The sequence below is a fragment of the Oncorhynchus mykiss genome, chromosome 16 (assembly GCF_013265735.2).
Source record: "Oncorhynchus mykiss isolate Arlee chromosome 16, USDA_OmykA_1.1, whole genome shotgun sequence".
NCBI classification, from domain to species: Eukaryota; Metazoa; Chordata; class Actinopteri; order Salmoniformes; family Salmonidae; genus Oncorhynchus; species Oncorhynchus mykiss.
Genome location: NC_048580.1, coordinates 20,727,275 through 20,850,997, shown reverse-complemented (window position 1 = coordinate 20,850,997; position 123,723 = coordinate 20,727,275). Strand labels below are relative to the sequence as shown.

The 123,723-nt window shown below is 41.9% G+C and overlaps 14 protein-coding genes across 24 annotated transcripts in view; 7 read left to right on the top strand and 7 right to left on the bottom strand.

Annotated features, from left to right (window-relative positions):
- Window positions 1-5,306: 5,306 nt before the first annotated feature.
- Window positions 5,307-8,006, bottom strand: zgc:112496 (uncharacterized protein LOC541336 homolog). Its single transcript, XM_021565171.2, has 6 exons — window positions 7,624-8,006; window positions 7,125-7,297; window positions 6,815-6,908; window positions 6,461-6,620; window positions 5,981-6,133; window positions 5,307-5,661 (listed from the first exon to the last, which is right to left on the bottom strand). Exons 2-6 carry the CDS (start codon window positions 7,256-7,258, stop codon window positions 5,486-5,488), a joined length of 717 nt encoding a protein of 238 aa, XP_021420846.2. The 5' UTR covers window positions 7,259-7,297; window positions 7,624-8,006; the 3' UTR covers window positions 5,307-5,485.
- Window positions 7,752-16,378, top strand: wdr24 (WD repeat domain 24). Of its 3 annotated transcripts, none has more exons than XM_021565169.2 (12): window positions 7,752-7,804; window positions 8,286-8,387; window positions 8,744-8,805; window positions 8,998-9,481; window positions 10,540-10,717; window positions 12,700-13,372; window positions 13,499-13,608; window positions 13,693-13,808; window positions 13,952-14,056; window positions 14,358-14,698; window positions 15,013-15,197; window positions 15,538-16,378. In XM_021565169.2, the coding sequence occupies exons 4-12, from the start codon at window positions 9,001-9,003 to the stop codon at window positions 15,704-15,706; spliced, it is 2,358 nt and encodes a 785-aa protein (XP_021420844.1). In that variant the 5' UTR covers window positions 7,752-7,804; window positions 8,286-8,387; window positions 8,744-8,805; window positions 8,998-9,000; the 3' UTR covers window positions 15,707-16,378. The 3 variants fall into 3 exon arrangements, with proteins under 3 accessions (XP_021420844.1, XP_021420845.1, XP_036802372.1); XM_021565170.2 differs by having other exon boundaries at window positions 7,786-7,867; XM_036946477.1 differs by lacking the exon at window positions 7,752-7,804 and adding an exon at window positions 8,004-8,126.
- A 2,901-nt stretch (window positions 16,379-19,279) lies between these two features.
- On the bottom strand, window positions 19,280-24,457 carry anks3 (ankyrin repeat and sterile alpha motif domain containing 3). 2 transcript variants are annotated; one of them, XM_021565159.2, is made up of 16 exons: window positions 24,324-24,457; window positions 23,814-24,028; window positions 23,524-23,722; window positions 23,258-23,379; window positions 23,084-23,165; window positions 22,837-22,954; window positions 22,553-22,708; window positions 22,278-22,403; window positions 22,001-22,116; window positions 21,724-21,891; window positions 21,475-21,599; window positions 21,155-21,296; window positions 20,782-21,052; window positions 20,589-20,660; window positions 20,390-20,481; window positions 19,280-20,268 (listed from the first exon to the last, which is right to left on the bottom strand). In XM_021565159.2, exons 2-15 carry the CDS (start codon window positions 23,984-23,986, stop codon window positions 20,399-20,401), a joined length of 1,953 nt encoding a protein of 650 aa, XP_021420834.1. In that variant the 5' UTR covers window positions 23,987-24,028; window positions 24,324-24,457; the 3' UTR covers window positions 19,280-20,268; window positions 20,390-20,398. The 2 variants fall into 2 exon arrangements, with proteins under 2 accessions (XP_021420834.1, XP_021420835.1); XM_021565160.2 differs by having other exon boundaries at window positions 21,757-21,891.
- Window positions 24,458-24,831: 374 nt separating this feature from the next.
- c16h8orf33 (chromosome 16 C8orf33 homolog) lies at window positions 24,832-27,595 on the bottom strand. Of its 4 annotated transcripts, none has more exons than XM_021565165.2 (6): window positions 27,403-27,595; window positions 26,644-26,756; window positions 26,461-26,534; window positions 25,846-25,936; window positions 25,537-25,683; window positions 24,832-25,248 (listed from the first exon to the last, which is right to left on the bottom strand). In XM_021565165.2, exons 2-6 carry the CDS (start codon window positions 26,669-26,671, stop codon window positions 25,025-25,027), a joined length of 564 nt encoding a protein of 187 aa, XP_021420840.1. In that variant the 5' UTR covers window positions 26,672-26,756; window positions 27,403-27,595; the 3' UTR covers window positions 24,832-25,024. The 4 variants fall into 4 exon arrangements, with proteins under 4 accessions (XP_021420840.1, XP_021420838.1, XP_036802370.1 ...); XM_021565163.2 differs by having other exon boundaries at window positions 26,026-26,534; window positions 27,403-27,594; XM_036946475.1 differs by lacking the exon at window positions 27,403-27,595 and adding an exon at window positions 27,033-27,251 and having other exon boundaries at window positions 26,026-26,534.
- Window positions 27,596-27,826: 231 nt separating this feature from the next.
- h3f3d (H3 histone, family 3D) lies at window positions 27,827-30,264 on the top strand. 2 transcript variants are annotated; one of them, XM_021565167.2, is made up of 4 exons: window positions 27,827-27,949; window positions 29,045-29,186; window positions 29,285-29,438; window positions 29,812-30,264. In XM_021565167.2, the coding sequence occupies exons 2-4, from the start codon at window positions 29,059-29,061 to the stop codon at window positions 29,938-29,940; spliced, it is 411 nt and encodes a 136-aa protein (XP_021420842.1). In that variant the 5' UTR covers window positions 27,827-27,949; window positions 29,045-29,058; the 3' UTR covers window positions 29,941-30,264. The 2 variants fall into 2 exon arrangements, with proteins under 2 accessions (XP_021420842.1, XP_021420843.1); XM_021565168.2 differs by having other exon boundaries at window positions 27,876-27,982.
- A 1,682-nt stretch (window positions 30,265-31,946) lies between these two features.
- On the bottom strand, window positions 31,947-33,576 carry c16h16orf91 (chromosome 16 C16orf91 homolog). The gene is made up of 2 exons (XM_036946476.1): window positions 33,369-33,576; window positions 31,947-32,810 (listed from the first exon to the last, which is right to left on the bottom strand). Exons 1-2 carry the CDS (start codon window positions 33,455-33,457, stop codon window positions 32,483-32,485), a joined length of 417 nt encoding a protein of 138 aa, XP_036802371.1. The 5' UTR covers window positions 33,458-33,576; the 3' UTR covers window positions 31,947-32,482.
- A 305-nt stretch (window positions 33,577-33,881) lies between these two features.
- On the top strand, window positions 33,882-51,149 carry LOC110491600 (uncharacterized protein C7orf50 homolog). Its single transcript, XM_021565166.2, has 6 exons — window positions 33,882-34,039; window positions 34,380-34,530; window positions 34,657-34,791; window positions 48,825-49,054; window positions 49,335-49,416; window positions 49,792-51,149. Exons 2-6 carry the CDS (start codon window positions 34,396-34,398, stop codon window positions 49,960-49,962), a joined length of 753 nt encoding a protein of 250 aa, XP_021420841.1. The 5' UTR covers window positions 33,882-34,039; window positions 34,380-34,395; the 3' UTR covers window positions 49,963-51,149.
- Window positions 36,181-39,602, bottom strand: LOC110491597 (G-protein coupled estrogen receptor 1-like). Its single transcript, XM_021565162.2, has 2 exons — window positions 38,271-39,602; window positions 36,181-37,850 (listed from the first exon to the last, which is right to left on the bottom strand). The coding sequence occupies exon 2, from the start codon at window positions 37,590-37,592 to the stop codon at window positions 36,579-36,581; it is 1,014 nt and encodes a 337-aa protein (XP_021420837.2). The 5' UTR covers window positions 37,593-37,850; window positions 38,271-39,602; the 3' UTR covers window positions 36,181-36,578.
- On the bottom strand, window positions 41,786-47,914 carry LOC110491596. The gene is made up of 2 exons (XM_021565161.2): window positions 47,516-47,914; window positions 41,786-43,290 (listed from the first exon to the last, which is right to left on the bottom strand). The coding sequence occupies exons 1-2, from the start codon at window positions 47,516-47,518 to the stop codon at window positions 42,241-42,243; spliced, it is 1,053 nt and encodes a 350-aa protein (XP_021420836.2). The 5' UTR covers window positions 47,519-47,914; the 3' UTR covers window positions 41,786-42,240.
- A 1,711-nt stretch (window positions 51,150-52,860) lies between the features above and the next one.
- Window positions 52,861-58,975, bottom strand: gnptg (N-acetylglucosamine-1-phosphate transferase subunit gamma). The gene is given in 11 exon segments (NM_001165061.2): window positions 52,861-53,244; window positions 53,393-53,474; window positions 53,641-53,766; window positions 54,060-54,142; window positions 54,257-54,371; window positions 54,558-54,651; window positions 54,785-54,868; window positions 55,066-55,120; window positions 56,079-56,146; window positions 56,262-56,316; window positions 58,920-58,975. Coding segments are annotated over 11 exon segments (873 nt in total). The 5' UTR covers window positions 58,948-58,975; the 3' UTR covers window positions 52,861-53,161.
- A 144-nt stretch (window positions 58,976-59,119) lies between these two features.
- On the top strand, window positions 59,120-65,381 carry tsr3 (TSR3 ribosome maturation factor). The gene is made up of 6 exons (XM_021565158.2): window positions 59,120-59,511; window positions 60,096-60,306; window positions 60,544-60,737; window positions 64,033-64,200; window positions 64,432-64,486; window positions 64,586-65,381. Exons 1-6 carry the CDS (start codon window positions 59,391-59,393, stop codon window positions 64,752-64,754), a joined length of 918 nt encoding a protein of 305 aa, XP_021420833.1. The 5' UTR covers window positions 59,120-59,390; the 3' UTR covers window positions 64,755-65,381.
- Window positions 65,382-66,144: 763 nt separating this feature from the next.
- pdpk1b (3-phosphoinositide dependent protein kinase 1b) lies at window positions 66,145-78,080 on the top strand. The gene is made up of 14 exons (XM_021565152.2): window positions 66,145-66,348; window positions 72,114-72,386; window positions 72,634-72,676; window positions 72,851-72,988; window positions 73,139-73,283; window positions 73,506-73,603; window positions 73,741-73,816; window positions 73,974-74,042; window positions 74,184-74,280; window positions 74,473-74,646; window positions 74,830-75,053; window positions 75,240-75,297; window positions 75,561-75,713; window positions 75,905-78,080. The coding sequence occupies exons 1-14, from the start codon at window positions 66,325-66,327 to the stop codon at window positions 76,016-76,018; spliced, it is 1,686 nt and encodes a 561-aa protein (XP_021420827.1). The 5' UTR covers window positions 66,145-66,324; the 3' UTR covers window positions 76,019-78,080.
- A 626-nt stretch (window positions 78,081-78,706) lies between these two features.
- On the top strand, window positions 78,707-112,197 carry kctd5b (potassium channel tetramerization domain containing 5b). 4 transcript variants are annotated; one of them, XM_036946473.1, is made up of 7 exons: window positions 78,711-79,158; window positions 98,033-98,141; window positions 98,295-98,386; window positions 101,494-101,589; window positions 101,777-101,881; window positions 108,056-108,181; window positions 109,459-110,057. In XM_036946473.1, exons 1-7 carry the CDS (start codon window positions 78,937-78,939, stop codon window positions 109,501-109,503), a joined length of 795 nt encoding a protein of 264 aa, XP_036802368.1. In that variant the 5' UTR covers window positions 78,711-78,936; the 3' UTR covers window positions 109,504-110,057. The 4 variants fall into 4 exon arrangements, with proteins under 4 accessions (XP_036802369.1, XP_036802368.1, XP_021420832.1 ...); XM_021565154.2 differs by lacking the exon at window positions 109,459-110,057 and adding an exon at window positions 110,098-112,197 and having other exon boundaries at window positions 78,717-79,158; XM_036946474.1 differs by lacking the exon at window positions 101,777-101,881 and having other exon boundaries at window positions 78,707-79,158; window positions 109,459-110,061.
- Window positions 112,198-117,391: 5,194 nt separating this feature from the next.
- Window positions 117,392-123,723, top strand: part of ube2ib (ubiquitin-conjugating enzyme E2Ib) — a 9,172-nt gene continuing 2,840 nt past the window's right edge. Inside the window, 2 exon segments of the mRNA XM_021565151.2 lie at window positions 117,392-117,407; window positions 117,410-117,463. Coding sequence (XP_021420826.1) covers window positions 117,392-117,407; window positions 117,410-117,463 — 70 coding nt within the window.

Genomic DNA, 123,723 nt, shown 5'->3' with positions numbered 1-123,723 from the left:
TCACCATTTCCATAAGTATTCAGACCCTTCACTCAGTACTTTGTTGAAGCACCTTTGGCAGCGATTACAGCCTCAAGTCTTCTTGGGTATTATGCTACAAGCTTAGCACACCTGTATTTGGGGAGTTTCTCCCATTTTTTTCTGCAGATTTTCTCAAGCTCTGCCAGGTTGGATGGGGAGCGTTGCTGCACAGCTATTTTCAGGTCTCTCCAGAGATGTTTGATCGGGTTCAAGTCTGGCCTCTGGCTGGGCCACTCAAGGTCATTCAAAGACTTGTCCCAAAGCCACACCTGCATTGTCTTGGCTGTGTGCTTAGGGTCATTGTCCTGTTGGAAGGTGAACCTTCGCCCCAGTCGGAGGTCCTGAGCGCTCTGGAGCAGGTTTTTATCAAGGATCTCTGTACTTTGCGCCGTTCATTTTGCCTCGACCTTGACATGTCCTTCCAGTCCCTGCCGCTGAAAAACATCCCCATGCTTCACCGTAGGGATGGTGCCAGGTTTCCTCAAAAAGTTCAATCTTGGTTTCATCAGGCCAAAGAATCTTGTTTCTTATGGTCTGACAGCCCCCAAGTGCTGCCCCCGTGCTGCAGAAATGGTTGTCCTTCTGGAAGGTTTTCCCATCTCCACAGAGGAACTCTGGAGCTCTGTCAGAGGGATCATCGGGTTCTTGGTCACCTCCCTGATTCTCCACCGATTGCTCAGTTTGGCTGGGCGGCCAGCTCTAGGAAGTGTCTTGGTGGTTCCAAACTTCTTCCATTTAAGAATGATGGAGGCCACTGTGTTCTTGGGGACCTTCAATGCTGCAGAACATTTTTGGTACCCTTCCCTGGATCTGTGCCTCGACACAATCCTGTCTTGGAGCTCTATGGACAATTACTTTGACCTCATGGCTTGGTTTTTGCTCTGACATGCACTGTCAACTGTGGGACCTTATATAGACAGGTGTGTGCCTTTCCAAATCATGTCAAATTAATTGAATTTACCATAGGTGGACTCCAATCAAGTTGTAGAAACATCTCAAGGATGATCAATGGAAACAGGATGCACCTGAGCTCAATTTCGAGTCTCATAGCAAAGGGTCTGAATACTTATGTAAATAAGGTATATCTGTTTTTTGGTTTTAATAAGTTAGCAAACATTTAATTATGGGGAAATCGTTTTATTTAACCCATTTTAAAATATGGCTGTAACATATCAAAATGTGAAAAAATTCAAGGGGTCTGAAGGCACTGTATATTATATATATATATATATATATATATATATATGAGTGGAACCAACGTACCATATATATATATATATATATATATATATATATATATATATATATATATATATATATATATATATATATATATATATATATATATATATATAAATACAGTTTATACAGGTTTTATACCAATTTTCTGTATAAATAGCCTCTAAAATAGACCATCGAAATGTTTGTTTTCTTGGAAAGCTGTGAGTGCTATTATATGATACAATATCAGTACTTGTTGAATTTACAACATAACTGATTTCAGCCAGTGTATGGCTGTGGATTGACTGCATTGTTTGAATGGCAAACTGACAGTTCATTTTTAAATTAATGTAATCATTCCTCTAAATCTGGCTGGCTAGCTAGCTAACAAACACACAGTGCATATAAATTCTTCAAATTCCTTTTTTAATACCAAATCTTATCACAGCACTGGCAAACCATGGTTGACTGTGATGTCACGATATGGGCCAAAAACTAAAATATTTTTTTCCAAACAGTTTTTACAGTAAAAGGGCATTATGATAATCTTCACAATTTCAGTGTTATTTCGACCTCATTCAGTTTTTTTTTAATGAAATTTTTAACTGCACTGCCCCTTTAAGTTAGTTAATCTTAATGTATGATCAGTCTCAAATAAGTCTCCAACTCTGTATTCATCGACATGCTCATTCTTTCCTCTCTCTTTTCACCATGGCATATGAGGCAGCCGTCAGGGGAAATAAGAAGTGCATATATCCTAATTAAGCAGGCAGAGAAAAGTCATCAGGAGTGGTTTATTATCCATCTGTAAGCCAAATTACCTGGCCCTAGGCCGCCTCCAAAGACAGCAGCACTAACAACACATCTTCTACAAAAACCCATCCAATCCCACTCTCCTTTTGGCTATGAAGCTGTCTGCTTCATCCAGACAGCCGAGGATCTGGGGGGAGAGGCATAAACACTGTAATGAAGGAGCAAGTGTCATCTACAGGCTGATATGTGACAACTTTGCCGTGTGCCAAAGTGTGACTGTGAGCGATGCAGGGAGAGGGGGAATAGAGAAAGAGGAATGGAGGTGGCACAACTCATAAAACACCACTGGGGTCGTAAAGCAGCTGTGTGTGCCTTCATATCTTGTCGTGTGCCCATCACAACGCCTCGGGCATCGGAAGTGATGTATGGCTGTTACGCAGGGCTCAGTTCTAACAGAACCTGGGGCTCCACCAGTGTAAAATCTCTTCTTCTTTCAGTAAATGTGACAGGCCGCATGATGTTGATTTGATTGCTGTCTTTTGTTTTCATCTACATAGGTGGGCCTGGTGAAGAATAGCATGAGTAGAATAGGGGCAGCCAGCCAATCATACAGTATCATGTGATCCATTTTATTAGAACACCACCACCACCACCTTTTTAGTGAGCGGTCTGAAGACCCCCCTCATATATTTGTCAGTGTCCATGAATAGCCTAACACCTTGAAGGTAGTATTGTTGTTGAACCACATCCCAACCAAAGGACGTCACTGTTAAAAGAGAGATGCGTCAAACCCCTTAGTTGACGTCATTCTATGGAGCCGTTCTCAAACAACTTTCCCTGTTCATTCCTTCTCTGCTTGTCCGTGTCTAAATGCAACAACTTTTGTAGCAAGCATACTTGAGATTTATACTGTTATTAGATATTCCAGACCCCATGTGTTTTGTCATAGGTGAGCTTTTTTTTTTTTTTTTTGCACTTGCTGTAACGTGATAAACTGAACATGTCATTGTGCCAATATGTTATAGTGCCATTTTGCTCTTTATTTGATGCTTTCATAGGTATTACCTTCTTACCACAATCCGTTGTGCTCTTACGGATAATGCCTTGTTACATCCAATGCATCTACACCCTAAACTTGGCTGTTGCGTTTGTGTGTGATTAAAGGCATCCGGTTAGGAGGATCACTGCACTGCATCACTGATCTGATCTTTATATTTTATGGATATGTAGATCAACCAACCTTAATGATATCAATATGCAGTATCTGCTTTAAGCTGATGCTTGTGACCAAGCAGGATGCCTTCTCCTAGTATGTGTCAGCGGTGTACTACTTGAACATGGGGTACTGTAATGCAGTACTGTATGAGGCAAGCTACTGTAGCTCATTAGCCAGATAAACTTATTTTCAATAAGAATCGAAGCAAGCAAACCAGCACATTACTTTCTCAGTATCCTTCTAATACAAAGAAACTCGATAGCAGTGGAATCCACACATGGTTTGACCAACATACAACTATCAACAGTTATCCAAGTTGTTTTCATCCATCTCTAGACCATTATAATACCAGTATATGGAGGTTTTGAATGCAGAATATGGTACAATATTATGGATAATTGAGGCAGTTTGGTTTAAGGTCATGTGTGCTGCTGTGGTAGTTTTCACTGGCTGTTATCTTGGATTGATAAAATGGTGCCAAGCTTCGGCAGTTAAGTTTCCAAATCCAGACCAGAGGTTGTACCAATACAGCTTTACAAAAAAATAATTGTAAAAAATTAACAAAGAGGCTATTTTTCTCTGGGTCACCAAGAAACAAATGAAAACTAAATTTAATGTAAATATGGATAGTTTATATTAAAGTCCTCATTAATTATTTCATGATGTATTGTACTTTTTAAATGTTCTGAACTGAACCATTTTCTATTGTATATATTTTGGTTTTATTTTGTACTGTTCATTGTATTTGCTTTAATTTAGGAACAATACGAATAAAGAACAATACTGTGGAAATGTCTCATCATCCCACCGCTATATTTATTATACGAGCCACCTTGTACATACACTACAGTATCAAAAGTATGTGGACACCTGGTCGTCGAACATCTCATTCCAAAATCATGGGCATTAATATGAAGTTGGCCCCCCCTTTGCTGTAATAGCAGCCTCCACTCTTCTGGGAAGGCTTTCCACTAGATGTTGGAACATTGCTGCGGGGACTTGCTTCCATTTAGCCACGAGCATTATTGAGGTTGGGGACTGATTTTAGGTGATTAGGCCTGGCTCGCAGTCAGCTTTCCAATTCATCCCAAAGGTGGGGTTGTGGCCTGGGCCCTGTGGAGGCCGGTCAAGATCTTCCACACTTATCTCGACAAACCATTTCTATATGGACCTCACTTTGTGCAAGGGGGCATTGTCATGCTGAAACAGGAAAGGGCCTTCCCCAAACTGCTGCCACAAAGTTGGAAGCACAGAATCGTCTAGAATTTCATTGTATGCTGTAGCGTTAAAATTTCCCTTCAGTGGAACTAAGGGACCTAGCCCGATCCATGTAAAACAGCCCCAGACCAATATTCCTCCTCCACAAAACTTTACAGTTGGCACTATGCATTGGGGCAGGTAGCGTTCTCCTGGCATCCACCAAACCCAGATTTGTCCGTCGAACTACCAGATGGTGAAGCATGATTCATCACTCCAGAGAAACATTTCCACTGCTCCAGAGTCCAAAAAGCTTTACACCACTCCAGCCGATGTTTGGCATTGTCGACGTTAGGCTTGTGTGTGGCTGCTCAGCCATGGAAACCCATTTCATGAAGCTTCCAACTAACAGTTATTGTGCGGACGTTGCTTCCAGAGGCCGTTTGGAACTCAGTAGTGAGTGTTGGAACTGAGGACAAAGCGCTTCAGCGGTCCCACTGTGAGCTTGTGTGGCCTACCACTTCGTGGCTGAGCCATTGTTGCTCCTAAACGTGTCCACTTCACAATAACAGCACTTACAGTTGACCAGGGCAGCTCTAGCAGGGCAGAAATTTGACAAGCTAACTTGTTGGAAAGGTGACATCATTTGACAGTGCCACATTGAATGTCACTGAGCTCTTCAGTAAGGCCATTCTACTGCCAATGTTTGTCTACGGAGATTGCGTGGCTGTGTGCTTGATTTTATACACCTGTCAGCAACGGTTGTGTGGCTGAAATAGCCAAATCCACTAATTTGAAGGGGTGTCCACATACACTATATATACAAAAGTATCATCAAGTGGCACTACACATTGTGGGTACATGGGGTGAGTTAACCAAGCACCAGATGCTAAATAAATACTGTTTAAAGATTTAATTTGGAAGTTTATTTGCACGTTACACTGTAAAACTAGACATACCGTAAAGACAAAACACTACTGCAATAATGTTGAGGTAGCCTGACATTCTTTCATCCCAGTTATATTCTCTATTGTCAAATTAAAGGCTTTACAAGGTAGTTTTCTGAAGAAAAAAAGTTTACTTGGTCCTCTGTCTCTTAGCTGGCCTGTCATTGGTCTCCGGGTCTGACTTATTGTGAAGGCTGTTCTCTAGATTCACATCCTTCAGCAGGGGGAGCTGCAGCTGATTGGCTACCGCCCATGCCCACAAACACAGCTCCACCCTATGGGGGGTCCAGTCCCGCTCGCTGTCCACTGAGGAAGATGGAGGCGGGTCAACAAACAACGTCAGCATAGATTACGGCATGGGGTTTCCACATCCCGGGTATAGTTTCCCCCCCTTCTGTCTCTTACACACACACCAGGAGGAAGCCTAATGCACATGGAGCAAAACTACAATGTTACAGATAGATAATATTTGGACCCACTAAATATGTATCCACAAATGTGCATTACACACACACACACACACACACACACACACACACACACACACACACACACACACACACACACACACACACACACACACACACACACACACACACACACACACACACACTTGCTATCTCACCTTTGTTAAGTGTTTGTGTGTGTGTAGCCATCTTGTTCAAGTAGAGAGCATAGTGCTTGGGTGTGTACTGGATGGGCCCCAGTCCAGGGATACTTTCAACGGCCTCGTCGGCCATGAACGCAACCTGCTCGGGAGCTCCTGCTGCCAATACAGCTGGAACACAAAGGCCAGTCAAAGATAGTCCAAGTTAAACTGTGCCCCTTACCAGATCGCTGTAGTTTCCTGAATATTAAGTATGCTTTAACAGAGTGTTGGGAACCTCCGTCCTGCATTGTGAGCTTTGTTCATGAGATTGATAGGCCTAAAATCAATTTATCCCATTAAGAAGGTGACTGAACCAACATTGTCTAGGTTACTTTTTTTCTACTCTTGAAAGGAAGAAAACATGTCAGCCTTCTCGGTCTTGTCAGTCTTAAAAATTGCCTAAAAAGTGTTTTCTCATCCTGCGAACCAGACTGACGGCCCCTGGGTGCTGCTGACCTGAGGCGGTGGCTGGGCCCAGGGCTTTGAGAGAGCTGAGTTCTGTGATGGCTGCCTGGACGTCAGGGAGGAGACTGAAGGCCTTTCTCGAGCACTTCTCCACCATCTCATCACTGTTTGAGGCCACGAGCTGCTGCAGCCGCGGACGGAACTTCCCCCTCTGCAGGTGATACAGTTAAGACATTTCACAACCAGAGCAGGGAGTTTAAAGAGATTTCTTTGGTCATGGACAGTAAGGAAAGTATAGTTACTAGAATTTTTATTTTATTTTAATTTCAAATTATTACCTGGAATATCAGAAACATTCACTTACTACTTAGTCAATAAAGCTATGCATCTATCTGCACTACTTACAGTGAGCTTCCACTCCATCAGTTTCACCAGCTCTGGTTGGGTGACGTATTTATAAGCACGCCCAGCGATGGCTACAGGCAGCTCCTCTTGAAACCTGGCCAGAGACGAGGCTCAGACTAAATATCCCGTGTTTACTTACATCAATCAAAAGGCATGCATAAATGTCATTGAAGGATTCCCCGTCCTGATAAATTGAAAGCTCAAATCCATGTGAATTATGTGAATTAATGTGACAGATTGACTGTAGTTGTGATGATAGTCTGCTCTTCATTGATACCTGGTAATGGGATCATATATGTGCCACACTTACCATTTATCCAAGGGAAGCAGTTTTCCAGACTTCTTGCCCTTCCCAAGGGACTTGGCCTCCACTACCTCCCAGTATTTCCCATATAACTTTCTCCAGACAGCTGGGTCTTCGCAGGTGAATAGTGCTCCACTCATTGCTTTATAAAGGGTTAATGGGCCAAAACCACCTCAGACCTGAGTGGACATTACAGAGGGGAATGTTGTTATTCCTCAAAACTCCTGAGGGAGGAGGGCCTTTTCCCCTGACACACTGCAGATGGCAGCTGCTATCTAAACCTTTATATACATTGGAGAACAGAAACCATAGTTGACAAGCCTCATTCTCAGTTCTCAGTTCAATAGGCCTACTCTCTGTTTTGATATTCATTCTGGCCCAAAATAGCCTATTCAATAGATATAGGTGCATGAACTGAAACTGTATGGGAAGAACAAGAAACATGCATTCAGCTGCGACTTCAAAGTCATGATGTCAGAATAATAAAATGTAGAAAAACACTTACCATCCACATGTGTAGAACAGTAATAAAATGTTACAAAACAAAGTATGAACGATGAATGAATTCCTTTCAGAACATGTACTTCCGTTTTGTTATGCTTGTTTTCGTTAGATTCATGGTAATAACAGTTACAACTTCCGGTTCTCCAGTGCAGTGAACAACATTTTTTTTTTTCAAAAGCAAGGTCAGTCCTCCAAAATTAGCGCCAATTGTTGTGCACTGAAAACATTTATATTGGGAAATAACGGTACCTTTCTCGTCAACTAATATTTTGAACCTGCTAGTAAAATAATTAGCATCATGTCATAGACTGCTATGTTGCAACTAACGTTAAGTACTTTAGCAAGTTAACGTTAGCTAGCAAGCTTTATAGTCAGCTCCCAGGTGATTTCTGCTTGCAAATTAGAAGACAAATGTTCCTTATTGAAATGCATTCATTGGCTGTGTGTCTCAGTCTTGGTGTGAGGTCATATCGAGAACGTGAACGACACAATTAGTATAGCTAGGTACGTTAGCTACCCTAGCCAGATCCTAGCTAATATTTATAAATATTTCAAATGGCAGGTCGTAAACTTCCCTAAACATTGCAAAGTTCAGTGGTTACATTGTTTTAAGCAATGACTGGTCATCTTAGTTTTATGCGCCCCTCTGTTCTAATCATGCAGGAATCTGGAGAGCTGGGAGCATTAAGCAGTCCGCCATGCACTTCGGGCAAAGTGGAGTGAATATTCTCTTGAGCCATGTTATAGAAGACTATTGGGTTGTAGGTAAGTACTGTTTGTTGTAACTTGTGAATGTTTAATCTGGTTGCAGTAATTGTCTCAGCCTCAGTGACGTATCAGTGTAGCTACTCTTTAAAGATCATTTGATTTTGAAGAGTTGCAATGACAGTCAGGGTTTTTGCTCCAGCTTGGACCTCAGCACCTGAACAGGAAGGGACTTTGTCTAAGTAGATACTGGTTAGGCCTAGGTACTATCAGGTCGTGGCTGGCTGGTTGGAGCAAAAACCTACAGACCCACTACTGAATGGGTTCCCTTTCTCAGCTCTACAAGATTAACATATACGTGTGGATGATTGTTGAAGTGGAGGATAATGACACTTTTCTCTGGTGACCTCTGACAGGACTGTATGAGGAGGCCTCTGTGTTTCTCTAGAGGCAGAGAGGATCGCTGCTGCTGTTTGGAGTAAGTCCATTGAAATGAATTAGAGATTACAGGGTCTTATAAATATGTGACAGACCACTGCCAGCAGCACAGCTCAAGTACCAAACTGAGCTCTCTTCATAGTAGCAGTGCCATCTTCTGGCGAAACTATGGGCATTATTTTGGAATTTCCCAATATAATTTCCCCAACCACCCTTCTTTGTCCCCCACCAGGCCATGGAGAAGATGTCGCGGGTAACCACAGCCCTGGGCGGCAGTGCCATCAGCGGACGCACCATGTTCTGCCACCTGGACGCGCCCGCCAACGCCATCAGTGTGTGCCGCGATGCCACACAGGTGGTGGTGGCCGGCCGCAATATCTTCAAGATCTACGGCCTGGAGGAGGAGCAGTTTGTGGAGAAGCTCAACCTGCGCGTGGGCCGCAAGCCCTCGCTCAACTTCAGCTGTGCCGATGTCATGTGGCACCAGATGGAGGAGAACCTGCTGGCCACGGCTGCCACCAACGGGGCGGTAGTCACCTGGAACCTGGGGAAGCCATCGCGCAACAAGCAGGACCAGCTGTTCACCGAGCACAAGCGCACGGTCAACAAGGTGTGCTTCCACCCCACCGAAGTCTACATGCTGCTCAGTGGCTCCCAGGATGGCTACATGAAGTGCTTCGACCTGCGCAAGAAGGAGTCAGTTAGCACCTTCTCAGGTATGTGTGTCTGTGGATAGTTCTTGCACTTTTGAGGTTGAACCCAGGAGTAACACCTTGGGTGGAGTGTAGAAATACCTACCTGGGCCTTGTTTCCCGATAGCGATTCATTTTAGGCTTACAAGTGTTTTAACGATGCATCATTCTTACAACGGCCGAAGATGTAACATGCGCTTCCCAAAACACCACGCAGAAAGAACGTTCGCTGAGTGCGTTGTTGGAGCATGTATCAATACTGATAGGAAGAAAGGCAGCACTGCTCTTTGATCAGCTTTCTCCATTCAAATCTTGCCTTAACATAATAATTATTCCACAATACTGACGACAGATCAGCTCCTAGAGTTATCACCTTACGGCTGCAAAATATTGAGGTGGCTTATTCTAATGCTTACCCTATAATGCACTAAATTTCCGATTTAATTTGGCACATCATTGCGCACATGTTGTTACACATTAAATATATTGAGGCAAAATTACAGACAGTGTAGCATCGAATATAACTCAATTGACTGAACATGAAATTGATTCCCATATGATTTAAATGTATATGCCTATGTAGGATGCAGTTCTCAGTTTTCATTTAGAACATATTTTTCTCCGTCACTTGCAAAGACATTGGCAACTTTGTATTTATAGTCAACTTCTTTCCGAAGTTATCGGCGGTCACAGAGAGACAGATAAACAACTTCATTCTATGTTGAGCAGAGATCTTCTGTGTATAAAGTGACGCAGAAGGGCAAAAAAAGCATCTAACGATGCACTTAGCTGTTCTATGAGTGGTCTGTGGCAGTTGGTAAATAACAATAGTTTTTGAAGTGCGACTTTACTAACGATGGTTTGGGAAACAGCTGGGTGATTTAACGATGCTCCTACGAAGGTTCTAATCATGAACTTAACCTTGAGATGCTTTTGGGAAACCAGGCCCTGCTCATGTCCAGGAATGCCTCTGGGATACAAAACAAACAGCATCTTATTATTTACTAAATAAACACAGTCGCACGACATGGTAATGTACCTGGCCTGAGAACATTCCTGTTTATCAATGTTGTTTTTTTCAGGTCAGTCGGAGAGTGTAAGAGATGTTCAGTTCAGCATGAAGGATTACTTTACTTTTGCTGCTTCCTTTGAGAACGGTAATGTCCAGCTGTGGGACATCCGGAGGCCTGACCGGTATGAGAGGATGTTCACAGCCCACACCGGCCCTGTGTTCTGCTGTGACTGGCACCCCGATGACAGGTAGGGAGAGGCTTTAAAGAAAGACATGTTGAAAAAACATTGATGTTTGCATTGGTTGACCATTCATCTAAAGTTAATTTTCTTTAGATACAATAATCATTCTTGCTTACAGTGTGGCTGTTGAATAAACCTGAATCAACAGTAGATTGATCAGCCAATTTTTATTTTATTTATTTATAATAATGACAATTACAACAATACTGAATGAACACTTATTTTAACTTAATATAATATATCAATAAAATCAATTTAGCCTCAGATAAATAATGAAACATGTTCAATTTGGTTTAAATAATGCAAAAACAAAGTGTTGGAGAAGAAAGTAAAAGTGCAATATGTGCCATGTAAAAAAGTTAACGTTTAAGTTCCTTGCTCAGAACATGAGAACATGGTGGTTCTTTTTAACACGAGTCTTCAATATTCCCAGGTAAGAAGTTTTAGGTTGTAGTTATTATAGGACTATTTCTTTATACCATTTGTATTTCATATACCTTTGACTATTGGATGTTCTTATAGGCACTTTAGTATTGCCAGTGTAACAGTATTGCTTCCGTCCCTCTCCTCGCCCCTACCTGGGCTCGAACCAGGAACACATCGACAACAGCCACCCTTGAAGCATCGTTACCCATCACTCCACAAAAGCCGCGGCCCTTGCAGAGCAAGGGGAACAACTACTCCAAGTCTCAGAGCGAGTTACTTTTGAAACGCTATTTGCGCTTTCCCCGTTAACTAGCTAGCCATTTCACATCGGTTACACCAGCCTAATATCGGGAGTTGATAGGCTTGAAGTCATAAATAGCTCAATGCTTGAAGCACAGCGAAGAGCTGCTGGCAAACACACACAAGTGCTGTTTGAATGAGTGCTTATGAGCCTGCTGCTGCCTACCATCACTCAGTCAGACAGCTCTATCAAATATCAAATCATGGACTTAATTATAACATAATAACACACAGAAATACGAGCCTTTGGTCATTAATATGGTCGAATCCAGAAACTATCATTTCGAAAACAAAAAGTTTATTCTTTCAGTGAAATACGGAACCGTTCCGTATTTTATCTAACTGGTGGCATCCCTAAGTCTAAATAAGTCTAAATATTGCTGTTACATTGTACAACCTTCAATGTTATGTCACAATTATGTACAATTCTGGCAAATTAATTACGGTCTTTGTTAGGAATAAATGGACTTCACACAGTTCGCAACGAGCCAGGCGGCCCAACCTGCTGCATATACCCTACTCTGACTGCTTGCACGGAACGCAAAAGAAGTGACACAATTTCCCTAGTTGTAAAGAATTCATGTTAGCAGGCAATATTAACTAAATATACAGGTTTAAAAATATATACTTGTGTATTGATTTTAAAGAAAGGCGTTTATGGTTAGGTACACATTGGTGCAATGACAGTGCTCTTTTCGCGAATGCGCTTGTTAAATCATCACCCGTTTGGCGAAGTAGGCTGTGATTCTATGAGAAATTAACAGGCACCGCATTGATTATATGCAACGCAGGACACGCTAGATAAACTAGTAATATCATCAACCATGTGTAGTTAGCTAGTGATTATGTTAAGATTGATTGTATTTTATAAGATAAGTTTAATGCTAGCTAGCAACCTACCTTGGCTTCTTGCTGCCCTCGCGTAACAGGTAGTCAGCCTGCCATGCAGGCTCGTCTTGGAGTGCAATGTAAGGCAGGTTGGTTAGAGCGTTGGACTAGTAATGGAAATTTGCAAAAACGAATCCCCGAGCTGACAAGGTAAAAATCTGTCGTTCTGCCCCTGAACAAGACAGTTAACCCACCATTCCTAGGCCGTCATTGAAAATAAGAATGTGTTCTTAACTGACTTGCCTAGTTAAATAAAGGTGTAAAAAACGTCCAAAAATACCAATTGTTATGAAAACTTGAAATCGGCCATTCCGATTAATCGATTGACCTCTAATCAACAGCCACTTTGCTAATGTATTGACCTCTGTCTGCAGGGGTTGGCTGGCCACTGGTGGCCGGGATAAGATGGTGAAGGTGTGGGACATGACCACCAACCGGGCCAAAGAGATCTACTGCGTCCAAACCATTGCCTCGGTGGCACGGGTCAAGTGGCGTCCTGAGAGGAAGTGGCACCTGGCCACCTGCTCCATGATGGTGGACCACAACATCTACGTGTGGGACGTCCGACGGCCCTTCATCCCCTTTGCCACCTTCGAGGAGCACAAGGACGTGACCACGGGCATCGTGTGGCGCCACCAGCATGACCCCTACTTCCTGCTGTCAGGCTCCAAGGACAGCACACTCTACCAGCACATGTTCAAGGACGCCAGCCGGCCCGTGGACCGGGCCAACCCCGAGGGGCTGTGCTTCGGCCTGTTTGGCGACCTTGCCTTCGCCGCCAAGGAGAGCCTCATCAGTGGCGACTCCAACAGGAAACCCTACCTGGGTGGCGACCGACGCTACCCAATCTTCTTCTTCAAGAAGCCCGATCTGACGGAGCAGTTTGCCCACGTGTCTAGCGCCCTCAGCGTGTTCGAGTCATCTCTGGAGAGCAAGCGCATGGACTGGTTTGTCAAGACGGCGCTCCTCTACCTCCTCGGTGGCAAACCCTTCGCCGAGCTGTGCGACCACAATGCCAAGGTGGCCAAGGAGCTCAACAGACCTCAGGTTGGTCAGTCTTCCCCTCAGAGATGAGCTGCATTCATTTACACATATCCAATTAAACATTGTTGTGGAACTAAGTAGAGTTTTAAGGATCACTAACAAACCTATTTCATATTTCCCCATTTGAAGGTTTCTACTACATGGACGATGCTTCGGCTCATGTTCTCAGATCCAGCGAACCTCTCGACACCTGGTCCAAATAACATCAGCAAACTGGGCAACCTTCCTTTAATGAACAGGTACTGACCACAGGCTTTACATAAAACCCATAAGCTGAAAAATAGTGTGGACAAACTAGAATCCTGTTTTTGTGTCTGCCCAAGTTTCAGTATGAAGGAGATGGGGACGGAGAGTAGGCTGGACCGTAGTAAAGGAGAGAGCAGACAGGACAACATTCACCTGGAGCCTGGGAACTCGCTCATCAACAGCAACAACGACGGTGAGAGTAAACTCTAAAAACATTTAAGCTGCTCCCACTTGACTGAAGAAATGAATCAACATATAGGTTGTTTTTGTGAACCACATTTTACTATGATGGATGCAATATATGAGTAAACAATACAGAGATTTGTCCCACTGCAGAGAATGAGGAGACCGAGGGGAGTGAGGGACAGGCGGAGTACATGTTTGGTGACGCTGAGCTGGATGACGATGACCTCTACTCTATGGAGCACGAAATCCAGGCCGGTGAGTCTGACCCCAACACAGGTCGTATACATTCAACACTGATGACTTGGACTCTCTTGATTTAAAAAAAAACACATTTCCATTTCACACCTCACACTCGTACAGGTTACCCACTTGTACATGCAGTGAAACGGGATAAATATAAGCACCCCCTATTTGACCTTTGATGTAGCCAATAGCCTCCACTAACCTTATATGTCAAATGCCATTTCAATGAAGGTTACAGCCATGTTTCATAGCTAGTCTATGATCTAGGCCTAGTACTTTCTGAGCATTATTCTTCTCTCTCCGGTGTTTTCAGTGGAAGAACAGGAGTACACGCTCCCCCAGGAGGCCTTCCCGCTGCGCCACGAGATCATGGACAACCCGTCGGTCCCGGAGCACCTGCAGCAGGACAAGGCCGACTCGCCGCACGCCAGCGGCAACGAGGCAGAGGTCATGTGCCTGACGCCCATAGAGTCCCTCTCCCTGATCGCCATCTCGCAGCCGCTGTTCAGCCCCCACCTCCCTTCCCGCTTTTTCTGCCCCGTGGTCAGAGAGATGCTGAGCCACTACGCCGAGCAGGGCGACGTGCAGATGGCGGTCTCGGTGCTCATCGTCCTGGGAGACCGCATCCGCAAGGAGATCGACGACCTCACTCAGGTCAGAGCTAGGGATATAACAGTTGTCATGGTGAAGAACTGAAGCTTTCTAATAGGAATAATGTTGAGAATATGTATGGTCGGTTCCTGAACCAGAATACAAATTCAATGATTGTGTTGCATAAAATGAATTTGGATGCTCTTGAGAATTCTGAATTCTGAACGATTTAACATAGCTGATTTGGTTTACAAATAACTGCTTGATTGACTAAATAATGATGGAGGTTAGAGTCTTGGTAATCTGCATGTGTTCCAAGCGGACAAATATTTTGTTTATTTCTGCATGTTCTAATAATAGCGGTGACCCTATTTCAGGAGCACTGGTACATGTCCTACATTGACTTGCTGCAGCGTTTCGAGCTGTGGAACGTGTCCAACGAGGTCATCAAGCTGAGCACTTGCAGCGCCATCACCTGTCTGAACCAGACATCCACCACGCTGCACGTCAACTGCAGCAACTGCAAACGGCCCATGAGCAACAGGGGCTGGATCTGTGACCGGTATAACTTTGACCTACCTAACACAGTAAATGGTTAAGTGAAGCGTTACTAACCTAATGAGAAACAGTGCAACTAAATGGCAAATTACATATTTCTAGATACTCTCAAATCAAATGTATTTATAAAGCTCTTTTTTACATCCGCAGATGTCACAAAGTGCTACACAGAAACCCAACCTAAAACCCCAAACAGCAAGCAATGCAGATGTAGAAGCACAGTGGCTAGGAAACACTCACTAGAAAGGCAGGAACCTAGGAAGAAACTTAGAGAGGAGCCAGGCAAGAGGACATTTGAAAAGTTGTGCAAATATAGCCACTCAACTTATTTTCCCGTTCCGCAGGTGCCACCAGTGTGCCAGTGTTTGTGCCGTGTGCCACCATGTGGTGAAGGGGCTGTTTGTGTGGTGCCAAGGCTGCAGTCATGGCGGGCACCTGGAGCACGTGATGAACTGGTTAAAGAGCAATTCTCACTGCCCGGCTGGCTGCGGACACCTGTGTGAGTACACCTGACCCTCAGCTCCACCCGCTCCCAGCCAGCTCTCTGTGAGAGGGGGAGCACCTCACCTGGCTCACGCTGGCCTGGGTCTCACACTCCAGGCTGGCCTCTCCAAAGACTGGGGTCCACAGGGGGGTGGCCATGGTAGCAGGATGACTGTATTGGAAGATGGGTCGGTAAGACTGGAGTCCAATTCATTAAACCTGTCGGAGAGGAGAACGAGGGATCATGTACCTACCATATGGAGCACTGTTAAAAGTTTGAGATGGGCCCGCTGGCCTATTCAGTGCTCACTTTGACAATGACAGAAACTCAAAGTTAAGTGAACACAATAATGTATGTGTGTATGTGTGTGTGTGTGTATATATACAGTTGAAGTTGGAAGTTTACATACACCTTTCCTGACATTTAAACCTAGTACAAATTCCCTGTTTTAAATCAGCTAGGATTACCACTTTATTTTAAGAATGTGACATTTCAGAATAATAGTATAGAGAGATGATTTATTTCATCTGACCCAGTGGGAGAATGATTTATGTCAGCTTATATTTATTTCATAACATTCCCAGTTGGTCAGAAGTTTACACACACTCAATTAGTGTATGGTAGCATTGCTTTTAAATTTCATAACTTGGGTCAAACGTTTTGGGTAGCCTTCCACAAGCTTCCCACAATAAGTTGGGTGAATTTTGGCCCATTCCTCCTGACAGAGCTGGTGTAACTGAGTCAGGTTTGTAGGCCTCCTTGCTCGCACACGCCTTTTCAGTTCTGCGCACAAATGTTCTATGGGATTGAGGTTAGGGCTTTGTGATGGACACTCCAATACCATGACTTTTTTGTTCTTAAGCCATTTTGCCACAACTTTGGAAGTATGTTTGGGGTCATTGTCCATTTGGAATACCCATTTGCGACCAAGCTTTAATTTCGTGACTGATGTCTTGAGATGTTGCTTCAATATATCCATTTAATTGTCCTTCCTCATGAAGCCATGTATTTTGTGAAGTGCACCAGTCCCTCCTGCAGCAAAGCCCCCACAACCCCCACAACATGATGCTGCTACCCCCGTGCTTCACGGTTGGGATGGTGTTCTTCAGCTTGCAAGAATTCCCCATTTTCCTCCAAACATAATGATGGTCATTATGGCCAAAAAGTTATATTTTTGTTTCATCCGACCAGAGGACATTTCTCCAAAAAGTATGATCTTTGTCCCCATGTGCGGTTGCAAACCAGTCAGGCTTTTTTATGGCGGTTTTGGATCAGTGGCTTCTTCCTTGCTGACCGGCCTTTCAGGTTATGTCGATTATAGGACTTGTTTTACTGTGGATATAGATACTTTTGTACCTCTTTCCTCCAGCATCTTCACAAGGTCCTTTGCTGCTGTTCTTTGATGGATTTGCACTTTTCACTCCAAAGTACGTTCATCTCTAGGAGACAGAACGTGGCTCCTTCCTGAGCGGTATGACGGCTGTGTCCCATGGTGTTTATACTTGCGTACTATTGTTTGTACAGATGAACGTGGTACCTTCAGGCTTTTGGAATTTGCTCCCAGGGATGAACCAGACTTGTGGAGGTCTACACATTTTTTTTCTGAGGTCTTGGCTGCTTTCTTTTGATTTTCCCGTGATGTCAAGCAAGGAGGCACAGAGTTTGAAAGTAGGCCTTGAAATACATCCACATGTACACCTCCAATTGACTCAAATTATGTCAAGTAGCCTATCAGAAGCTTCAAAGCCATGACATAATTTTCTGGAATTTTCCAAGCTGTTTAAAGGCAGTGAACTCAGTGTATGTAAACCTCTGACCCACTGGAATTGTGATACAGTGAAATAATATGTCTGTAAACAATTGTTGGGAAAATGACTTGTCATGCACAAAGTAGATGTCCTAACCGACTTGCCAAAACAATAGTTTGTTATCAAGAAATTGGTGGAGTGGTTGAAAAACGACTGTTAATGACTCCAACCTAAGTGTATGTAAACTTTAGACTTCAACTGTGTGTGTGTATATGTGTGTGTGTACGTACATACACACTGTACTGTACCAGTCAAAAGTTTGGACACACATACTCATTCAAGGGGTTTTCTTTATTTTTTACTATTTTCTACATTGTAAAATAATAGTGAAGACAGCGAAACTATGAAATAACACATATGGAATCATGTAGTAACAAAAACAAATCAAAATATATTTTATATTCTAAAAAGTAGCCACCCTTTGCACTCTTGGCACACTCAACTAGCTTAACGAGGTAGTCACCTGGAATGCTTTTCCAACCATTTTTAAGGAGTTCCCTCATATGCTGAGCACTTGTTGGCTGCTTTTCCTTCACTCTGCGGTTCAACTCTTCCCAAACCATCTCAATTGGGTTGAGGTCGGGTGGTTGTGGAGGCCAGGTCATCTGATGCAGCACTCCATCACTCTCCTTGGTCAAATAGCCCTTACACAGCCAGGAAGTGTGTTTTGTGTCATTGTCCTGTTTGAAAAACAAATGATAGTACCACTAAGCGCAAACCAGATGGGATGGCATATCGCTGTAGAATGCTGTGGTAGCCATGCAGGTTAAGTGTGCATTGAATTCAAAATAAATCAGACAGTGTCTACAGCAAAGCACCATCACACCACCTCCATGCTTCACTGTGGGAACCACATATGCGGAGGTCATCTGTTGACCTACTCTGCGTCTCACAAAGACACGGCGGTTGGAACCCAAAATCTCACATTTTGACTCATCAGACCAAAGGACAGATTTCCACCGGTCTAATGTTCATTGCTTGTGTGTCTTGGCCCAAGCAAGTCTCTTATTATTGGTGTCCTTAGTGGTTTCTTTGCAGCAAATTGACCATGAAGGCCTGATTCACAGTCTCCTCTGAACAGTTGTTGATATGTGTATGTTACTTGAACTCTGTGAGGTGCTGAGATGCAGTTAATTTCAGACTTCTCTGGGTCTTCCTTTCCCGTGGCAGTCCTGATGAGAGCCAGTTTTACCAAAGCTCTTGGTTTTTACGACTGCACTTGAAAAAACATCCAACGTTCTTGAAATTGTCCATAAGACCATGTCTTAAAGTAATTATGGACTGTCGTTTCTCTTTGCTTATTTGAGCTGTTCTTGCCCTAATATGGACTTGGTCTGTATCTTCTGCATACCACCCCTAACTTGTCATAACCCAACTGAAGGAAAGGAAAGGAAAGAAAGAAATTCCACAAATTAACTTAAGGCACACCTGTTAATTGAAATGCATTCCAGGTGACTCCCTCATGAAGCTGGTTGAGAGAATGCCAAGAGTGTGCAAAGCTGTCATCAAGGCTAGCTACTTTGAAAAATCTAAAATATTTGTTTTAACACTTTTTGGGGTTACATGATTCCATGTGTTATTTCATAGTCTTCACTATTATTCTACAAAGTTGACAAGTAAAAATAAAGAAAAACCCTTGAATTTGTGGGCGTGCCCAAACTTTTGACTGGTACTGTATATTTGCTGAAATGTTAAATTATTTTTTATTCAGTGTATTGCTCAGCTGGGTGGAACAGTTTGCTCTTCTAAATGGATAATTTGTGTGTGTAAATAGCGATAAAGATGTCAGTCTTGATGATGTGGCCTTTATTCATCAGAAAGGAATCTCCAGCACTGTTTTCTATGGCAATAAAATATTTTGAAGCTCAGCTGTATCATAAACCAGTCAGTGAGTGACCTTTTGAATGGGACATATTGCCATAATGCTTACGGAACTAGAATTTGAAAAGGAATAGATTACACAGACTAAATTGTGCTTACACCTTAATTAAACATGTAATTAATAATGAAAGTAAGACTGGTATACTACAATGTTGAGAAATTACCATTAAGATAAAATTGCCTGGAAAGTTAACCTAATAATGCACAGGTTTTAGACTGCCACGACAACATTTATTGCGCTTTTGATTACACACTACATTCACCGAAGTCATACTTAACATATGAACATGAACAATAAAATGGAAAGTTTGAAAAAAAATCATCCCACAAAACACAGGTAAACATTATAGAAGACAGTAACACAGGCGTGGTGAAAGATTAACAAGGGAGGTTACATTCAGCAGGATGACACTAACATGCAACAAAACATATTTTTTTTAAAATCTAAAATGATCAATTCATGTACATTTATTCTCTTCATGTCAAAGATCAGGTTAGTTAGAAACATGAGTGATCTTTATTTTGTTTGGCTGCATCATTGATCACAGCATGCATGTGTCTCATACATATAGTATAGGATCTACAGCCAGACAGCTTTGCTGGTTTATCAGCTTTCCCCCGACTGCACCTCCTAATTCAACTGAGGCAGTCCACCATCACCAGCACAGGCATGTGAGGGACAGCTGCCCTTGCCCGTTTGTCATATCCCTGCAGTAGCTGCCAATGGCCTCTTCCATCTTTGGCCAGGCTAGAGGCCACAACCCCTGTCCCATTCGGGAGCGCCTGGGAACACTGGTCCTCATCCCACTGTATCCAGTCAGGCCAGCTGGTCTGGCCCACTCCCAGTCCATTGAGTGTGTTCAGGGTGGCATGTTCACCCTCCGTCAGCATTGTCAGGAAGCCTTTTGAAGACAGAATTGAGACCCAGAACTTCTTACTCATGTTGATTGGGTCCTAGCTACCTAAAGAATGGTTAGCCATTCATGTTGATGGTTTGCTTTAGCACCTAACGTCTATACCCACCAGTACTGCCTAAGGCTGTTCCCAGCTGTCTGTGACCTTCTCTGGGACACTCAGTCTTCTCAGGTTCTGCAGGACAGCCTGGAGGGTCTCCCCTGGCAGGATCAAACAACCAGACACACTCAGACAACAGTAGCTCTCATAACAATGGTTAGCATCCGAGCACTGGATAGATTTGAAAACCTGCGATAGTGTGTCCTACCTAGCTCCTCTTCATACGAATCCAGTGTTGTCATTAACTCAGAGATACTGGTGGACTTCAAGCCTTCTCCACCTGAGGGAAAGAACGAGAAGAGAAATAATAAGTTGCTTTCCAAAGGAGTGGCAGAAGGATATTTGGTTTTGTGCCCATGCAAATGACCCGTCATCCAACAATGCAGCTCACGGCCACCCACCTTTTCCACCAGTATCGCCTTTCAGTTTTCCGTCGCCGCGGTAAGGACTGCCATTGCCGTCGGCACTGAGGCGAGACAGGAGCTCGCAGCGGCAGGCGCGGGCCTTTTCTAGCACGGCATTCATGTCCTGGGCCAGCCTGTGGTTGTCTACCAGCTCTGTGTGCACCTTCCTCCAGGCCATCTTGTACTCCATCAGGCATCCCTCCATCACTGTGCGCAATTCTTTCTCCTGAGACATCTGGCCCTGCAGGCCCTCCACCTCCTCACACCGCTACACCAGAGAGGAGAAAGAGGGGTTGGGCGAGGAGAGGAGCGATGAAGTGGTTTAGAAATAAGGTTTTGGTTTGTTTTTGCTTCTTTATCGTGTAAACACCTTATGTAGCTGAATGGCCATCTCCTGCATCTCAGCCTCCAGCTGGTCAGCGTAGGCCTGCTCCAGAGCATCACTAGGTGGCCGGGCACTACTGTGCCAACGTGCAATCGCTGAGGTCATCTTGCGCTTGGGTCCAAAAAGCCTGCAGTGGAGAAAACTAAGTAAATCAGAATGGAGAGATGTGCGATATTCTATAGTGCCTAGAGTAGGTCTGAGATGGACAGAAAGTCAGTAGACGATAGAATGTGGATATGTCACAGACACTACGAGTGAGGGCTTCGGAGCCAAAGCTAGGTACGTGAGAGACCACGGCGACTTACGTGATTCCCACTTCCTTAAGGTCATTCTCTGTGAGGGTGAGGAATATCCTTAGGTCAATGTCCTGTTCCTCCAACAGGGGGAGGTACTTGGAAAAGCCAATCTGCTCCAGGAACTCAGCCAGATCCTACAAGAGGGCAGGGGTCAAAGGTCAGGTATAGATCAGACACTGCTCGAGGGAAAAACACAAACTCACTGAACAGCATGAAATATTCATGAATGTGTAGTGATCCAACAACACTGACACGTGCCTTGGGACCTGCATAGTTGGGACGACCACCTACAGGCGAGCGCATCCCACAGTTCCCTGGGCCACCGGGCTGCACCGTTTCACTGCTGCTACCATGGCGACCCTTGCCTTTACCGTGATGACCCTTGTTTGCGCGGCGGGAGCAGCTCTTTTTAGCCTGATCCGAGTCCTAAAAAGGACAAAGGTACATTGTGAATGGAGGACAAAAGGGCTCAATGGAATCACCATTGTGGTATGTGAATGCGTCAATGTGCAGTCACCGTGCCGTGTGTGGTTACCTCGTTACTCTCCAGCGAGCCCTCCCGGCTAAGTCCGATCACGCGGGGAAGTCCCTCGCTGCTGCTACTGCTGCTCCTCATGGTGGGCATGTCGTTATCAAAGAAGGGGCTCTCATCTATAGCGGAATCACAGCAGCTGGATTAGCAACATGGCGGAATGGGTAGAAGTGTAGACTGGTATTTCTGTGTAGAGGAAACGTGTAAAGTTGCTGCTGTTCTAGGACGATCTAGTGACAAATAAGTGAACGGTTAAGAGTGCTTAACTATGTAGCCATACCTCTGCTGCTGTTGCTCTGACCGTCCAGCTCGTTGATAGGTGAGGTGACGTCACGGAAACACATGCCCTCACTCTGCTCCCCGACATCACGGAATGCAATGTATCCCGGGGGCGCAACCGCTGGCTCTATAGGAATGTGAATAATAGCTATATCAAACAAGGTCCAACAGGACAGTATCTAGCAGCAGAGCAGTAATTGGATTCAGCACAACCATTTCAACTTCTTCTGTGGAATAGATACAGCTGTAATAGAGAAGTAACCTAAAGAACGCTACCTGAGTGTTTGCTGGGGCCTCCCACTCTGAATTTGGCGATGGCTTGAGGCCCATCGTGGATGCTGGGGCCCTTGGCTCGGCTGCGACTCAAGCGACTCAGTCTGGGGGGAGCACTGCTGTCAGAGTCCTCCGACGAGCTCAGGTCCTCAAAGTGTCCTGTGGGGGACAAATGTAGGTGCAATGAGAACCTAAACTGCTCCACCACAATTGTTCCAAAACTTGAGGTACAAAAAGGTATCAGATTTAAAGAGTAATCTTCTTAGTATGAAAGTCCTCCGCTGCACCTGCTTTGACTTTAGGAGAGCGCATGTCAATGAGGCTGGCGATCTTTGTGTGGCCGTACATCATAGCGAGGGCACGGGCGGTCTCTCCTTTGGCATTCCGCTCATCTACTTTGACACCCTGAGACCAGATTTATCATATACAAACTAGGTTTAGTACCCCTTCAACAGATTTGCATCAGGTATGTATTTGAGACTAACATACAAAAATGACAGTACTGTAAATACTAGTAAATGGAAACCTACTCACATGGTCAAGGAGGCATTGTACAATGATTTCATGTCCAGAAGCAGCAGCCTCCATCAGCGGAGTGAAGCCAGACCCTGGCTCTCTGCAGGTGAGAAACATGTCATTACACACCTCATGATTGAATAGTGGGACATAGATGGTTGTGGTTGTATTAATTTGACTGACGATACTCACCTCACATTGACATTGGCATTGCTATCCAACAGGAACTTGACCATCTGCTGGTGGCCAGTGCTGGTGCAGTGGTACAGGGCTGTCCAGCCTCGAGAGTCCTTCAGCTCCAATTCAGCACCTTGCTTTTGGGAGATAAAACAATTAGGAAATTGTTTCATAGTGTACAATAAAACCACCACCACCCATTACACTAAAATTAAACCTAAACTAAAGTTTATTTATGGTGAAAATTTTAACAATTGTTGATTCAGAAAAGTAAATCTGACCTGCATAAGGAAGTATGCAATGCTTTCATTCCCACAGCTCGCTGCCAGCATAAGGGGTGTCAGACCTTTGCCAGTGGTGGCATTAACGTTCACTCCAGCCTCCAGCAAAAGATTAGCAATGTTGTCATGCCCAATATATGAGGAATACATCAGAGGAGTCCAGCCACCAATGTTCTTGCTGTCCAAATTCACCTCCCCTCTAAAAAAGACATAGCAGGAAATTACTATCAATGAGTGTTGAGAAGCATCCAGTCTCTCTCTCTCACAAACACAATTGATGAGGTACTCACTTTTTAATACACTCTGATACCACATCATACTGGCCAATAGAGCAGGCGGTGTGGAGGTCGAGGGGAACATCCAATTCCTCAGGTCGTACTAAAGTGTTAATATCCCCTAGCCACAGGGAGAGACTGACACCAAACTGCTCCGATTCACTCGCCTCGTCGCTCAACTCCGACATTCTCAACCCAGACCAGGCAAGCTCCCCCTGCACGGCTGTAATCTGCACACAAGATACCCAATTTAAAAAGGATGCCATGGAGGAATGTTTTCTAGCGAGCAATCTTTGGCCTGGTCTCATACTATATGTGTTGAAGCCAACTCTTCTGTCATTGACATGTAGCTAGCTAAGCTAATTTGTAGCCCCTTTTTGGATGGTGCTAACAACAGCTAACTAGCTACGTTAACGTTAGCTAGCTTATCTAGCCATTTTAATACACGAATAAAGTAAAAAACTAACAGAGCTGTTGGACAGGAGAAACAACAGTTTAAGCAATAGTTTAAGCATTTAAACTTACCGTAAAAACTAGTTATTGAGTTTTTCTTCAGTTGCCTAGTCTTCAAGACTTCTCGTTTGCTTGTGTTACAATTACATTTGCTCGGGTGACTGCCCAAAGTTGTGCAGTCAATATTCCTGGTAGTTGTAGTCATTTTTCATTGAGAACTTAATGCCTAAAGTAAACATTTGGGTGGGTAACTTCATTTCCCATGACTCCTAGCTCCAGAAACAGTCAGGGTTTTGTGGAAACTCTCCCCAGTCAAGACTTTTTGAACCTCATCATGTACATTATATTTACCCCAGTCATACAGTATTTGATTGATAGAGATACACAAAATAAGTAGCAAGAGAAACTATGGCATGAAATAGTACACACTGAAGCTGCCCCATGGGCACATTTGTAACGTTGTTCTCCCTCCTGAACTCAAGACCATTGTTGCTGGATAATGCTAACCTTTCAGTTTCAATAAATGAAGAGATGGTCGTAGATTGATGTAACTTCAATGAATTCATGCGTGATGCAGATATTTACCCAAATAATCAATTTTATTAATCAAAAGGTTTACAATACTTAATCAAACCACAACCAATAGCATTATAATCAACCGAAACCATTATTCAGATGGAGAGCATTCAAGCAAAGAACTTTAAAAATGGCTTCATTTGTATTCCTCTATAGAGTAAGACTGATTTCTTGAGCAAATACTTCCCCAGAGCAAATCAGAGGAAGTTAAAGCAGAACTCTTCATTAGCAGGAGTGAAGACAAAAGTTGAGTTTTCCTGGTTCAGCACACTTGTGTTTGGAGTCTGTGCCTGTAAATTCGCTTGTTGACTCTTTGCATTTAATTTTAAGGGTAGAGTCTCTGTTTTACCTTCCACTTTCCTGTGGAAAATAGACTTCTTAGCAGGGTCTGCCACTACTTTGACCTGAGCCGATGTCATTGCTGTAATATAAAAAGATAAATACTTAGTTACCACATATTTCTATCTATCATCATTTGCAGTATTTCTGGTCTGACTTTAGTGTAAGCTGCATGTTTATTTTTTTCACTTCAAGCCTGTTTAAATTTGAACTTCTATTTGTCTTGCTGTATCGTTAGATATTACTGCACTGTTGGTGCTAGGAACACAAGGATTTCAATACACCTGCAATAACATCTGCGAAATATGTGTATGTGACCAATAAAATGTGATTTGTACTAATATCTGACTTTCTCTCTCGCTCCACTCACCAGCATGAATCAATTTGAACTGCTTGTGCTTCTCCTCCTCCATCTTCTTCCTGTAGTCCCCAGACATGGCCCTCATCACCTGCCTCTTCTTTGCCAGGGGGGCTTTGGAGCTGCGCAGCGTCTTAAGGGCACGAGAGGCCTCCTCCTCTACAAACAGCAAAGACTCAAGATATAATCCCACACCAAATGTTTTATGCATCTCATAACAATCTACTGCTTCACTGTTTTTATGAACATCTCACATTTGAATATACTGTTTATCGTACACTTCAGAGATCAACTGGATTATAGAGTCTAAACTACACCCACTCTGTTTTTGCGTAGCCTTCAGAGTAGCCATGCCCAACTCCAGCTGCTCAATGCACCAGTCCAGCTCTCTTTTCAGCTGCTGTTCTGTAGTCTGAAAAATACAACCAAAAGTTGAACTGATATACACCAGCCACACTGAATCAAATGTAAATATTAAATTCAAACAACACCATCACCCACCAGCATTGTGCCATCCTCCCCACGAGTCCCTTCTGTGTCTGTCAAGTTTGTCATCTGTTTTTGCTGTCCTTCGCTGGCAATTTTCTTATGACCAGATTTCTTATTTTTCTTGGCTTTAGAAGATGTGGTTGGCTCAGGTGCTTTAATTACTTGTTGAGCGTTCTGGCCCTGAGGCTTTTCCTCTTTGGGCTCTTTCAGGGCTACAGCCCCTGAGGGTACTGGTGTGCCAATTTCTTTCTCCATCTCCCCTGGTATACTAACAGGGATTTGGAAGTTGAATGCAAAACCAGAACCCTGTTCTGTAGAAGCGGTGGATGTTTTTGTCTGTAATCCTGCAAACTGGTGTTTCACATCTGAAAGGGCAGTTTCTGCCCCCTGTGCTGCTGGTGCACCATCAGGGAAGAAGTTGAAAGTGAAAGAGTTTTCACTGCGTACCCAGAGTTGTTTCTCTGTTCTGCTTTGTTGGTTCTGTTCGCCTTGGGCAGTGTCATTCACCCGGGGCTCAAAGTCTGCTCCAAAACATTGACACAAATACAAGCACATGCAGAGACATATTATTAAAACATCCTACAATGCATAAGAATGTAAAGGAATTTCTTGTAATGACTTGTGTCCTACCTATGACCAGTGTCTTATGCTCTGTCATGATTCACTCAGCACCAGCTATTTCCAGATGACAACTCTGAAGACACTCATATAACTTCTGTTTCTCTCAAATGATATGTAGATTGCTGCAGAAATATTATGCCAAAGCTGAACATGGCATCATGACATAGTTGAACATGACATAAAGTGTAACTAGCGGGTGATCAAAGTATTGTTTTTGCACCCCTAAGGCCCTTTCTCACCAAGTCTGTTGCGTTTTTTGTACGAATTGTTGTTTATTACGATATAGGCTAATGATATAACACCAAGCTTAGCCTATAGCTCTAGGTCTATCTAGGTCTACCTCGCTACGGCTGCTGAGTGTAGGCAATGCTCGCTGGGAAGCAGTTTCCTGCGCTTCCCTCAATGTGCTTGCGTTGCCATGTCTAGACACAATTGTATACCTAGAATCAGTTTGTCAAATGATGATGGGGTTTAAAAAAAATAAAACAAGCAAAACTTTACATGCTGTTTATCATATACTTCCCTGTGCTGAGACACGAACACGATCAGTCTGTCAGACAAGTTTACCTTTGTGATAAAGATCACGTGTCCCTGATAACAATCCCTATTGGTCAACATATTTTGTTGGAAAGCGAAAATACGCAAAAATCAAACCTGTTTCGAATAAATAATGGCCGGATTGCAGCAGGACGATATTTCACAATTGGTGTGAATGGCGTCGTATTGATTTTTTTAACGGACCTGGTGAGAAAAGGCCTTTATGCTCACCTTTGAAAAGATTCACAACGCTATTTCAAGCAACCAAATAAAAATGTTTGGCAGACTTTCTTCGAAACGACAGGCATGCATCACTGAGCTGTATCAAATACATGTGTGACTAATCCTAACTGTGGCTATGTATGAACCGGGCATGTATCAAGCATTGTGTACACGTCCATCGTTATTCCGAACCGGCAAAGTTTCCAAATACTTTTGGTTCCGCTTTTCATATTTTTGTTGTTGCCAGATGCCACTTTCTAGATTGAAAATTAACTAAAGTGTTACGTTTAATTTGTTTACCGGTATGTTGTTTATCGTTAAACTAGTCTCACATTTCGCTTGGATAAACTTGTTAGAAATGTGATTCAATTTGTAAAGAAGACTGCGTCATTGTGGTTTGACCAATACAAAGCGTTTTGCTGATGTTTGTGGGCAGGTCTACAAATCAGACAAAAAAAGTATAAATAGAATGTGCCGTTTCCGCTTAACGAACAGTCACGGAAGCGGTTCAAGACGGCATTTGAAAAACAGTTAAACGTCTGTTTTGGTCACAGAGGTAGCTAGTGAAGATTTTATCTAAATTAATGCGGTGTGTGGTTCATGTCAATGTTCGTTTTTATGTCAATGTTCGTTTTGATATTATGTAGGTAGCCAAAACTATCAAGCGAGGTTTTGTTGTTAGCTGGCCAACGTTGGCTAACGTTACTGTAAAACAGAGCTAGTTTGTCTCGACAGTTAACTATAGTACCTACCTAGCATACCGTGTTTAATGTTTACGATTTGCGACATACAAGCGACTCGTTTTGATTGTGCTGTGTGTTCTACGATTTTCGTTGAGTACGGTAATTTACCTCAACTAGGCCTTGAAGGCCATTGTGTGGCAATGGGAATATGATTCCTCGTTGTAGGCGCCATGTTACAAAATGGGCAGCTGCCTGGCATCTTTGAAGATAAACGAAACGTGTAGGTTACAAGCCGCGTAATGGTGGCTTGAATAGCAGATTAACAGTTGTTGGTGCGCACATTTCTGAACAAGCGGTCAGTTTGGTTAGCCCTTAACAATCTAGTAATGAGAAGTTAATTACTGATTTTGATGGTGGTTTTAGTACCACGCCGTGGGTAGTTAGCTATTCCAACTAGACATTTTACATAGCTAACGTTAGTTTCAATTGACCCGCCACTGGTTCAGATAGTTGGCGCCCTGCTTCCAGTGTGTTCAACCATGTCCTGTTCCTGGCTAGCCGACTTGCCAGTTATCAAGTGGATATCTAGTTATCGCATATTCCACACGATTACAATTCTATTTTCCACAGAACGTTATTATGAAACTACACAATGCCGATCTCAATTTGTCATTTTGGTGCTTTATTTTCTTCTATCATGGCTGTCGTTTCCTACTAGCTGCGGTAGCTAGCTTGGCGGCGTTAGTATAAGGCCCGTGTGAAGCTAATATTAGCCTATTGTCGGTATTGACTGTAGGTGCATGCCAATTGATACCTTTCTACTGCAATAATCTAGTGCACCCACACTAGCCAGGTCTCAACGGGTCAATTTGCTGGCCTTCAGTAACCTTGACTAAGGATCATACTGCGCTTACTTTAATACTATTGCCACTCTGTTCCTTACACATTTGAATTTGATGTATTTTCAGAAGTCAAGTGAGCCATGGCACGTACTAAGCAGACCGCCCGTAAATCCACTGGCGGAAAAGCGCCCAGGAAACAGCTGGCCACCAAGGCTGCAAGGAAAAGCGCACCATCTACTGGCGGTGTGAAGAAGCCTCACAGATACAGGTAACACTTCACCTGGACCTTCTCGATTTTCTGCAGTGTTGGACTTCTGGGCAAATGTTGACTGGCCTGCAGATACTTATTTTAAATGTGTTGTGTAGGCCGGGTACAGTGGCTCTGAGAGAAATCCGTAGGTACCAGAAATCCACTGAGCTTCTGATCAGGAAGCTGCCCTTCCAGCGTCTGGTCCGTGAAATTGCCCAGGACTTCAAGACTGACCTCCGCTTCCAGAGTGCAGCCATTGGCGCTCTGCAGGCAAGTAACTTTATGATTTGGATTGGGAACAGATTGAGTTTGTTAGGTTTAGTCACATGGGTGCTAATTTTAGAATTACCCATGTTTAAATGTTGGACCAACCAAAGTGTTGAGCCAGAGGACTTGCTTATGGTTTGCTGCTGCACTAAAAGGGATACTTCGGGAGTATGCTAGTAGGTACCATAGACTTCCAGTCATAGCACTAAGGCTAGTTAGCATTAGCTCACAACTTCCTTCATACTGGAAAAACAAATAGTCTACACAAATTAATCTGACTCGGGAATTAAAGAGCACATAAAACAATCTAAGTATCCCTTTAAATTAAGATGTAATTGTTACTTTTCTGAGAAATGCTTGTTTTCTCCAAATACAGGAAGCCAGTGAAGCATACCTTGTTGGCCTGTTTGAGGACACCAACCTGTGTGCCATCCATGCCAAGAGGGTCACCATCATGCCCAAAGACATTCAGCTGGCCAGGCGAATCCGAGGCGAGCGTGCATAATATGAACACTTTTTGAACTCCCTCTTTGGAGGGTAACTAGGTGGGCGGGCATGGTTGGGGCTGTGTTTTCTCTGAACTATGAATTAGTATGTACTAGTTTCAATTAATTTTCTAATGTCTCATTGGTAGGATAAAGGCTTGTGATTTATAGTACAGAAGTAGCAAGTGTCTTGCCAAACATTCCTAACCTCTCAGGTTTTGAAAGTGTATTTTAGAAATGGTTGATACTTTCAGGTCATCTTGTAATGTGCATGAGTCATGTGGAGTAGAACTGTTTTAATCTCATTTTGGCCATTTATTGTAAATAAACTTTCCACTACCTCATGTTTGGTTTATTACCCCCTCTATGGACATTCTGGGCTGATAGTGTATACTTTCTTGGTATACCTTGACTGAGGGATAGTAGTCATTGACCAGGCGTTGTAACGTTCATGTGCAACTTTGCAGAATTAACAATTTCTTTGACATGGTGTTTTTTTTGTCTATAAAATGTAGTCCATCAGCAATTTCCTGGTTGCTGAAATTCACAATTTCTGTTTTGAAAAGTGTAGAGAATCATTATTTTCTAAACCGCTGTGATATTTTCCATAACCAAAAATACTTTCATCTGGTATACCAAGCCGAAAGTAGAACATGCTAATACGGAACTTGCCTTGAAGACAATCTTGAACAGAACGGGTTAATTTGCTCTCAATTCATTCGGTCGGGCCAAAGACTTGCGACAAATGCGTTGAGCTCGTTTACGCATGAAGTTAAACCACGTTGCTGTAAACCCCATGCGATATGCTACGTAAGTTACTACGTCGAATAGCATTGAGGTTAAAGGCAAAGGACTAAGTGCTCTACACATGTGAAAATGAATGCCATGTTACATTATGCCTATAGCAAATGCATGCTTTTTGTTGGCGACATATTAAAAAAATATGCAGCTGTATAAAGGGCAGATACAAAATGGACGCCCCGTCTCTTCGGTAGAAAACAGGGATAACCCTAGAAATGTAACCAGGCTCAGATTAAACAAAGCTACATTGTTTTAACCACGTTGAGGCTATACCGGACTTGTTGTGTCCATTTGGCCTACGGAATTTATCTGCATGAATTTGAGCAATAAAAGCCTCATTCAATATGCTGGGATCCGCACTGTTCGGCTGTTGCAAGAGCGCTTTTGTCACTGGTATGAGGCAGTTCAGTGATCGAATTCAAACATGGGGTTTACCGCCAACCACAATCCGCAAATAGCTAAAGCAGAGTGCAGTCGTGTGCTAAGTAGATCAAGTGATATCGGTATCGCCTTAGGCTACACTTGTCATCCTTACCGCCAAGCGTTTATTCAAATTGGATAATCTTTGGATGCCCGCAGCAGTCGCACCATCGGAAGATATACCTTGGGCTGTGTGTTAACATTTAGACTACGTTACCCAGCAGGCTATGCGGGATGCAGATGGTTAAGGATGGCTAAACATGGAGTGTTCTAGCTGAAGTATATGTCAAACGTAAAACCCACGCCCCGGTTTGTCATAAGGAACAAACAGCCTACAAATGCATATTCCTGCTCTTTTCCCGCGAACCAAACATTTAGTGTCAGACTCGCTCAGGTGCAACAAATTAAAATGTGCTTCTTTTTCGATGCTGATTTAAATTTAATTGAGAAGTATTTTTTTGCAAACATCCTTTGAATTGAAAAGTAGTTCTCGAATCTAGTTTTTCAAAAGTAATCTGAATACAATATTTTTGCTGGTAATGTAACGGATTAGTTGCGGGTTTTTGTAATCCCAACCCTGTCCATAGCCAACACTTTCCATTATTGTTGAAAATTGGAAAATGTGATGGAACCCCTAAACTTTTTGGTATGTGGAAGCTTGAACGCCAAAATGCTTTGTGCGCCACACCACACAGCATTTTACTCAAATCATTTTGGAAACCCCTCTGGTGGGGAAAATGGAGATTATAGAATAATTGCACAAAACTGTAGCCAATTGGATGGAAATGTATACCTAAACTGGTAATTAGGACTAAATTGAGGCCATTTTAATTCAAGCAAAATTACTTATACAAAGCAAACATGCTCAGTTAAAGAACATTTAAAAACCAGAGGTTAAAACAAGTGGCTCTACTAAAGGCATTGCTTCAAATACATGAACTACAATTACATTTCTGCAAAACATAATTCAATATAACTGGGTCATTTCACTCAGATTTGCTTAGTGTACATGTCATTCTGCAGAGGCTTGGTAATGGCGCCTGCCATTGTATGTCAAGTATTAACTGCTTCAATGTTACCTTCACACCATACTGACAACTAAATGTTCATCATAGATAGTCTAATCTTGATGAACAATGTAATGACAATTGGATTTTGGACCATAACTATTGAGCCTCTGCACTTATGGACACAGGTGGACAATAGCCAGAACATTACAATACATCTTATGAACATTGCTCATCGGCCTGAAAGCATACACCAATTGTGCATGCCATAGACATGGCCTAATCTAGCTCAAATTAATAGCCTTAAATTATACATTTTTTTCATTGCACAATATTATCTAGATTTGCTTTGTTCTTCATCTGAGAGTAAGCCAGGTAACTGTTCATAGAGATTCTTCTCAAGCTGTTCATCAATAACCGTCTCGCCCCTCAGTGCGCACCACAGCAAGAAGCTCACCCCTAAGAGACTGATGGGGAGGACTTTCCACCACGGCCGCTGATACTTGCTTCCCAGGGACTGGTCTACATTCCAAGTCTTGTGACTGGCTTTACTGCTCGAGAACTTGATGGGTTGACTAAACTCCTCGTCATCCTCATCTGCTGGTTTCTTTGACTTAGCCAGGCAATGGGAGGTCAAGCAGAGGGTCCGTATATGGTTCAATCTCAAAAGAAAAAGGAAAGCAACCTTTTTAGAATCTACAAAAACACTTAAAAAGCCAAAGTGACAACTGTTACAAAATATCAAGAAATTGAATTCAATACAATAGTGCCACCTGTTGATGTACTTTGGAAGCTGGCCTGGGCTGTGAATTCTATCATCTTTTGGCTACAACACACAAGCTATTTAGCAATCATGTAATCTTTTCCCTTTTCATTTTTTAAAAAGCTTCAGATATGCAGCTACTCATGATCACAGATCTGACGCAGAAAATGTAGCTAACTAGCAATCCCTGTTAACTAATGCGTAAATCACTCCTAACTGATCAAATATGAGGTGCCGGAAGCTCCAATAGAACTCCCAAGTCAAATCGGAAGGTCAAATAACCAATGACAGTACATTGGGAACACTCATGCGAGTGATGATTTTAAAACCTGAACCAAATGTGTACTACTTTGCTAGCTTGCCTCTGTCAGGTTTGACTCATTGTCATTGAACCACTCACTGTCCATTAAAGTGAACATAAATAGCTATCTGGCTATATTTCTCATATTGTACATACCTCAGCTTTGTCTTGGTACCATCAATCACAATCCTACGACACAGGGAATATTGTGACGAACTAGATAAAACACGTCCTATTCTCGACATTTTGTAGAATGGTCATGTCATGGCAAAATCCTCAATTCGAAGCAGGTCATGTAACATTTCGTTCCACATATAACAATGAGCCAGATATTTCACCGGATGTATAAATGTGAAGCATCCGGCTGACGTTTCCACACACGACCAAATATGGTGATGACAGGAAATCCCAGTAACCGGCAGTGGGCGAAGATGGAGCGAGAGTGAACTGCGTTTTGTAGACTTTACCCTTTGCAAAATAAAAAATAAAATAAAAGCCGTTGTCTAGGAGAGAAAGAGCAAAGAGGCCTTGAATTTTATACTATAATCCTAAATGCTAAAGATCACAAATGCAATATACTGTGCTTGCATAAAATGTTGGACAATATTGTCATCTACCGTCATCTATTGAAATTGCAAGAACATTCACCTTGAGACTACAAGTCCCAGCACACTTAGGAACATAACTAATCTCAAATCACCAATCACCGAACTGAAATTACTATTTGACCAATCACAACAAGCTAAGCGACAAAACTTCCTGATTCACAAAACGCATGTTGGTGTTCATGCTGCTGAGGTCAACGCGAGTACAATTATTCTGTTACAGTAAGTTTATTCTTATTAGTAAGTTATTAACATCTTTTGAATGTAACCTGCTGTCATTTTTTCTAACATGAAGCAATAAAGCATGTCAAATATGCTGAAACTAAATGGCAAGCTTATAACGTTAGTGTGGTGTAATTAGCACTGTTGATAGCTAACGTTACAATAGCTAGCTAACTAGTCAGTGCAAGTGTCATAGTTAGTAATAATGAGCTAGTTTTCAAAGTAAAATTGTAGCTAAACGTCATATGAGAGTCATGACTTTTACCTTGACAGATATGTCAGTATGCCCATTGTCTGACACTGTACTGTGACGCTAGCTAACTGTGCAATTATGTTTCAGGAACAAGTTGGCTATCATGGCAAAGAGTAAATCATGTGAATCAGATCCCAAAAGAAGTGGGTGCAAAAGGATGAAGTTGAATTCAAATGAGAGAGATGTCTGCATTGACGAAAGCAAAGTGAAAAAGAAAAGGAAAAATACTGACATTGAGGCAAGTATGGTAACAGTAATATGGGGATTTTACAATTTAAAAAAGATTGCATAGAGGCATATGTCATTTCTTGTAAGCTGAGCTCATCATGATGAGATATTAAAATAAGGTCTTGCACATTCCAAGGAGGCTCCTATACCAGTCCCCACATTGTCAAAGAACACTTCAGAGGACGTGGTGACAAATTCAAGGAAACACAAACAACAAGCAGATGATGCACAGAAGGAAAAGAAGCGGAAGAAGAAAAACAAAACTACTGGGGTAAACTGCTATATATTCCTGCTTTATTCATTTAATTTACAGAAAAATTTTTGTATGGTGACACCACTAGATGGGGCCACACACACACACAGACAAAGCTTTCTACACATTTTTTCCCATGTAAGTGATCAGAATTATATATTTTTATAATTATGAGATATCTGAACACTCTGTTTCTCATTTTGCTTATGTTGTAGGTTAGACCCTATTTTACATCATCTGAGGTATTTTTGTTGTGCTCGCCATCAGTTGAGACACAGCATGCCCTTCAATACAGGGTGGTGGGTGTCATGTTTTTGCTGATAAATGTTCTAAAATGGGAATACAAGTTAAACATTTTTACTTTCAAATGGTAGCACAAAGATGGTTGGAGGTCTACACATCAGAGAATGTTTATTTGAATGGGAATATCAGTTTTAAATTACACCTTCAATCTTCTCTAGGAAACCTGTTGGAATCATAGAAATAAAGATAATAGAATATACATTTCCATTTAAGTAGACATTTGACGATGGGTGGACAGGCACCCATTTTTGTGGTAGTAATTGGAAGTTCTAAATGTCAATTTATATTTAATTTCAATGATGTACTAGCTCAATTGTAGTGGTCTGAAGGGATATATATATCCATTCTATTTCTATGATTGAAATGACACCCACCCTTATATTCAAGAGTATGCTGTCTCAACCGATGGTGGAGATGATCTAAAATGGGTCTAAACTATAAAATATGCGACAATGAGGAAAATCAGAGTTTAAGCTTTTTTTAGACGTTAAAGTTTAAAATGACAATAAATATATATTTTTTTAAGAAAATAGTTTGACAACCCTGTTTGTAAGCTTCCATTCAGCCATGAGCAGTAGTGAGTTCGGGCACTGAACTCAGGCCTGGTAAGCAGTTGGCATTCCAATTCATTCCAAAGGTGTTCGATTGGCTTGAGGTCAGGGCTCTGTGCAGGCCAGTCAAGTTCTTCCACACCGATCTCAACAAACCATTTCCGTATGGACCTTACTTTGACAATGCAGGGCGGCATTGTCATGCTGAAACAGGAAAGGTCCTTCCAGAAACAGTTGCCACAATGTTGGAAGCACAGAATCGTGCTGCTGCTCGGCCATGGAAACACACTTCATGCAGCTTCCGACGAACATTCCTTGTGCTGACTTTGTTTCCAGAGGCAGTTTGGAACTCGGTCGTGAGTGTTGCAACCGAGGACAGACGATTTTTACACGCTACGCACTGGTCCCATTCTGTGAGCTGTGAGCGGCTGAGCCGTTGTTGCTCCTAGACGTTTCCACTTCACAATAACAGCACGTACAGTTGACCGGGGCAGCTCTAGCAGGACAAACATTTGACCAACTGACTTGTTGGAAAGGTGGCATCCTATGACTGTGCCACATTGAAAGTCACTGAGCTCTTCAGTAAAGCTATTCTACTGCCAATGTTTGTCTGTGGAGATTGCGTGGCGGTGTGCCTGACTTTATAGACCTGTCAGCAACAGTGTGGCTGAAATAGCCGAATCCACTCATTTGAAGGGGTGTCCACATACATTATATATACACAAAACTATCTATGGAAAGATTTAAGTCAAAAGGAGTGAGGTCAAAAAGTGATTGAAATCAGACACACCACTTAGCTGTCCAGGGCACACGTATGTTGGTGAGTTTTGATTTGAAGGATGGATGGCTGGTTTGTAGAGGCAGCAGGAGCGTTGGAGAGGTTGTGTGGTGGGACTTGTACTTTTAAGTATGGGATGGGGGCAGGAGCTTGCAGTGGGTAGGCTAGAGGGGCTAGCTACTCCAGCAGCAGCTGTCTAACTTGGCCCAGCTGATGTTTTCCTTGATGAAGCTCCTTAGCTTGTCCTGGAAGGTCTCCCCCAGGAAGCTGTAGACCAGGGGGTTGAGACAGCTGTTGGAGAAGGCAGCCAGGTTGACCATGTGGGCCGTCAGAGGGTAGTCATGCCACAGCGTTCCATCCACATCGCCTCTAAGCAGGTGCACGCTGACAAACATGTTCTGCGGTAACCAGCAGGCAAAGAACACCAGCACGGCCGCAGAAATCATCCTCAAAGCCTTCCGCTTCTGTGGCCGCCGCTGCAGCCCACTGTGCTCCCTTTGAGCGCTCACCAGAACCAGGGCAATCCTCCAGTAGCAGAGGCCCAGCACGCAGAAGGGCAGCAGGAAGCCCAGCGTAACCTCCAACCACTGGATCTGGGATACGTTCGCGAAGCAGAAGTGGAGCTCCCCAGCGTGCTGCACCTGGGCCACGGTGAAGGGCAGCAGGGTGAGCAGGGCGGAGGTCACCCAGATCAGGCAGCAGGTCAGACGGGCCCGGGGCATGCTTCTGCCCAGACTCATTGAGCCCGCCAGCACCACAAACCGGTCAAAGCTCATCCAGGTCAGGAAGAAGACGCTGCTGTACATGTTGACCTGCAGGAACAGGGCCATGAAGGTGCACAGGGCAGCTATGTCATAGTAGTGCTCGCTAAGGTTGAACACCTCGATCAGGGAGTCAGCCACCAGGACCAGGTCGGCAGCCGCCAGGTTGACAAAGTAAAGGTCGGGGGCGGTCATGCGGCCCCTGTGGCTCAGGTTGACGGCCAGGATGAGGACGTTCCCGATGAAGCCCACGGGGAAAAGGAAGATTGTGTAGAGGCAGGAGAGGAAGACGCTGATGGTGTAATGCTGGTAGTGGTCAGGTTCCTCTCCTGCCAGCCCAGAGGAAGTGGCTGAGGAGCCATTCAACTGCTCTGTGACGTTGCTATTAATCGCAACGGGATAGTCCATGTACGCGCGCACCTCCATGTCATTGTCTGTCTGTGTCAAAAGTTACAAGCTGTCATTTTGAGCCTGCAGTTGAACTCTAGCCCCAAGTTGTCATTTACGATGGGGTATCAAGGAGTTGTTGCCAGGTAAAAATCGCACATCAATAATGACCACTGCTAAGAGACTCTTTGTTTCTCACTCGAAGGTGTGTTGGCGTTTGGACACATAGTCAAAAAGTGCTTTTTAGAAACGCACTCTCTTGGTTCAGGTTGAAGGGTTGATGGCTCACTCACGGTGCTAGGAAGGGGATAAATAATGAAATGTGTCAACTCAAATAAATCCAATTTTATTGGTCACATACACATATATTTATCAGATGTTATTGCGGGTGTAGCGAAATGCTTGTGCTCCTAGCTCCAAAAGTGCAGTAGTATCAGTGCCCTTCAGTTGGTTGAAGTAACAACAACAACAAATAATTACTTATTATTTATCTGAGAAGATTTGTCCTTCGTTCTTGCGGATGTGTGAACAACCATAAATGAACGCATGAAAATGATGCAGTAGTAAACATTTTGGAACAAAGGTAACTGGAACCGCACACTACCTGTACAGTGGCTGATGAGGACATTTCTATGGCAATATCTTTACCATATAAGAGAGAGCCAGTCTGAAGCACTTGCCCTTTAGAGGGCGAGGTAAGAGGAAAAGCAAACTTACATTGTTGACTTCCTGTGTTGTTTTCATTACCAGAATGCTCATGTCGAGATCTTTCTCACTCAGTGTAGAGGTTTAACAACAATCACCAATCAATTCTCATTAGCTTCCAACGACTGAGGCTGTGTAGACTTTCTTTACTTGCTCATCCCCCAAGTCATTTGACGTCACCCGCTCCTCAGCGTAAGATAGAGATGTATGCAAACAGTCCTCTCTCTCTCTCTCTCTCGTGTTGTCCTCAGCTATAGCCGGTCTTCTTTACTGTTTTCTGTTACTTGAGACTGATTTTTCACGGTTTTACTGTTTTCTGTTACTTGAGACTGATTCTTCATGATTTTTCACACAGTTTTACTGTTTTTTGCTCTATGGAAGGAATTTTTATTCAAGTATAATCATCCATGCACGAAGGGTGGATCATTATGTAGAATGTTCAAATATATAAATAAGGGAGTCACTGGGTATGGGTAACTTATGGGGAAACTCTGGAAACTGCCTCATATTTACACAAAACAAGATGGATGGCAGAACTGGTATGCTGTGGTGGAAAGTAGGGAATGTTGAGCCATTTTTTACATTCAACGTCAAGGGAAACAGTTATTTCTAACATATCTACATATATTTCAGGATGTTGTGTATCCCTGGAAATAATAAGATTTAATGTAAACATAACAGTTTTGATAACAGCTTGTCCAATAAGGGGTCTCTGTGTATGGGGTAAGGGCATAGGGACAGGGTAAGTTGAGCCACCTCGGGGTAAGTGGATGGCGGTTGTCTGTGATGGTAGTGGTAGGTCAAAGTTTAATTCATGGAATGGGGGTGTGGTATATTTTAGATCTATACCTGAATGTAGGCATACATTTATGTTCAATATCACTTACCCTTCCATTTCTTCACCAGTTGTCTGGGACATGGATTTTATTTCGATGTGCCAATTCATGGCCACGTTCTCTGCATTTGACACAAATAAACCCATAAAACTGATCAGTGAGATCAGATAAGACCCTGCTACTCTATCATATCCTCTTTCACGCAGGTGCATGTTCATTTTATTTTGTCAATGTTCCTCTTCAGTGTCATTCAGTTAGAAGTTGTATCCCTTTGCTGCTACTCGAATGTACTTTCTCCCCTTCTCTCACTTCCTGTCGCTGCTCTCTCAAGAACCACAAGGGGGGCTAGACTTTTGCTTGTTTTACGTTTTTATACCTAGTGCATGATGACGTCTGCTCTGTAACAATAAAAATGCACAATTTTTTTGTTGTTCATATCCATGACACATTGCAATAATAGTGTGCATAAAACGGACAAAATTGTATCATTAGTACGGTGACCAACTTACCCCAAGACAAACATTTTTACCATATTAGTCCACACAGCTACAAGGATGCACTTTCATGCTAGACTTAACCTCCATTTTTAAACATTTAACTAGGCAAGTCAGTTAAGAATTTCTTATTTACAATGACGGCCTAGGAACAGTGGGTTAACTGCCTTGTTCAGGGGCAGAACCAAAGATTTTTACCTTGTCAGTTCGAGGATTTGATCTAGCAACCTTTCAATTACTGGCCCAATGCTCTAACCACTAGGCTACCTTGTAGCTTATAGAGACCCCAACTGATGTTATAAAACAATACAAGCATCATGAAACTCATAACACCAATTAATTTGACTTTCTGAAAATCATTTTGGACTAAACTTGCTTACCTCTCCATGTGGTTTCTTCCTTCAGACTCCATTTTGTTTATGGCTTCCTAGAAACAAGGCATGGCTCAATTAACTCTTTGGCTCAACTTAACCCACTCTCCCCTATATAAAGTTATGCCATCACCTACTCAACACAACAACTTAAGGACATGTTTTCACTGTTGGAAATGTTCTTGTGAGCTCTGTATTTAAATGTATCTGAGTTTGTCAATCCATTTTCAGGTGAGTCTCTGCCATCTATGAATAGGAAGCCCCTGGCTGCTAAGATTTGACATTTTCTTCATCACACTACTGATTACTACCTAAGGATGCATGAACTATATCCAGTCCAAAAGAAACTTACACCAATGTTTTGGCAAGCTTCTCTTTAATATATTCCTTTAGTAAATACACTGCATTTGGAAAGTATTCAGACCCCTTGAGTTTTTCCACATTTTGTTATGTTACAGCCTTATTCTAAAATGTATTAAATTGTTTTTTCCCCTCATCAATCTACACACATTGCTCCATAATGACGAAGCAAAAACAGATTTGTATAATATTTTGCACATTTTATAAAAATTGAGAAATCACATTTACATAAGGTTTTCATCAAGGACCGCTCTGTACTTTGCTCTGTTCATCTTTCCCTTGATCCTGACTAGTCTCCCAGTCCCTGCCGCTGAAGAACATCCCCAAAGCATGATGCTGCCATCACCATACTTCACCGTAGGGATAGTGCCAGGTTTCCTCCAGATGTGACGCTTGGCATTCAGGCCAAAGAGTTCAATCTTGGTTTCATCAGACCAGAGAATCTAGTTTCTAATGGCCTGAGTCTTTTTTTGGTGCCTTTTGAGAAACTCCAAGCAGGCTGTCATGTACCTTTTACTGAGGAGTGGGCTCCGTCTGGCCACTCTACCATAAGGGCCTGATTTGTGGAGTTCTGCAGAGATGGTTGTCCTTCTGGAAGGTTCTCCCATATCCACAGAGGAACTCTGGAGCTCTGTCAGAGTGATCATCGGGTTCTTGGTCACTTCCCTGACCAAAGCCCTTCTCCCCCGATTGCTCAGTTTGGCCGGGTGGCCAGCTCTAGGAAGAGTCGTGGTTTAAGAATGATGGAGGCCACTGTGTTCTTGGGGACCTTCAATGTTGCAGAAATGTTTTGGTACCCTTCCCCAGATCTGTGCCTCGACACAATCCTGTCTCGGAGCTCTATGGACAATTCCTTTGACCTCATGGCTTGGTTTTCGCTTTGACATGCACTGTCAACTGTGGGACCTTCTATAGACAGGTGTGTGCCTTTGCAAATCATCATTTAATCTAATCGATTTAATTTACCACAGGTGGACTCCAAGTTGTAGAAACATCTCAAGGATGATCAATGGAAACAGGATGATGCACCTGAGCTCATTTTCGAGGCTTATACCAAAGGCTCAGAATACTTATGTAAATCAGCTATTTCAGTTTTTTTTTATTTGTAATACATTTTCAAAATTGTCTAAAACCGTTTTTTGCTTTGTCATTATGGGGTTTTGTGTGTAGATTGATGTCAAAAAATATATAATTGAATCAATTTTAGAATAAGTCTGTAACGTAACAAAATGTGGTAAAAGGAAAGGTCTGAATACTTTCCAAATGCACTGTATTTCCTATGTAAGGTGTTTTCCCACTTCAGTCATCATATTGTGACATTGAGTTTGAATGGGTTTTTGTGTAAAACATGTTTATGCAAACACCGCCACTGTCTGTTTCTTGGAAGTGTTGTGTGTCAAATAGCAAGTCTTAAGTGCAGAAACAGTAGCACATGTCAGTTGAATTAGTAGAAATAGTCTTTCCAATTATTGTTCATGGTTTATTTGTCATTGCACAACTTTGTTTTACTCTTCTTCGTTTGCAATTTCACTATCATCATATTGCAAAAGTCACCAATGAATTGTACAGACATCGTTCGATTTGCCGGGAAAAAAAGTTTTCATAAACAAAAGTCAGTTGGTTGGTGAAGTAACAGTACGCTGATCATACATGAAATAAGATTAGAATCATTACATTGAAAAGGTTACAAAAAGTACATTGGAAAACAAAACTGTCTGAGTAACACTATTTACAGTCTTCAAATTCAAGCCAAAATTAAATGTAAACGATCAGCAACTAACCTTTCAGATTGTATCCTTGCTTTTAAGTTCTCTGCTGTCAGCTTCTAATATATATGAATCAACGTTTATAAGGATAGATTTGACGGTCTTAAAAAAGGCATAATATTCCTGAATCCAGAATGTCTGAGATGGTTATTGACCTAAGGGTTATAGTCCTGAGTGTCAGCGATCTCAATATGGGGGGCCATGATGTGTCTGTGGGTCTGTCGGCCCCCCAGGCCCCGGCAGCAGTCGCGGAGTTGCCTGGTCACCTCCAGAAGGCTTTCCCTGCACGGCCTATGCAGCAGGAGCACTAACACTAGACACACACAACTCCCAGAGAACATCACAAACTCGGACACGTGCATGAATGCTCTCTCGCGATAGCTGAAATCACCAGCCTGCTGCATCCCTGCCCCCCTTACCAGCACAATGCCATGGAATAGCTGACATACAAATATCACCACAGCCACTGCCAGGAACACCGGACCTTCCTCTGATCCGGAGAGGAACCGGCTGCTGGATTTCCATTGGCGGACGCAGCCGCCTGTCAGGAGCCCCAGAAGGAGGAGGTAGGGAATTAGGCACCCCAGACAAAGCTTCGCCATGGCATAAGACCTTCCTGCCTCAGTTGGGTCTATAATACATATGCCCTCCAAATGCAGTTCCTTGGAGGGGCCTCTGAGTCTGGCCAGCACCAAGGAGCACAGGATAGAAACCAGAAGCACCAGAGCCACACAGACCCCAGGCCTCTTCAGCAGGGTGTGAGTTGGGGTGTCGAAGGTCAGTGCGTATCCCATGAACACGAGGAGCAACAGCCCGCAGAGGGATGCCATGTTGACGGTGAAGGCGAGCGCAGCACAGCCGATGTGTGTGGTCACCAGGTAGCTGGGCCGGTGTGCTACGGAAGAGAGGGAGAGGAGCAAGAGAAGGAGCTGGGAGCTGGAAAAGGCCCAGAGCAGGGAGTCCAGCCAGGCCAGGTACCTCTGGGCTCTGTAGGACCGAATTAAGGCGTAGAGTAGAATGCACGCCGAGGCCAAGCCCAGCACAGCACAGAGCGCATAGACGTAGTTGGCCCTGGATGTCAGGTCGTTGGCTGCGATTTTGGCAATGAAGTCTGAGGTGTTGAAGGGGCTGGATGTTGAGGTGGTGTTGAAGGGTTGCATGTCGGTGCTCATCTCAGTCTGGGGCAGAAAGTCTGTTTGATTTGCCTTGTGTCCAATGAGGGGGGAAAAAAGAACACATGGCAATTTAGAACAATAAGTGAGTACGCAATCCAATTTTCATTGATGAGATTACACAACACTGTTCCAGTTATAACATCACCATCTAATGTTCAGTCACTGAGCAAGTTACTTTGTTTCTGCAGTTACACACCAAAGACGACATTATAAACAATGCCAATACAGGCACACCAAATGAAGAGTTGCTGAAATTTATAGATATGAAGAAATATCAAAACCGGTGTCAGAAGCCATGTGTGCTTTCACAGGGTGTTACTGAATGCGTTTGGACTGGTATCCAGAGGAGTTATGAACTCAGCAAAAAAATAAATGTCCTCTCACTGTCAACTGTGTTTATTTTCAGCAAACTTAACGTGTAAATGATGAACATTGTATGAACATAAGATTCAGAAACTGAGAGACAAACTGAACAAGTTCCACAGACGTGACTAACAGAAATGGAATAATGTGTGCCTGAACAAAGGGGGGGGGGGTCAAAATCAAAAGTAACAGTAACAGTCAGTGTCTGGTGTGGCCACCAGCTGCATTAAGTACCGCAGTGCATCTCCTCCTCCTGGACTGCACCAGATTTGCCAGTTTTTGCTGTGAGATGTTACCCCACTCTTCCACCAAGGCACCTGCAAGTTTCCGGGGGGAATGGCCGTAGCCCTCACCTTCCGATCCAACAGGTCCCAGACGTGCTCAATGGGATTGAGATCCAGGCTCTTCGCTGGCCATGACAGAACACTGACGTTCCTGTCTTGCAGGAAATCACGCACAGAGTGAGCAGTATGGCTGGTGGCATTGTCATGCTGGAGGGTCATGTCAGGATGAGCCTGCAGGAAGGGTACCACATGAGGGAGGAGGATGTCTTCCCTGTAACACACAGCGTTGAGATTGCCTGCAATGACAACAAGCTCAGTCCGATGATGCTGTGACACCGCCCCAGACCATGACGGACCCTCCACCTCCAAATCCTTCTCGCTTCAGAGTACAGGCCTCAGTGTAACGCTCATTCCTTCGGCGATAAACGCGAATCCGACCATCATCCCTGGTGAGACAAAACCGTGACTCGCCAGTGAAGAGCACATTTTTGCCAGTCTTGTCTGGTCCAGCGACGGTGGGTTTGTGCCCATAGGCGACGTTGTTGCCAGGACCTGCCTTACAACAGGCCTACCATCCCTCAGTCCAGCCTCTCTCAGCCTATTGCGGACAGTCTGAGCACTGATGGAGGGATTGTGCGTTCCTGGTGTAACTCGGCCTGTTGTTGCCATCCTGTACCTGTCCCGCAGGTGTGATGTTCGGATGTACCGATCCTGTGTGGGTGTTGTTACACGTGGTCTGCCACTGCAAGGACGATCAGCTGTCCTCCCTGTTTCCCGGTAGCGCTGTCTTAAGCGTCTCACAGAACGGACGTTGCAATTTATTGCCCTGGCCACATCTGCAGTCCTCATGCCTCCTTGCAGCATGCAGATGAGCAGGGACCCTGGGCATCTTTCTTTTGGTGTTTTTCAGAGTCAGTAGAAAGGCGTCTTTAGTGTCCTAAGTTTTTATAACTGTGACCTTAATTGCCTACCGTCTGTAAGCTGTTAGTGTCTTAACGGGTGTATTTTTGGGTGTATTTTCATTAATTGTTTCTGGTTCGTTGAAAAAGCATGGGAAACAGTGTTTAAACCCTTTACAATGAAGATCTGTGAAGTTATTAGGATTTTTTTTAACGAATTATCTTTGAAAGACAGTTTATTAAGTCGGTTCAATGCTTTAACCAGCTACAGTGCCTTCAGAAATTATTCATACCCCTGGACTTATTAAACATTTTGTTGTTACAGCCTGAATTCAACATTTTATGAAATACATATTTTGTTTCACACCCACACATGTTAATGACATAAAGACAGTGAAAACATGTTTTTAGAATTTGTTCTTAATTTTTAAAAATTGAAATACAGAAATCTCATTTACATGAGTATTTACACCCCTGAGTCAATACATGTTAGAATCAGCAGTGAGTATTTCTGGGTAAGTCTCCTAAGAGCTTTACACACCTGGATTGTACAATATTTGCACATTCTTTTAAATTATTCAAGCTCTGTCAAGTTGGTAGTTGATCATTGCTACACAGCCGTTTTCAAGTCTTGCCATAGATTTTCAAGCCGATTTGAAGTGCCTTGTTATAGACTAATTTCACTCAATTCTATATAATTTTAGATTACTTAAGATTTGAGCAGCTTTTTTTTTTTTTTTTTAATACCTCACAAATGATTGGAATGATCGAACAGCCTACTTTGACACTGACAAACTGAGAATCCGAGCTCAAGAAAAACAACCTTGTCTTGAATACATCAATAGCCTAGACCTAGGTGTGTAAAAACGATTTCCAGTTTCACCGACTCACCCAACGATGCGCATCTCACTCACCGTCGATGGCTGAAGCCTCTCTCGTTTTACTTTGTAAAACAATGCCGTTGAAATATTGCAAAAGGCCTGTTTTGTTTGAATGCTGCTCACTGACCGATTTGCCGCACGTTCCCAACTGTAGGCATGCCTTTTGATTGGGCTACGCACAATCCACAGCTAGGCAATAGATGATTATTATATATGATTATATAAATGATAGACTTACTCCTGGTGTAGTCTTCTGAAATATTTCATTTATTTCTGAACAAACCGCAGTAATTCTATATAACTTTGGCTAATGTATTTCAATTTATATGGGGTGTTATGTCACCTCTAGCATCGTTGCTATGGTTCTATAAGGAAATTATGAAATGCAACGCTGGAGAGAGCAGAGTTGCAGCCTCATGTCTTATCAGAGAGTGGGAGAGAGATCATATAAAGTTAATGTCGTTCTATTTCTGAGAGATACAGAGGCGCTTCTCTCTCACCACAGCAATGGCCACGCGTTGGTCTATAGGCTGCGATGTTGCATAAACCGAGGCCGGTCCAAGTTCATTCTGAAAATATCAGGCACGATTTCACATTTACGTTATTTAGGTAGTAGGAGATCTACAGAGGTAACTTGAATTACCTCTGATTGCTTTAATTATAACTTTGACATTGCAAACTGTGAAAATGAATTTTTCATGGGAAGAAAGGTGCCGGATCCTTGCAAATGGGTTCCCGGAACAAAACAGTCCAAAACTGAGTGGTGCAGGATCGTCTCAAATTTAAACGCAGGTTGTGTTGAATTTTCCCCAAACATAACGCTTTGTATTCAGGACATGAAGTTAATTTCTTTGCCAGATTTTTGGCAGTTTTACTTTAGTGCCTTATTGTAAACAGGATGCATGTTTTGAAATATTTGTATTCTGTACAGGCTTCCTTGTTTTCACACAGTCATTTAGGTTAGTATTGTGGAGTAACTACAATGTTGTTGATCCACCATCAGCTTTCTCCTATCGCAGTCATTAAACTCTGTAACTGTTTTAAAGTCACCATTGGCCTTATGGTGAAATCCCTAAGTGGTTTCCTTCCTCTCCGGAAACTGAGTTAGGAAGGACACTTATATCTTTGTAGTGACTTGTTGTATTGATATACCAATAGGTGCCCTTCTTTGCAAGGCATTAGAAAACCTCCCTGGTCTTTGCTGTTAATTCTGTGTTTGGAATTCACTGCTCGACTGAGGGACCTTACAGATAATTGTATTTGTGGGGTACAAAGATGAGGTAGTCATTCAAAAATCATGTTAAACACAATTTTTGCACAGAGTCCATGTAACTTACATGACTTGTTGTGCACATTTTTACTCCTGAACTTATTTAATCTTGACATAACAAAGGGGTTGAATATTTATTAACTCAAGACATTTCAGCTTTTTATTTGTAATTCATTTATAAAAAGGACTAAAAACATAATTCCACTTTTACATTTATGGGCTATTGTGTGTTACTGGCCTACACACATCTCAATTTAATCCATTTTACTGCACTTGCAATTTTGTCCCCGAAAGAGCATCACACTAAGATGTTGCCATTTTCATTCAGTTTTGCAGAAATTGCTATTTTTGCCAACATATAAAAACGACACACTGCCAGCTCTGTGTTGGCTCTCTCGGCAGTGTAGAGAACCTCCCAGTCCCTTATTTCTCATAGACAGTATCTAAGAAGACATTGGTTTGTGGACTATCACCACATAGACCTCCCCATACCCTGCTTTGAGTACTTCAAGTTGGGAGGAACTCACTGCACACAAAGCAACAAATGTTTCCGCTTACCATTTTCACTTTCGGCTGGCGTCTTCTGTTTATTTTCAGTAACTCAGTCTGCCAAGGCGATCTAAAGTCTCATTCTCTGAGATTGATGCATGTTGCGTGGATATAGGCGAACAGAGCAAGTCATTTAGGTTTCAGTGGAGAGGTTGTTGTATTTTTATTGGCTACACCCAGCCAGCATATTCTGAGAATGACGTGGTGGCCACGTGATCTAAAATCTTTTCCTCCCACACTTGTTTCTTGTGGGTTTCTATAGTCATAAAAAAGTATGGCCCTTGTTTGAGTTTGTCTGAGAAGGTGTCTGTGTGTTTCATATGAAAATACTCTTTTTGTTGTTGGAAGTAATAGGGTTTACTTTTCCAAGAAACTAAATCCAAAATGCTACATCTTTTCAATTCATCAATCTTCTCTTGTACAAAGATACATGTACCCTTGTGTCGAGAGGCAAAGTTCCTCTTTTTCCTAAAGTGTTTCAGTGAAACGCAATGGTTTTGTTTTTAAATGAAGTCTGTGGAGAAGGTCAATTTACTTATTTTCACAGTGGAAAATGCTCTGAGCATCAATGGAACAATTTTCACTGGACTTATTTCAAACTGTGTACGTCAGATTCACCCCTGAAAATACACAGAAATGGAAAATGCCTGAAGGGTGTCTGTGGTCTCACTGTAGCTTGAATCGACACCCTGCTCTCTTACCTTCTCTTCTGCTCTCTCCCTATTTGCTCCTTTTAGTTCTAACAGCTTGAAATGTTCTTACTCCTTAGTCTTTTAAAGTGGCTGAATATACTTTCACACGGACTATGATCTTCATTTCAGTAATGAGACAGCTGAAGTTGCACGGACTCTTTAATTGAAAAGTAATGTGTTGGCAAACGATTGGTAAACGATTGGCATGTGATGGAAGGCTGTTTATTTTCACTTTGCTAGAGACAGGATGCGAGAAGGAGCTCTTCCGATTTAACCTGAGGTGCGGTTGACCATATTGAACTACAGAATGTGTCTCTCGCTGGCCTCACTTTGCTGTAGATACAGGAAATGGCCCTTGAACAGCCAAGGGACAGGAAGTAGCCTCAGCCCAGCTGGAGGCGAGGTTGAGAGGCAAGACACCACTCACTTATGTTTTACCTCCATCCCTTAGCAGAATGAGATATGTAATTAATCTGATATGTAGTTAAGTCCAATAAAAGTATAAAAAAAATAATCTTATCCAGTACATTGTGGAGATAATAAATATGACCGTGTGGTTTAAAAAAAATCCCATTATGAAATAATTTTTATGAATAAAAAAAGACATCTCTGGTTTTGTTGAGCAGAGTCCCAAGCCAATCATAGTCCCAGCTGCAGCAGAAGATGAGGAGGAAGATAAAGTGATGGAGGGAGAGGAGGACTTGAGTCCAGAGGAGAGACGAGTCCTCGAGAGGAAAATGAAGAAGATTCTGAAAAAGGAGCAAAAGGATCAACTTAAAGCTGAAGGGAAGACAGAAGACAAAAATGAGGCCTCCAAACCCATTGCTCCCCAACAGGCGCTAGACTACCTTACCTGGTAAGTGAGGAGAGTGCACCATATGAATCACACCCACACACTGCAACTTCAAGTAAAACGGATATCTTCTGTTTATTGCACTCTTCACTGCTGATGTTGCTGTATGTTGGACATAAATGTCCCCAAACACATTCCAAATCGAGTACTACTGTGCAATCAAATTTGCTACAGTACTGGATGATCACAGTAAAATGTAGCTTATTTGCAACCTTAAATACAGCATGGTCTTTCTTGAAGGTGAGCTCTGGCTTATCTATTTTGTCTTTCTCCATCTTTGCAGTTGGGCTGAGAACCGTAAGGAGTGGAAGTTCCAGAAGACCAGGCAGACGTGGTTACTACAGCACATGTTTGACTCAGAGAAGGTAAACTGTCCTAAGACCTGAGTGGAAACCCTTTTCATCCATCTAATGAGATATTGATTGTGCTTTTTACAAACACTTTTCTTGCGTGTAATCAAACCTAAACCCCCAAAGAGCAATCTTAGGGCTCCCCCTGTTGGGAGAGGTTGCTTATCTGTGTTGAGTGTCTCCTTTCAACTGCCAATTAACAGACATGGCTTTCTGTGCAAATACCCTCCCTCCCTGTTATGACACCCTTACCTGTATTTCACCTGAAAAAGAACATATGGCCTTTTATAATATACTAATTAGGTAGTTATTTATTTTAAAATCCTAAGAAGTCAATGAGGCCGTAACTTTTCTTACATAAGGACAAAATCACATTCTCTGTCTCCACAGATCCCAGATGAGAACTTCTCTGTGCTTCTGTCTTACCTGGACGGGCTGCGTGGGGGGGCCAGGGACACCACCGTGCAGAAGGCTGAGACATTGGTGCGGGAGGGGGAACAGGACACAGATGCCCAGCAGAGGATACAAAGAGCCAGGGAAATCATCCAGCTGCTTTCCTGACCAACCACTACCATTATTCTAGATGATCAATCAAATACCACCACAGCACCACCACCACACTCAAAGGGAATAGTCAGTTCACTAGATTCTTATCGGCTGGTTCCTCAATTAATGCAGTGTGGTATATTCACTGTGTATACAAAATTAAATGGCAACCAGCCATGGTTGCTGGAATGTTGATACCAATGAATTCCATATTATGTTCACACTTCTGTTAAGTATTGTGATGCTGTATGTTTTGTTATGACATGATGTAATATAAATATATCCATAGTTTCATGTAATCAAACTTGTCATTTGCCAGTAGATGAGCCATTTAAAGCTGCAATATGTAACTTTTTGGGCAACGCTACCAAATTTACATAGAAATGTGAGTTATAGATCTGTCATTCGTCTAAGAAGCAGTAGATCTGTTATGTGCTTGTGCTTAAGTTTTGGTTTTTGGTTTTGTACAACAGCTGAAAATACAATATTTTTGGTTATTTCACAGCGGTTTAGATTGTACAATGATTCTCTACACTATACTTGCTTGTTTGGTCACATAAACTGAAATTAGGCTAATTTCAGTAACCAGGAACTTATGCATAGTGACTCTAACCATTCACAGTACTCCAGTCTAAAGCCGATTGTTAATCTTGCTGGGGATGATGAGCCTGTTTGTGCTGCATCTGTATCCTCTATGTTTGTTTGACCTGTCAGTGATGGAGCTGATGTTGCCTTTTTAACAGTTTGCCTGGCTATATACAGAATATATGTTGTCTTGCACACTAGACTGCTATCAAGCCACTGTTTAACTGTTGCAGTACAACCAATACAACTTTTGGGACTACTTCAAGACTACTTCTTGAGTATGCAGTTTGCCCCTGCCTGTGTTTTGGCCAATGGCTAATAAATTCAGTTGTGACTGCGATCAATGCCGAGAGGAGACAAGGGCCCGGTCCAGCATCAATTGTACCAGTATAATAAGAAGCATAACAGTTCCACCTTTCCCTTTTAGAAGGTGGGTAGCATAAACGTTACCATAGATTTGCATCCATTTTGCATACCCCACCCTACCATAGGACATCCATGTCTACATCACTGGAAAATATAAATGGTTGAGTTTGATATCACTTAAAAGCTTACAAACAGGGTTGTCAAACTATTTCCTAAAAAGTTGTTTAATGATATAAAAGCGTAAACTCAAATTTGTTTCATTGTCGCATATGTTGTAGCTTAGATCCTTCTGTGTATAAAGTTCACGTGGGAAGGCAAAAATTATCTAACGATGCACTTAGTTATTTAGAAAACTGCCTGAGACCAGCTATCATTTTCAAATGCAACTTTACTAACGAGTGCTCTGAGGCAGGCATTAGATTACAATGTTTGACCATCACTCCATGCCATCAGGTGAGTATGAATTAATTATCAGCAATTGTCTATATGGTGTAGATGGCTATAGCTGATCCTTCCCTCCACCAAATAATGGCAGAGATAGGAATTAGCCCTTGGCAGTCCCCATAATTGGAAACATTCCCTTTAATTGATTTTTTTTTATACCATTCCTCTTCCTTGCCGAAAGGGTTGTCCTGTGTCTGAACTAGTTTCATTTGGCTTGTTGTATAATAACATATTTCCATCTTCATTCTCCACTCCATAGAGACGCTGGATGCATAGTTACAGTCCCTTACAATCCCTCACATGTTCAGTAGAGAAACACATCAGCCCATGGCCCAGTTCCCCAAAAGCATTTTAAGGCTAAGTTAATCGTCAGAACCTTCGTAGGAGCATCGTTAAAACTCAAATCAAAATTCGAATACAATTTTATTGGTCGCATACACGTGTTTAGCAGATGTTATTGAGGGTGTAGCGAAATGCTTGTGTTCCTAGCTCCAACAGTGCAGTAATATCTAAAAAAAAAATACACAAATCTAAAAGTAAATCATGGAATTAAGAAATACAGAAATATTAGGATGCACAATGTCGGGGTCCAAAGTGTGTATATAGATGGTACCAGTCAAAAGTTGGCACACCAACTCATTCAAGAGTTTCTCTTTATTTTTACTATTTTCTACAATGTAGAATAATAGTGAAACAACGGGCAGCGCACAATTGGCCCAGCTTCATCCAGTTTAGGGGAGGGTTTGGTTGGGGAAGGCAGTCATTGTAAATAACACATGGAATGATGTAGTAACCAACATCTTTAAACAAATCAAAATATATTTAATATTTTAGATTCTTCAAAGTAGCCACCCTTTGCCTTGTTGACAGCTTTGCACATTCTTGGCATTCACCTGGAATGCTTTTCCAACAGTCTTGAAGGAGTTCCCACATATGCTGAGCACTTGTTGGCTGCTTTTCCTTCACTCTGCGGTCCAACTCATCCCAAACCATCTAAATTGGGTTGAGGTCAGGTGATTGTGGAGGCCAGGTCATCTGATGCAGCACTCCATCACTGTCCTTGGTCAAATAGCCCTTACACAGCCTGGAGGTGTGTTGGGTCATTGTCCTGTTGAAAAACAAATTATTGTCCCACTAAGCGCAAACCAGATGGGATGGCGTATCGCCAGTTAAACAATAAGAAAATATGTAAACTGCCTACAAGAAGAAGCCTGTTTAAGCACCTTTTTAATGTCATATGACAAAATAATTGGCATTTGGGGTCCCGAGTGGCACAGTAGTCTAAGGCACTGCATCTCAGTGCAAGAGGCATCACTACAGACCCTGGTTCGATCCCGGGCTGTATCACAACTGGCTGTGATCGGGACAATTGGCCCAGCGTCATCCGGGTTAGGGGAGGGTTTGGCCGGGGAAGGCAGTCATTGTAAATAACAATTTGTTCTTACCTGACTTGCCTAGTTAAATAAAGGGTAAAGAAACAAAAAAAAATTGCTCAAGGCTGTAACTTTTCATTTTCTTAAAATGTATTTTCTGGATCAAACAATTTACATCTTCAGTGTACTTCCTTTGATAGCAGAGGTATGATTTCTGTCCAGACAGACAATGGAGTTGAAAAATAAATATTCTAAGAATCTAGCTATGCCATTGGGGAGTACAGGTACGCCTCACAGTCAAGAAAACATGGTTGTTTATCTAAAATTGTATTTAGAATTTTTACTTGAATTCTCTAATGTGGAACTGCCATGTTTATTGTGTGACATCTGCCTTCTCTGCTGTTCAGTTAGTGGTCTGCAATATTTTGTGTAAATGTCTGGAATCCTCAGAGTAGGTCTGCGATGAGGCCGTTGTCCCCTCTCAGGTGCCGATTTTGCACAGTCACACTCACTGGAATCTTCGCCTTAGCTGTCCGTAGAGGGAGGGAAGGGTGCAAACATGTTAACATTGTATGGGCCAATGCAATCATAACATGTTACTTACAAAGCGATTCATTTCCTACATCTATTCATGGAGAAGTATGGACTTGTACATGAATAATAATGCTCCGACTCACCTGCCTTTGACTCATGGGGAATGTTGTGTTGAGTGAGGAGAGCTTGCAATCTCTCAATCTCTTCCCTCTGTTTACGGACATCCTGTATAAAACAAGCATCCGTAGAAATGTAAACTAATACAACTTCTCAATGACATTTCATGTCTATGGATAGCTAAACTAGAGCATTAGCTGAACGCTCTAAATGTCAGGGCTTCCATTACTACTCATGGTCGCAAATGGTTTTGGATTCTCTCCAGTGAACTTACCTCATTGCATTTCTGCAAGGAATCATGTGTCTTTGAGGTAGTTGTGATATCCGGCTTCTCCTTTACCTTTTGGCTCTTTAGGAAACCAGCATCCTCAAAAATATCCCTCAGTAGATTATTGTAGCCCTGTAATACACACATACACGTTAGAGGACTTCTTAAGCGCTTTCAAGACAAGAAGTGAAACTCCAGAGTGGATATCGCCCAAATAGACCTGATTCCTATTTTCTCCACTAAATTGGCTTTCAAGCATCCGCCGACCCCTCCGTCTGGATTGAATTCCGCCTCATTGAAACTGATTAGGCCATCCCGCCTGCCGCTTTGTCTGCGAACACCTTTAAACTCCTGTGTAGTCCTACACTCATATAAGTGCTATGAAAGGGCAAGGTCAATGCCTATGTTACTAAGTAAAGTCGTACCTGCTCAGTAATGAGGTTCTCATAGCGGGCCTGTTCGATTTCATCCCATTCCATCTGCAGCTTGTCACTCAGAGTTGGGTACACTTGATGAGAGGACACATGTTTGACTTAGAACGTAAACAAGCACCATCTTAAAACGTTAATATTAAAATATATATATATTTTTTTTAAAGAGTCCCTGCTTTTGCTCGTCTTACCTAAGAGAGAATGTGGGTGGCATACAAGTGGGGTCTCAAAGCTTAGAGAATAAACACAGGTAGTGGGCTCTGACACTTGAGCCAACTTGCTACTTCCACCGCAGGTCAGAATGACCTAGTGAAACGAGAGAAAAAACTTTTTTTTCACAAAGAACAGTAACCGCAACATTCAACTCTGCGATGTCTTTAAAGGCCTTTCACAATGCTCGCTGACCGGGTTTGCACGTTTTACTCACAAACGCTCGCCAATCCTGCTTTGTCAATTGGCCTCTGGGAGGAATGAGCACAAGCAATTTATTACCTTTGTTTGCCTATTTTTATTCCCACAGGCATCTCCCTCTCTCATCCACATGGCCAAAAAGGTGTTGTTCACAATCTCCCACTCCTGCCAGATTCTGTTGGAAAGACAAAGGGGGTGTAAACTGATGAATGGAAATAATGTATTCACAGGATAACATGCTTCAATGAATCTTATTCACTTGATAGGATGAGTGCAGTTTGAAATTGTGTTGTGGAGAATCCACTCACCCCAGTATGCCACTGTAAGCGTTCCACCTGAATGACTGCTCATGCTGGGTGATGTTGTGGAATGGACAGAATTCATATTTATACCTAAACAAAATAACAACACAATGATTTATTTTCTACACATGTCATCTTGCAGCCTTGACTAGCGGTGAATCAAACAATTGGAAAACTGGTACAGAAATCAAAGATGGGTCCTAAACAGTTTGATCGAAACTTTGCCATAATGTTCACTGCAGCAATTAGGTGTTGATTTTGTAGGCGCTCATTTTCCCAGTACTTACGTGGACTCTATGTAACTGAAGCACTTTCCTGCTAGTCGGCGGAGATGTGCTGGTCCTATAAAGAAAGGATTAGAAATGTTATGAAAAGAGCACAAGTAAAAAACAGGGCTGTATGTATACTGTATACAGTGCTAAGTATTGTCATACTGAATGCATGCTAGGAATGGTCAGTTTAGACAGACAAGTAACTGCCAAAATAAAAGGAAACATTTGAGTAAATGAGGGATCTGAAGTATATTGAAAGAAGATGCTGCCACACAGATGTGGTTCCGGAGTTCATTGTTTAATTCACATCCCATCATGCTTAGGGTCATGTATAAATATGCACAGTTGCCCATTATTTTGGCTCCCATGGCTAGAAGAATAGATCTCAGTGACTTTGAAAGAGGGGTCACAAAGGAGCATAGGGGGTTTAAAGTGTGTGTGTGTGTGTGTGTGTGTGTGTGTGTGTGTGAGAGTCATCAGATCTCAACCCAATTGAACACGTATGGGAGATTCTGGAATGGCGACAGACAGCGTTTTCCACCACCATCAACAAAACACCAAATGATGGAATTCCTTGTGGAATAACGGTGCGCATCCCCTCCAATAGAGTTCCAGACACTTGTAGAATCTATGCCAAGGTGCATTGAAACTGTTTTGGTGGCTCAACGCCCTATTAAGACACTATGTTGGCGTTTCTTTTATTTTGTCAGTTACCTGTATATTCTTGATTAATCACATGATCTACCAGTGTTGACAGAATTAGATCATTACTTTGCAAGCACCGTCTCCTTTGCTTTCACAAATGTAAACGAGTTGGTGACGTATTGTGATTTAATTTGACCTCTGTATTAGGCGATTCTTTTTCCACTTGTCCTTTGATTACTGAGGAACAATGAAAAGGGACCAGACTACTGCGGTACCACTGCTGGTGAAAGTATCAATCTGTACTGCAATACCTATATAATATCTTATTGCAGTCTGCAGACCATAAAGTACTTCACCCAGTAAGTAATACGTATTCTTATTACCTGACACTGGGCCTGGAGTCACCTTGGGCTGGAGTCTACTTCCTTGGGCCAAAAAGGGATTGTTGAGCCTAGAGAAATAGGAGAGAACCACATTACACTGACTAAATTAGTATGTTTTATACCTTCATACATTTAACTTTTGAAACATATCTAAATGCAATTATAGAATAACATATGACTTACCCAAATGTATTTGGTTCCTCAACAATCTTCATTTTACCAGCAAATGAATAGGGGCCTAAAATAGGAATTTTAACAAGAATAAACCATCTGCATCCACACTAAAATTAGAAACATTTGAATAAGACCGAAGAGAACTTAGAAGCTATTGTGCAATCCTTTAAAGCACACTTTTTGGGATGGTCCTCCCTCTTTAACATTCAGAGCAAGAATTGAAATAATAAAAAATGAGTTGCTCCTACAATCAATTACAAACTGAGCATGTTGCCTCAATCTACCGCAAGGATTTTAAAAAAGATCAATGAACTGATCACTAAATGTATATGGAATTCAAAGCAACCTAGCATTGCCCTTGAGAAACTAATGATGTCAAAATATAAAGGAGGCATGGCACTTCCAAATATTAAAAGATATTACATGTAACAAGATAAACCGTATACTGGCTCTACCCACCAAAAGAACCCCCTGTTGGTTAGCAATTGAAGAAATATCCCACCCCATGCCACTTGGATATTTGGGAAGCATTCCCTATGCAAAAAAGGCCATCCAAAAATATCTGCTTCTTGGAATGTTCTTAAAATTGTTGGAAATAAATACGCAGTTTCCATATGTACCTCTCTCCAAGCAACCATCTGGAGCAATCCACACATATTAATCACATATCAGTATTGTGGAGAGGTTAGCTACAGATGGGAGTTTGGATAGTGACAGATTTGTATAAAGATGGTAAAACTATGGATCTGAATGAACGGAAGGAAAAGGCCGGCTCTATCAACCATTTTAGAATCATTCAGATTGTTCAGGCAGTCAAGTCGGAATAAATAACCATTTAAATATAAACATGAGTTTAAAGTATTGGAAAGTTTCATAAAGGATGTCCATTCCAAAAACCACCTGGCATCAAGTGTATAAATTCTTAAACGAAAAACAAGGGCACTACACACTTCCCTTAAGAGAGAAATGGGGTAAAAATGTGAATATTCATATACAAGTAATTGAATGGGAAAGGGTATGGAAAAACTGTTTTAAACCGTGCAGAATCTAAAACACAAATGGTTCAGTATAATATAATTAATAGAACCTACTGGACTCAAACATACACATGGCAAAAATGACAACCGACAGCAAATGTTGAAGATGTATATCAGATGATGCTGGGCTTGCGCATATGTTGGTCAAGTGTCCTAAACTGGAAACATATTGGAAAATAATATTCTCTATTTCTAGGAGCAATAAAAAACAGACTACACACAAATGCAGCCCTTATCTTGCTGGGAAAATACCTTAAATGCTTCCATGCTTAGGCCACTAACTCTCAAAGTTAAAAGGGTCATTTTAAGGCATTGGAAAAAAGACGAGCCGCCCTCATTTGCAGAATGGCTCCAGCTGTCAATGAATAGCCAACTGTAACATTTTTGAAAACTATTGCAAATGGACATGGAAAGTCATATGAATATGAACAAATACGGGCTAAGTTTGAAGCTACTGTCTTGAAGTGATTGAAAAACTGTATGTCATTTATAATTAATACTAGTGTGTATTGATACCAATTGCTAATATGTAATTGGACACAAATCATGCTCATAATGTGAAATTGCTCAAATGCTCATAGTTTGCCTAATTTCAGTTTGTGTACAATTGTATTATCTAAACCGCTGTGAAATATATTTTCAATAACCAAAAATATTGTGTTTTCAGCAGTTTGAAGCTGGTGTACAAAACCAAAAGTAAAAGAAGCAAAAACTAAACTTCAGCACAGGAAGTACAGAAATGGCGCATATAGAACATAACTACCGCTTCATATCTATTCTCAATGAGATTGACAGATCTATAACTCACATTGCTATGTTCATTTCACCAGGTCACCCAAAAAGTAGACATATTGCAGCTTTAATTAAAAAAGTTAAACATTTGGGCGACAATTTGTCAGCAGGGTTAATCATGAATATACAAGCATATACATGTACAATAAAATCTAGAGCCACATAATGTGAAAATATATACAGTACCAGTCAAAAGTTTGGACACACCTATTCATTCCTGGGTTTTTCTTTATTTGTACTATTTTCTACATTGTAGAATAATAGTGAAGACATCAAAACTATCAAATAACACATGTAGTAACCATGTAGTAAACAAAAAAAGTGTTAAACAAATAAAAATCTATTTGAGAGTCTTCAAAGTAGGCACCCTTTGCCTTGATGACAGCTTTGCAGTCTTGGCATTTTCTCAACCAGTTTCATGAGGAATGTTTTTCCCCAAAAGTCTTGAAGGAGTTCCCACATATGCTGAGAACTTGTTGGCTTCTTTTCCTTCACTCTGCGGTCCAACTCATCCCAAACCATCTCAATTGGGTTGAGGTCTGGTGATTGTGGAGGCCAGGTCATCAGATGCAACACTTCATCACTCATGATTACATGCGTTATTTCATAGTCTAACCTATTATTCTACAATGTAGAAAATAGTAAAAATAAAGAAAAACCCTTGAATGAGTAGGTGTGAGCAAACTTTTGTCTGGTACTGTATATATTTAACTGCTCTATATTTTGGTTACAATGTTTGAGTTCGCAATACGCTCCTCTAAAACCTAACCCGGAATAAACGTTGAAACGACAGATGCTGTTTTGTTTGAGTACATGAATTAAGTGAAAAAATACTTACTCAGCAGGGTAAGACAGAGCAGATACATCCATAGTAAATGTAGTATTCTAGTCGATGTATAATACATGATTAGTGGACTTTCATTTACTTCTTTACTAGCTATATAATCCGTGGCTATTTTTTGTTTGTTTTTCAGGTAGTGGCCACGTGACCATTAGGGAAACATGGGAAGAAGTCAGCTGACCATAATACACGGTCTGCGCGTGCGTGTTAGTGCTTCCTCGGTACACCGTGAGCACATGAAAAGTGAACGAAGTTGTTGTTTATACTTTTATTTAGTCAACTAAAGCGATACAATATAATCTCAAAACAAGAGGAGCGGAGTACACATGTTTTCTATGTCATCTTGGTAGCTTGCTTGGATGTTTACTTCTGTAGGACCAGTTGATTCAAGTGCTACAAAGTCAGGTTAACGTTACATTTCTTTCTCAGACAATAAACAGTAGGTAGAGAGAGTCTGACAGTTCTGACATGGGGCGAAAGAAGCAGGGTAAATTTGAGCGCCCAGTGAACAAGGGGAAAGATAAACGACACAAGATGAAGGGGAAATCTCTTGAGTGTTTCACAGAAGAGATGCATGATGCATTGCAAGGTACAGTATGCCTCTTCCCGAAACAGTATGTGTCACAGCTAACCAGTCATGTTGTGTGTATGTGTGATCATATAACTTCAACCTGGTCTCAGAGCATGTCATATTATTCTGTATGTAAATCCGAGACTCCATTTAGAATGATATGTTACGTTTAGTATGGTGTATATATTAATTTGTATGATCTGTTTTGTATGACATGTAAACTAATTACAATTCGTATTATCTGTTACTAGGAGTTAGTGGTTAGGGTTAAATTTCGGAGATAGGGGAAGGGTTAGCTAAAAGTGTTAAGGTTTGGGGAAGGATTAGCTAACATGCTAAGTAGTTGCAAAATACTTAGTAGTAAGTAGTTGAAAAGAAGATACAATTTTAAAGTTGTCCGTGATAAGATTTGTTATATGCGTAGCCATCCACCGTGAGCAACCACCCTCCTTTCGTTTGTTGCCTTAAGTAACCATCTGTCTTATGTAACCACACCAAACGTTAGGTATCATACTAAATGAAGTCCCTCGGATTTACGTATAGAATAATACGAAATGCTCTGAGACCAGGTTGGTAACTTGGTTGGTTTTTCTCGGTTTCAGCCAGCCTGCATCCTGATGATGCAGGGGAGGCTGCCCAGGTGAAGTTGCCCTGCCCCCTGGCCATGTGGGAGCTGGGCCACTGCGACCCAAAGCGCTGCACAGGAAGAAAGCTGGTCCGCAAAGGCTTTGTTCACAACCTACGCCTCAACCAGAGGTTCCATGGACTCATTCTGAGCCCCATGGGCACCAAATACGTCTCACCAGCAGACAGGTGAGTGATGCTTTTGACATGGCCAAAACCCTAAGCACATCATTACCACTAATAGATCAAAGGGCTGGATATAATTTGACCATACCTTTACCCTTTCACTGTCTGTGAGATCAGGACATGTTTAACCGACCACAACCATCAATTTCTAATCAAGATTATTGGGGCATATCGCAATAGTATATGCAAGTATTTGTGCTGTTGAAGTCAGAGTCCTGTGTTTTCCTTATTTTTTTTTAGGGACATTGTGGCTCAGAATGGACTTGCTGTCATTGACTGCTCTTGGGCTAAACTTGAGGAGACGCCCTTCAATAAGATGATAGGTAGTCATCCTCGGTTGCTACCATACTTGGTCGCTGCCAACCCAGTGAACTATGGGAAGCCCTGCAAGCTGTCTTGTGTGGAGGCTTTTGCTGCCACCTTCTGCATTGTGGGTAAGACATGAGCTATTCTGCAGTTAATTCATAACCTGAGGTGTCGTATCGCATTAACCTGAATAGAAGATTTAACACAAATGCCCAGTGGTCAGATGACGCAGATGCTAAGCTACAGGACTGTTTTGCACAGACTGGAATATGTTCCGGGATTCTTCCAATGGCATTGAGGAGTACACCACATCAGTCACTGGCTTCATCATTAAGTGCATTGGTGACGTCGTCCCCACAGTAACCATACGTACATACCCCAACCAGAAGCTATGAATTACAGGCAACATCCGCACTGAGCTAAAGGGTAGAGCTGACGCTTTCAAGGAGCGGGAGTCTAACCCGGACACTTATAAGATATCCCGCTATGCCCTCAGACGAACCATCAAACAGGCAAAGCATCAATACAGTACTAAGACTGAATCGTACTACACCGGCTCCGACACTCGTCGGATGTGGCAGGGCTTACAAACTATTACAGACTACAAAGTGGGGCACAGCCGCGAACTGCCCAATGACACAAGCCTAACAGACAAGCTAAATTACTTCTAGGATCGCTTCGAGGCAAGCAACACTGAAGCATGCATGCTAGCTGTGCCAGTAGAGATTATGGGGTCAAGTCCAGGCTATGTCGCAGGTGGCCGCAACCGGGAGACCCATGGGACGGCACACAATTGGCCCAGCGTCCCGGCAGGGATGTCCTTGTTCCATCGCGCACTAGCGACTCCTGTGGCAGGTCAGGCGCAGTGCACACTGACACGGCCGCCGGGTGTACGGTGTTTCCTCCGACATATTGGTGTGGCTGGGTTCAGTGGGCATGGTGTCAAGAAGCAGTGCGATTGTGTTTCGGAGGATGCACGGCTCTCGACCTTCATCTCTCCCGAGTCCGTACGGGAGTTGCAGCGATGGGACAAGACTGTAACTACCAATTGGGGAGATAAAGGGGTAAAAAATAATAAATAAACTATGTTTTTGGGGGAAAAAAATTAAATGCATGAGAGCATCAGCTGTTCCGGATGACTGTGTGATCATGCTCTCCACAGCCACTGTGAGTAAGACTTTTACACAGGTCAACATTCACAAGGCCGCAGAGACAGACGGATTACCAGGACGTGTACTCCGAGCATGCGCTGACCAACTGGCAAGTGTCTTTTCACTGACATTTTCAAACTGTCCCTGACCGAGTCTGTAATACCAAAATGTTTCAAGCAGACCACCATAGTCCCTAAGGTAACCTGCCTAAATGACTACCGACCCGTAGCACTCACGTCTGTAGCCATGAAGTGCTTTGAAAGGCTGGTCATGGCTCACATCAACACCATTTTCCCAGAAACCCTAGACCCACTCCAATTTGCATACCGCCTCAACAGATCCACAGATGATGGAATCTCTATTACACTCCACACTGCCCTTTCCCACCTGGACAAAAGGAACACCTACATGAGAATGCTATTCATTGACTACAGCTCAGCGTTCAACACCATAGGGCCCTCAACTCATCACTAATCTAAGGAATCTGGGATTAAACACTTCCCTCTGCAACTGGATCCTGGACTTCCTGACAGCCGCCCCCAGGTGGTAAGGCTAGGTAACAACACATCTGCCACGATGATCCTCAACACAGGGGCCCTCAGGGGAGTGTGCTCAGTCCCCTCCTGTTAATTTTTTAAATTTTTATTTAACCAGGTAGACTAGTTGAGAACAAGTTCTCATTTACAACTGCGACCTGGCCAAGATAAAGCATAGTAGTGTGAACAGACAACAACACTGAGTTACACATGGAATCAACAATAAACAAGTCAATAACACAGTAGAAAAAAGAAAAAAAAGAGTCTATATACATTGTGTGCAAAAGGCATGAGGAGGTAGGCGAATAATTACAATTTAGCAGATTAACACTGGAATGATAAATGATCAGATGGTCATGTGCAGGTAGAGATACTGGTGTGCAAAAGAGCAGAAAAGTAAGTAGATAAATAAAAACAGTATGGGGATGAGGTAGGTAAATTGGGTGGGCTATTTACCGATGGACTATGTACAGCTGCAGCGATCGGTTAGCTGCTCAGATAGCAGATGTTTAAAGTTGGTGAGGGAGATAAGTCTCCAACTTCAACGATTTTTGCAATTCGTTCCAGTCACAGGCAGCAGAGAACTGGCAGGAAATGTTTTTTGCAAACTATTACTCCCTGTTCCATGACTGCATGCCCAGGCACGACTCCAACACCATCATCAAGTTTGCAGACGACACAACGGTGGTAGACCTGATCACCGACAACGATGAGACAGCCTATAAGCAGGAGGTCAGAATCCTGGCCGTGTGGTGCCAGGATAACAACCTCTTCCCTCAACGTGATCAAGACAAAAGAGATGATTGTGGGCTACAGGAAAAGGAGGGCCGAGCACGCCCCCATTCTCATCGACGGGGCTGTAGAGGAGCAGGTTGAGAGCTTCAAGTTCCTTGGTGTCCACATCACCAACGAACTGTCATGGTCCAAACACACCAAGACAGTCGTGAAGAGGGCATGACAACACCTATTCCCCCTCAGGAGACTGAAAATATTTGGCATCGGTCCTCAGATCCTCAAAAGGTTCTACAGCTGCACCATTGAGAGTATCCTGACTGATTGCATCACTCTCTAGAATGGCAATTGCTCGGCCTCCGACCGCAAGGCACTACAGAGGGTAGTGTGTACGGTCCAGTACATCACTGTGGCTAAGCTTCCTGCCATCCAGGACCTCTATACCAGGCGGTGTCAGAGGATTGCCCTAAAAATGGTCAACGACTCCAGCCACCCTAGTCACAGACTGTTTACTCTGCTGCCGCACGACAAGCGGTACAGGGGTGCCAAGTCTAGGTCCAAAAGGCTTTTTAGCTTCTACCCCCAACAACTAATTAAAATTGCTACCCAGACTATTTGCATTGTCCCCCTCACCCCCTATTTTACGCTGCTGCTACTCTCTGGTTATTATCTATGCATAGTCACTTTAACTCTTACCTACATGTACATATTACCTCAATTACCTCAACTAACCTGTGCCCCTGCACATTGACTCTGTACCGGTACCCCCTGTATATAGCCTTGCTAGTTATTTATTTTTTAACTTATTTTTCTTAACTGCATTGTTGGTTAAGTAAGTAAGCATTTCACTGTAAGGTGTTGTAACCTGTTGTATTTTGCGTATGTGACAAATAACATTTGATTTAATCTATACAAATGAATTGGTTTTACCATCAGATTACTTTAGTAGTGTTAAGTGTTGGCAGTGTCATGATCAATCATTAATTAACATGTCTTAAATGCAGGTTTTCAGGACCTGGCTGTGATTCTGCTAAGGAAGTTTAAGTGGGGGACTGTGTTTCTGGATCTGAACAAGACTCTGCTGGATCGCTATGCAGCTTGTCAGTCAGAGGAGGAGCTGCTGGCTGTGGAGAAAGAGTACCTTAACACCCCTCCTGAGAAAGAGGAGTTTGGTAAGGTACTTTTGGAGAAGTTTGGGATCAAATCCCAGGAAATATTTGGAGTTGAGTGAGGGGTGAATGTTTAGCCATACAAGAAGGTGTTAAGACCGGTATGCCTTCGGAGAGAGCACTATTGATGTCATACATAGAAAGCTTAGTCTTTAACATATTTTACTTTGAGTGTTTGTGTATTTCTTCAGAGACTGTCTTGAACCAAAAATGTCTAATCCATTGTCTTTGCAGATCCATTCGATGTTGACTCAGGGAGAGAATGCATGAATCTCAACAGACCCCCTCGGTAATAAAGACCCATTGCTTTGTATTGTATTGAATTGAAAATTCACATTTGTTATGCAAACTTTGTTGGTAAATGGTATTGCATTTCATCTTTGTTTAGTGTTGCTGAGGAAGAGGATGATACAGAGAGTGATGGTGAGGAAGCTGGAAGTTCTGGAACATCAGAAGATGACAACGGTGATGTCAAAGAGGAAGAGGACGATGGGGGAAAGGATAGAGAAACTGGAGATGAGGAGGAAGAGCCAGGAAAGTCATCAAAAGTGCAATGAAAAATGTGGATATACTGGGGACTTTGAGGAGAATGGCAAGACGTATTCACTACGTGAAATTGAGTCCCTTTGTTTACTAAACATTGTGTGGGTTTACGTGGACACTAATTCGACATTAAACGGATTATGGCAATTGGCCAAGTATGGCAATAGTCATGTAAACAGTTTACTCTGTTTATCTTAATCGTCATATGGTTACAATCGAAGTAAGCATATGTCGATTAAAACACCTGGTTTTCTGATCAATATTTTGAATTATTAGGACATATAAACTGCGTTATCCTCGTTCTAGTAGTGTATTTGATTTGCCAGCACCAGTAGGTCAAGCCTCACTCTTGAGGGAGTGAAGTGAGTTTGGAAAAACTGAAAGTAGGCTATACATTTGGAAATACTTTTCAAGTACAAACTATATGTCCGAACTCAGAATCAAGTAGGTTTCGCAAAAATAACATGTTCTACCACAGCGACCGTTTATTTTGATTGGTGATTTTTATGCATTTATTTCTCATCAGATAGCCTGATTCCAGATGTGTCCATGTAAACAGGATTATTAGGGAAATCGTTCATTTTGCAAAGCATGTTAACGTTTTAAACGAACTATTAAATTAATCTGACTATCAACAATAATCGTATTATTGTGTGCATGTATCCTTAGACAGTGTCGATACATTCTTAATTCAGTCAAATTGAATTGACGAGTATTACATTGAATTGAATGTAACGCAATTACGCATCTTAATACATGTTTATGTGTCAATTATGTGAGTTAAAAAAATAGGATATTGTAGCGAATTTAACCCAACACTTAGTGACCTCGTCAAGGTGTAACGGTTAAAGTCTTGGTTTTGACGGTCGCTGAACCTGGGATCGAGTCCCGGTCAGGGCTACACCCTGAATTCGCTACACTGGCGTCAGAAGTGTGGCAATCGGTGGTGTGTCTGTTATAGAGAATCGTGGGGACACGTTCTCACAAAGAAGGGGGTAATGTAGCCACCTCGACAAGAGATGCATAACAGTTAAGGTGTCAGGGCTATTCACCGAATTCCCTACAATATGAACAAGAAAAGTAGCAGAGATGGGTATTCAATGACATAGGCATCAACAGCAAAGAGAAGATATTGAGTATGAAAAGTGTGTGGATGGTTGAAAATATATCTGAACATGGGTTGTACTTGGACATACTAAGTTTCAAACATTTGAAAGAAGACCATGACATGAAGCATCTGCAGTGTGAATACTATATACAGTAAAGGCCTATTATTATATAGCCGTAACGTATTTTGTATGCTGCTGGTTATTAGTTATGCAATACAAAGGCGATTTGAAATAGGCTTAAACTAGACGTTTTAGAATTTTTCCTGAAACGACTATCGCCGTCTTCATATTGACGAGGTTCAGTCGAAACGATGCGAAGGGGGCGGATACAGGGAAGTAGGCCTATCATCTTCTGTCTTTGCGGTAACATTGTTGTGGAACGACGTCACAGCTGGAAAAATGAAGGTGCAGAGGCAGCCATTAATGGAGGTTCTGTAATCATTTTTTCCCAAATAAATACTAACGGAAAACTTCCATGGCAAGAGCTACAAGTCAAATAGTGAGTATTGGCTCTTTCATCCGAATTTCAATTCGAAGCCGTTGCTCAAGATGTATTGTTTGGCGGCAGTTTGACAACCTTTTCGATGTGTTAGGCCCTCATTTAAAACAGCGCAGCAGTACGAGGACCTCTGACTAGCTAACCAAAACATTTCGACCAGTTACAAGGAATAGTCGAAACGACCATATGCCAATATATTTGCACCTTGGTGAACTTCTAGTGAAATGGTTTGAAAACGTGCCCCAATGTATGGATGGAAATGGTCGCTTTAACTGCTTTTTTCGTCCTTATTCTATCTAGTTTAGCCAATCCATTTTCACGGATTCCAGTGCCAATGGGCTGCATTGGCTAACCTAGCATGAGGACGAAAATTGCCGTTTTAATGAAATACTGCTAACGTTAGCTAGCTTGATTAAATCTTCTCGATTTGACAAATTGTAGTGGGACAAATAGTAACTAACGGTACAAGACGCGGTCCATCCCTTTGGGGTACCCAGCTAACGTTTCCAAACCTTTTTTTCCACTTCAAGTTCACGGAGCTTGTTTGACTAACAGTTAGCTTGATTACTATTACTATGTTGGGTTTGTTAGCAAATATAAACATTAACTTAACGTTATAGCTAGGTAATTTTACATTGTTTGAAATGTGGTAACGTTAACGACTACGTAGATACTTTCGGCTATTTTGGCTAAATTAGCTAGTTTGTCAATGAAGTTATCCTGCCAGCATGCTAGCTCGCTTTACTTTTAGCTAACGTAAGTGAGTTGAATTCCAGGTTGTTAGCCAACCAGCCAACTTGGCGGTTGACTATCCAACACAGTAACTTTGCTAACCGTTGCTACCAAGCAAAGCAAAGGGATTGCGAACTAGTTCATGTTTTCAATATTTAGATTTTAAAATGGCTAACGTTAGCTATACCGCTAGTGGGCAAGGGCTAACGTTAGCTATTTGGAAAGTAACTTGATATCTAGATAGCTGTGTCAACTTACTACCACTAGTTAATTAGGTAGGACGCTAACTTGTTGATACTTGAAGCGTCAGCTCTAGAATTAGCCGATGCTAACAAACTAGTTGGTTACGTTAGCAGACTGAGACCCATGTAATGTCGTATCCTAGCTGCATAACCGAATCAATACGATGTAACGTTAGGTAGTTCGCGGATGGATAAGGAACCAATCTGGCCACACCTTGTTGTGTGTCGCGGTCGACGAGCTACAGTAGCTGCTCGCTCGCGATTTCATTTGTCCGTGTTAGACTAATAATAATAATAAATGTCTCCCCTTTGATAAACTGCCTAACTAGCTGAAAAAGCTAGCTAGCTTCTAATTTCCCAGCCTATACTGGGTAGCAAGCTAACGTTCGCATGTTAACTCGGGTTACAATTTTGTATTGGATATTTATAAAATCTAAAGCTTTTCATTTGGCCGGTGATAGGTCTTTAGATAGTGCGTGTATGTTTGCCATTTTAAAGATCCTGAACATTCGTGATGCTTGCTTACTAAAAGAAACAACCGTTGGGCGTCCTCGCTCACATTCGCAAACTGTTATCCAATGCTAATTTGTTTAAGATTAGCTAGCTAGTTAATGACAGGATGATAGGCGGGATGCTAGTTAGCTATTTGCTTAGGAAAATGCACCACATGATAATTGTTTTTTGAGCACCAGTCAATAAAAAAATATATATATTGTCATGAATTTAATCGTATAAGCATTTGGTGTCGACCATTTGACGTCTCTCACTGGAGGACGTAAGTGGGATTTTTCTTCCAGGGAAAGGGTTGGGTCAGGAGTGTATCTACTTCACATTGTCTTGTCAACCTAGATAAATCTCCACCCCATGTGATTAAATTGCCCCATAGTGAGCATAAGGTATGAGGTCACTTACTGATCATGATGACCTAAATAGCTAGATGATTCAAGAATGTCTACGTTATATTAATGTCATTTTTTGTTGCCTTGAAGTTTTGCCTCATCCTCAACTAAGCATGTCTTGAGTGGAACGAGCCCAAGGTTGTAAATAGAACATAATGCTCTTCACCTGTGCTCAGACTTGGGCTTGGAGCCCTGCCAGGCTTGGAGCCCTGCCAGCTATCCTTATTTTCAAACACCTAGCCAACCTGTCTCCCAGACATGACAAAATGTATAGAAACAACACATGACTCAAAAGTGCAAAGGAAATACTGTCCCCTGACAGTGGGGATTATTATTATTTTTTTTTTTACCTTTATTTAACTAGGAAAGTCAGTTAAGAACAAATTCTTATTTTCAATGAATCAGGGGCAGAACGGCAGGTTTGTACCTTGTTAGCTCGGGGATTTGAACTTGCAACCTTCCGGTTACTAGTCCAATGCTCTAACCACTAAGCTACCCTGCCGCCCCAAATTAACATGTCTTTATTAGATTCCCTCATGCACATGTCGACAGTTTAGTACAGTGTGCTTTCCTGCACATGTCTAGGTTGAGTTAGCCTGCCTCCTTATGGGGCCCTCAGACCCTCCAGAGAACAGAGATTGAGCTGTTTTTTCACACCTACACTCTTAAAGAACTGTAACTGAACATTGCATAGCGTAGCCCTTTACACTCCTACCCATATACAGTTTGAAAATGGCTGTGTGCCTAAATTGGCTGTACAGTAAGATATGCTATACAGGACTTCAGAGCTCAGGGTCTGCGCTTCACAGCGCTGTATGGGTTTTGACTGACAGCCGTTCTGAACTTGAGTGCTGCACACCGCAAGAAGTTGCCTCCATCCCCCCTGCTTATTGGAAACGGTTGTAATAGTTTTTTGTCTGAGAGAGGGAAATGCTGTTAATTAAGAGGAGTTTATGTATTTGGAATGATGAGAGGTTGAGGATAATAAGTACATTTGTCATACAAGCAAGCCAAACACCCTTGAGTCCAAATGTGCATTTCACATTTCTATATCATAAAACTCATGTAATATACAGTGTCAACGTTTATGATCACTACGTTTGATGTACTGTTAAAAGATGACATGGCTTTATACCTTGGGTCATTCTGAACAGAATGAGTCTGTTTGACCACGCATTTGAATGACCGAAAATTTGACCACGCATCTGAATGACCTCATGACTCCATTCTATGCGCACCACAATTACAATCTGCCTCTAGGAATTGCCTTGTGACAGCCTAACAATGTAAGATCCTATTTTCTTAATGTTGGCGGTATTACTAGCTTTCAAATGATGCTCACCTTACCCAGATTGCGATTTCTACTGGACTGTTTTTGGATTGTGTTAACAACATTCATTGTGTGATGTAGGGGATACAGGGCTATGTTCCAAACAAAACAAGTGTGCATGCTCTAGTTCCTCAATGGCACAGCTATGATCGCATTATTCTTATCATGTTACTGAATGTATCCAGTAGAGGTTGACCGATTTAATCGGAATGGCCGATTTAATTAGGGCTGACTTCAAGTTTTCATAACAATCGGAAATTGGTATTTTTGGACACCGAATAGTCCGTTTTTAAATGTATTTAATTTAATTTAAATGTACATTTTTTACACCTTTATTTCATCTTTATTTAACTAAGCAAGTCAGTTAAGAACACATTCTTATTTTCAATGACGGCCTAGGAATGGTGGGTTATCTACCTCGTTCAGGGGCAGAACGACAGATTTTTACCTTTTTACCTTGCAACCTTAGTTAACTAGTCCAACGCTCTAACCACCTGCCTCTCATTGCACTCCACGAGGAGACTGCCTGTTACGCGAATGCAGTAAGCCAAGGTAAGTTGCTAGCTAGCATTAAACTTATCTTATAAAAAACAATCATAATCACTAGTTAACTTCATCTTGTTTTCGAGAGGATAGTTTTCGGATTTGACCATATTAATGACCTAAGGCTCGTATTTCTGTGTGTTATTATGTGATAATTAAGTCTATAGAGCAGTCTGACTGAGCGATGGTAGGCACCAGCAGGCACGAAAGCATTCATTCAAACAGCACTTTTGTGCGTTTGCCAGCAGCTGTTTATGACTTCAAGCCTATCAACTCCCAAGATTAGGCTCGTGTAACCGATGTGAAATGGCTAGCAGCTGTTTATGACTTCAAGCCTATCAACTCCCAAGATTAGGCTCGTGTAACCGATGTGAAATGGCTAGCTAGTTAGTGGGGTGCGCGCTAATATCGTTTCAAACATCGCTCACTCTGAGACTTGGAGATGTTGTTCCACCTGCTTTTGTGGAGCGATGGGTAATGCTGCTTTGAGGGTGGCTGTTGTGTCGTTGTGTTCCTGGTTCGAGCCCAGGTAGGAGCGAGGTACTGAAGTTACACTGGCAATACTAAAGTGCCTATACGAACATCCATTAGTCAAATGTTAATGAAATACAAATGGTATAGAGAGAAATTGTCCTATAATAATTACAACCTAAAACTTCTTACCTGGGAATATTGAAGACTCATGTTAAAAAGAACCACCAGCTTTATATGTTCTCATGTTCTGAGCAAGGAACTTAAACATTAGCTTTTTTTACATGGCACATATTGCACTTTGTTTTTGCATTATTTAAACCAAATTGAACATGTTTCATTATTTATTTGAGGCTAAATTGATTTGATTGATATATTATATTAAAATAAGTGTTAATTCAGTATTGTTGTAATTGTCATTATTACAAATACATTTTAAAAAATCGGCCGATTTGAATCGGTATCGGCTTTTTTGGTCCTCCAATAATCGGTATCGGCGTTGAAAAATCATAATCGGTCGACCTCTAGTATCCAGTGTATTTTCAGATTTCGTTATCAACAAATGTGGCAAAAAGTACAGTCAAATGTAAAATGCACATAAAATCAATTGTAATGTTTGGATTGAGTCTTATCAGGTGAACGGTTGTGTACTCATCACTATTAGTCACATTTTTTCCATAATCTCTAAACTGTTCCCATTTAATTGCTACCATGGTTATGCATCTGCTTTCAATATTTCTTCTGTTAGAAACATTTCAATTTAGCCCTATCCACATAACCCTTTACACTACACACATCGCACCGAATGTGGATTTCCCATTCATCTACCGATTGTTCACTGCACTGTTGACATCTGACTTCTGACATTTTCATGCGTTTATACATATAAAATCAGTTTGCACTGTCTTCACAAGTACTCTCGGCAGGAAAACGCTACTGGTGTGTTTGAGACGACATTAAACATCAAATTTGATTGGTCACGTACGTGTTTAGCAGATGTTATTGCTGGTATAGCGAAATGCTTGTTTCTAGCTCCCAACAGTGCAGTAATATCTAACAATTTCACAATACACACATCTAAGTAAAGGAATGTAATTAAGAATATATAAATATTTGGATGAGCAATGTCAGATCGGCATAGACTAAGATACAGTATATACATATGAGATGAGTAATGCAAAATATGTAAACATTACAGTGACCGGTGTTCCATTATTGAAGTGGCCAGTGATTTCAAGTGTATTTATATAGGGCAACAGCCTCTAATGTGTTGGTGATGGCTATTTAACAGTCGGATGGCCTTGCGATAGAAGCTGTTTTTCAGTCTCTCGGTCACAGTTTTGATGCACCTGTACTGACCTCACCTTCTGGATGATAGCGGGGTGAACAGGCAGTGGCTCGGTTGGTTGTTGTCCTCAATCATTCACATAACTGAGAATGATTGAGCAAAAAAATTGATGATTTAGATGGCCCCAAGTCTAGACAGACAATCATGCCTATGCTGTGGGTAAGTCACCTAATGTCGCCCTATTCTCCTCTACCTTACAGTATGATGTTGTGCCCATTCAATCCAGCGTTGTCATCTGTTCCTGCCCACATCCATCAATGGTAAGAAATCAGCCCGACTCCTGCTCGCCACTTGGTATCCCAGGCGCAAGTAGCAGCCACTGTCCTAGCATGGATGGCCCCACCTCTGAGTCCCGGGCTCCGGGCAAGCCTACCAGCCAGGGCTCCGAGCTCCGGCAGGCCCCCCAGCCGCGCAAAAAGAGGCCAGAGGACTTCAAATTCGGCAAGATACTAGGAGAGGGCTCGTTCTCAACCGTATGTAGCCTGCATTCCATTTTTACTTACGAATTAGTCTCAGATAGATGGTGTTATACGCAAGCATTTTTGTAGTCATATACTCCAGTGACTCAACTTGAATTAATGTTTATTGTAAAGGAATGGCTGAGTAGTTTCAATGGATTTTAAATTAGTCTGGCACCTCATTTACTATGGTGATGAAGTGGTCTACTGCTTTAGTTGTAGAAATATATTTTCTTCAAACATTGTATATTTTTTTCTCTAGGTTGTCCTTGCAAGAGAACAGGCAACGGCAAAAGAATATGCAAGTAAGTTGAAATGTAGGCATTCACGTCGAACTCTGCTTCCATGTGCAATGCCTGTTTCTCTTCAAAAGGTAATTTCTCAGGTTAAGGAATGTCAGACGTGCAAAGTTTCTGTTTATCGTGTTTTCTTTTCTGCTATTTACCCTCAACTTCACTCCTAACTTTTCTCTCTTCCAGTAAAAATTTTGGAGAAGCGGCATATTATGAAGGAGAACAAGGCACAGTACGTGAAAAGAGAAAGGGATGTGATGTCAAACCTAGATCACCCATTCTTTGTCAAACTCTACTTTACATTTCAAGATGATGAAAAGTTGTGTATCCTTTAATAAGATGAGACCACGATGACTCTGGGCCTGGCTGCATCACCCACTTGCTTAGCAACTTATCTTGTCTGTATGATTAAAATGTTTTGTCTCTTGTTTGTGTTCCTTTGACGTGTAACTTTCCTTAACAACTTGCTATCAGATTTTGGCCTTAGCTATGCTAAGAATGGAGAGCTTTTGAAATATATTCGCAAAATCGGTTCTTTTGATGAGACCTGTACTAGATTCTACTCGGCGGAAATTGTTTGCGCACTAGAATATTTGCATGAGAAGGGGATTATTCACAGGTAGGAAATGTCTGAACCGGTAAGCCTGTCATATGTTACAGGATATTCTAGTTCAATTTATATAATACATTTTAACATGACATTTACAATATTTGTATGAATAACTAGACTTGTAAACTTGCTGCCACTTAACACAAATGAGCCCTTCTTGCTATGCCATATTCTGTTATTGAAAATGTAGGTTGACTAGGTTCCCTCACATTTGCTTATTTTGTCTTTCAGAGACCTGAAACCTGAGAATATTTTACTGAGCGAAGACATGCACATCCAAATAACAGACTTTGGAACAGCGAAGCAATTATCTTCCGATAGCAAACAAGGTAGATGTTTATCAACAGGAAGCAATAATTGCAATTTATTCCTCCCTGAACATTCCCTTATTTGATGTTTTTAGTTTAATACCCAAATTTGATCTCTTTACAGTTTTGATCAGTCACATCCTCTTATTGTTTTGCAGCGAGAGCGAACTCCTTTGTAGGAACTGCGCAGTATGTGTCTCCAGAGCTGCTGACAGAGAAATCTGCTTGCAAGAGGTAACTGGGATTCGTGGAGTACCTCTTCATAACTCACTTGGTTTTCTTCTACTCCTTTTCAGTGTTGTGCCAATGCATTGTTTTCCCATGCAGTTAGTGAATGTCGGTCCTTCTCCGATAGGATATCACATTGATATCAACTGGTTGTGTGTTTCAGCTCTGACCTCTGGGCCTTGGGATGCATAGTCTATCAGCTGGTGGCTGGGCTACCACCCTTCAGAGCTGGGTAAGTAGAGCACGATGTCTGCTTGTGGCCTCTCTCACCTTTTTTTGTTTTAGGCTAGTACTAAACTTGTGATAAACTCACCTGGATATTATGTTTTACTTCTACTTCACAAACTGTCCTTCTGTGCTTACTTCCGACCAGAAACGAGTACCTAATATTCCAGAAGATAATCAAGCTGGAGTATGAATTTCCAGAGAAGTTCTTCCCCAAAGCGAAAGATCTTGTTGAACAGCTTTTGGTAGGTCTTGTTTTCATCAATATATTCAATATATAAAGTATTTCTGTAATATGAGCACTGTAGTACAGGATTCTACAACATGTTATGGTGAATCTCTCCATTATCCACAGACTGGATTAATAAATTGTAGTAAGATTAAAAGGCTATGGATCAGTGTGTTTGTGTATATTAATGCGATTCTGTTTCTCTCAGTCGCTGGACCCCTCCAAGAGAATCGGTTGCGAGGAGATGGGAGGGTACGACCCCCTGAGGGGACACCCGTTCTTCGAGACCATCTCCTGGGGAGACCTCCATGTGCAGACGCCACCCAAGCTCACCCCCTACCTGCCAGCCATGTCTGAGGATGACGAGGACTGCTATGGAAACGTGAGACACTTCCACCCATACTTAGAACTTGGCAACATGAAACTTGGCCACCGTGTCATATTGGCTTGTGGTGATTTTTCAAGAATCCTGTTAATTCATAGGATCTATATCTTTGTGCCATGCAAAAGCCCATGCAATAATCCAACTAACCATCTTCTGCCCTCATCTCCTGTATTTCCCCAGTATGACGACCTCCTGAGCCAGTTCAGCAGCATGCAGGTGGCCCAGTCCAGCTCGTCCCACTCGCTCTCAACGCCTGAGACTATTCCCCCAGCGCCGCAGAGGTCCAGCAGCAACATCGAGCAGTACATCCATGACCTGGACAACAACTCGTTTGAGCTGGACCTGCTGTTCTCCGAGGAGGAGAAGCAGCTGCTGCTGGACAAACAGACGAGTGGAAACCCCTGGTGAGCCCCACTCTGAGGAACTCTCTCATTGCAATTATTATTTTTTTAAATTCGGTTTGACCATGAACATTTGACGTTGGAATGTACATTGATAGTTTGAAGTGTGTTGTAAGAACTTTTGTTTACAGTGCTTAGCTTTGCTTGGAAGTACTTGCTCATAACCCTTACTATTACTGGCTTACGCAGGCACCAGTTTGTTGAGAATAATTTGATCCTGAAAATGGGCCCAGTGGATAAACGAAAGGTGAGTGGAAGCCAAATTTTTACATCACATCTCCAGAGTTTTCATAGTAAGTAAGTTCATAAGAGTATCACTTTGAACTTACCAAATGTTTAGCTGTTGACAATCAGGAGCAGTGTTTGTGTGTAGTTTCACTTGTTTGAGCTGAAGAAAGCTGATTCTAGGTCAGCAGCGAAGGGGAATACCACCTCTGGTGTGTAATGCCACTCTTAGAACTAGCCCCCTCTGGTGGTGATCTCATGCCATGTCTCATGATTCCATTGCAGGGCCTGTTTGCTCGACGGAGACAACTGCTCCTCACTGAAGGGCCACACCTGTACTACGTGGACCCTGTCAACAAGGTCCTGAAGGGGGAGATCCCCTGGTCCCCTGAGCTGCGTCCAGAGGCCAAGAACTTTAAGACCTTCTTTGTCCACACGGTAAATGTTAACTGCAATTAACACTTATTGACGACACTGTAATGACTGTAGAAAAAAGTATACTGGCAAAAAGCAACAGTTTGTAGCTTCAAACTGACATGAACACAAACTCTGGCCTCTTCTGACTATATTGACTTTCTCAGCTTTTAATGTTTTTTTTAAATTTGATCTTTGTTGGCATTTATTTACAGCCCAATCGAACATACTATCTGATGGACCCGAGTGGAAATGCAGACAAGTGGTGTAAGAAGATCCAGGAAGTGTGGAGAAAGATCTATCACAAGCACCAAAATCTTGGCCTATAGGAGAGCAGTTCCTCCTGCGCCACTCCTTCCTCCTAGCTCTGAGGCCGATCACGGAGCAGAGTGACACCCTCCTGAGTGCCCTTCACAGCAATGTAAAAAAAAAAAAAAAAAAAACTATTTTAGAGACGCTAGCATCTATGGCATCTAGACCTTGTTTATTTTCCTTCTCTGAAATAAGCAGAACCAATAGGGAGAAAAAAAGACCATGGGATTTAAGGTTTGCTTTGCTTGTTCTTTGTGCTCTCTGTGAGGCTTCTAAATGCATTTTTCCATGTGTTGATGTGACTGCTTCCATGCACATCGGCATCTTGTATATTCTGCAAGGGAAAGGGAGAGGACAGGCTTGTCTGTATAATTCCACTGGCATACGGTACCATTCGGACCACCTGAGTGCAAGGACTGGTTTCCTTGTTCAACCACAAAACACAATCCAGCATCACTTGTATACCAGAGCCTATCCCAACACAGTATGACACTCAACCCAGTTCTTAATCCAACATTGTATGCCTCTGTGATCAGACCTGAACTTCACACACACATACTCCATACTTAGAGCAGACTATTGCCTGTTTCAGTATTGCACTGCAACCAGGCACTAACCAAATAAACTATATTTTTAGTCTGACCCCCATTGTCCACAGAGTATAATATTTTAATTGGTTTTCAAGGCTCTTGGTACTTAATGATTGCAGTTCAGTTTGGGTCTGTAGGTTAATGTTTCGGAGTGGATCGCTGGTCCCCAAAGTGAGGCGTAGCTCTGCTTCAGCATTGGTTCTCCGTAGACTGAGACGAGGACAGTCCCTAATAGTAGATCCATTACATTGTCAATACGGGGTAGGTGAACATGCCACTAGCTTGTACTCTCTTATAAGACCTGCTTAGCTTTCCTGCACGGCCAGTTTTGTAGCTCAGCTTTGTCTGCTTCTCTCCCAGGGCACTGGCGACGTAGTTTTATTAAAGTTAAGGTGGGTATTTTGACTGCATTGGCAACCATGGCTAATATTATTGAATTATTTGGCTGTTCTTTACCATTCACTGGCTATTTCTTTGTGGTTTGAATACTTTTAGTTTTTTGGGGGTGGGGATTGTCGGTTCATCTTAAGTATGTCCTGTTTAAAACTAAATCTAATGCTGACCACCATGTTGAACAGCTTTGGTGATAAGGAAAGCATCAACAGAGCATTACATCCATAATACTATACTATCATTTCTTGGAAGCAATCACAGTAAAGCTGTAGTCCCAGGGCAAGTTGGCAGCTTTGCCTTGTTTGGGTTATCAAGGTTCATTGGGAGTGTTCCTATGGTTTTTCTACAACGTGATACCTGGCCCAATTATGGCCCATGTATCAAGCGATTGATTTGCCTTTTGTGACTGGAGCGAGTGAATAGTAGCCGCGGGCCTCTGGTTTGGGCTGAACGTGCTTTGATGTCAGCTAAATGGTATCTGATCCAAATAAGAGATGAAATTGCTGTATCTATCTCTCTAAAGTAAGGAAACACTATAGAAAGTGTTTGCTCTCTTGCTAGACTTTTTTTTTTTTTTTTATCAAGTTGGGTGGCAGTCGGTTACATTGTATGTAATACTCTACCTGGTTTGTAACCGACTAGAACTGTGATGTACAGACAATGTATTATTGAACTCTGAAGCAAGAAATGCAATGATATTAGGATACAGTTTTTGTATTTTTATTCTTGTATAAGGTTATTTGATGGCTATTGTTTAGCCTCTAGTTCATTCTGTGTTATTTAAATTCTAATATATGAATCATATTTGGATTGAAGTCATGTTCAGGGGCCATGTTGTGTATGTATTGAGATGTAAAGCCTTTGAATGTGAATAATTATTGTAAACTATAATATTTTACAGCTTTTTTTTTCTTACTATATCATATACATTTTCTATTTGCTCAGTAATTTAATCATATTTCTGATAATTTAATGAATCTGTTCATTCTCTCTCTGATTATTTGTGCGCTAGGTCAGTAGTTGAATGATGAATTTTCCACGTAATGCTTGGTAGTCCAGTAATTAAAGCATGTAGGGATTTAGGCATACAATAAAACCATGCCTCTTGTCTTCTGTTACAACCAGACATAATACATTTGTAATGTTTCAGCAGTCATGCATCTGTCCATCAGTTTTCTGCATAGTGTTAAATTGATACAATATAAAGGCTTGCAAGAAAGTGTTAAAATTCCAACATAGCTGTAGAAATGTAAGTAGGTCTACTGTATCCTGATTTCAATAATGTTGTGTACATTGATAGGAATGTTATGTATTTCAGAGATACGTTTCACATTTTTCTGCCCTTAGCTCACTGCATATTATGCTATAAGTGGTGTGGTAGGCCTCTAGTAGATGGAGGAAAAGGAGTGGTATCGCCTGGGGTGCATTCAGTTCGATTAAAGGTATGCTGCGTTTCGTAACTGCTTGTACTGAACGACACGGCCCCACGTTCTTGAACCTGTTATTTTTATAGCTGCTCATGTCTTGAACAAACTAAGTGTCAAACTCATTCCACAAAGGCCTGACTGTCTGCAAGTTTTCGCTCCACCTTTGTACTTGATTGAATTAAGGTCACTAATTAGTAAGGAAATCGCCTCACTTGGTAGTCTAGGTCTTGGTTGAAAATAAAAACGATTCGGCTCGCCGTGGTGAGTTTGATACTCCGGGACTATGAGGTGCGTTTGCGCCATTTGGATGTTGTGTCAAAAAGCAATGAGTGATTTATTTAACGGGCAGCGGTACATTTTGAATCCACAACCCATCCCCTCTTTTTTAACTGGTCGTTCAGAACAGCACCTTTTACGTTTTTTTCGTACTGAACGCAGCCCAGTGAATGGCGTGGAGCCTACTGGAGAGGAAAAGCTTCCTGTCAACAGCCTCACCCAGTCATACCGGAGGGCGTAGAAGAGGGGATGGCAGAAAACAGCTCCGATACTTGTGGTTCCGTTTATCGGAGGTGTTTGACTCATTCTACCGGGGAAAAAACCCAGTCAACCAGTAACGGGGCATCCAAATGGGTTCGATTGAACGTGGGGGGAACGTATTTCTTAACAACACGACAGACGCTGTGCCGAGATCCGAAATCATTTCTGTACCGACTGAGCCAGGCTGACCCCGACCTCGACTCTGATAAGGTAATGTTAGCTGAGTTAGCTAGCCTTCTCCGGGTTTCTTGTGTCAATGGTGAATAATTCAATGTCTGTGGGTTCGCCTAACTAGGTAGTCTGCAAATGTAATGGTATAATGTAGTGAAAGGGATATTTTATGACCGACTGCAAACGACTACTAGCTAGCTAGTTTATTAACGTTAACTCCAGATTCCGACAGCCGTCAAACGACGTACACTACATGACCAAACGTATGTGGACACCTGCTCGTCAAACATCTCCTTCCAAAAGCATGCGTGTTAATATGGAGTTATGGTCCATCCCGCTATAACAGCATGTTGGTATATTGCTGTGGGGACTTACTTCCATTCAGCCACAATAGCATTAGTGTGGTTGGTTATGATGTTGGGCGATTATCCCTGGCTCTCAGTCGGTGTTCCAATTCATTCCGAAGGTGTTTGATGGAGTTGAGGGCAGGGCTGTGTGCAAGCTATTCAAGTTCTTCCACTCTGATCTCGACAAACCATTTTTGTATGGACCTTGCTTTGTGCATGGGGCATTATCATGCTGAAACAGGAAAGGGCCTTCCTCAAGCTGTTGTCACTAAGTTGGAATCACGGAATTGTCTAGAGTGTCATTGTATGCTGTAATATTAAGCTTTCCCTTCACTGGAACTAAGGGGCCTAGCCCGAACTGAAAAACAGCCCCAGATAATTATTCCTCCACCACCAAACTTTACAGTTGGCGCTATGCATTGGGGCAGGTAGTGTCCTGGTATCCGCCAAACCCAGATTTGTCCGTCAGACTGTCAGATGGTGAAGCTTGATTCCACCACTCCAGCAGACGCTTGGCATTATGCACAATGATCTTAGGCTTGTGTGCGGCTGCTCGGCCATGAAAAACCATTTCATGAAGCTCCCAACGAACAGTTATTGTGCTGACATTGCTTCTAGATTTTTACACCCTTTTGCATTTGGGGGTCCCATTCTGTGAGTTTATGTGCTCTTACCACTTCACGGCTCAGCCGTTGTTGCTCCTAGATGTTTCCACTTGAAAATAACATTACTTAAGAGTTGGCCTGGGCAGACTTGTTGGGAAGGTGGCATCCTATAACGTGCTACATTGGTAGGCACTGAGCTCTTCAGTAAGGCCATTCTACTGCCAATGTTTGTCAATGGAGATTGCATGCATCTGTGCTCGATTTTATACACCTGTCAGCAAATACCCGAATCCACTAATTCGAAGGGAAGGGGTGTCCACATACACACACAAGTATCTAGTTGGTACTGTTAGCTAGCTAGCAGGAGAGCAGAACTGGTTCTCTAGTTACCAAGGTAGCTACAAACATTGTAAAGAGTTGGTTGATACACCGTAGACTAACTAGAATTAGCTCAAGGACATTTAATGATCATGCATTGTCATCTTAGCTTCCTGAAATGGCTCGCCAGTCGTCCCCTCCAGTGCTGTCTTTACTCTGACTACTTGTTACAATGCTTGCGTATTAGTTTGGCATTGAGTGCCTGCCTACATAAGTCTTAACAATATAGCATATTACCTTATTGAAATTTGTATTTTCAGTGCCATAATTAATTGTATTTGTTTTTTGTATTGGTGACCATGTCCAGTTTAAGGACACTGGTATTTTCCATTGAGACTTAAACATCAATTGCTGCCAGTGTTTTATGTTAATAACAGCTTTAAGTGATGGGTCGAACGGTCTTTTTGGTGAACGTCGGGAAACCGAATCGCATCTGTGAAAGAGCCGTTCAGCTGTGATTTGCATACAGCTACTACTGCTTTTTGAGTTTAAAACTATGTTTTTCTGCAGATAAGTTAAAAATAATGATCTAAATGTGGTGAATCCTCACTGCAGAAACAAATAGTGGGGAGTGTGAAACTTATTTTTTTTGTTGTTTTTGCAGGCCATTTTAAGAATTTGGCCAGGTAAAAATGTATTTGACCGCACATTTAAGAGGGTGACATAATGGTGGCCTACCTTTTTGTGCTTTAAATTGTAAGTTCAACCTGAGCATGAAAAAACAAAATAGCTTATTTCCTAATTAAACTGCATTCATATTTACCTTGAATGTGTGTATTTAAAGACTACATTTGTCAAATTGAATGTTATTGTTACTACAAAGTAGGACACAGTCTCAAAATACGTTTTTTCAGTCAACAAGATTTCATAGCTTTTGGCAATGGCTCACATAATTTGTTTTGGTAATCATTTGTCCCCCTGTGTTTCTGACCAAGTCGGAAGGTTAATGAAACAATATTTTTTTAATGTGTCAGTGCTAGTATAGAAAGAACGCTGATTTGGACAGGCAGTGTTACAATCGTAACGTTTTTGAGGAAAGGTTGTTATTGTGGACGCGTTTCAATTATGATTGTATACAAACTTTCTGTGCAAAGCTAACTTTAATCAAGTGCTTAGGTGATGTATCACTGGTTTCCTTTCTCTGTCAGTAATTTACTCGTTCTAAGCGTAACGGACATGATCAATGACTCACTAGTCTGCAACACTGTATCACGCGATCATGATCAAAAGTTCATGCCCATTCTATTGCTTCCGAAGTGTGCTTGTTTGCAAACAAGCTAGCTGGCCATTTTTATCGTGTGTGTGTGTGATCTATTTTGGGTCTACTCGCGTTATCATATGAACTGCAATCATGTTGTTCTGCTAACTGGAGCATTGCATAATTAAGTTCTTAAAAATCCATACAATTTCACCGGTCATGCTGAGTTTGTTTACTTCCTTGAGGGTACCCTGTCATTGACAATATCTGTCTAGTCTGTCCTGCACGTGGTGCTTGTGAACTGCAGCTGTCAAGCCTGAGGTGATTTACGATCTGACAAGAAATGTCTATGAAATTGCAAACCCTGCACCAGGGGTAGTTTATATTTTAATTAAACCTTTCTACTATTTCATGTAACGAAAATTAAGATGAACCCTAAATAGGAAAGACATCAGCCAAATGACATATGTCAAGATACAGTAGAGAGAAGGAATGAGTCCAGCTAGCTCAAACAAGGGAATGAAATCAGTGTATCAATCACTGAGTCTAGGGTTAGAGGTATTCACTGAGTCTACAAAACATTAAGATCACTTGCTCTTTCCATGACACACTGACCAGGTGACTCTCTATGAAAGCCATTATCCCTTATTGATGTAATTTGTTAAATCACCTTTAAAATCTGTATAGATGAATGGGAGGAAACAGGTTAAAGGATATTTTAAGCCTTGAGACAACTGAGACATGAATTGTGTATGTGTGCCATTGAGGGTGAATGGGCAAGACAAATGTGTCTCTGAATGGGGTATGGTAGTAGGTGCCAGGCGCACTGGTTTGTGTTAAGAACTGCAACGCTGCTGGGTGCGCACCGGTTTCCCGTCTGTATCAAGAACAACATGGGCCAGCATCCCTGTGGAACGTTTTCAACGCCTTTTCTAGAGGGGGAGTGCAACTTAATTAGGAAGGTGTTCCTAATGTTTGGTGTGTGTGTGTACATGCAGTTTGTGGGACTAGTAACAGATAGACTGACTCAGATGCTGTTGAAATGCAGTTCTTGAGGAGGAACGATTTGTGTACATCTTGCCAGCCAAGGACGACCAGACTTGGGTGGCTGCAGGTCAAGTTGTTCAGTCCCTGTGTCAATTTGTGGACAATATAGGGACGGGGTACTGTTTCATAGAGCCTGTGCTGGCAGATTAAAGGGTGTTAGATCCAAACAAAGCCTCATCTTAAAAATACACTTTTTTAAGTGTTTTCTGTTACTCAGTAGGTGATAACATCTGTCACATGGAGTGCAGTGTCATTTGGTACATTTGAAATGGAGTGCAGTGTCATTTGCTAACTGTCTTTTGGGACCCTGTCACATCCATAACATTTTCCTCTAGTGTTATTATGAAAGTGCAAATATTTCTATGATTGAGGTATGCCGCACTCTGATTCGCAATGAAAATCAGAGATTTTCAAATAAAGAATTGTAAATGCATTTTTTTTTTTTTTACCACATTTGGGCTTTCATGGGACTCACAAGTACACTTTAATAGCCTATGCAATAACTATACAATGTACTGGTTATTTCTTGGTTCTTTGAGGTATAGTGCATTTTCAGATGAAGACAAAAGTATTATGATGACGTTTGGTGAATATCTTTATATAAACACACATTTTGCACAGTCACACAATTGTACAATTGTGGCCAAAAGTTTTGAAAGACACAAATATTAATTTTCACAAAGTCTGCTGCCTCAGTTTGTATGATGGAAATTTGCATATACTCCAGAATGTTATGAAGAGTGATCAGATGAATTGCAATTAATTGCTAATGTGTCATTCTCCCAAGAATGCCTGTCCATATGTCACATCCATAACGCAAGTTGTTGTTTAATTCAATGATACTACTTACATTTTTGTAATTTTGTCTACTCTTCCCCTATAGGGTTCTACAAATATACACATTAACATTTTCATTTATGCTTGATAAGTCAATTCTGTGAGACATTTTGTTTCTCATTTTGTGTGCAAATGTCACATCCATAATGCTGGAATTGCCCTTTAAGCATTTTGAACGAAGAGCCAAATAAGCATACTTGTTTACTGGATGGAGTGAAATGAGCCGGCTCACCGAAAAGACTCGAATGCCCGTCACTACTAGTGTTTTTATGTTTCCTTCAGGCTTGTGACACTAAATACTTGTGGCGAGCAGAATCAACAACCTCTGCATCATTCAAGACTGTTGTTTTAAGGCTTGAACACAACAATGGCGTTTGCTTGCTGAGAGTACTTGTGAACTGAGTGCAAACCAATTTTACATGTAGAGTCATGTGAAAATGTTGGTAGTCATGGCCTAGATCCGTGTAACAAGTACATTTGGATCACCAAGCTTGTTTCACCCTCGTTGGCGCTAGATATCAGCAGACAATCCAGTAGGGGCTGGAAACTATAGCGAGCTTCGATTGGTCAATAGCAGAATATTTACATAATGTTCAGCTTTCTCCAACTTTGGTCCCTCCCTAAGGCTCCCTTAGCCATGCTATTATCACCCAACAGTCCTCTTCCCACTTAGCTTCCCTTCATTGAAAATGAATGGGGCTCTTTTGTTTCGCCCCCAATGTGCTACGTGGATTTCCGGTGTCAGATGTCAACAGTGCGCTGAACAAACAGGAGTTCCACATTCTGTGGGACGTGTGCGACCCAGTCCAGTTGGCTATTATGTCAATGCAAGCTGAAAAGTACCCAGGGCCTTGAGTTGGCTCCAAGTCAGAGCTGGTCCGTCAGCCGTGGCCCAGTGAGAGACGGGTGCCGGCCTGTGTAGATGCAAACAGAAGTCTGAGCGTTTTGGCTAAAACACTGGGGTAAATCCTCAATGGAAATGCGGCATAAGGGATTCAGACTACTGTATGGCGAGGAATGAACCAGTGCCCAACTGCGTTGGCTAACTGGTTTGAATGCTTGCATGAATGACATTCCAGCCACGTGTGATGAATTTCCTATTCATCCGCTGGGCATAGAGGAAGAAGCAGTTGTGTATGGGCAGCACCAGTTGGTGTGATGCTGCTCACACACAATGATAATGATGAAATGCATGCACTTGTTTTTTCAAGGTTAACGTGAGTTAATGTAGACCAATATTGTTCTGCTGTGACATTTTTAAAATGAGAAGAATGCTAGAAGAGGTAGGCCTAGCTACAGATAAGATTGTCATGCAATTTAGATTTTCTTGTCACAGTGCAAGGGAAAGTTGACTGACAGCTGAAATAAAAGCCAGATAGAAAATGGCAAAATAAAGAAATATTATTTTGCTGTCTTTGTTACTGTTTCTAATAGGCAGAGTAACCTGCCCTGAAAATGCCGTAATATCCAACATATCTCTCTTTTCTGTCAGTCTTGCTATCCTTTCTCCCACTTTAGCTCTGTTTTTAAACACACACTGACTACCATCCTTAGTCCCCTTCACCCTCTGGCTGTGTGTCTGGTCTGTATAAGGAGCAGCTTGTGTGGATGTCTCTTTCACTGGCTTAATTCATGTTCTAGCCTTTTTCCAAGTGGGGTGGGGAGCCAAGGGATAATGTCACTCCCCTCCCTGAATGGGCTATATGCTTGTATTGGGTGAGAATCAGGGGCCTCTGTTCTAGGGTTGGGCATTTTGAAATGATTACACTATTATATCGTTCATTTTGTTTGCATATCCGGATAGTCGGAATGCGTGTTTTAAAAAACACATTTTTCTTCAATGGGGACTTGCTCGCATGCCCCTATCCACATTGACGGGACCGCAGTGGAGAAGGTGAAAAGCTTCAAGTTCCTCAGCGTACACATCACTGATAATTTGTTATGGTGTGTGGTAAAGAAGGCGCAATAGCGCCTCTTCGACCTCAGGAGGCTGAAGAAATTTGGCTTGGCCCCAATAACCCTCAACTTTTACAGATGCACAATTGAGAGCATCCTGTTGGGCTGTATCACCGCCTGGTACGGCAACCAAGAGGGTGGTGCGGTCTGCCCAAGAGTTTGCCCTCTGTGATTATCTGCCCTCCAGGACACCGACAGCACCCGATGTCACAGGAAGGCCAAAAAGATCATGAAGGACAACAACCACCTGAGCCACGGCCTGTTTACCCCTCTATCATCCAGAAGGCGAGGTCAGTACAGGTGCATCAAAGCTGGGACAGAGAGACTGAAAAACAGTTTCGATGTCAAGGCCATCAGACTGCTAAATAGCCATCGCTAGCTGGCTGCCACCTGGTTACTCCACCTTGCACCTTAGAGGCTGCTGCCCTATATACATAGACATGGAATCATTGGTCCCTTTTTAAAGTGACTAGTGTTACACTATTAAATGTTTACATACGGCTTTATTCATGCGTATCTACAGTATTTCATTCAATGCCACTCTTGACATTTCTCAGCCTAAGTTATATATTCCATTATTTTACTTTAGATTTGTGTGTATTGTTACATACTACTGCACTGTTGGAGATAAGAACACAAACATTTTGCCCCACCCTCAATAAAATCTGCTAAAAAGGTATGTGACCATTAAAAGAGAGGCGGTGCACTCTGTTTCAGCATGGACTGGTATTGAGGTGCGCAAGAGGAGCATGGGCCAGTGTTGAAGGGTGGAACTGCAGTCCGAAATTCAGAGTTCCTGTATGTGGCCATTCCTACATCCTCTTTTTTTTTAAAAATTTTTAAGCTATGACTTTGGTAGTGTAACGACCCTGGTTTATAAGCGCGGAAATCGACCCTGCCGTATGAGCATGCTTTTGCGGCACAGTCGATAGCGCACCGGACCTCGGGCTCAAAGGTCGAGGGTTCGAGACCTGCTCCCTGCTGTTTCATTACAGTACATAGGCAGTGGCGCTCCATACAGTAGATGGTGGTATTTCACCATAACGTTGGATGCCAACCGCTGATAAACCCCACAAGAAGAGGCAGGGTCGACAACGGTAGCAAGCTATAGCTAGTACACACCGGTAGTGTCCTTTGCCCCTGGGTGTCGGGCATTGTTTTCCTGCAATTCTGTTAATGTTGAGGGCAGGTGTTCGGCATGCAGAAGCAAAGATGACTCCGGTATAAAGGAGGTGTAGGCGACAGTGTGCTAACTAGCGAGCTAGCACACTGTGTCCCTCCACCTTCTGTGCTAGCTGGAAACGGGGGCGACCGGTAGACTGTCCCCGCCTGTCGGGCACGGTTTTATCTGGAACAAGGTTTAGTTGATGCAGGAAGGCCCCAAATTGCAGGCTGCAGTTGTACACTTGGGCGTGTCTGACACAGAAAGTAGCCAAACCAACTCGCAAGTTGGACAAACTTGTTGCTGTGAGTGTTTGTCTTGACTGCATTAAATATATATATTTTTTTTTAAGCAAGCTAGCTACACTAGCCAGTTAAGTTAGTTAGCCAGCAATCAAGGCTAATTGAGGCTTTTGCTGCGCTCCTCGCGTCCTTGTCTACAACTCATATTAAACAGCCTACCGGTTGGTTAATCATTGTAGCCTACTCATTTAGCCAACTTAATTGTGTAATTGTAATTCAATTTTGCATACATGGAGCCTCTTGACAGTAGTGCTGCTTTGATTGATCAACAATAACAAGCTTCACACGGGAAAGTGTGTAGGCTACCGGTACTTATTGTTTATGGGGCACACTAACTTGTTTTACTAACATTTTGTAATGTCATGGTCTATCCTTGTATGTAGCAATGTCACAGAGAGAATTTAATTTTAGACAGCCTTTTCATTGAAATGGGCCTAAAAATCTTTGTCAAAAATAAATGAATATTGTAGTATTCGAATAACCGTGCCCAATGCCCATCCCTACTCTGTTCGTCCATCTGTCAGCAGCAGTTTGCATTTCACTTCTCCCCTCCGCCTAGGGGGGAACTACTCCAGAATATTATTTTGCTTGACTCCCAAAACACGCTGAAACGGCTGTGTGCGCATACACGTTCAAACCACTTCATTATTGCAGTCCTACTTGGAAGACGCATGTTGCTTTCTAGAGCGGACTGGCATGAGCATGATGCTGCCCATTTTGCTTATTAACTTATAAAGGCCTATTTTGTTTGAAAATAGGTGAGGTGTAGGAACTAGAATATTCCTGCTGGGCGCAGCCTTGACAGATCCCATTGGATGATGCAGCGCACTCTATGCAGATAAGCCTGTTCTTTGCCGTGTTTATAGGCTATAGCCTATTCGGATGGAATTAGTACAACTGCGGCCGCTGAATACCCGGTACGCGAGATTGTGGTTGTCAACAAAGCAGCATGACAGAAATGTAATGCTAGTTTTCGAACTACCGGTAGTTAATTTTGAAGAAATATAAAGTGATCTGTGCATTTGAACAACATAAATGCACCTATTAAACTTTTGGTATGTCAAAAACCGAATGAACACTGCTGCACATGCTGCCACTGTTTTGAACAGGATAGATTATACTACTTAGAACGAGCAGACGGCTCCCGAACAAACGAGAGCATTAGGGAGAACGCCACAAGCACGCAAATGCAAGTGAAAACTTTATCTAACTTAACTGGTTAATGGCTGCGATCCCCGTACAGGGACCAACATCAGGGGAAATTTCAGAGTGACAACTAAAAATACAACTTCGTAACATTAAACATTCTTGAAAATGCAAGCGTCTTACACCCTTCAAGAGATTAGAATCTTGGTAATCAAACTACGTTTTCCAATTTAAAATAGCTATTACAGAGAACAAATACCATGCTTTTGTTTGAGAGGAGCAATCAACAACAAACATTTTCCGCCATGACAGTTTTTACACATTCACATCTGAAGGTAAAATTATGACTTACATTCTGATATCTTGCTCTTATTTCTCTTCCTGAGTGTCCCAGTGATCAAATGAAGTGCCGTTTTCTTTGATAAAATCCATTTTTATAGCCTAAATCGAAACATTTTGTAACCCGTTTGTGCCGTGAATTCCATCTCTATCAATTTTTTTACGGAGCATTCGACGTGATTCCCCCCTGTAAACAATCGTTTATCTAGTCATGGTTGGTTTCAGTGCATTCCTCTGGATGTTTGCAACACAGCCAAACGTCTTTGTTTTTTTTGCGGGGAGTATTGACCGAAGTGAGCTGATTTGAAGACAACGCTAAATGACTACATTACGCACCAATAATTTTAGCGAAGCTTCATTGATTGACTATATTTCTGCCCAATGACCACTGATCTTCTTGAAATCTAGCTGTGTAGATAGCCAATGAGCTGAGGTAAATGCCAGTATGTAATGGTTTTGGGTTGGACCACAATTGCTTGTTTGTAATCGCACGCGCAGGGAACTCCATTCTCGCCTTGACGATCAGAGGAGTTGCTGTAAGGCTTTTTACGCGCAGCTGTATTTCGTAAAGTTGTAGTTCCAACGATTTCATTGAAGATATCATGGCGAATAAATCAGGTAAAGCAAAGTCAAACTCAAGTGACAGATTTTTTGTTAGAGGAATCTTGGAGTGTTATGATTCAAACGAACTGAAGAGCTGTTTCTGCAAGGACAAGACGTACTTCTGGACGGGTAAGTGCTAATGCCGTTTTATGAAATGTAAAATATATATATATAACAAAAAAATGTTTGCAATGAAATGTTTGGGTGTATGTGTGTGTGTATATATATGTATGTATGTATGTGTGTGTGTGTGTGTGTGTGTGTGTGTGTGTGTGTGTGTGTGTGTGTGTGTGTGTGTGTGTGTGTGTGTGTGTGTGTGTGTGTGTATATATATAGTTAGTGCCTTGCGAAAGTATTCGGCCCCCTTGAACTTTGCGACCTTTTGCCACATTTCAGACTTCAAACATAAAGATATAAAACTGCATTTTTTTTTGTGAAGAATCAACAACAAGTGGGACACAATCATGAAGTGGAACGACATTTATTGGATATTTCAAACTTTTTTAACAAATCAAAAACTGAAAAATTGGGCGTGCAAAATTATTCAGCCCCCTTAAGTTAATACTTTGTAGCGCCACCTTTTGCTGCGATTACAGCTGTAAGTCGCTTGGGGTATGTCTCTATCAGTTTTGCACATCGAGAGACTGAAATTTTTTCCCATTCCTCCTTGCAAAACAGCTCGAGCTCAGTGAGGTTGGATGGAGAGCATTTGTGAACAGCAGTTTTCAGTTCTTTCCACAGATTCTCGATTGGATTCAGGTCTGGACTTTGACTTGGCCATTCTAACACCTGGATATGTTTATTTTTGACCCATTCCATTGTAGATTTTGCTTTATGTTTTGGATCATTGTCTTGTTGGAAGACAAATCTCCGTCCCAGTCTCAGGTCTTTTGCAGACTCCATCAGGTTTTCTTCCAGAATGGTCCTGTATTTGACTCCATCCATCTTCCCATCAATTTTAACCATCTTCCCTGTCCCTGCTGAAGAAAAGCAGGCCCAAACCATGATGCTGCCACCACCATGTTTGACAGTGGGGATGGTGTGTTCAGCTGTGTTGCTTTTACGCCAAACATAACGTTTTGCATTGTTGCCAAAAAGTTTGATTTTGGTTTCATCTGACCAGAGCACCTTCTTCCACATGTTTGGTGTGTCTCCCAGGTGGCTTGTGGCAAACTTTAAACAACACTTTTTATGGATATCTTTAAGAAATGGCATTCTTCTTCTTCTTCTTGCCACTCTTCCATAAAGGCCAGATTTGTGCAATATATGACTGATTGTTGTCCTATGGACAGAGTCTCCCACCTCAGCTGTAGATCTCTGCAGTTCATCCAGAGTGATCATGGGCCTCTTGGCTGCATCTCTGATCAGTCTTCTCCTTGTATGAGCTGAAAGTTTAGAGGGACGGCCAGGTCTTGGTAGATTTGCAGTGGTCTGATACTCCTTCCATTTCAATATTATCGCTTGCACAGTGCTCCTTGGGATGTTTAAAGCTTGGGAAATCTTTTTGTATCCAAATCCGGCTTTAAACTTCTTCACAACAGTATCTCGGACCTGCCTGGTGTGTTCCTTGTTCTTCATGATGCTCTCTGCGCTTTTAACGGACCTCTGAGACTATCACAGTGCAGGTGCATTTATACGGAGACTTGATTACACACAGGTGGATTGTATTTACCATCATTAGTCATTTAGGTCAACATTGGATCATTCAGAGATCCTCACTGAACTTCTGGAGAGAGTTTGCTGCACTGAAAGTAAAGGGGCTGAATAATTTTGCACGCCCAATTTTTCAGTTTTTGATTTGTTAAAAACGTTTGAAATATCCAATAAATGTCGTTCCACTTCATGATTGTGTCCCACTTGTTGTTGATTCTTCACAAAAAAAATACAGTTTTATATCTTTATGTTCGAAGCCTGAAATGTGGCAAAAGGTCGCAAAGTTCAAGGGGGCCGAATACTTTCACAAGGCACTATATATATATATATATATACATACATACACACACACACAACAATGGCCGGAGTTGAATGGAACAGCACTTCACCTTAGTGACTGTTCCCTCTGCTCTATACAATACATATCTGTTTATTTTATGTGATGATAAAAGGCTCATAACATAAAAAAAATATTTGTATTGTTTCTTTCAGTGATAGCGACTCCGACTGGGAGCCCCCGGTGCAATGCTGTCCGCTCTGCCTGTGCCCCCAGTGGTGTTCATATGCCACAGTTCATCACTGCAGGCATGACTGTGCCTCTGGGCCAAAAGGGCACAGCATGGAGGCGTCGTTGTGTTCTGTGTCGCATGACCTGCACCACTTGTTCAGTTTGTCTCTGCTTTACATCAGAAAGAGACTGCTATGGGACATGGCACAGGCAGAAAAATATTATGACGAGGACTTCCAAGGGGTGTACTTTTTTTTAAAATATATTTATTTTCTAATATTTTGTAAAACTTTTTTTTGTGTGTGTTAGAATTGCTTTTTGATATGTTGTATATAGTTATTTGCACTGCTGTATATAGTTATAGGTAATTTCACCAATTCGGCCACTTGGGTACATTTGGGCAACTTGTGTGGGACACCTGGGTGACTTCATGCTAAATGTCATGTAGCTCACCCATTCCTGAAGTTATCAGTCTGAAACTTTGCACACCTGCAGTTGCCCTCTTGTGTTATCCATCAAAATTATCTCCAGCATCCTATCTGACTGTGTGGCTATTCTAGTACATGTGAAAGATGATACTACAACAATAAAAAAACAGAAAACGTATGCTCTCTCTTTTCTTCCACCAGATCTACTGTTATATTCTCCTATATTCAATTAACATTTCCACAAACTTCAGAATGTTTCCATTCAAATGATACCAAGAATATGCACATCCTTGCCTCTGGGGCTGAGCTACAGGCAGTTAGATTTGGGTATGTCTTCAGGTGGAAATTGAGAACAAAGGGGTGCAGCCATAACAGGTTTAAATAAACTATAGGCACAATACTTTTTATTGCACATTTAGGCCTAATTAAACTGACATTGGCACAATGTACACAGAACAAAATATAAACGCAAAATGTGAAGTGTTGATCCCATGTTTCATGAGCTGAAATAAAATATCCCAGAAATGTTCCATGAGCACACAAAGCGTATTTCTCTAATTCTCTTTAGTCCCTGTTAGTGACCATTTTTCCTTTGCCAAGATATTCCATTCACCTGACAGTTGTGGCACATCAAGAATCTGAGTAAATTGCATGATCATTACACAGATGGACCTTGTGCTGGGGGCAATAAAAGGCCACTCTAAATTGTGTATTGTTGTCACTTGACACAATTCCACAGATGTATCAAGTTTTGAGGGAGAGGGTGAAATGCTGACTGCAGGAATGTCCACCACAGCTGTTGCCAGAGAATCTAATGTTAATTTCTCACAAACGTTGTTTAAGAGAATTTGGCAGTACATTCAATCAACCTCAAAACTGCAGATCACATGTAACCATGCCAGCCCAGGACCTCCACATACGGCTTCTTAACCTGCAGGATTGTCTGAGACCAGCCAGCCGGAAAGCTGATGAAACTGGGTTTGCACAACGGAATAATTTCTGCACAAACTGTCAGAAACCATCTCAGGGAAGCTTATTGCGTGCTCCTCATCCTCACCAGGGCCTTGACCTGACTACAGTTCAGTGTCGTAACAGACTTCAGTGGGCAAATGCTCACCTTTGACAACTGGCACACTGGAGAAGTGTGCTCTTCACGGATAAATCCCAGTTTCAACTGTACTGTGCAGACCACGTGTGGGTGAGCGATTTGCTAATGTCGACATTGTGAACAGAGTGCCCCGTGGTGGGGTTATGTTTGGGTAGGCATAAACTATGGACAACAAACACTTATTTCATTGATGGGAATTTGAATGCACAGATACCGTGACAAGATCCTGAGGCCCGTTGTCATGCCATTCATCCACTGTTATCACCTCATGTTTCAGCATAATGCACAGCCCTGTGTCTCAAGGATCTGTACACAATTCCTGGAAGCTGAAAATGTCTCACTACTTCCATGGCCTGCATACTCACCAGACATGTCACCCATTGAGCATATTTGGGATACTCTGGACCGACGTGTACAACAGCATGTTCCCGCCAATATCCAGTGACTTCGCACAGCCATTGAGGAGTGGGACAACATTCCACAGGTCACAATCAACAGCCTGAGCAACTCTATGCGAAGGAGATGTCGTGCTGCATGAGGCAAATGGTGGTCACACCAGATACGGACATTTATTTATTTATTTTTATCCACGCCTCTACTTTATTTTATCTGTGGCCAACCGATGCATATCTGTGTTCCCAGTCATGTGAAATCAATAGATTAGGGCCTAATGAATTTTTAGTTAAATTGACTGATTTACCTTGTAACTCAGTAAAATCTTTGAAATTGTATGTTGCCGTTTTATATTTTTGTTCGGTGTAGAATAGTTTTGCCATACTCATTGATAGTCTAATCCTATACTTTTGGTGAATTTACGAGGCATTGTGAGAGTATATAGCCTGTCTGCCTGCCCCCTTCTCTCTCGCTGTCGCCTGCTCTTTCGCTTCGCTATGAAAGATGAGTGAGTGCATGTTCAGTCTTCGGTCTGTTGCGTGTGGAGTAGTTTACGCTAGCCTACTCATTGATTAGCCCCTATGTAATGATCTTGCGAAACTATTGTAAGCTAAGAAATTGCGAAATACAGCTTTTGATTACCAATGCTCAGCTCTGATTGTCTGCCTGGTTGGCCTACTTGTCTAGTTATGCCCTTCCCCTAAATGTATTTGCTGTGAAGGATGCAAGAGTTTCAGTAGTTGCCGTTGGCTACTTCCGAGAACACTCTCCTCCGTTGCAAAAATGCTGATTCCTATGAGCGGAGAAGTCTTCCTAGCGGAATCTATTCTTGACACCCAGAAATGGGAGTCGACACCGGGAATCGACGGGCAAGGAGTCGAATAATCAATTATTTTGGAGTCGACTCTCCACCACTACCTCCATCTCAGCACAGTTTTGTCAGTTTAAAAAAAAAACGTCCGTGTGCGTTTCGTTTCTCGTAATGCTCCATCATATTCCATTGCGCTCATCTACTAGCACCGTTAATCTCCATTACCACACATTCCCTTGGATTTACTGTTCTCAGTTCCTTTCATATTTTCATTTGCTCATGCAAATCTCCTAATCTCTCAATAGCCTAAATCAGTGTGTTTTTGGGTGGTTTGCCCAAACGTGAACAGCTGATCATAAATGGAGCAGCCCAGCCCAATCCCCTGCCTAAGTGCAGATTGGGCTCTCAGGCTAATGCACTACATATCCCTGTCTGCCAGCAGCTTTGACTAATGGCTACCTTCAATATAAAAAGAGCTATTCCCATCAACCATAGTCAGCCCTATAGCCAACACCTTTCAAAAATGTTTATACATGAATTAATTTTGCACATGGTGGGGTGCAAGGCCATTATTTTTTTTTGGTCACTTCACATCCCTTCACTTGAACAGGAAGCACCAAAGACTGATGGCTAATTCAAGTGCTCTATTTTTGGCGATGCAGTATTGTGTTTACCACCTCAGGAAATGAGTGCCTTGGTCTTCAGTCACCTAGGCTGATGTGCTTCAGAAGGAGCTTTGCATTATTCATGTTGACTGGAGCCTGTTTTGCACATTGGGGTAAGCCAGGGAGAGAGTGTGTAGGGGGGGTGTAGTACACTCGCATGCACGGTCACTACAACTAAGATTCTCCCAAATTCTTGTTTCCAGAGGGAACTGCATCTATATTTTAAGACACTTCTTCCTGCTTTTATTTTTTTGGAATAGTATTAGATAATCACCTGACTTATGGGTCCTTTCTGCCACATATCTTAGTTGATTTTTGACAGATTTTTTTGTGCACAGTTCTTGGCTAACTTAAAGTGCCGGTAGAACAAGTATTTTATCAGCCAAGTATACTGGGTCAGACGTCAGGTAAGTTGTGGATGGTCCGCTATCTAATGACTTCAGGACCATAAGCTTACAGAACCTCATCACTTTTTCCTTTGTTAATGTGAGATCAGACTACTCATCTGAACCAAATGCAGGGCCACTCAAGTGACATTCCAGCTCTCCGGTTTTGAGCGCAACATCAATATTTCAAGTATTCCATTGCATAAAATTCTTGTTCCTTTCGCATCTAATTATTTTCATATTCCTCTCTATTTTCCTGCTTAGAAGGCTTTCTCAATGTGCGTGAGATGTGTGGCCCGCATTTAGCGCTGGGTTCCCGCCTGAGGGAGGGCGGCAGTGATAATATTTAACACTACCAGCTCCCTGCTCCTCCACTGCTGCCTTCACACTGCCACACTCTAAACACCATGCCACAAATCACCAGAACCAGTGACACGTCGGCACCACCTTGCAAAAATAGGCTAGCTATGGATGACTGTACATGCTATGGATGACTGTACATGCTATGGATGACTGTACATGCCTTGGTGGCCCGGCCGCATGGCGATGGAACATTCCAGAAGTTAGCCAGCTCAGTCGGTCGCGTAATCGAGAAGCAGTAAGCTGTGTCTCGGTCTCCCTGTCGACTGATGGTTTCCGAGGCAGAGTAAATATTTTACGTTGCGCCTGTTTTCTCCTCCTCTACAAGAGTATTCCCCACCCAGAGAGTGCTTTGGACAGGAGTGGGTTTTTTTTTCTCCCCTTTGCCAGCCCAGCCATGATGGAACTCCTTTAACGGCCTCTTATGAAGGGAAAGCTTTCAGGGGCTTCTAAAAGGAGTTGTTCATTTTAGAACTTGAGACATTAATCCATCATAAATTGTTCAGCTAAATGCACCGGCTGTGAGCCTGGTGAATGTGTGCCTTGAAAATGGTGGAAGAAGAAGCGGGGCGGGCGGGTGGGGAAACTGTTAAAAGGTCAGACTTCTTCGAAAATATATACACGCACAGTACCAGTCAAGTTTGGACACACCAACTCATTCAAGGGTTTTTATTTTATTAAAAAAACAACTATTTTCTACATTGTAGAATAATAGTGCCTTGATGACAGCTTTGCACACTCTTGACATGTGCGTAACACTAGGATAGGCCACTTGTTCAGCTCAGAGCTGACGCATCAACCAGACTGAAACGATGTACAGATATGGCAACACAGAGGTCTGCTTCTAAATCTAGGTGGCCTGTTCTTAAAACTGTCTATGAGCCTCCATTGCTGCACACAAAGTACAAACATGGCACAGTAATGTTTTCACTATGTACTTGCATCTGTTTAATTTAGCAGGACTTAAGTTTGTAAGTGTTTTTTTTTTTGGGGGGGGGGGTGCCGCTACACCAGAAAATGAGTCTTATTAACTGACCTATTTCTGTTCTCCTGTACTTTCCACCTGTAACTATGGTTAAATGAATGTGTGCAGAAGAATATTAAGGAACTGATATGCAGAGCATTTGGACTAGTTCATAACCCATGGGGGTCCAGTGGGGTATTTTTGCTGTGGAAAGGAGGTCAGTCAGCCACGAATCTTCAGGTTCAGCACCTTAGAGAATGCGCTGAGACAGTTTCTCATTATTGGAAAGACCTAATGGGTTTAACAACGTTTGATGGCAGTCTATCAATGGCAAAGGAAGAGGTGTGTGTTTGCCTAGCTTTGTTTGACCAAGGCCTGGAAAGTATGAAAATGAAGTGTGTGTTGTGTAAATTATGTTGGGACAGCTGCCAGCCCAATGCCTCAGCTAATTTGTCTAGATCGCTGAGGCCAAGTACTAAAAAGTATGCAAACTCACACATCCTGTTGCATTAACGAGATTTGCGTTACATTTGTTTTGGGTTTCACCCCCCCCCCTTTCTCATTTTTGGTGAATGACATTCACTCACCATTTCCATTTAATTGTAACTTGAACCATCTATTTTTTCCCTGTTCTCGGTGGACTAGTGTTAACTGCAGATTGCTGACAAACTATCTCAATGACTTCTGTATTTTTCAATGGAATGAAGAGGGTGGTTGTGTAATTTGTTCGGTCTTGTTTTGCATTGAAGATGGTGTAGTCGTGTTTTCCCTCTTGGTCCCTTCTGTGAATTCAGTCTCCTGTTCCAAATTTCATTCTGTTCTGCTCTAATTGTTTCAACAACCCATTCCCCCAGGAGACAAAGATTTTTTTTATATATATATTTTAATCGCAGTACTTATCACTAGTGGGCATTCCTATTAGTACTGTGATTTAGAACATCCTGCCTTTATGTACATATCTACCTCAAATACATTGTACCCCTGCACAGTGTTATGATACTGGTACTCCCTGGATATAGCTCTATTCTGGTATTTTATTCCTAGTGTAACCATTATTTTTAAACTGCATCATTGAGATGGGCTCATAAGTAAGCATTTCACAGTAGTCTACACCCATTATATTCGGTGCATGTGACAAATAAAATGTTAAATACCACTGGTTACAACATTTTATTTGTCACATGCACCGAATATAATGGGTGTAGACTACTGTGAAATGCTTACTTATGAGCCCATCTCAATGATGCAGTTTAAAAATAATGGTTACACTAGGAATAAAATACCAGAATAGAGCCAAATCCAGGGAGTACCAGTATCATAACACTGTGCAGGGGTACAATGTATTTGAGGTAGCTATGTACATAAAGGCAGGATGTTCTATTCACAGTACTTACTGGAATATGGGAATGCCCACTGGTTATGAGCTCAAGAGGATCAAACTCTGAGTGCTTCTGGGAATAAAGGCTAAAAGTGATAGATGACGGCTGTGCGTGTGTGACTCCTCAACACTTGCAGGGATTATGAGCCCAGTAGCTTCCTCCATCATTCATATGGGCTTATGTTGGGGTTTCTGTTTCCTGATATATGCAGTGTGGTTTTGTGTGTTCTAACTTCTGTCCAGTGGTTTTCCTCTCTTCACTCAACTCGGTGGTCTTCGTCTGACAATGGTGAACTGTAAGTCTTGACTTGAATTATTTTCTATCTGTTCCATTTACAGGATGACACTGGTGCCTATCTCATAGACAGAGACCCCACATACTTTGGGCCGGTACTGAACTACTTGAGGCATGGCAAGCTGGTGCTCAACAGGGAGCTGGCAGAGGAAGGTAAGACTAGACATATGAGATGAATGTTGCTACTAATGTGCACAGTGAAGCTGTTGGTTTCCAACGTCAGCTCTTAAGTATCCTCTGTTGCAGTCTGTTTTTATTATGTTGCTCATTCCTGCCAGAATGGATTCTTAATGTGTGTTTTTGAAGGTGTCCTGGAGGAAGCCGAATTCTACAATATCACATCATTAATAAAGCTCCTCAAGGACAAGATCAGGGAACGAGACTGCAAAACATCACAGGTAGGTGAACTTCCCAATCGCACGCTATTGATTTTTGTATTTCTTCAAAACTCTTATCCCTTCTGTAAGGATACGTATCTTTTGACCAATGGTTAAAATAAACTCAGCAAAAAACATAAATGTCCTCACTGCCAACTGCGTTTTATTTTCAGCAAACTTAACATGTGTCAATATTTATGAACATAAGATTCAACAACGAGATGTAAACTGAACAAGTTCCACAGACATGTGACTAACATAAATTGAATAATGTGTCCCTGAACAAAGGGGGGGGGGGGTCAAAAGTAAGTCAGTATCTGGTGTGGCCACCAGCTGCATTAAGTACTGCAGTGCATCTCCTCCTCAGAGATCCTGCACCAGATTTGCCAGTTCTTGCTGTGAGATATCCCACTCTTCCACCAAAGCACCTGCAAATTTTCAGACATTTCTGGGGGGAATGGCCCTAGCCCTCACCCTCCGATCCAACAGGTCCCAGACGTGCTCAATGGGATTGAGATCCGGGCTCTTCGCTGGCCATGACAGAACACTGGCATTCCTGTTTTGCAGGAAATCACGCACAGAATGAGCAGGAAGGCTGGTGGCATTGTCATGCTGGAGGGTCATGTCAGGATGAGCCTGCAGGAAGGGTACCACATGAGGGAGGAGGATGTCTTCCCTGTAACGCACAGCGTTGAGATTGCCTGCAATGACAACAAGCTCAGTCCGATGATGCTGTGACACACCGCCCCAGACCATGACGGACCCGCCACCTCCAAATCCATCCCGCTCCAGAGTACAGGCCTCGGTGTAATGCTCATTGACGATAAATGAGAATCCGACCATCACCCCTGGTGAGAGAGAACTGCGACTCGTCAGAGAAGAGCACTTTTTGCCAGTCCTGTCTGGTCCAGCGATTTTGGGGGGGGGTTGTGCCCATAGGCAACGTTATTGCCGGTGATGTCTGGTGAGGACCTGCCTTACAACATGCCTACAAGCCCTCAGTCCAGCCTCCCTCAGCCTATTGCGGACAGTCTGAGCATTGATGGAGGGATTGTGGGTTCCTGGTGTAACTCGGGCAGTTGTTGTTGCCATCATGTACCTGTCCCGCAGGTGTGATGTTCGGATGTACTGATCCTGTGCAGGTGTTGTTACACGTGGTCTGCCACTGCGAGGACGATCAGCTGTCCGCCCTGTTTCCCTGTAGCGCTGTCTTAAGCGTCTCACAGAATGGACGTTGCAATTTATTGCCCTGGCCACATCTGTAGTCCTCATGCCTCCTTGCAGCATGCCTAAGGCATGTTCACGCAGATGAGCAGGGACCATGGGCATCTTTCTTTTGGTGTTTTTCAGAGTCAGTAGAAAGGCGTCTTTAGTGTCCTAAGTTTTCATAACTGTGACCTTAATTGCCTACCGTCTGTAAGCTGTTAGTGTCTTAACGACTGTTCCACAGGTGCATGTTCATTAATTGTTTCTGGTTCATTGAACAAGCATGGGAAACAGTGTGTAAACCCTTTACAATGCTACTACAACAATTGGATACCATGAAATTGGGGAGAAAAAGGGGTAAAATTTTAAAATAAAAAAAACAATCGGAAATCGATATCGAGTTCCGATTATTATTTTTTTTACATTTTTTTTATTTTATACATTTTTATTTAACTAGGCAATTCAGTTAAGAACACATTCTTATTTTCAATGACGGCCTAGGAACGGTGGGTTAACTGCCTCGTTCAGGGGAATAACGACAGATTTTCACCTTGTCAGGTCAGTGGTTTCAATCTTGCAACCGCACATTTAACTAGTCCACGCTCTAACCATTGCACTCCACGAGTAATCTGCCTGTTACGCGAATGCAGTAGAAGCCAAGGTAAATTGCTAGCTAGCATTAAACTTATCTTATAAAAAAACAATCAATGATAATCACTAGTTATAACTACTAATCCAGTTTAGCAGGCAATATTAACCAGGTGAAATTGTGTCATTTCTCCTGCGTTCATTGCATGCAGAGTCAGGTTATATGCAAGTTTGGGCTGCCTGGCTCATTGCGAACTAATTTGCTGGAATTGTACGTAATTATGACATGCATTGAAGGTTGTGCAATGTAACAAGAATATTTAGACTTAGGGATGCCACCTGTTAGATAAAATACGGAACGGTTCCGTATTTCACTGAAATAATAAACGTTTTGTTTTCGAAATGATAGTTTCCGGATTCGATTATGTTAATGACCAAAGGCTCGTATTTCTGTGTGTTGTTATGTTATAATTAAGTCTGATTCGATAGAGCAGTCTGACTGAGCAGCAGCAGGCCCGTAATCATTCATTCAAACAGCACTTTTGTGCGTTTTGCCAGCAGCTCTTTGCAAGCACAGCACTGTTTATGACTTCAAGCCTACCAGCTTATTGGCTGGTGTATCCAATGTGAAATGGCTAGCTAGTTAGCTGGGTGTGCGCTAATATTGTTTCAAACGTCACTCGCTTTTAGATTTGGAGTAGTTATTCCCCTTGCTCTGCATGGGTAACGCTGCTTCGAGTGTGGCTGTTGTTGATGTGTTCCTGGTTCGAGCCCAGGTAGAGGCGAGGAGAGGGACGGAAGCTATGCTGTTACACTGGCGATACTATAGTGCCTATAAGAACATCCAATAGTCAAAGGTATAAGAAATACAAATGGTATAGAGAGAAATAGTCCTACAACCTAAAACGTCTTACCTGGGAATATTGAAGACTCATGTTAAAAGGAACCACCAACTTTCATATGTTCTGAGCAAGGAACTCAAACGTTAGCTTTTTTACACGGCACATATTGCACTTTTACTTCTCCGACACTTTGTTTTTGCATTATTTATACCAAATTGAACATGTTTCATTATTTATTTGAGGCTAAATAGATTTTTATTGTATTATATTAAGTTCAAATAAGTGTTCATTCAGTATTGTTATTGTCATTATTACAAATAAATAAAAATCGGTATCGGCTTTTTTTGGTCGTCGGCGTTGAAAAATCCTCCCCCTTACACCCTACCCGTTGGGGATTGCTGGCCTTTGGCTGTGAGTGCACCTGCTCCATCGTGTGTGTAGAAAGAATTCACTCAACTCGAATACCCTCTCGTCTCCCTGCTCTCTCCCCAGGCTCCAGTGAAACATGTGTACCGGGTGCTGCAGTGCCAGGAGGAGGAGCTCACCCAGATGGTGTCCACCATGTCTGACGGCTGGAAGTTTGAGCAGGTAACGCTGCCTCTCACCACGAGGAGCCAAATGTCCTCCTTTTATTTGTACTTCCCTCGACCCATAATCCTCAACGCCCAAACAATCCAATTCATGAATTGGAAATTAACATTAAAAAAACTGTTACATTTTCTGTGTCTTATACGTGATCCGGGCATCCCTCTGTGCTCTGATTTGGTTGTTGCAGCTTGTCAGTATAGGTTACGGGCGGGCCCAGCAGTCAGAGTTTCTGCTGATTGTGTCAAGGGAGGTGAAGGGGGAGGAGTCTACTTTCCCAAGCCACAGCGGAGAGGTGTGTCCCACAATGTTCCGTCCACGGGCTGGTCACTGCATGTCCCCTATGTACCCATTCACAACCCTTTTGGCCTCTGTCCCAACTCTATGAACAGTAGGCAGCCATTTTGAGTTGATTTCAATTTTAAGATGTGTACTGTTCAACAAAGGACCCAAGTGAACACAGCACCCTTTCTATGTCTGTTTGATTATCCCCTCCCCCTTTACATTTTTGTTTTCAGTTTGTTGGTGATATACAGGTTGTTCCACAAAGGTCTATAAAAATAGCAATAGATATTGTGTGGCAATATGGTATTTTAAAAGCCTGTTACATTATATGAAGTGCCCTTTTTAATATAGACCACACCGAGAATTTATTAAATCAGTTTTTTTATATGAAAAAAGGCTTGCTAAAGTGCAAAAATTCAACCCTGTGTCACTTCTAGGACGATTTTTATCCCACTTAATCCCCAAAATAAAGCCCTAGTTATTTTGTTGCTTTGACAGTCATTTCTGAAGATTATTTATTTCATGTGATTAGTGATTCATTTACGTCTGTCCCTCATTTTAAGGTCAACCCTGTTACGTGAACTGAACTCTCATTTTTAAAATGGTGAAACTATTCCTTTAAAAAAAATATCTAACATTTGAACATCTAATAGTCAAATCCTACTGTAAAAGCAGGTGAGCTGGTTCTACTCTTTGGACATTTTCCAGTGTTTTGTGGTGGAAAACTGAGCAGGTTGAGAGAAACGCATCAACCCTGTGACTCATAAATAGGCAGGCTAGAAATGTTTCAATTGCCTGTTGCACACAACAAGCTGCCATTCCCCCTGGGAATCCCACAAAGGGATGTATGGCTGATTTTAAGAAGAAATCGTCAACCCTGTTTATTCTTTTAACCCATGCTAGTTGATGAGCGAAGGAAGAGATTGAAGCCTGATTAGGCTATTCACCTTGTGTAGCCAGGGAGAAGCAGTCGCTAAATATAAATCACACTTTTCCAAATTATTCAACAAACTGCATAGAATCTGAAAGATTGATTTATTAACATGAGGAAAATTCTATATATTTTTTACATTTCAATTAAACACTGACATTTGTGCAGTTAGCATTCCCATAGACTCAACATGGATGGTTAGCTAGATAGCGTATTTAAACTATGTAATGGTCGTTATCCTCACAGGCTATTTCCCTTTTCACTCAAAGAGCAATACTTGATAGGATGACTATGTTAGACACGAATACCATTGACAAAAGACAGACACAATATATTGACAAAAACAAACTCTTACCCAATGTAAACGTCGCACATGAGTTCCCCTTGGGGATAGATCCAGAATCTCTTCATTGCCGCCCATCAAAATTTGCCTACATTTAGGTTGTTTATGCATTTCACTATGTTGAGGTAAAAATCTGAGTATAATGCTTGTGTGAATGTCAACCCCAAAACTTGTTCATGTCATCGTCATCATCAACTGCATTACACTCAAACTTATTCAACTACCACCACCGATTTTTCTATATCGCTAGCTTTGCTACCAGCTTATAAAAAACGGGAGTTAGTATTTAGCAGAGATTTATTTTTATTTTTAATAAACCTGAAAAGGACGACTTCTAAATATTATCTAGGGAAAACAGCCAAATGTATCCTAATCGGATTTTACTAACCACACTGTGGGCCTGTTAGAACACACAAATCGTGATGGATTTGACTGTTTTTGATTGGGCACCAATGACGGCGTCCTTCTAGCCACGACGGTCTGCTTTCCATTGAGTTCTTTACTGCATGTGTGCCGAGAGGGTTTTCTGCAGATAACATTAGGTCGTTTTCGATCTCTTGTGCCACACAACTAACTTTTTATTTCAAGAAAGATAATTAACTTTCAGATTCAGTGCACTTCATTAAACAATTTTGACCAATGTATTTTATATTTAGCTCCTCCCTGGATTTGCTGTGTCAATGGGTCTCAAGTTGGAAGAAAATGGCAACAAACTGACTGCGCCTTTGTTGCCAGGCTAAATAATGTGGATGGAAAGTCAATTTTGACCCCAAAGTGTCAAAATAATCAATTTTGTGACATTTTTTAGCCTTCTAAAATGTTTGGACTTTGTCAAGCAATTAGTAACTGACAAAAAAACACAACTTACCATGATTTCCAGGAGGAAGGAAAAGTCATATTTTGTATACTAAACAGAAAATGTTGACTCAATAGGGCACTTTGATACAAGCACCGTATTTGGCACAGAGGTAGATGTACTACATGTACCCTGAAGAGATGGAGCCATCCAGATTTGGCCTTTTAGGGGGTTTGGCAGCCACTAAAACAAATATAACATATTTAGCTTCTGTTCACTCAACTTGGTATAGAAAACATTGATCTTTCGAATGCAAAATTGGCACTAAATGTCTGATGTCTCCAGAGTGGCCATCTTTGTTTTCACATATAGTCCTCTATTCACACCAGGGGTTGGAACCGGTTCAAGGAACAGAACTGAAAACCTGGGAACGAAAGTGATCTATATTGTTCCGGAACAATAACCAGTTCCAATGCTTTTAAAATAACAGTTCTAACTTTCAGGCTTTTTTTTTCACCCCCACAAACACAACAAAGTGCCTAGTCAAAGCCCTCACTCTGTCACTCAAATTTATTCCAGCGTCTGCCTGCCAGCTAAAAATGTGTAGGCTACCTGCCCCTCCCCTCAAGTATAGCCTACTGTAGCCTACTGATGTTACAAATGTGTTTCAGAAATTATTAGAGAAGAATGGATGAACCTTTTCAATGCTAGGTAAGGATAGTATAGTTATTTCAGTGGATGTATTAACTACAGAAAGGTAAGATGTTTTTATTTTAATTCTGGTGCTGCGCTGCACACACATGCATGTTAGCTCGCTTAGCTTTGCTAGTCAGAACAGTGGAATGGAACTAATTGAGTAATGGTTCTGTTTAGAACGAAACGATTCACACTGCCCTTGCCTTTTTGAATGAGAACTCTGCTCTCTTGCCAGTTCACTTCAACAATTGTGGTCAGAGTACTCTTACATTCACATTGCTGTGTTTAGAAATGAACCAAGCTCATCTTCCAATATCGACTCAATCCACTATGGGTAAATGTTTAGGACAAGCCATACCATCAGAACCGGTTGGAAGATAATAGATTTTAGTTCATCAAAGACCATTCTAATCAAAAGATTATTATATTTAATGTAAATATGACTGGTAACAGGGTAAATGGCTGAATATTAACTGCAGATTGAATGCTGTATTTGAAAATTGTATATACAATGTAGGATACTGCCCCTTTAAGAGCTTGCGTTGATTTTGTAATCTAGTTGTGTGGTTTTCATCAAATGTTACTTTATTCAAGCCCCACAATCAAATAAACAAACTTTTAAAAAATGTTTAGAGCTGACGCTCTAAATTTAAACATTGTTTAACTCCATACATATTTTTGGAATCCTTAAATTGCTGCTTAATGTCCAAGAACGGGATGCATGTTTTCCTCCACCAACCTGCACATCTTCTCTCGTTTGTGGAACCAACGTGAGGGGTTATAGCAGGGTTTAAACGGTGTTGCAGTAGCCTACTACATGGTGTGGTAACAATGACAAGCGAACCTGGAGAGCTTTGGGTTCACATTGCACTAAAAAAGAGAACCGGACCGTGGTCTTCAAGCCACCTCTCGAGATGGATTCAGTTTGGCTCGCTCCAGGGGCTCTTTTGAGGGATCTGAATTATTTTGGAGCGTTCGCATTGCACCAAACTTTAACCCAAACCGAGTTCACCAACAATTTCTGAAAGGGACCAAGTGTAAAATAAAACATAGGTCATACCACCATGTCCAATGTAGCTCAATCTCCTATTTCTCAGCCTCTGAGTATCTTTGAATGAATAACAAGAAATGTTAATGAAAATTTGCTGTGAATGAAATTGAGCAGAAAAATAACTGTTCAAAACACAAACATAAAACATCAAATTTGACTAAATGTGTAATGTTCAAATGTATGCTTGTTTTGGGGAATTAACACCAGTTACTGCTTGACAGTCTGTTTTGACTCCGAGTTGGTAATTGCAATGACCCAATTCAGCGCTTTTAGGGTTTTGGTTTTAGGGGGTTTGTGTGCAGGCTGTAAGTGTGCGTGGATAAGCTCTGAATCTTCCCTGGCCCCACTATCCCTTTGGGGGGGGGGGGTTAGAACGAACACTGGATCTCCCTCGGAGAAGGAATCTCTCTAATCTTCTTATAGGGTTCCCGATGGGAAGCCCCTTAAAACACTTCGACCTTTAGCTTAAGGCTCAGCAGCAGTGAGTCCTGCGATCTGGGCATACGCACTCCGCTAACCTATTGCCCTACTTTCAGAGCCACCCAGTCCTGGTTTGTGTTCATTGGGGAACGTTTTGCAACAACAACAACAAATATAATTATTATTCAGATTGAAACTTGGAGGTGTGGAACAGTACCTGCTAACTTTAACGTTTAGCATTGATTATAGAGTAGCCTAATACTTTTGCCTCCTGTGTGAGACGTCTCTTGGCAACAACAGGGCTCCTGCAGAAGTGGCTAATGAGTCTGTATGTTGAGACATACACACCTACAGAGTACACTGTTAAGTTCTCATACACTACATGACAAAAAGTATATGGACACCTGCTCGTCAAACATCTCATTCCAAAATCATGGGCATCAATAGTTGGTCCCCCCCTTTAATGCTACAAGAGCCTCCCACTCTTCTGCGAAGGTGTTCCACTAGATTTTGGAACATTGCTGCAGGAACTTGCTTCCATTCAGCCACAAGCATTAGTGAGGTCGGGCACTGATGTTGGCCATTTAGGCCTGGCTCGTGGTCGGCTTTCCAATTAATCCCAAAGGTGTTTGAGGTCAGGGCTCTGTGCAGGTTAGTGAAGTTCTAACACACCGATCTTGACAAACCATTTCTGTATGGACCTCACTTTATGCAAGGGGGTATTGTCATGCTGAACCAGGAAAGGGCCTTCCCCAAACTGTTGCCACTAAGTTGGAAGCACAGAATCGTCTAGAATGTCATTGTATTCTGTTACTTTACGATTATCCTCCACTGGAACTAAGGGGCCTAGCCCGAATCATGAATAACAGCCCCAGACATTAGTCCTCCTCCACCAGATTTTACAGTTGGCACTATGCATTCAGGCAGTTAGCGTTCTTCTGGCATCAGCCAAACCCAGATGGTCACTCCAGAGAACGTGTTTCCACTGCTCCAGAGTCCAATTGCGGCAAGATTTACACCACTCCAGCCAATGCTTGGCATTGCACGTGGTGATCTTAGGCTTGTGTGACGCTGCTTGGCTATGGAAACCCATTTCCCGAAGCCTCCGACGAACAGTTCTTGTGCTGACGTTGCAACTCGGTAGTGAGTGTTGCAACTGAAGACAGATTATTTTCACGCGCTTCAGGACTCGGCGGTCCCTTTCTGTGAGCCTGTGGGGCCTTCCACTTGTTGCTTCTCAACAATAACAGCACTTACAGTTGACTGGGGTAGACTTGTTGGAAAGGTGGCATCCAATGACGGTGCTACTTTGAAAGTCACAGCTCTTCAGTAAGGCCATTCTACAGCCAATGCTGATCTATGGAGATTGCATGGCTGTGTGCTCGATTTAATACACCTGCCAGCAACCGGTGTGGCTAAAACGGCTGAATCCACAATTTTTTTTGAAGGGGTGTCCACATACTTTTGTGTGTGTATATAGTGTATGTGCGCACACTGACTGGTTGAACACTAAAGTTAAAAGCATTCGACTGAGTGGAGGAACATTTTTGTGTTTGTCTGACCTTGTCAAATATGTATTTGCATGACATCGTATCACCTCACCGTCTGCATGTTTGTTTAATGTCCTGTTATCCCTGTCTGTTTTGTGTCCTTTTAAAAAGGAACTAACATCTTAAGGAAGCAAATATGACCCCTCACCCCCACCCACCCACACACACACACACACACACATTAATTACTTTCTACATATTTGGAGTCTGTAGCCAACTCATCTTTTGTATTCTGATCTGTTTCCGGCTCTGTCTCATGTATGTTCTACGTATTCTCTAATGCTTTTAATTTCTGTTCAAACTCTTCACATCTGCTCTAAGTACACTGTAATCCTCTTTTCTCTCTCTCTCTGAAGCTAACTCTTTCTCTCCCCCCCCCCCCCCCCCCCCCCTCCAGCTGGTCAGCATTGGATCCTCTTATAACTACGGAAACGAGGACCAATCTGAGTTCCTGTGTGTCGTCTCCAAGGAGCTGCACAACCAATCATATGGCCCAAACAGTGAGCCCAGTGAGAAAGCCAAGGTGAGCCCCATCCTAAGATGTGTGTACACTGAAAGTAAGCCCAATGACAAGCTTGTCTGAATGGTGGATTGTTCTAATGTCTAAATGCAACACATTTACTAACTATCCCCAGTTTACTGATGTCTACCTTCATAGAAGAGTCCATTTTGAAGCAGATAGGCTTGGACTGCTGCACAGAGTAATTAGTTGATGAATTTGGTATTTTCTGAAAAGTATATATTTTTTTTAAATAGTAATTGACTTTGGTTAGTGTTAATTTACTGAGAATTACCCTTCAATGAATCTATACAAATAAATTTCATAGCATTACAAATGAACTGTCAACCATTTTGTATCTAAAATCAAAAGGACAGTACGGTCATTTAGTGTACAGTTATTAGTCAGACCACACGCAGGCCTAAATCCATTAATCCAGCTTTACAAGATTGAAGTTGTTAGATTTGACCTTACACTGGAAAAACTGAAACATTTTAATCCACATTAGAAGGTTAAGAGCATAGCCTTGAGGATTATTGGGACTATTAGTGGAGAATGTCATTCTTTCTGAGGGCTTTGGGAGCAGAGCAGCAGACCTAGCAGTGGGAATTACTAGTCCCATCTGCTGGTTCCCATGTGGGCCCAGTCCTCCGGGGCCTGCTTCACACTCTAGCTAGTCCCAGACTTGGTAATTCTATTGAATTATTGCTAATAGGCTGACATTAAGTCTTGTATTCTGTCAGTGGTTTTAGAAGTCACATGGATCTAGTCTAGTTACAACCAGTTTTAGATGTATTTTCCTATTGATAGGAATTTCAGTACATTTCCACCACAGAGGCTTTTCGCTTGAGTTCTAAACAGACTTGGATACACCTATTACAGTATGTCTGTATACTAAATGGACTAAGGTGCAAAGCAATCACAAATTGACATCTTGGGGGGGGGGGGGGGGGGGGGGGGTCGGATCGATTGCAAGTGAGTCTTAGTAGATATGAAAGGTAGTCTATCCTCTGACCCTTCAATGTACCTCTGTTGTGATCGTGTCTTGAACCTGAAATGTGAGTGAACCCCTTTTGAGAATCAAGTCCCAATAAGTTGTAGTAATAGTTGGTGATACATCCCCTGTTTGAGTCTTAATTTGACTGATGTTGGTTTGAAGGTAAATGTTTTGTAACATTTACGCAACCTTGTTGTTTTATACCCCACTTTACCCCTGACATTTTCTCCTTTCATTTTCATTCTTGTAAGACTTGCCTGTCTTGTCTTTTTCCTGTCCCATTTGCATGCTGCATGTTGCTCAGAGCGAGGACGAAGAGACGGATTATGAAATGAATGACTCTGATTAGGGTTGAGCACTTATGACTCAACGGTGAGCGCTCAGCTGCCCTCCATTCCTTCGACTCCCTCCATCTTACCTTTCCACAACTCCCCCATGTGTCTTTTCCCTGGTGCTTGCAACCCTGATCAATAAGCTGATTATGTCTGGGCTTTTGGTCCTGTAAGGCTTTCAACCACTTCATAAGTCTTTCAAACGCTGTCTCTCTAGAACTAAGGTTGGCTGCAATTGTCATTATTTACTTTTTTAGCAATGAGCAAATCTTTGCTTTGTATTGCTGGCATGGAAACCAAGTGCATGCATTCTTAGAAAACCCCTCATCCTATCCTCCCCCTCGTGTGTGTGTGTGGCACCTACATGTACTCGTTTGCTTGGATCATTGTGTGTGGGAAGGAAAGAGGTCAAATCATGTCGACTTTTGTTTTAGATTCTCAATGAAAATTAAACTAAGATGCATCTCAAAAAAATAGTACAATAAATTGATATTCAGATTTAGTAGGTCTGTCCCATTCACAGATACCAGACCTAAAGATTGAGCTTGCTGCGGTGTATTTTCAGGGATATTTTACTATGTTTTAACAGTAACTGATTAATCCCTTTGCAGATTCTTCAGGAGAGGGGATCCAGGATGTGAATTATCAGTATTACAAGCACCAGGTATAGAGTACAATCGTGTGAGTCATAATACCCATAAAACCTAGCAGTCAAACAGGGAAATGGTTACAATTGTTTTTCCACCGTTCATTTTTCCCATAGGGGAAATTTTAGAAACACTTAAAATAAGGGCTGTGTTTTGTGTAGGCTTACCCTGGGGGTGATGTTTTGATAACCGTGTAAGTCTCTCTAGGACAAGATGACTTTTATCAATATATTTACCCACGAAAATATTAATCGAATTAACTACTAATGTCGCTATCATAAAGAACAAATACGATGGTGATCTGGATGAGACTGCTGAATCGAGGCAAAGGTAAGAGTCTCTGGATGAACTATCTAATGATGGCTAAATGTAGTAATAAATTGGCAAAATGACTTAAACTTGACTATTCTGTGAACTGTCTTGTGCAAGTTTTTGAAATTGACACAATACCTGTTTAGCAAAGGTTTTCAGCTAGAGATGCCGTGCAGGAGCTTGTAGGGATTTGTCGTCTTGCATGTCGTCTACTCTGATGCTAGTTAGCATTTTTGAATATGAGAGGAAATAGAACCGACTACATTGATAAGTCACCTTGTCCGAGAGGGATTTACATGGTCATCAAAACATCACATCAAGCCTAAACAAAACACGGCCCTTTATTTTAGGTGTTTCTAAAATCACCTATGGGGGAAAATGGTGTGATTGGTGTGAAAGCGATTTGAAACCATTTCCCTGTTTAACGGGTATTACGACACCTCCACTGTGGGGCTCTATAACGATGCAAACATATCCTTGACCAGGAAGAACCTGTCACACAACGGAGAAGACAGTTAAGAGGGACGTTTGTTTTTCCTCCCATTTTATTTGATAATGTAAATACGTCTAGAGTCTTTGTGCCTGTACAGTTACACTGGACCATTTTTGAATTAGTGGCAAATTTCTTCTAACTAAAAGTGATGAATTATAATGTTTTATGCTATAAAACATGGCCATGGTCATACACGGCCAATGATTCACTCAGGGGCTACTTTTGAGTTTCTGTTACCTTCTCACTCCAGGATCTGAAGGGTTTATGATGAGCAGTCTATTATCAAGCATAAACTGCTAAAAACCTGTACTGTCAATAGTAGTAGTAGAAGGTAATTAAGCATACTTATTGAGAAATTGGTCGCAAAAGAGACAGGGATTCTTAATTTTGTTTTCAAACGAGTTTAATGCTTCCTTTTCTGGTGTGTCCTCTGTATTTTAGATGGGACTTTCTTTTTAAAGCATTTATTTGTTGGTTTAAGATATTTTTGAGAAGGTTGGGGTTTGCTAATGTTTTGGAAGGTAACGGTGAAGGAATATATGTTAATATCCTTAGGTTTGTTGATGTGCATAATCGAATTCATATTTAACTGTTAAACTGCACGTTTTGTACACTGTATAGTTAAACACAACTTAAAATGTAAGTTGTTGTACTGGATCATAGCTAGAAAGTCTTGACAATTTAAATTGATAACTTGAGTTTTGCAATGTTTGTACATAGGTCTCTGCATATTAAGACTTGTAAATCGAGGTTCAAATGGTTGATGCGCTGTTTTACTTAGAAAACACCTGAAATCTCTTGATATCCAATAATACGGGCAATATACCTGGGCTCAGACATTGACTGTTATGTTGTAAAAATATGTATTGGTCTTGAAAGGCTACACATTCTTTGAGACATTTTTGTATTGTGTAGACCACAGCATTCCAAGCTCTAGTTGGAGGATGTGTACATTGCTTTCCTTACACTGCAACACCGTTTTAAGGGTAAATGCTGCATTTCAGGAGACTTTTTATACCAAAAAAATAGTTTCTGACCGGAGATGCGGTACTGCTCAACTTTTGATAGTGTTTCCTTTTCCCAGTGATGACCAAATCCAATGTCTTATGTGCTGCTTATACATGAACTTTGGAACTCTGGTGGCAGGCACACGCACCCTGTATGTGCAGCAGGAAACGCATATTGACCCACAACTAATTTTACACACACTCTTTCCATGTAACGAACAGTTTTATATCATTAAAGGTGATTGGATGGATGCATGTTTTTGATATACATACATACACTCGCACACAAGGGCTTTTAAAGTGGAAACTATGAAATCTGCAAAGAGGTTCAATTTAAATAAGTGTGTTTTGACAGAGCTAGGCTATGTTTACATTTGCTATAGTATTCTGAAGCCTTCCAGCAATCTTGCACTCCCCACTTACCTAAACATTGACTTGTTTGACTGGAGAAAAGGGAACAAGCACGCCCCACTCTAGATAGACTTTAAATGCATGTAAATAGTTAACTTAATTTATGTTAACATATACATTTCCAAGTGGTTTGCTACCACGTCAATGTTAGAGTTGTAATCTCTCGTGGACCGACTACGTAAACATACAGTTGAAGTCAGAATATTACATACACCTTAGCCAAAAACATTTAAATTAAATTGTTTGCAATTACTGACATTTAATCCTAGTAAAAATTCCCAGTCTTAGGTCAGTTAGGATTACCACTTTATTTTAAGAATGTGAAATATCAATAATAGAGTAATTTATCTATTTCATCACATTCCCAGTGGGTCAGAGGTTCACATACACCCAATTAGTATTTGGTAGCATTGCCTTTTAAATTGCATAACTTGGGTCAAATGTTTTGGGTAGCCGTCCACAAGCTTCCCACAATAAGTTGGGTGAATTTTGGCCTATTCCTCCTGACAGAGCTGGTGTAACTGAGTCAGGATTGCTCGCACACGCTTTTTCAGTTCTGCCCACACTTGTTCGATAGGATTGCGGTCAGGGCTTTGTGATGGCCACTCCAATACCTTGACTTTGTTGTCCTTAAGCTGTTTTGCCTCATGTTTGGAAGTATGTTTGGGGTCATTGTCCATTTGGAAGACCCGTTTGCAACCAAGCTTTAACTTCCTGACTAATGTCTTGATGTTGCTTTAATATATCCACATAATTTTTCTTTCTCATGGTGCCATCTATTTTGTGAAGTGCACCAGTCCCTCCTGCAGCAAAGCACCCCCACAACATGATGCTGCCGCCCATGTGCTTCACAGTTGGGATGGTGTTCTTCAGCTTGCAAGCCTCCCCCTTTTTCCACCAAACATAATGATGGTCATTTTGGTCAAACAGTTCTATTTTTGTTTCATCAGACCAGAGGACATTTCTCCAAAAAGTACGATCTTTGTGCATTTGCAAACCGTAGTCTGGCTTTTTTATGGCGGTTTTGGAGCAGTGGCTACTTCCCTGCTGAGCGGCCTTTCAGGTTATGTCGATATAGGACTTGTTTTACTGTGGATATAGATACTTGGGTACCTGTTTCCTCCAGCATCTTCACAATGTCCTTTGCTGTTGTTCTGGGATTGATTTGCACTTTTCGCACCAAAGTACATTAATCTCTAGGAGACAGAAAGGGTCTCCTTCCTGAGCGGGTATGATGGCTGCGTGGTCCCATGGTGTTTATACTTGCGTACTATTGTTTGTACAGATGAACGTGGTGCCTTCAGGTGCTTGGAAATTGCTCCCAAGGATGAACCAGACTTGTGGAGGTCTACAATTGTTTTTCTGAGGTCTTTGCTGATCTTTTGATTTTCCCATGATGTCAAGCAAAGAGGCACTGAATTTGAAAGTAGGCATTGAAATACATCCACAGGTACACCTCCAATTGACTCAAATTATGTCAATTATGTCAATTAGCCTATCAGTCTTCTAAAGCCATGACAACATTTTCAGGAATTTTCCAAGCTGTTTCAAGGCACAGTCAACTTAGTGCATGTAAACTTCTGACCCACTGGAATTGTGATGCAGTGAAATAATCTCTCTGTATACAATTGTTTGAAAAATTACTTGTCATGCACAAAGTAGATGCCCTAACCAACTTGCCAAAACTATAGTGTGTTAACAAGAAATTTGTGGAGTGGCTGAAAAATGAGTTTTAATGACTCCAACCTAAGTGTATGTAAACTTCCGACTTCAACTGTTAATGGTACTGACCAATTTACATAAGAATTTAGTTCTGGGTTAACTGAGAAAGTGCTGGAGACAATCTTGTTTTTTCCCCCTGTGAAAGTGATCCTGTGAAAATGGTGACTAGCTCAGTCAGCTTGAGGAGACTAGTGTTGGTCTCATGAGTATTGTTGCTGTGAGATTTGTACTTTTTTTTTGTTTAGTTAGCTTGGTTCCATCTTAATCTTAGCAATCTGTGTACTTTGGTCTTGACCTGTATCACAGTGGCTGGCTGCACTACCTCCTCAGCAGCACCATTTTACACACTGCTCGACTACAGTCCATGGTCATTTAACTTTAACTTTTTGTGCACCAATGTCTCCAGTCTACTGTAAGATGTGCAAGTTCCCAGTATATTGGGAAGAGTCAGCTGGTTACTTCGTCACAGTCCACTGTAAACGCATGATTGAAGACAGTCACACACAGGCCTATTATTCCAGAGTAGATGGAATGTACTTGTTCCATAATCAGAATTATAATGCTCTTGATATCGAAGATAATTATCAGAATGATGTCATATCACTACACCTGTCACTTCTGACTATTACCATGATTTTATGCAATGTAAAAATGTTACTGGGATAGATGTATGGTCTTGCATAGGTTAACTTCAATAAAATGGTTTGCATTTCACATGTGTATCTCTGTTCTTTTTATACAGTTTGTAGCAACGCACTCAGATTTTTTTTGTAAGATTTTGTACATAAATACTTAAATAAAATGCTCAAATTAAAACTACATCGTTGGGGGAAATGGGACAAGACGAGGCAACAAAAAGAGTCCAAAAGCGTATCTAACACTGTCACTAGTGGCAAAAGCAGTGCTTAATTTGTACATTTGGAGGCGCTGGAACAAAAAATGATCCGGAGAGCGAGGTGACCCGGGGTGCTCTGAGGTTCCAGTGCGCATGAGAAGAAAATAAAAATCTCCTTTTTATAATAAAGCATTGAATGCTTTTCTCATGTTTTTGCGTACTGGCGTAGATCAGTGGAGTAGAGGCGCTTGTGGAAGTTGCACACATGGGTAAAAATGTGTAGCCTAGTGTTCGGGGAAAATGTGGCCTTTTTATAAACGCATTTCGTACAATTCTACATTATAAATAACTGGAGACTTTAGCAGAATATTTATTTTATACCTAACAAAATATCGAAATGACAGGCTACTTTAACACTGACAAACAGAATCTGAGATAAATAAAATCGACCTTCAATCCATCAATAGCATGGACCTAGGCGTGTGTGGAGACACACACATTGTACAGTACGAGGAAATTAGTTTTATAAAGCTTTCCAGTTTCACTGACTCACCCAATGAAGCTCAGCTCATTCACTGGCGATGGCCGATGCGCTCGTGCCAAAAGCTTATCTCTCTTGTTTTACTTGGTAAAACAATGCTATTCGCTCAATAGGCCTATTTGGAAGTTGATAAACAGACAAACATTGGCAGTAGAATGGCCTTACTGACAGATTAGTCTTCTCTTTTCAGCAGGATCAATTTGGTTTTCCCGCGACTGTATTTGAAATATTGCGAAAGGCCTGTTGGCTGCATGATGTTCACTAACATATTTGTCACGAGTTCCCGACTAGACATTACTCGTGATTGGGCTACACAATCCACAGCACAGGGAATTTAAAAAAAGCTTGACCATCTGTGGCTAAATTATAGGCCTACTCCTGGTGTAGTAGTCCGAATTATTGCATTTCTTTCTGAACAAACAGGAGCAATTGTGTAACTTTGGCAAATGTATTACACTTTATCAGGGGTTCTGCGGCTCACATCTATCAGAGTACAGCGAGATCATATAAAGTTAATTTCATTATAGTTCTGTGCGAGGTACAGGCGCGCTTCTACGTAACGTTTTTTAGGGGGCTGCCAGGAGAATTACGGAGGGGTCCACTTGAATTAGCCTCACTCTGATTTATACATTGCCAAAAGTGATAGTTATTTTTCATGCCACAAGAGGTACCGGATCCTAGAAAAATGGGTTCCGGAAGGACATTGTCCAAAACAGAGTTGCCGGATGCTGTTCGGGCAGGATCTGACTCAAATTAGGCACCGTGCAAAAGCACAATGTCTGTCTTACCTGGAGAGGGAAAAATAATGATCATCCAAACTTCATAGCACCTTATGTTGTAATCATATTCAAATAAGCCAATAGTTTCAAAAGAGCAATTATCAAACTTCATGTAATGACGGCCTCTTCACATTTATTAACAGACAACGACAGACTTGCTGGTCACACTTACCAAATTGAACTGATACAGTAAACGTAAACAAATAGCGCTCTCTAGTGTTATTCATTTGAAAATGCTGGTACTGTGTCGTCACTAGTTCCCACAGCCACAAAGTCATGTAACCCGTCTATTTCTACACAATCTGATTTTTTTTTTAAACAAATTTTACCAACCATGCTGCTAACCTCATGCCTAACCCTAATCTTCAATTTAGAGCAAAAAGCTAATTGTTCATTTCATGAATTTGCACAATTTAGACGTTCATCCACGTTCTCCAAAAGGGTTGCACCACTTCACCACTAAATTTAAATCTGGATCTGTACGGTTTTAAACTATGATTAGTGACATGTTATATCAATATATGAGGTATTTCGTGAGTTGGAACGAAGTAGCTACCCTACTTGACAAATGAGGCCACAAAGTTGCTGTTCCTTGATAAAATACTAACAATGTAACGTTAGAAGTACTGCAACTCCATCGTGAAAGGTTCTCATGGGTTGGCTGATTTGAAATAAAATCCGTTATTTGCCAGTACTAGACAGAAAACGAATTCGTTAGCTCCTGTAGCTAGGTAGTTTATAAACTAAGCTAGCTAGCATACAATCTATATTATTGTCATTACCAAACGTTATTTAGCCATGTTATTTAGCCACCTGATCGGGGCACGTCAAAGAAGTTCAGATTTCTCCGTTTTATGAAGAAAAAAAACAGTTGTCTGAGCTGATGGAGGAATTTTGTAACGTACTGGAGGATAAAATGACAGACAACACGACTGTCAAAAAGAAGGAAGACACTTGAGCCATTTTATTCGACAAATGTAATGGCTCAACACGGATTAAAGAGAAGACCCAAATCGGATGAAAGCGTGATGGAATTTTTTTTTTAAAACAAAAGTGAGAAAGGATACGGCAGAGGTGAGGCGGGGGCTATTTCAGACCGGACCCGGAGGGGGGCATCCGTCCAAAGAAATGAATCCTGTCGCCCAGAAAATATGCGAGATGATTCCCCAGCAGTTGCCCCTCTCCATATCCCCTATGATGACGACGGACAATTTGACCCACCAATATTTAGTAAGCATAAATAACTGGTAAATATAAATTCATATAATGCACGTTAAAACTAACGTTCATGCTAACGTTACTTCACTACAACGTTTTTATTATCAGGCCCGTTACATGTTGCATAACATCATCATTCGTACCAAGGCTGGGCATATCATTAACCCCAATTCAATTGTTGTGCAAAATGGTCACGTAAATAGCCTACTAATAATGAGATAATTATCATAAAACTCAACAGGATTCAACCTGTCACTAATTATTCTCTGAGGAACTCGTTTTGGTCTCTCCACAGTAGACATGCTGCCATTTTATCAGTTAAACCACCTAAAGTGGCAGTTTAGAATTAATCTCCAATCTAAATTTATATATTTTTTTTAATTAATTGAGAAACAGATTTAAAATTAATATAGGTTTAAAGTGAAAACTAAACTTAGATTAGAGGAAGGATTTTATTTAAGTAGGATTCATTTAAAACTAGGTTTAACATTTGGTGCAACAAGATTAAAAGATACACCTTGATTTAATCCAGTTTAAGAGTTAATCCATGTTGGTGCAACCCTATTTCTAAATTAATTAGTTACATTTGCACCCTCATTCCGAATGGTTAATGTTTGGGATAGTGTGAAAAATAAAAAAACAGTTCCGACTGGGATTGAACATGCAACCTTCTGATCCAGAGTCTTTGGAGTTCACTAATCTGCCACCTAGCAAAACCCAATCCTACTTGATGGTAATAGTGCTCCGAAAGGTTGCTGGTTCGAATCCCAGAGGCAACTAGGTGAAAAATCTGTTGCTGTGACCTTGAGCAAGGTACTTAAACCTAAATTGCACCTGTAAATCACTCTGGATAAGAGCGTCTGCTAAAAAATGTTTTTTAAATTATAATAATTTTAAAAAGGGGTCCTCAGGACATAGACATCCAATTTCGATGTCGGATCTTCAACGATCTCTCTCAAATGTTTAGGATATAGCCAATTTTGACTTTGTGGCTGTGGTAACAGGTAGAAAAAAATGTGCTGCTCCTTTAAATTTTTAGTCGTCTATAAAATTGCCTGTTTGCACTTATTTGTTATATTACATTGAATATGACTATGTCTAAAATTATTATCCAATTCCTGTGCACATATTGAATAACTTACATGATGGAACATAGTGATAAATGCATGTTTATCAACTGTCGTTTAAGAATGCAAATTGTGCCTAAATCAATGCAGACCACATTGTAGCCATTTAATTGTCAGTTATTTCAATTAACACAAACTAGTAACGTGATGATGGTACATCAATCTCTCCATAACCCCCAATTAATTATAAATATTTTCAGGCGGTTGGGAGGTTGCCTATGTCACTGGTCCTGTTATTTAGCCCGGACAGGAACGGGTGCTTTTTCAGGAGGGAAACTTCACCAGGGTTTTTCTTGATTAAAAGACGATTCATTCATACAGTTAAATAATACGAGTCATTATAGCCATACAGCAAGGTAAGCGAATGTCGCCCAACAATTTTGTATTTAGGCAATACAAGGTTAGCTTTACTATCTGCCTGAGTTTGCGCCATTTTCGCTAGTTGGTTGATGCGTAAATGTGCGCCAGTTTGGGAAGCCCTAGGTTCTTTGTCCTGCTCAGTCATGGGTGGTATTGCGAATTCGTGTGAGGTTCCGCTTTAAGCCAAAGCAAGCGGACCAACATGGTAACTAATATGTATGGCTTCAGATGAGAAGAACGAGTCTCGTTGCCACAACGACGTGTAAAATCAACGACAAGTGCGCAAGTCTATGGTTTTTCAGTTTGCCAGCCGCGCGCCACAAATAGCCAGGGTACTTGCGCATGTTGTTGGCCAGTTTCTGTCTTGGAACTTGCTCTGAGTTATTTATTTCTTACGTGACTATAGTCGCTGACATAACTAGCTACCTTCTAACGTGTTTTAGCCACAAGCGGACCAGAGAGATTTTGCTCAAACATGCTGGACTTGTTGCTGGTACAGATGAACAGCCGGATGTTATGCTAATAGCTAGTAGCTATGATGTAATTTAGTGATGTTCGCTAACTATTCGACTATTCGTTATTTTTTTTTACGACTTTTTTTTTTTTTTACTGATGTGTCATGATGTTTGAGTGACTCGATCCTTTTGGATTTCGTTTACCTGCTGGCCGTTATGACTAATATAATGTTTAATACGCGCTCCTCCGGCTCAGCGGCTCCGGAGACATGCTCCGACCAAACAACTGTAAAATATTTTTTTATTTCACCTTTATTTAACCAGGTTGGCAAGTTGAGAACAAGTTCTCATTTACAATTGCGACCTGGCCAAGATAAAGCAAAGCAGTTCGACACATACAACGACACAGAGTTACACATGGAGTAAAACAACAATACAGTAGAAACAAGTCTATTTACGAAATCATGCTGCAGCAATAACATAACAAAAATACATGGTTATAACTGTTTATCTCATGTGTAAGAATAAATGCAATTCATTAATTATTCAATGTTTTGTAGAACTGAAACATGCATACAATGAGTTTCTGCAACAAGAAAATAAATCCGAAATGAATCGTTTTGGTGTGTTGCAGATTGCAAATGATATTGTGTTTATCACCCTCACCGCAATCAAGCAATGCATTCCGCCACGAGTCGTTAACAATCTAGTCCGATTGCTGCCACAAATAAACCTTGTTTAAAATGTATCAAGAAATCGTATTATTTGTATATAGTAATCAACAAATGTAAATAGTTTTAAAGCACACTTTTACAATTCTGTCACAAATGACAGCTCAATAAGCCCCTTATGGTGAACGAGAAGCTTGTAGAATCATTCTTTGCATTTTCAGTTTTATAATTTGCAGGTCTAGGCTCCTGCATGCTTTGGGCATAGATGGTAACATGCAGACTACTGTGCTCCACACTCATGCTCCAAGGACTTTCTCTTGAGTATGTTCTTGTGAGGATGAGCGTGTGGAGAACGCATTAAAACATTACAATTGAGAAGCACTTGCCCTACTGTATTACCTCAAACTGCACTTCCCCATTCACTGAACCTTCTTCCAGCCAGGACACTGGTAACAATAGAGACTAAACCAGATCTACACAAAGCAAATGTTTTACTTGATAATGATCAGCTAGATATGTGAATCGTATTAATCTAGCAAATGACTTATGCACGGTAGATGTACATTTTCTGTAGTTAGTTAGCTACCAATTCTTCGTGACTACCTAGCTAGACTGACTTGACTATGGACTTACACATTCACTGAACCTTCTTCCAGCCAGGAAAATTGCAAAAATGGAGACGACACAAACAAATGTTCTACTTCAAAATGATAAACTATCTATGCTACATGGCCAAAAGTAGGTGGACACCTGCTCGTCGAACATCTCATTCCAAAATCATGGGCAGTAATATGGATTTGGTCCCCCCCACCCTTTTGTTCCTATAACAGCCTCCACTCTTCTGGGAAGGCTTTCTACTAGATGTTGAAACATTGTTATGGGAACTTACTTCCATTCAGCCACAAAAGCATTGGTGAGGTTGGGCACTGATGTTGGGTGATTAGGCTTGACTCAGTCAGCGTCACAATTAATCCCAAAGTTGTTCGATGGGGTTGAGGTCAGAGGTCTGTTTAGGCCAGTCAAGTGCTTCTAACTCAATCTCGACAAACCATTTCTGTATGGACCTCGCTTTGTGCACGGGGGCATTGTCATGCTGAAACAGGAAAGGGCCTTCCACAAAGTTGGAAGCACAGAATTGTCTACAATGTCATTGTATGCTGTCACATTAAGATTTCACCTTCACTGGAACTAAGGGGCCTAGCCCGAACCATGACAACAGCCGCAGACCATTATTCCACTAACTTTACAGTTGGCACTATGCATCTGCCAAACTTAGATTAATCTCTCTGACTGCCAGATGGTGAAGTGTGATTCATCACTCCAGAGAACGTTTCCACTGCTCCAGAGTCCAATGGTGGCGAGCTTTACACCACTCCAGCCGACACCTTGGCATTGCACATGGTGATCTTAGGCATGTGTGCGGCTGCTCGGCCATGGAAACCAATTTCATGAAGCTCCCAACGAACAGTTCTTGTGCTGACGTTGCTTCCAGAGGCAGTTTGGAACTCTGTAGAGTTGATCCTCTGAAACCCAACCAAGCCGCACTGCTTCTTAACACAGCGCGCATCCAACCCGGAAGCCAGCCACACCAATGTGTCTGAGGAAGCACCATGCACCTAGCGACCTGGTCAGCGTGCACTGCGCCCGGCCCGCCACAGGAGTCGCTAGTACGCGGTGAGACAAGGACATCCCTACCGGCCTAACCCGAACGACGCTCCCGGTCACGGCCGGCTGCAACACAGCCTGGGCTTGAACCCAGAGTCTCTGGTGGCACAGCTAGCACTGCACTGCAGTGCCTTAGACCGCTGCGCCACCCGGGAGGCCTTCGAAGTATTAGGACATTTAATCGATGTTCCAGCGGTTTATTAGAGCTGCGCATGTACTGGGACCGGGTAGCGCAAGCTCTTATGCTCCCTCTTATGCGCGAGTAAAGTGAGTTTGAGAAAAACTGTCTTGTACATTTAGACTGTGAAATTATTTATATGTCCGAACTCGGAATCAAAAAGTATTCGCAAAAATGACATGGTCAGTGCAGTAGAAAGTTTATTTTGATTGGAAGTTTTCTGCATTTATCAGAAGTCCCATCAGTAGCCAGGATTATTAAGGAAATTGTTCTTCTTGCAAAGCATGTAAACAGTTTAAACTATCATATTAACCTATCCAATGACATTCCATTGACCAGATTGCCGTACATTCAACAAATCTGATCTAACAAAGTGGATATTGGTCAAACCTGTCATGATTTACGGCTCATGATTTTGGGCTAACCAGCCCAATGTGGTTACTTACAGTGCATTCAGAAAGTATTCATACCCCTTGACTTTGTCCACGTTATGTTTTAGCCTTATTCTTAAATGTGTTTTTTTAAAATAGGTTTAGAATGTGTTTTTATTTTTTTTCAAAAAGGGGGGGGGGGGGGGGATCACAAGTATTCAGACCCTTTACTCAGTACTTTGTTGAAACATCTTTGGCAGCAATTACAGCCTCAAGTCTTCTTGGATATGACACACCTGTATTTGGGGAGTTTCTCCCGTTCTTATCTCATCTCTCCAGAGATGTTTGTTCGAGTTGAAGTCCGTGCTCTGGCTGGGCCACTCAAAGGCATTCGGAGACTTGTCCCGAAGCCACTCCTGCATTGTCTTGACTGTGTGCTTAGGGTCGTTGTCCTTTTGGAAGGTGAACCTTCGCCCCCAGTCGGAGGTCCTGAGTGCTCTGGAGCAGGTTTTCATCAAGGATCTCTTTGTACTTTGCTCCGTTCATCATTCTCTCGATCCTGACTAGTCTTCCTCTCCCTGCTGCTGAAAAACATCCCCACAGCATGATGCTGCCACAAACCATGCATCACCGTAGGGATGGTGCCAGGTTTCCTCCAGACGTGATGCTTAGCATTCAGGCCAATAGTTCAATCTTGGTTTCATCATATCAGAGAATCTTGTTTTTAATGGTCAGAGTCCTTTAGGTGCCTTTTGGCAAACTCCAAGCGAGTCGTCATGTGCCTTTTACTGAGAAGTGGCTATTCCACAATAAAGGCCTGATTGGTGGAGTGCTGCAGAGATGGTTGTTCTTCTGTAAGGTTCTCCCATCTACGCAGAGAAACTCTGTCAGTGACCATCGGGTTCTTGGTCACCTCCCTGACCAAGGCCCTTCTCCCCCGATTGCTCAGTTTGGCCGGGCGGACAGGTCTAGGAAGAGTCTTGGTGGTTCCAAACTTTTTCCATTTAAGAATGATGGAGACCATGCTTTTCTTGTGGACCTTCAATGCTGCAGACATTTTTTCGTACCATTCCCCAGATCTGTGCCTCGACACAATTCTGTCTCAGAGCTCTACGGACAATTCCTTCGACGATAAATTTAAACACAATGCACCTGAGCTCAATTTTGAGTCTCATAGCAAAGGGTCTGAATACTTATGTTACTTTTTAAAACTTTTTAATTTTTTTATACATTTGCTAGCATTTCTACTAACCTGTTTTGACTTCATCAGTATGGGCTATTGTGTGTAGATTGCTGAGGATTTTATTTTTATTTTTTATCCATTTTAGAATAAGGCTGTAATGTAACAAAGTGGAAAAAGTCAAGGGGCCTGAATACTTTCCAAATACACTGTAAGTCCAATTTGGATATATTTGGTTGTTCTCGCTGCATAACATGTAGAAGTC

Bases quoted from the DNA above. Each gene is read 5' to 3' on its own strand.
- zgc:112496 (XM_021565171.2), bottom strand. From the start codon at position 7,258: ATGAGTGGAGCACTATTCACCTGCGAAGACCCAGCTGTCTGGAGAAAG. The intron at 6,621-6,814 runs GTAAGTAGTGCA...TATCACCTGCAG, and splicing joins TGATGGAGTGGAAGCTCACT to AGGGGGAAGTTCCGTCCGCG. The intron at 6,134-6,460 runs GTCAGCAGCACC...TTTGTGTTCCAG, and splicing joins GGGCCCAGCCACCGCCTCAG to CTGTATTGGCAGCAGGAGCT.
- wdr24 (XM_021565169.2), top strand. From the start codon at position 9,001: ATGGAGAAGATGTCGCGGGTAACCACAGCCCTGGGCGGCAGTGCCATC. The intron at 13,373-13,498 runs GTTGGTCAGTCT...CCCCATTTGAAG, and splicing joins AGGAGCTCAACAGACCTCAG to GTTTCTACTACATGGACGAT. The intron at 13,809-13,951 runs GTGAGAGTAAAC...GTCCCACTGCAG, and splicing joins CATCAACAGCAACAACGACG to AGAATGAGGAGACCGAGGGG.
- anks3 (XM_021565159.2), bottom strand. From the start codon at position 23,986: ATGTCGGAGTTGAGCGACGAGGCGAGTGAATCGGAGCAGTTTGGTGTC. The intron at 23,166-23,257 runs GTGAGTATCGTC...TCTCACCTGCAG, and splicing joins AATGCCAATGTCAATGTGAG to AGAGCCAGGGTCTGGCTTCA. The intron at 22,117-22,277 runs GTATGGCTACAT...ATTCCGCTATAG, and splicing joins TCAGAGCAACAGCAGCAGAG to ATGAGAGCCCCTTCTTTGAT.
- c16h8orf33 (XM_021565163.2), bottom strand. From the start codon at position 26,671: ATGACAGAGCATAAGACACTGGTCATAG. The intron at 26,535-26,643 runs GTAGGACACAAG...GTTTTGGAGCAG, and splicing joins GCATAAGACACTGGTCATAG to ACTTTGAGCCCCGGGTGAAT. The intron at 25,937-26,025 runs GTGGGTGATGGT...TGTATTTTTCAG, and splicing joins GGGAGGATGGCACAATGCTG to ACTACAGAACAGCAGCTGAA.
- h3f3d (XM_021565167.2), top strand. From the start codon at position 29,059: ATGGCACGTACTAAGCAGACCGCCCGTAAATCCACTGGCGGAAAAGCG. The intron at 29,187-29,284 runs GTAACACTTCAC...TGTGTTGTGTAG, and splicing joins AAGAAGCCTCACAGATACAG to GCCGGGTACAGTGGCTCTGA. The intron at 29,439-29,811 runs GCAAGTAACTTT...CTCCAAATACAG, and splicing joins CAGCCATTGGCGCTCTGCAG to GAAGCCAGTGAAGCATACCT.
- c16h16orf91 (XM_036946476.1), bottom strand. From the start codon at position 33,457: ATGTCGAGAATAGGACGTGTTTTATCTAGTTCGTCACAATATTCCCTG. The intron at 32,811-33,368 runs GTATGTACAATA...TTTTCTTTTGAG, and splicing joins GGTACCAAGACAAAGCTGAG to ATTGAACCATATACGGACCC.
- LOC110491600 (XM_021565166.2), top strand. From the start codon at position 34,396: ATGGCAAAGAGTAAATCATGTGAATCAGATCCCAAAAGAAGTGGGTGC. The intron at 34,531-34,656 runs GCAAGTATGGTA...GCACATTCCAAG, and splicing joins GGAAAAATACTGACATTGAG to GAGGCTCCTATACCAGTCCC. The intron at 49,055-49,334 runs GTAAGTGAGGAG...CCATCTTTGCAG, and splicing joins GCGCTAGACTACCTTACCTG to TTGGGCTGAGAACCGTAAGG.
- LOC110491597 (XM_021565162.2), bottom strand. From the start codon at position 37,592: ATGGAGGTGCGCGCGTACATGGACTATCCCGTTGCGATTAATAGCAAC.
- tsr3 (XM_021565158.2), top strand. From the start codon at position 59,391: ATGGGGCGAAAGAAGCAGGGTAAATTTGAGCGCCCAGTGAACAAGGGG. The intron at 59,512-60,095 runs GTACAGTATGCC...TCTCGGTTTCAG, and splicing joins GATGCATGATGCATTGCAAG to CCAGCCTGCATCCTGATGAT. The intron at 64,487-64,585 runs GTAATAAAGACC...ATCTTTGTTTAG, and splicing joins AATCTCAACAGACCCCCTCG to TGTTGCTGAGGAAGAGGATG.
- pdpk1b (XM_021565152.2), top strand. From the start codon at position 66,325: ATGGCAAGAGCTACAAGTCAAATA. The intron at 66,349-72,113 runs GTGAGTATTGGC...TCTACCTTACAG, and splicing joins CAAGAGCTACAAGTCAAATA to TATGATGTTGTGCCCATTCA. The intron at 72,387-72,633 runs GTATGTAGCCTG...TTTTTTCTCTAG, and splicing joins GAGAGGGCTCGTTCTCAACC to GTTGTCCTTGCAAGAGAACA.
- kctd5b (XM_036946473.1), top strand. From the start codon at position 78,937: ATGGCAGAAAACAGCTCCGATACTTGTGGTTCCGTTTATCGGAGGTGT. The intron at 79,159-98,032 runs GTAATGTTAGCT...TTCCATTTACAG, and splicing joins CCGACCTCGACTCTGATAAG to GATGACACTGGTGCCTATCT. The intron at 101,882-108,055 runs GTGTGTCCCACA...CCCCCCCTCCAG, and splicing joins TCCCAAGCCACAGCGGAGAG to CTGGTCAGCATTGGATCCTC.